Genomic DNA, 144,179 nt, shown 5'->3' with positions numbered 1-144,179 from the left:
ATATTGTTTCCATGTCATACTACATATATTTTGAACATTCCTACCAATTTTTACAAACTGATGTCCAGAAACAATCTCAAGATATGTCATCATATTAACAATTTTAAATGAATTCTATATCTTACCATAGTCTCCACATATACTCATGCCAATAATGGTTGTCACCCACCCCTCCCTCCCACCCCCCAACCCCACCACACACACCCCTCTACAATTAAACAAATTGAAGGGGTTGACAACCATTATTGGCATGAGTATATATTATTTCCATGTCATTATACCACATGATTTCTAAACAATTGTTATAATGTACATCATTTATGTGTGAAATGTATCTATATTTCTTGTACCTGCTGTGTTTATATTTGTAGTTTATAGAATATTGCCACTGTTTCTTCATGGAATGCTATGCAATAAAATATCTTATCTCTTATCTATGTCCCTGATGATGAAAGGCTGGCTTTGAACATTGTTTGATAAACAGGTTTACTTCTCCTGCAATTAACCTTATGCAATCTGCAATCCTTAAAAATACATCAGATTGTATATTCAAGGATTTATTTAGGTCCACAGTTTTTTCACATGTGTTTCTCTTCTTCATTCTAAGGTCGAGATTCATTATTTTATTTAAAGTCCTTCCTACAGATGAGAATGTTTGTGTGGATAACACCAACCAGTTGTTATCCATATCATTGTTGTTTATTTACAGTTGCGTGTCAGGATTAATTAGACAGGCCTGTCAGTGTGATAGGACGTCAAAACACTGTTGTCTGCTTCCCTGGTATCGGCATCCAAAACACACTCGCCAGAATGACAATATTTATGTGAAATGGATACTTCTCCCTGAATGAAGTCAGTTGGTTTACACGTGCTTGTCAATTAATGAGTTAGTTATTGAAACCACTATCACATCCAACATATTCACTTGTTATCAATCAGCCGGAATCTCTTACATCATACACTAACCACACACTCTGCCTAGATGATACTGATGGCATCAACCAGGAGTACATTCTGCTCTGGTTTTCCCAGAAATATTTGTATCTCAGCTAAATAGAAGCAAAACTCTTTCCACATCTAAAAGAAATCTCTGCTGAAAGCAGGGTCAATTGTACAAAGGTGACAAATAAAGTTTATCTCCTTGGATGGATATGATGGATGGAAGGCCAGATGGATGGATGGACTGATAGATGGATGATGGACTGATAGGTGGATGGATGGATGAACTGAAGGATGGATGGATGGACTGATAGATGGATGATGGACTGATAGATGGATGGATGGACTGATAGATGGATGGATGGACTGATAGATGGATGGATGGATGGACTGATAGATGATGGATGGACTGACAGATGGATGTATGGACTGATAGATGGATGATGGACTGATAGATGATGGATGGACTAATAGATGGATGGATGGACTGATAGATGATGGATGGACTGATAGATGGATGGAAGGACTGATGATGGATGGACTGATAGATGATGGATGGATGGACTGATAGATGGGTAATGGACTGATAGATGATGGATGGACTGATAGATGGATGGATGGACTGATAGATGATGGATGGATGGATGGATGGACTAATGGATGTTTGATGGACTGATAGATGGATGGAAGGATGGACTGATAGATGGATGGATGGACTGATAGGTGGATGGATGGATGGGCTGATAGATGGATGTATGGACTGATAGGTGGATGGATGGATGGGCTGATAGATGGATGTATGGACTGATAGGTGGATGGATGGATGGGCTGATAGATGGATGTATGGACTGATAGGTGGATGGATGGATGGGCTGATAGATGATGGATGGACTGATAGATGATGGATTGACTGATAGATGATGGATGGATGGACTGATAGATGGGTAATGGACTGATAAATGATGGATGGACTGATAGATGGATGGATGGACTGATAGATGATGGATGGATGGATGGATGGACTAATGGATGTTTGATGGACTGATAGATGGATGGAAGGATGGACTGATAGATGGATGTATGGACTGATAGGTGGATGTATGGACTGATAGGTGGATGGATGGCTGGGCTGATAGATGGATGTATGGACTGATATATGATGGATGGACTAATAGATGGATGGATGGACTGATAGATGGATGTATGGACTGATAGGTGGATGGATGGATGGGCTGATAGATGGATGTATGGACTGATAGGTGGATGGATGGATGGAGCTGATAGATGGATGATGGACTGATAGATGGATGGATGGATGGGCTGATAGATGGGTGATGGACTGATGATGGATGGGTTGATAGATGGATGTATGGTCTGATAGGTGGATGGATGGATGGGCTGATAGATGGATGGATGGACTGATAGATGGATGTATGGACTGATAGGTGGATGGATGGATGGGCTGATAGATGGATGTATGGACTGATAGGTGGATGGATGGATGGGCTGATAGATGGATGATGGACTGATAGATGGATGGATGGGCTGATAGATGGGTGATGGACTGATGATGGATGGGTTGATAGATGGATGTATGGTCTGATAGGTGGATGGATGGATGGGCTGATAGATGGGTGATGGACTGATAGATGGATGGAAGGATGGACTGATAGATGGATGGATGGGCTGATAGATGGATGATGGACTGATATAGATGGATGGATGGGCTGATAGATGGGTGATGGACTGATGATGGATGGGTTGATAGATGGATGTATGGTCTGATAGGTGGATGGATGGATGGGCTGATAGATGGGTGATGGACTGATAGATGGATGGAAGGTTGGACTGATAGATGGATGGATGGACTGATAGGTGGATGGAAGGATGGACTGATAGGTGGATGTATGGACTGATAGGTGGATGGATGGATGGGCTGATAGATGGATGGATGGACTGATAGGTGGATGGAAGGATGGACTGATAGGTGGATGTATGGACTGATAGGTGGATGGATGGATGGGCTAATAGGTGGATGGATGGACTGATAGGTTGATGGATGGATGAACTGATAGGTGGATGGATGGACTAATAGATGGATGGATGGACTGATGGATGGACTAATGGATGATTGATGGACTGATAGATGGATGGATGAACTGATAGGTGGATGGATGGACTGATGGATGGATGGATGGACTGATGGATGGACTAATGGATGATTGATGGACTGATAGATGGATGGATGGACTGATGGATGGATGTAATGACTGATGGATGGACTAATGGATGTTTGATTGACTGGTAGATGGATGGATGAACTGATAGGTGGATGGATGGACTGATAGATGGATGGATGGACTGATAGATGGATGGATGAACTGATAGGTGGATGGATGGACTGATAGATGGATTGATGGGCTGATAGATAGATGGATGGACTGATAGGTGCATGGATTGACTGGTAGATGGATGGATGGACTGATAGATGGATGGACTGATAGATAGATGGATGGACTGATAGATAGATGGATGGACTGATAGGTGGATGGATGGGCTGATAAGATAAAATAAGATATTTTATTGCGCAAACGTTCCATGCAGAAACAGTGACAATATTCTATAACCTACATAAACAAGATATATAATGAATCATATATATATGACGAGTAACAAAACATATAATAATACAAATGTGTATAATAATGGCCTAGGACAATCAGGAGATCTTTTTTATTTGTTTAAAGTTGTACATGTGGTAGCAAATAATTTCTATACTATTTGGATCATTATTTCTGAAAAGGAAGTTAAATTTTTCAGTGTTAGTAAGGCTTTGAAAGTTAATCATTTCAGAGGAAAGGGAATTAAATAAGGACTTTCTTACATCTAAATATTTAGTACAAGACATGAAATGGTGTTGTTCATCCTCAAGGACAGAGCATTGATCACAGAGGCGGTCCTCCAAAGGTGTAGGTGGTCTTGTTCTCCTACCCAGATCAAGTTTTAGTCTGTGATCACTCAGTCTTAGTTTTGTGAAGTGGATATGGTATTGTTTTATTATCTTGCAGTGTTCCAGGTATGCTTCAAATTAATTTCAGATTTAAATTTTCTGTATGTTCTAAGTTTGTTCCTTGAACTTAATGCATTTGGTTTATCTTGAACAGATGAGTGGAACATGTCTGTAAATTTCAATTGGAGTCCTTTAGTACAGAAGAAGAAGTAACATTACTTTCCCTGATGTTAAACTTATCTAAGAGGCAACTGAGTTTATAGTACCATCAATTTTGTGTTTGGCAATAGTTATTGATTAAGTAAAAGCATGTTTTAAAATGGTATTTGGATGATGATGATGGATGATGGATGGATAGACTGACAGATGGACTGACAGATGGACTGATAGATGGACTGACAGATGGACTGATAGATGGACTGATAGATGGACAGGTGGACAAACAAACAAACAAATGTGTGCTGGAAGCATCCATACATCAGACATCCAGACAAATACTGCATCTGTAAATCTGTACTTTGAACATTCGTCTGACTGGGGAGGTTACTCTTAATGTCTTCATTAGAGATTTGTTGGCCCATAACAGCCCAACATGGGCAAGTAACATCTAGCTGATAGATAAATATGCTCAAGTTGGTCCTATATGAGCTGCATACTTGCCTGGGAACATGAATTTATAACCTACATTGCAAACTTTAAACAACCTCTTATATGAAGTCAGTCCTCCTCAGTCAAACTCTAACAAGGGTTTACTATTCAGAATGTAACAGACTTTCAGGAGTTGACTGATCACAAGCTTTAACCACAGTCATGATTACAAAACAGGTCACAAATTCAGTAATTGAACCTTCCAGACAGCATCTCACACCACATCCCATAAGTCCACACTACAACATATTTCAACACGTCCAGACTAAAGCTGATTACGTCATGTCCACTGACAACAACCAAGAAGAGACCACTGAGGGAATCAATCCTCTGATGGAGGGCTGTCAGTCTCTGCAACAGTTCTCTCATGAATAAAATATAACAATTTTCTACCACTTAACTTGACTGTAGATTTCATTTGAGATACAACAAAGGATGAAGACATCTTCCTCCCCTCCAACTCCGATCACACGCTGCCTCCCACAACACAGCAATAAAACTGACTACATGTCGGATGAGCGAGTCACTTATTTACTGGGTGTTATAATCTCACAAAGAACTCATTTTGGATTAAAGACATCAAAGAAATGAAACAAATTTCAAATCTTTTTCAAGCATGTTGCGATCAGTTGTCTTTTTTGTGTAAGGGTTGTAAAAGTTTCATGTGAGTGTTGACACTATGTTAGTTAAGGATTGTCAATGTTTTGTGTAAGGATTGTATGTTGTATTTTGACCAGGTCATAAAGTATACAGGTGTCAATGTGTCATTGTATCTAGATGACGACAACAAAGTGAACAGAGATGAAATACAATGAGGTTTAGTTTGATCACAGACAATGAATTGTAATGAATTTCACTTTTCATCTTGTGAACCCAATGATTGCTGGTCTCCCAGGCCAAAGATAAATGAAAAATAGAGCCAACCCAAGTCTGGAATGATTGGACAGGTCGAAGTTGCCACTGAAATTAAATTCGTTCGTTCGTTCGTTCGTTTCCCTCGTTCGTTCGTTCGTTCGTTCATTCATTCATTCCCCAGTTCTGCTGTTGGGGTCATCATTGTCGCAGGTACTACACACAATCTTGCTTGTATTGATATCATACGTGTCAGAAACCTGCTGTTCTGCTACTCCCACGACAACAATAGTTTAATCTACAGACTGAAGTGCATTCTGACACTGGTGTGATATTTATCAGTCTGGAAATATATCAGCACCACCACAAGGGCCGAGGTACTGGAAGGACCTATCTCAGGACATAGTATATCTATATTTATATAAGCATGTACCTCCCAGAAAGGTGTACCTTTAGACACTGGTCTGGTTGTGTCACGGTCGGTGGGTAGCCTAGCGGGTCAAGTGTTCTCCAGGTGCCTAAAGTGTTCACTCCCATGACACTCCGTTGGAAGATAGCTAAAAGTGGTGTAAGATATACTCACTCACTTGTTGTGTCACAGGAAACATCACATCCAACCCTTAGTGTTGATTGTAAGTCTGTGTTAAAAACATTCTTTACCTGAGTTGGGTTATAATAAATATCATGTGTCTAAAATTGCAAGCAATCTTTATGGTCTGGGGTACACAAAAATCCTTGTCACTTTGACATAATTTGTTCTACATTTTTTATTTTTACGCTTGTCCATGAAGCAAGCAAAATATTAGGCCTTACCTCCTGCATAATATAATATAACACGAAATGAAACTGGCCCCCCCCAAAAAAAAAATGTAAAAAAGAGCTGTCAAAATGCAACAACTTTGTAAATTTAAAAACTGTTACCTCACAAATGGCTGACCATCAAAGTTTCCACTTTCAACTGGAGCTTGTTTCACGTTACAAGTCCCGGCCCCATTGTGTCATATCCCATTACTGTCAATACATACACTGATTGACTGTAATAAACGACCTGCTGCTATTCCCCTGACCACTGATCTGCAATAATTGACAGCTATCAACAACTGTGGCGGCTGAGATGTACCAGCATCAGCATATGTTGATGGAGATGGGGAGCAAAGTCTTTCAACAGTTTTTGCTCAATTTAGTTTTATTGGCATCTGTTTGTCAAAATATGTCTTTGATGTGAAGTTCCTTCATGATTCTAAGAAAAATACTGTTTCATCTAGCATCAAGTCAAATATCATTTTATACATATTTCAACTTTGAAATCTGATTTTGATGGAGGGTCTTTGTGGTATGGATGTTAGATTGATGGTAATATTTGAATCATCTAATTATGTAATGGCTTTGTTCAACGTTTCTTTGTTGTCCAGGGACTAAGAAAGAATGATTTAATCGTGTTCTGTGATTGGATTGAAGTAACTATTTTCTCACAACAGCCCATCTGAGGGTAAAGGTACTATATCAAACTCTATTTGTCTAGAGAGAAAGAACAGTCTAGAGAGAAAGAACTTTCAGTCTGCCTCACAGACCCCCAGAGAATATAACAGTAAAGTTTTATAATCACCTTCAGTCATCCCTTCTCACCTCCACCAACCTATATTGGGGCACATTTCTTCTCAGGAATATTGGATGTACGTATTAATTATGTTTATTGAACCTTATAAATAAGCTTTACTGTGGAGACCATGCAGTTCTCTAAGAAACTTTGTACAGGATGGTAATTTGTTACAATATGAAGAGCATACATCAATGATAGCTTCTACTTTACTTCAGGCAGATTGCTGCGTGTGTTGGAGAGATGTGTAATCCCTAAGTCACATGACATTATTCTCACTGTAACATTATTACATGTACTGTATAATGACAACAATGATTCAGACAATTGGATGACATCACAATGATGTGAACACTAGGATGATGTCACAAATGTTGTGAACAATAGGATGATGTCACAAATGTAGTGAACAATATCATGACATCACAATGATGTGATTTGATTGTTTAACACCTCACTCAACAATATTCCACCTATACGGTGGCGGTCTGTATTATCGAGTTTGTATTATCGAGTCTGTATTATCGAGTCTGGACCAGACAATTCAGTGATTGACATCATGAGTATTCACCAACAAAACGGGGGGACAATGACCTACATCAAACAAGTCCAGTGAGCCAGTCTGACCACCCAATCCCATTAGTCGCCTCTTACTCACATCAGTTGTTGAAGACCAATTCTAACCCGGATCTTCATGGGTTCATCAAAACCTGAATATAACCAAGTATATATATATTAAACATACTGACAGAAGAAGGAAAAGGAACATAGCTGTTTTACAAGCAATTGTATGAGATATCCCATAGCAACACTGACCATGAAAATATGACTCAGCTTTTCTCTAATCAGATTATGTGCAAATGCTGCATATATGCAAAAACATAATTTGTAATGCTACTTGACTTTCATAAAATATAATTTCAGTCTTTTACCACATGTAATTCTGTATGAAAGTGGTGAGTGGAGTGTGTAAGTGACGACCACTGCTGTCACCACAATGCTATCACCACCCTATCAATGAACAGATCAAGATGAAAGTGTGTATCCCTTTAGTTACAGACTATCGGTGATGCTACCGGCCCCTGATGTACCTGGCCAGCCCACATGATCATCAGAGGATTTGGACCACCGATAATGACCCTAGACATTGATCAGATGATCCCTTGCATTGAGGATGAACACCTTCCAGTAGCCTCTTGAAGCCCCAGTAACTGATCCAGATGTTTCCCTGCATTGAGGACAGGCTCCCTCTCCTAGCTCCCTAACCCCAGCACCCTTAACAGCTTGAAGAGCTGTACCTGTGTGCTTGTCAGTTTGTATCCAGGACCCATTAAACAACTTCGGAGTCTAGAATGATTGTCTAGAAGTCTGGATTACCTCAGCCTCTAGTTTCTGTATTAATTAAGGACTGTTCTAGGCTGTTTGGACTTCAGTTTCATTTAGTAGGCCTATATTTCTAAATAAAATAAGTGTATTTCAGGGGACTAAATTAGTCTGTCGTACAGACCCTGAAGCAAATATATCCAAGAAAGCCCACGCAAGTCTAGAAAATGTGGCAAGTCTAGATTTCAACAGCTTCTGAAAATGAAGAAAGTCTCAGTGCTCCTTTTCATTATATTATATTTTCTTTTACTATGAACTTTTTCAGTAAAATATGTTCATTTCAGAGACTAGTTGTTAGTCTAGGACTAAATGTAAGTAAGTGGCTGCTTGTCTTGATGTTTTACACCGCACTCAGCAATATTCCAGCTACATATATGGTGGCAGTCTGTAAACAAATGAGTCTGGACCAGACAATCCAGTGATCAACAGCATGAGCATTGATCTACACAGTTGGGTACGTGTGCTGATCACTGGGCAAAACAAACCCGTGAGACAATTGGCAGTCATTGTGGTGGGTCAATGGATGCTGTGCCTGCCTCAGATGTAGATGTCTTGGGGTCAATTCCCACTTGGATACCATCTGTTACAAGTTTTATGCTGCCTTGTTAGATCTGAATCCGAAATTTGTTAATGACAGAGTGAGTGTGTTGGGTTAACACTGGTTTCATCAGAACTAGTTTTGTTATGTATGTGGGCAGCTTGATCAAAGAGGACCTTGATAAAAAAAGCCCACATAACAAAGTAGTGTTAACAAGTCTTAAGAAATTTATGTCTCAAATATTTACAACCCACCTCTAATTAATGACCAGTCCCAAAAGTAATGTTTAAATTTATAAAAAATAGTGTTTGAGAAAATATATTGGTCATATGTTTATGGACCCCCCACCCCGACCTCCACCCCCAGCAACCTCAACCCATCCCTATCATTGATATAATGAAAGTATGAATCACAAAAAGATGAAATGGGTGGACTTTTTATTGTTGAAACACGATCCAATGCCATCTGAAATCGACACCAACTGTGATGTCCACACAATGACCGGCATGGACTGTGGGTTAATTACAAATATGTTGGGACATACGCTGGGACATACGCTGGGACAGACCAGAAAGGGGAGAAAGACCAGAAATGGGCTCCACGCAATGTACCCATGTGGGGAATCAAACACAGGCCGTCAGCATGACGAGCGAACGCTTTAACCACTTGGCTAACCCATCGTCTCAATGCATTAAGAATCAATACTGTAATGGGAACTGGATATATATAGTAATTATATGGTCTCTGTTTCGAGTAACCCATACTGGTAATTAGAGGTGACAACATATTTGTTGGGGAGGTTCTGTCATCTGAGAACTGTAGCTGATGACACATATAATATATATATTCAATCATTAACAATTATTAAATCATGCTGCAAGCTCAATGTCGAAGGGACAAAATTCAATGTTCTGATGTTTCTTCCCATATTTCATCATCGTACTAATCGTGTGGATGTAGCCTACATGTTATTTACAATATGTCTAAAAAGACAGTATCGCTAATTTCAAGCTGTCACTGAGACTTATCTGAGTGTTGCACCAGGCGCAAAACAACTCAATGTCCCGTATCCTCTCTTAAAGGCTGCTGCTTGTACCGCGATTAGGACCCCATTGCGGGGGATCGGCTTATGCACGAAACATACCATTTTGACACTGATTTTAAGGGTCAAGTTTGGGGGTCGTCTTATCCATGGGATCGGCTTATAGACGGTAATATACGGTAATTGTGCTTACATTTAGGAGTTAGGGATGAAATCTTGTGATTGATTCTGAGAAGGGTGGAATCCTCCTGGGACGTGAATGCTCACGGTCCTTTACATCTTTAGCTTGATAATCACTGAATGACTACCAACATCTGCTGTAACATCCCTCAATGACATACCAGCATTCCACCAATAATCTGCTTTTGAGCAGTTGGAAGTTGAGGAAGCCCCCATATTTGCTCAATAACAATGAAATCAATTGATTTTCTAAGTTAACGAGCCATTAAGAACACTTTACTGAAACTTGATATTTGTTTAATGATGGGTGCACATGATGCTCATCTTGATCACAGCATGTTGATATCTAAAATCAATGTATGGTTCGCCGGAAGGGTCAACATAATCATACCAACAAATATAATTATGATATGAATATAAATTACAGGGAGTATAAATCCTGGGTGTTGTCTGTCTCAGTCCCTAAACCACATTATTTTCCCCTTGGGCACAGCCCTCCCTGCAATGTTAAAGCCCTAAATAAAGCAAGTCTAGATTTCCCTCAGGTTCTGAATCTCCTATCTCAGGGTTCCTTTTCAATTTAAATGGGTTTATTTGTTATTATGAAAATTATATGTATTCAGAGACTAAGCATTAGGCTAATCCTGGGTGTTGTGATACTTTTTTTTCTGTGTGTATATATCAGAGACCCAGTGTATCACAGAACCAGTGCATATTAAACTCACAGTGTATGTTGGATACCCTTCCTACAGTAGAGACTGGTTGTGTATGTTAGAAAGTGGTTGTAGAAAAGACCCAATTTGTATTAGAGGCCTCTGTTTTATCACAGGCCAGTCTGTATGAGAGATGTGGGCATCTAATTCTTCTGGTCCCTCCGAGAGCCTTGATTGCTATATTAGACATCTACTAGAGGAAATACGGTATTTATCTTCGCTGCACCATGTAACTATCAGGAGAAATATCAGTCCATGACAGATCATCATAACCCCAGAATGTAAACAGAACATAGCATGGATGATCATCAAGCTGAAAAAAATTGACAAATTCAACAAGGACTGACTGAGTTTGGTTTTACGCCGCTTTTAGCAATATTCCAGCAAAATCACACCAGAAATGGGCTTCACACATTGTACCCATGTGGGGATTCAGACCCAGGTCTTCGGCGCGTGACGAGCCAACGCTGTAACCATTAGGCAACCCCACCGCCCCAATTCAACAAGGAACGTCAATGGAATCTGAACATGTCTGAGAGTCTCAGCACTAAGATAATCATGTCTTGCAGGTAAGCCTTATCAAACTTATATGTTTTTTAATCTAAAACTGCTTTCATTGTAATCAAAATTATAGCTGCAATACTTTAGATAAACATTTAGACATTGAAATGAAAATATGTCACAGTTACTTTAAAAAAAAGATGTATTGCTATGTGATAGGATCAAAGGAAACTGCATCAGCTGAAATCTAGATATACCAACGTGTAATACGTGTTTCCCTTGGGACAATAAAGAATTATCTTATCTTATCTTATCTTATCTTAATATACCTGTGTGGGACTTTCTTAACTGATACAAGATGAGAAAAAAGTAATAATTGAAAATTGTAAGAAGAACATTAAGTTCACTTGTAGCTGCACACATCAAAACTGGACCTCAAGTTAACTTGCAATAATTATTAGTTCAAGTCATAATTTCTAGATTATGTTAATGATAAGAACTAGTTGTCCCACATTGGTGCTGTTACTGTCCACGTATCATGACTGCTGCTATAATATGGCGAGAATTACTATACATCCATTCATTCAGTACAGCCTTGAAGCTGGACCTTCATAAAAATCAAGCCAGTTTAATTACAAACAATTCTCTATCTGTTCCTGAAACCATAAAGTTATCCCTTTCTAGCTTGTCCGAGTGAGAGGAGGTGGGGTAGCCTAGTGGTTAAAGCGTTTGCTTGTCACACCAAGGACCCAGGTTTGATTCCCCACATGGGTACAACATGTGAAGCCCATTTCGGTGTCCCTCGCCTTGATATTGCTGGAATATTGCTAAAATCGGTGTAAAATTAAACTCCACTCACTCACTCACTAATTGTCTGAGTGACAGGTCATCAATGAAATGGGGTTGAGCATCTTGTTTAAGATTATTGTATTTACAGAAACGTGCATGCTGAGTATCATCGTTTAACAGGATTTTGGAAATTGAACCAGACTTGCAGGAAAACCTCTATCCACTCCACCAATGAGATGGTCCAAGTCACGTGGGAGGAAGTCCGCGGCCATTTACCACCCTGGTGACACCTGCAAGCATGGGCTTGATGGTGCTGACAAATCTATTGAAAATCTTGACTTTGAGCAATCAGTGAAAGAAAGAATATTGCTTTATGCTGCATCAGCAATTTTTCATCTATCTGCGCCAGGACTTTGAACAAAGGTTGATGATATATGGATTCTGTGTAATTCTCCTGATATGAAAGAGATAAGTCCACTCTCTCCACCAGAGGGTAACCTGCACCGTGTCAATCATAGTGTGGGACTGGTTCACACATGGGCACCACTTGGGAAGAAGGTCATTGGGTGCTAAAGGAACAGCTCTCTCATTCACTCACTCACTCATCATTTTCGGAATGGTCACTTGACCATTCTGACATTTTCGACTGAAAGGTCAATCGGATCCTTCCACAGGTGTTGGGGGTTTAATAGTATCATTGTCACGTTTACTTTGATACGTGATTCTATACAGCTCAGAACCGTTCCTTTGATTCCTTGACATGGATCATACACAGTTACCTGCCCTTGAGCTACAGATGGCCATTCTCCTGTAGGAGGACCATGTTTCATAATGAACAAGTATATCGCTATCTTCATATTGAACTTGTAGAGCACAGTTTAATTGAAACTTTTAAACTGAGAAAGTTTATTTTTAAGAATCTGTTTGTTTATGTATTAAAAGCAGGTAAATAATGTGAATTAAATATTCAAGAAAAGCATTCAAACATCTATCACAAAACAGAAGATAGAAATCATACTTCATTAATATAATGAAAATGTTCTTTCATTTGGAAAATGTAACATTTATTCATTGTTTAATGTTGAAAGCAAATGCTGCCATACTGAAAATAACCATCTGCTTGCTAACCTTGCCCTAGGGGAGACAACCCACAACACCTGTTTCCTGAATACCACTATCAATCAAAAGCGGGTTTCTGGGCAGAAGTGGAGTGATTGGCTGATATAATTACCGTAGCGCCCTCAAGGCACAGACAAGGGAGTAAAGTTGTGATGATATGACCTTAAGCATCAATCATTGGATCAAACAGAAAGCATGTGTATTTGGATGTTTCAGGTCTCTAAGTGGTAAAAGTCTATGAAAGGTCAAAGCTAGCGACTCGTACCCTTCAGCTAGATATTCTCCAGGAAGGAAGGCGATAATACTATGGGGATTACTGAATGAGCTACATTTCTGACTCATTCACTGACATGTACTGGGGAAACAAGAAGGGAACATACGAAGGTACAAGTCTTTCTTTATTCTTTTCCAGGTTTCTTCTTTCTGCTGCATTGTGGGGGAGAATCTGAGACTCAGTAAAGTAACACTGCAATTCAAACACTATACACGAGGAGAGAACAGATACTGAAGGTAGAAGCATTAAACAAAATTTAATGTATCTAAAAGTATAAAGTATTTGTTTGTAGTGTTGACTGAGCATATAATGTCATATTTCATAATTAACTTTGATCCAAAACTTTATTTGAAACAAAAATTTGACATAATTTAATACAAAAATATTTGTTTGTAGAATTGACTGAGCATATAACAGTTAGTAATTATTTTATGATCCCTAAATTTATGTTACTATCAATTGAAATTGAGGCAAACAAGATAACTGAAACCTTGATTAGTCCTTATTGCCTTCATAACTGACTGTACTGAGGCTGATGAGAATGTCTGACTTCATGCAGTGTATCTCCCACACCCTGCAGGGTCTGCCAAAACCTTCCCAACCTTAGTGATTGGCTGCACATGGGACAATGACTATTTGTAACATACAGAGTGAGTGAGTGGGTTGGTTGAGTGAGTGAGTGAGTGAGTGAGTGAGTGAGTGAGTGAGTGAGTGAGTACGATTGAGTGAGCTTAGTTTTGCATACACTCCAGCAATATTCCACCTATATGGCGTGGTCTGTAAATAATCGGGTGTGGACCAAGACAATCCAGTGTTCAACAGCATGAGCATCAGTCTACGCAGTTTGAATGCGACGTGTCAACCCAGTCCAGCAGGGACTGACCTCCCATTAAGTCGCCTCTTATGGCAAGCGTACTTTACTGAAGGTAATTCTAACACAAATCTTCAAGGGCATATGTAACATACAAATAATGTTTATTTGAGAAACTTTAAATGGATTTTATATACAATAAACAAGCTCAAACGGTCCTATAAGTTTAATTTATTACAACGACGGTTCATTGTACCCAAAACCGCCTCCGTGGTGTAGTGGTTAGAGCGTCCGCCGGAGAGCAGATGGTCGCGGAGTTCGATTCCCGACCGCGTCATACCAAAACACGTTAAAATATGGTACTTGTTGGTCCCTGCCTGGCGCTCCAGCATTAATGGGTACAACAAGGACTAGTCGGCTCCAGGTCAGTATAATGTGTCACAGGTGGGGTATTCATGCTTCACTGCGGCGTGGTATCTCAGTGGAGCTAGCACTATAAAACCAGCTTCAGTCTGGGGCTAGGTACAAGCAGCCGCACACACGTACACACACGCATGCACGTCGTCATATGAGCGAAATATTCTCAAGCACAAGGTTAAATCCAATTTCACCTCACCTCATTGTACCCAGTTTGATACAAATATACAGCAAGTGGTTGGCACAGAAACAATCTGTTGATGATAGCCACCAGTTCGTTACAAAACATGTTTGTCATAATCATACTCTCACCACAAGAGTTACGGTATTAAGGAAGTTCAAAATGCTTAAATGATTCATACAAATTCCTGTATTGGTGGAACAGCTTTCAACAATTACTGTCTACTGAATAGATGTAGGTGAATAGGATCACAGAGACTGAGCTAGGTGGAGATGAGAGATGAGTATGTTTCACATTCTGTAGGTATCAAGCATTCCCCTAAACAAGAGAGAGCGTTTTCAGTGAATGGGCTGTGTGTTGGGGGTGGGGGTGGTTGATGGCATGGGGGTGAGGGAGTTCTGTGAGAGTGTGTGTGCTAGATTGTACAACACCAGTCTTGTTGATTTTTACAGGCTGAGTCCTGAAGCTGGAAACTGCAGGTGGCATGGAAATGAGCATAATTCTTATCATATAATGGGAAATGTTGTCTTGAAATACAGGAAGCAAATATTGTCCTCACACTGTTATGAATGAATATCTTTGTGAAACAAGAACAATGTTTTATCATTTCAACAGCATTGATTATTTACAATCCTTTTAATGTTAAAATTTTGATAAGATTTTGATAACTTTACTTTTCACCTATTCTCAGCATAACTGAAAGTAATACAGTCATCATTTATCACACATACCAATTTATATATGATATAAATGGACAACCATGAACCGAGACAAATATATTTCAAAACGCCAACTCAAGTCTTGAATTATTAGGCAAGTCTAGAATCCTAAACTCTGAAATTGTATAGGTTCAATTAGATTTTATCTATAAATTTGTAGAAATATATCTTAAAATAAGAAAACTCTATTTCTTGGACTAAATGTTAGTCCATATCACAGATGAAACATGCCTGACTACTGACCAGTATATCTATTCAGGTAACAGTCCGTCCTTTTGACCTCTTTTATCCTGGTACAATGACTCAATGAACTGTAAAACAGCCTTCTATCACCTCTAAACTGGCCACAAAGCTGACCCTTGGTGGAAGGATATCCTGTATGAGGTATTTTAAATGGTATCAATAGCACAGACCAACAAGCACTGACACATAATGATCAACATACATTCCTCATTTAACATAATATCCATATGAAGGTATCGGTAGTGATCTTTTGATCATGTTAATTCATCTCCATATAATGTTCATCTGTGTGTGATAAATCAGACAGATTGGCTTCATATGACCATTCAGAATACCCACCTGAAAATTCTCTTTCTTTAGAATGGTCATTTGTTCATCATTCTGTCAGGTAAACATATTCTCCAAATCTTGATTCAGGGATACATAAAAAGAAAATGATTTACAAACAGATGCAGTGTGTATTCTAAATGATCAGCCAAAGAAGCTCTTTCATATAAATGGTCATTTGTCTGCCATTATTGCTGAATAAACGTTTTTCAAGCAAAGTTTTATACATGAGGAAGGACTTTCACAAATACCCTAAAAAGTAGGTATCCTAAATGATCCACAGAAAATCGGCTTTGATATGAATGGTCAATTGACCACTATTTATCACAAAAGTCATCATGTTTGACAACAAAGTTTGACAAATGTATTTACTTCAGGACATCAAACACCACATTAATCATATTGATATTCCAATCTTGCTATTCACATCATGGAAACATTGAGTTAATGCCATAACTTTTCTCTGGTTTGTAGATTTCCTCTTATTGAGTAATTTTTTTAAGAAACATTGTCCAGTGAATAGAAAAACATTACACAAAGTATGCTAATGAAGTTTCTCATTGAAGAGATTAATCTCCACCTGCTGAGGAGCCAATGCTTGTCCCAAGTCTGCTGCAAATGTCTTTAAAGTCACAAGTTGGAATTAAATCTTTCTCAATTTAGGGGGCGGTGGGGTAGCCTAGTGGTTAAAGCGTTGGCTCCTCACGCCGAAGACCCAGGTTCGAATCCCACATGGGGTAATACTGTGTGTGAAGCCCATTTCTGGTGTCCCCCGCCGTGATGTTGCTGGAATATTGCTAAAAGCGGCGTAAAACCAAACTCAGTCAGTCAGTCAGTCAAGAAATTACGGAGCACTACACTATATTCTTCATTTTATTCTTTCATTCTTATAACTTACCTGGATACCGGAATTTGTTTTACACAAATTGGCCTTTCAGATGATAATACCTGTCCATGAGAGCTGCAACAACATGGCCACACGAGGGTTACATGTATCCTCATACTGCTGGTGGGATATAATCTGATAATTATTTAATCAGTTCAGAGATCGAAAATGAGATTGGACAATGGGAATGTAATGCTATTATAGCCAACTTTGAAAAGTTATTTGCATAAGATGGTAGTCGAACCGTTTCATTTGCGTTTCAAATCTGTTATTATTACCAACTATAATTTGTAACATATGGTATGTATTTTGATGTGGTTGTAGATGAATGTACAGTGAATACCTTTTAATTTCAATCTGCACTGAATTTTTGCTAGTTAACAACACGATTAACCTGAGTAAAATCAGCGGATTTCTTGATATGCTATTTCCGATGACATGAAGATGTGATCGCTGGGCAACAATTTTTATGGAAGCCACGGATTACCCCACGGTTTAACTGAATCTGCGGTATCACTAAGGGCGTTATTGCGAGGGATGACTGTATTCAGGAGTGGGCCTTGTCTTAGGATACAATACTGTATACTGTATTCAGTAGTGGGCCTTGTCTTAGGATACAATACTGTAATCGGGTCTAATCGGGCTTAAAGCGCCCCGGCGTCGGACCTGTTAAAGACAGGTCATTTCTGATGACACCACCAGTTAGCCCTGGGACCCAGCTCCACGTCGATGGGCAACATGTCAATGGGTTGTGTATATTCAACGTCCAACGCGACGTTAAACAACGGCACCCACTGTTTCTGGCCCTGAAATAGGGCTGTATACTGATTTCATTGCACCACTAAGTCTCCATAGGAAAATGGCTATGCTTGCAACACTCAGGCCTTGAATAAAGTTGAGAAGCTTTGAATACTCATAAATAAAATGAAATATCTCAACGCAAATGGTGCTGTTGCAATTTCTTGATAAAGATTATAACTTTCATATCAATCTTGAAGTCCTAGCTTAATCTGCGTCAGTAAACAAAGACCAACACTGGGCCTCTGTCCACTATCAAGCAATCTAACATGTCCCACGTCCAGTCTGGTCCGCCATTGTCTTGACCAATAACCCATGATGACAAATGGCAAAATTATGACCCCATGGACAATGGCGAGACATCTGACGATCAGATTCTGTGTCGAAATAGTGTCATTTGTAAACGAGATGGCATGTTGATACTGACTTAGAACTCAAATGACAATTTCATCTAAACAAATTCTAGCTTCGTCCCATCTGGTATGAGTGACAGAGTTATGAATAATAAAAGCGGCTGACAAATTATTGTGATACTTCACAAGTTAGACATCTGACATTTGACCCGTAGTCAAGCTGAAGCGTCAATTCTCATGCTGAACTAAATGTTCCACATATCTTCTTCATTAAGGCCGGCTGGTCTGGTTGGTGGGGAGCCTTGCGGGTAAAGTGTTTACTTGATGACTCGGGTTTGATTCTCCACATAAAAAAAATGAATGAAGCCCATGTCTGGCCCTAACACTGTTATGATGATTTGCAATCAAGAAGTTGTCTATCCATAAACAGTGTTCTTCGTCCATTGTATTCTTTGGTTAAGAAACAGTGACTGACCAGAGGCCCAGATAAGCTGCGTATCCGGGTAAAATACGCATAGAAAATTTCCATTTACGCATTGGAAAATAATTGTTGCGTACCAATTACGCATTTAAAATGTCAGATACGCACAAAGTTTAAAACAAATGCGTACGGAATATATTTATAAAAATCGCTTGCGTAATGAAAAAGACATCGATTGCTATCAAGTTGTACTGTTAGTGAGTGAGTGAGTGAGTGAGTGAGTTAAGATTTAAAGTCACATCGGCAATATTTCAGCCATATCGTGACTATGTACTGTTAGTATAGGACAAGTGTTGTACTGTCAGTACAGGATGAGTGATTATTTATGAAATCATTTCCATTATATTTAAGTTGGTTTTGATTAGGTATGACATAAGGCAGAACATACCTGCTGAGTAAACTTACTCAATGACAAAATACTTAGGTGAGTAAAATGACTGAAACACGGGAAATATGTGAAATACGCACATATTTGAAAGCAGTGGGTAACGGAAAATGAAATACCCACTCAAAATTCATAATACCCACTCCAAAAAAATACAGTGGGTACAGTACCCACATTAGCTAAATCTTATCTGGAGCTCTGGAGTCAGTGACATGTTATATAACAGAAATGCATGCTGACTCCAGTTAGGTCTGATATCTACCAATGTGGATTTCATTCTGACACACGTGGTATCTATTTCACCCTGACAACACAGTAACAGCTGATTGTCACAACAGAGCAATTTGTCACTTAGCCATCCAATTATATGAAGATGTCAATGTCAACATCATCATCAATTTCAACCAGTGCAATAACTGGAGCTACCAATGCGACATCCATCGCATCACAATGCCATTCATTACAGTTGTAATTGGACATGGCGGTATAAACATGGACGTGATACGGCCATAGTATACGATATTTAACTCCTATGTTTCAATATGATGACTGAATTGTGTCACAACTCAGTGTGGGCTTACAGACAGCAACCATTTGTTAGGGGGTATGGGTAGGTTTGCCTTTTTCCCATCTGATTATTTCACCATTAAAAAAAGCACTATTTTACCCCTTGTATTGAACAGACAAATATTTAGGGAGTGATTTTTTTCTTAATATCAGTTGAGGGCACAAATTGTTTATGAAAAGAGTTCATTGGAAATGTTTCTGTTTAAAATATTCTGCCTGCAAAGTTATGATTGTTGTCCTTTTTCTATTTACAAAAATTGACCTTAGTTTAGTTTTTGTGGCGATGAAGAGACAAACACAAAAACTGGTGTGCATCGGTTAAGCAGATTAACACTGCGCGAACACTGTTTCTCACGTCCATACTTCCATAAAAGCAAAACGTTCTGAAGTCACGTCTACATGGAACAAATCACAAAAACCAGGGGTAAACTACAGGTATCTTTTCATTGACAAAACCTTTAAATGTTTCACTTTTGATTTCAAAGTTTACAAATCAAATACAAGGAAAGGATAAAAATCCCTTTTCACTGAATGACTAATCACCTACATAAATGTAAAATATCACGTTCATATCAAGGACAATTACTGATTAAAAACTCTTATCTTTTATCCCAATCTTACTCACAGCACTGTTTTTCTAACATGTTAGATCGTCACTTGTGGCCCTCGAAAAACTAACTGTATGATTAAATTTGTAATTAATCTGCACAGAAACATTTAATTTACAATAATGTGTGCATATCATTCTGATACGTAATAAAATGACAGCCAATGTCTTATTTAATACTTGAACAGCCAAAAATATTCTTTTAAACATGCGTGAAAAGTTGTCACACTCTAAAACCATGGTCTGAGGCTCCTGACTCTCTTCCAGAATAATCCAAGGTCACAGTCAAAGTCACAAGTGAAATCTTCTGGTCACTTTGATTAACGGTGCCCAAACTCAGAGCTGCATATCTAATTATTCTGATGGATATGTTACAAATTATTCATCCCTCTGTAAACAACGGACTAATTACAGCCCCCCGAAGTCGGCAAACTCACACCCTCCCTGTCAGAAGTGTAAATACAAGTCTATCAGACTGGTATCAATACAGTATTAGTTAAATGGAAGGAGATTCATGTGTATTTAATAGTGATTACTTCAAAATAGGCTGTGTTATTCCATCAAATAATGGGAAGGACTTAAAGAAGTGTTATATATAAACAGAATGATTGTAAACTTAAGAGAATATTCCAGCAAGCTGTGGGTGAGTGAGTGTGTGCATGTGTGAGAGGGTATGTGCATGGACGTGCGTTTGAGTCGGTGAATTTCATGAGATAAATACCGCTAAGCAAAGTAAAGTAATTAAAGCAATATTCACGTAATCACAATATGATTCAGAGAAGGAAGAATGAATGTTCAAATTAATAAAATCAGTCAATCTACTAGCTACAACCAAGGTTTACGACGTTACTGAGGATCATGGGAACTCAGAGTACCCACAATGCCCAGTAGGTGTAATCCGGCCATCTTCTACATCAAATGCAAACTCAAATTCACACTTAATCTTTATTAGAGGTCCGTACATACAGGATATACCTTTCTCAAGTGCCACATGAAGTTTCAACGTTTCGGGAGTCAACTGAGAGTGTTATGGTTCATACAGCTAGAGAGAGACGCTAACCAACTCACATCACGTGTGCCATGAACTAGTCTGTCATACAGACCCTGAAACAGATACACCCAATGCAGCCATGCAAGTCTAGAATGTGTGGCAAGACTAGATTGCCACAGTTTCATTCTGAAAATGAAGAAAGTCTCTGGGCTCCTTTTTATTGTATCTAATTTTAATTTAAGAAATTTATTTTCAGTAAAATATGTTCATTTCAGAGACTAGCTGTTAGTGTAGCCATGAACATACTATGTTTTGCGTGATGAGGTAAAAATGTGAACCGAGGCTCTTACTTCTGTCATCTGATTTGAACTGTCTGACATCAACACAATGGAAGTGCGTACGTGGTTGTTACACTGAAACAATGAACATACCGCACCCTAACCCTAAACACCCCAGTAAAATGACCTCACATGAAACACCTACAGACAAGGTAATTAATTTCTGTACAGTTTAGTTTGAAAACAAACCCTCCAAAGTATCAGAGAGACAGAATGTGGGTTTAAACCACTTTACGAAACATTCTACGAATATCATGGAGAGGCACACCAGAAATTGCCTTCACTGTTGCCACGGGTTCGAATCCCCTCATGGGTACAATGTGTGAAGCCCATTTCTGGTGTCCCCCACCATAATTTTGCTGGAAAATTGTTAAAAGTGGCATAAAACAAAACTCTCTCACTCACTCATTGTTGCCATGCTGGGACTTAAACACAGGCATTTCAGGTGACAAGAGGGCACCACAACCACTGTCCTACCCATCACATCAAAATAAATGTTGTTTGACCACATTTAACTAACACATATATCTTCTGTGACCAATATCTCAGTTTTCCATGTTGATTACATCGACCGAGAGTATAGTAACTCACAACTTCGTAATAGTCGGCTCCCATCATGCCTAACTAACCTCTTACGTCATTACTTCCATGAACGAACATAGATGGCGCTTTTAAAGTGACTCACTCTCAACCAATCATGTTGCACTTCCTGTCTGATCATCCAACAAATTGAGGGAAGTAAAATTCCACAGTATTAACCATTTCAACCAGATTTATTTGTCACTTGACTTGTTCCAGAATGCAAATGGCCACTTGGTCCATCCCATAATTGTCCAGGAATCCAGAAACTGTAAATAAATGTCTGTTAGCATGCTCTGATGAGACAATAAAATCCGCTCAATTTGAATTTAGGGGACAAAATTGATGATCATGTCTTGTATTTGGGTTGGAATTGCTATCAGATCCCTGAACCATGTAACTTTAACAGTCATGCTGCTTCCCTAACAACCCCCCACCACTTCCCTAACAACTCCCTATGAACAATAATGTTTGGGGATGAATGTTAACTTTCTGAGAGGAAATCAGCCGCTGGGTCGTGAGAGGCGTGCAATTATAGCCATTTGTTCTATGTTGTGGGTAGCTTTACGTATCATTTACCAAATATTGGTATTTATGAAATTATTTCTGCACATGAAGGGGACTGTTTGTATGTTTGTGGCATGAAATGATAGGATTAAGTGTAAATGTTCACCCAAGCTTTGATATCAAAAGAGGTTTCTGCAGATAATGGCCAAGTGGGATATTGTCATGACAGCTTTTAATATTGTTATGTTTTGTATTATTGCTATGAATCTAAAACTGAAACATCGATAAGGACGTTTATCTGCTTTACTGAAATTATCGACAGTGAGGAACCTGATTAAAACAGTGTTGGGTTGCTTCAAAAGTTAGAAATGTTTCTTGATAAGCTGGCATGTCACGTTTGATGATGGTAATAACAGTAATTTTTTCTGTTTGTTTCGTTTGTTGTTCAACACTGGACTTTAATATTCCAGGTATAAAATGTCTGTCTGTAAAAAGATCAAACACGGACAATTCTGCCATGACATCATCAGCACTGATCAAAGCAAATGGGGAAAGTGAGAACCAGGTCGGTCTAACCTCCAGGTCCTGTTAGTCACATGATAAGCATGTGTTGTTGATAAAACACAAAAATTCTGACAAAAATACAGCGATGTTTATCATACGGATCATAGTGGTTCTTATCATTTATTTCATACACACGTATTTTTTGCACTGAATGAATTAAAGGGCAGTGGGGTAGTTTAGTTTAGTTTACATGTCACACCGAAGATCCGGGTTTGATTCCCCACATGCGTACAATGTGTAAAGCCCATTTCTGGTGTCCCCCGCCATGATATTACTGGAATATTGCTAAAAGTGTATATGATATATTATACATTTGACCACTTTCTAAAATGGCACTGTAATCATTGCTAAAGGTGGTTTAAATCCATACTCACTCACTCACTAAAGAATTACATTGATAGTGTTCTTTCAGACTGAACTATTGACAGATAAGATGTATGGCCAGTGAGATCTGTAACAGTGATTCATGTACCAGATAACTAGGGCCATTGCCCTCAGTGTCTGGCCCCACAGTCAACAAGAGTATGTTTAAACTAGGAAGGGTCATTTTTCAAATTATGTCTGGATTCAGTTGGATTAACAAGTTGCTGATACAGTCAGTGGTGTGTTCTTTCTTAGTGACCTTCCAGAAATGTGGTCAGTTCTAAACTTGACCCAGTCTTGTAGTGACCAAATCTCAACAGTCAACACACTGTCACACGGCCTGGTGATTCTCAGAGTGGACATTGACGATGGTCAAATTACAGTTACTCGAATCTCGGAGTAGACGATGACAATGGTCAACATGCAGTTGCTTTTCTTGGTGAATCTCTGATTTCAGTCAATACGGAGTACACAAACTCTGCTCCATCTTGGAGTTACAGAGCCACTCTGCCGGATGAAGATGTTCGGTGATGTGACCCAGGGTTTAATGTGATGAATTAAACGTGTGTATGCTGCTGTACTAGACTGGTGCCAGTTTTAACCTTCTAACTCTACATCATTAAAACATCAATACAAGTACCAGGCAGGGCAACAATAAGTACCATGCTCCATCCAGCACAAGGAACACAGCAGTCACGGAGTCCAATAGCGAGTGAGTGAGTTTAGTTTTATGCCGCACTCAGCAATATTCCAGCTATATGGCGGCGGTCTGTAAACAATTGAGTCTGGATCAGACAATCCAGTGATCATGAGCATCGATCTGCGCAATTGGGAACCGATGACATGTGTCAACCAAGTCAGCGAGCCTGACCACCCGATCCCGTTAGTCGCCTCTTACGCCAAGCATAGTCGCCTCTAGTGGCAAGCATGCATGGGTTGCTGAAGACCTATTCTACCCCGGATCTTCACGGGTCCGGAGTCTAATAGAATTTCTTCCCTTCTCATAAAAACATCTTACAAAGTCCATGCATAAATACACTCCACAAAAATGAGTGAGTGAGTTTAGTTTTACGCCGCTTTAAGCAATATTCCAGCAATATCACTACGGGGGACACCAGAAATGGGCTTCATACAGTGTACTCATGTGGGGAATCAAACCCAGGTCTTCGGCGTGACGAGCGAACGCTTTAACCACTAGGCTACCCCACCGCCCCCCACAAAAATGAAAGCTCCACAAACAGAATGACATGTATGTTATCATCTCTGTCTAAAGTAGAGTGGTATATACAAGTCTGTCAAAGAGGACTTTGTTCTCACAAACAGTATCTATAGTGGTAAAGGCTATACACAAAAGGATTTGATTGATTGTTGTAAAAAGATCACCGATAATAATTTTACATTTTTGGTGATGTAACTTTCTATTTTCACAACTGACCATGGAGTGAGCAGTTTGAAAATGTAAATAACTAAATACACTGTTAGGGCATTGGTTATTAAAGTCATCAATGAGATCTAGAATAGCAAATGTTCATGACTAAAGTTTCCTTCAAACACGATTGTGTTGATCACAAGCGACATCAGTATGGGTGAGCTATATATTTGCCTTTTTGGCATGTGTTCATTTACATTTTGCCATCAGTATTGCATGTCAAGAAAACCAGTTTAATCATATGCTCTTATATTTCATGACCCTAAAACAGTTGATGTCAATACTTTTGAGCTATTTGATGTGTCAAGATCTCTTTTTGCCATTATTACAGTGACGGGTCAAGTTCAACTAGCGGTCAACAAAACAGACAACGTTAATTTCCGTCAAAAAATTCCAATTTCCCACAATACCGTAATATCTCATCGTGAATGTTCAGACATGTTAAATATTTCATGTGGATTTAGTAGAAAAATCAGATTCATCATTCCACTTTCATTAACCCTGCCAATGGCGTCCGACAGAGGTGAAACATAAATAACGCTGTCAACAATGGCTGCCCAGATATCCATGGCAATAGTCGAGAAATTGCACACAAAGGCACAACAAATTCATTGAGCATTTCCGTAGGTACCCTGATTGGATGTCATCGTAAATTGTACTCCCATCACCATGGTGACCGGCTTCTGATCTTATGGATCTCTGCGTTAGAGAGTTCGCAGGAAAAGGTATGTCCTACCTGGTATAAGATTTATTGCAGCAAAGGCTCCTGCAATGACCTTGATCAACAGCTAGCCAATAGGTGACCGTGTCTGGTGATTTATCTCGGACTCAATTTCGCATGTTTCAATCAAAGAATGGATTTATTTTACATGTTTCATCAAGAGAATGGCTCAATTTCTCATGTATTCATTGTGAGAATTGTTTAATTTCACGTAGATCAAAGACAAGGACATGTCAGCTGGGGTATAACTGCCGTATCTGATGTGACATCCCGTCAGTGTCAGACAGGTCTCCTGTTGTTTGTCTTGCTTGCTTTCACTGACGGCACCAGCAGGGTTTGAGTGAAAATAATTACCACAATAATAAAAATTCATAAAAAAATAAAATAATACATTTTCAAAGGTAAAAAGAATGGTGTTTTATTTCAATAAATCAACAATCAGGACCATTTTAAGTTACTGAGAAAACACATCAATTGTAAAGTTGAAACCATTTGTTGTTAAATAACTGACACTATAAGAATTCAAGCTTTCACATTGGTTGAAAGGGAAAAAATGAGATACAAATAATCGATATGTATTCTGTTGATTTTATTTGAAGAAAAACCATAGAAAAAACGTTTACATAGAAATGCAAAGAAAATTGTCCACAATAAAATGAAAATAATTTTCAGTCAAGCAAATCATTACATAACTTTAATAACATAGGGAAGGCATAAAGTTATGCACGTTATGGGCTTAATAATGCAAACGAAACAAAATTGTATTTTCTACCAAATTCAGACAAATTTGTTGTCCAAAAGAAATCATTATGTTTGAAAAACATTGCTCATAAAACACGAGCTAATGAGGTTAACATAATATTACCCCCAAAATGTTAAGGACCTGATACCATAGTTAATCTGTTGATGTGTATCAGTAACAGTAATCTGCTAAGGTGTGATGATATAGTTAATGCTTCACGGTGTGATAATATAGTTAGTCTGTTAAGGGATAATATAGTTAATCTGCTAAGGTGTGATGATATAGTTAATGCTTCACGGTGTGATAATATAGTTAATCTGCTGATGTGTGATTATAGTTAATGCTTCACAGTGTGATAATATAGTTAGTCTGTTAAGGGTAATAATATAGTTAATCTGTTGAGGTGTGATAATATAGTTAATGCTTCACAGTGTGATAATATAGTAACTCTGTTAAGGTGTGATAATAAAGTCTGTTAAGGTGTGATAATATAGTTTGTCTGTTAAGGTGCGATAATATAGTTAGTCTGTTAAGGTGTGATAATATAGTTAGTCTGTTAAGGTTTGATAATAAAGTTAATATGTTGAGGTGTGATAATGCAGTTAATATGTTGAGGTGTGGTAAGATATACTTAATCTATAAGGGTGTCATAATATAGTTAGTCTGTTTCTGGTGTGATAATATGGTTAATCCCTCAAGGTGTGATAATGAAGTTTATTTGTTGAAGTTGGATAATATAGTTAATCTGTTACGGTGTGATAATATAGTTAATCTGTTAAGATGTGTGATTATAGTTAATGCTTCACAGTGTGATAATATAGTTAGTCTGTTAAGGGTAATAATATAGTTAATCTGTTGAGGTGTGATGATAGTTCATACTTCACAGTGTGATAATATAGTTAATCTGTTAAAGTGTGATAATATAGTTAGTCTGTTAAGGTGTGATAATATAGTTAGTCTGTTAAGGTGTGATCATAGAGTTAATCTGTTGAGGTGTGATAAGATATACTTAATCTATTAGGGTGTAATAATATAGTTTATCTCTTAAGGTGTGATAATATAGTTTTTCTGTTAAGGTGTCATAATATAGTTAATCTGTTGAGGTGTGATTGTTAATCTGTTAAGACGTGATAATATAGTTAATGCTTCACGGTGTGATACTAGAGTTAGTCTGTTAAGGTGTGATAATATAGTTAGACTGTTGAGGTCTGTTAATGCTTCACGGTGTGATACTAGAGTTAGTCTGTTAAGGTGTGATAATATAGTTAGACTGTTAAGGTGTTATAATACAGTTAATCTGTTGAGATGTGATCATAGAGTTAATCTGTTGAGGTGTGATAATGCAGTTAATATGCTGAGGTGTGATAATATGGTTAATCCCTTAAAGTGTGATAATACGGTTCATTTGTTCAAGTGTGATAATATAGTTTATCTGTTAAGGTGTGATTGTTTAGTTAATTTGTTAAGGTGTGATAATATAGTTTATCTGTTGAGGTGTGATAATATAGTTAATCTGTTTGGGTGTGATAAAATATATTTAATCTATAAGGGTGCTATGTGGAATAATATAGGTAGTCTGTTAAGGTGTGATAATATGGTTAATCCCTCAAGGTGTGATAATATATACTGAGTCAAAAAAGAAACTTCACATTCTTTCTTCAGGGCACTATAAAAGAACAAGAGATGGTAAGATGGTTAAATTGTTATTATTTCATTGCTGAGATCTGTGTGATGTACTCGATACACTGACAGTGCCATAATCAGTTCCATTAGGCTACACCGCCGTTCCAAAACATGGGTATACAGAATGTCAAGTCACAAGAATAAAAATGCGAAATTTCTAAGTTCAATATCGTGTATGGCCACCCCGCGCATTCACCACTGCCAAACACCGTCTCCTCATCGACTGCGTGATGCTTGTGAACACGTGGTTGGGGATTCTGCGCCATTGCTCTTGCAAGGCAGCGCCAAGTTCCTGCAAATTCTGAGGTTGGTTCCTAAGACCACGAAGCCTTCTCCCAAGTGCATCCCAAACGTGCTCTATTGGATTAAGGTCAGGGGACCTCGATGGCCAGTCCATGACGTTGATTCCAGCGTTTTGAAGGAAATTTCGTATCAACATCGCGGTATGCGGCCGAGCATTATCATGCTGGAACTGTAGACCTGGGCCATGAGCCGCCATGAAAGGAACGAGTTCAGAGGTGAGCACCTGGTCGCGGTAAGCAGCAGCTGTGAGGTTTCCACGGATGACCAGAAGTCAGGAACGGTTGCTTAAAACTGCATACATATCTAATAAAAATGTATTAATGTATTATTTATTTCCAACTAATTGAAAATCGGATATAACGTTGGTATTGTAATTGTAACAACGTTTGTGTGTCTTTACAGATGGATTTCGAGACTGCCGGTAGAAACGCTGCCATGAGAGTCTTCCATGATGTCAGGTGGAAGGGTTGTTTCTTCCAATTTACACAGTGTGTGTGGAGGAAGACCCAGCAGGTTGGCCTTCAGGTGGACTACGGCAACGACATGGATGTCAAAAGATTTGTTCGGCGATGCTCTGTGCTGCCCCTTGTTCCCATAAATGATGTAAGTATAACGTTTTCACAAAATTCCTTTAGAAATTACCAATCAGAGATACGCTTCTTTCAGATTAGATTTTATTTATGAATGTTATGTTTTATCTTATTTTACACAATTTCGTTATTATTTTGAGGTGGAGACGTGTGGCTGGACACCATTGCAACGATGCCTGACGACAGACGCTGCACGCAGTTGGCAGACTACGTCACCTCAACATGGATTGAGGGCGACTTCTCCCAAGCTAGCTGGAACCACCTCACCCCTGACGACCCCCGCACCAACAACACACTGGAAGGATGGCACAACAGGGTGAAGAAGTTGGTGTGCAAGGCCCACCCCAACATTTATGAACTGATCCAGTTCTTAAAAATGGAGCAGACAACAACGGAGACCAGGTACCTGCAGTACGATGCGGGCCAAAGGAGGTCTCCCAAGAGGTGGAAGTACAGAGATTTGGACAACAGACTGGACCAGCTGAAAATGAGACTCCAGGACAACTTCGCCGTTTTGGAGTATGCCGATGCAGCAGCACACCTGCTTAGTTTGTAAATTAGTGCTGTTGATGATGTATGTAACATCGATGTACATGTGAAAATAAAACAGTTTTGCCATTCCCCCTAGTTCCAAGTGTCTGTCGGTCCTAATCCGGATTAGTAAATTTAGTCTGACCATTATGTCCCGTAATTGCAATAATTGGCTATTTAGCGAAATTCGCTCGAAGTCACCCTGTAGGGATTAGCGTTTTAAGCTGGTGACCTCATGAGAATAAACCTCGGATACATAGATGTATCATCAGAGAAAAATTATTCATTATTTTTCAAATTACATTTTGTGAAGTTTCTTTATTGACTCAGTATAGTTAGTCTGTTAATGTGTTATAATATAGTTAATCTGTTGAGGTGTGATAATATAGTTAATCTGTTAGGGTGTGATCAAATATAGTTAATCTATTTGGGTGTAATAATATAATTAATCCCTCAAGGTGTGATAACAGAGTTAGTCTGTTAAGGTGTGATAATATAATTAATCTGTTGAGGTGTGATAATATGGTTAATCCCTCAGGGTGTGATCATATAGTTTATTTGTAAAGGTTTTATAATATAGTTAATCTGTTAAGGTGTGATCATGTAGTTCATCTGTTGAGGTGTGATAAGATATAGTTAATCTATTAGGGTGTGATAATATAGTTTATCTCTTAAGGTGTGCAAATACACTTAATCTGTTGAGGTGTGATATTATGGATAATCCCTCAGGGTGTGATAACATAGTTTATCTGCTGAGGTGTGATGATATAATTAATCTGTGAAGGTGCGATAATATAGCTTATCTGTTAAGGTGTGATAATATAGTTAATCTGCACGCACGTAGCACCCAGCCACACACACACACACACACACACACGCACACAAAACATTTGTATAGCGCCAATATCCAGTACAACTGCTCAAAGGCTTTGTGTTTTCCCTCGATCATTGGATGTCCATCACCACGGCACGTCGCATTTTCAATCTCAACTCACTGGGGATCATACAACTTCAATTTGTTGACTTATGTTGATGGTGGGTGTGTTGGCTTGTTGGTATTGTTAGATCTCTCGGTGGCATTTCATACCATCGATCATGAACTGGCTCATGACTGAACTGGAAGTGTGCACCGACAGCATCAAGTCCTGGATGACTATGTACAAGTGTGAAACTAAATGATAGCAAACGGAGGCTCTTCTTGCAGGAACTCTGCCTAAACGGTTGGCTGCTGATGTGAAGACTGTTCGAGGAGGAGACTCTGAGATTACAGTTTGGGAATGTGTCAAGAATCTTGGTGTGGTTTTTGACAACAGTCTATCAATGGATGATCACATATCTAAAATCTGTCACTCTTGCTATTTTCATCTAAGGAATATTGGTTCCATTACGAATCTTCTCTCTACTGATATGGAGAGCTAGCAAGAACACTTGTATTGACAAGACGTTATTCTGCAAATATCTTGTTGGGAAATCTAACCCAGGAACAGTTTGCGAAACTCCAACGGGTCCAAAACACTGCAGCATGGATCGTGACCCGAACGAGGAAGTGTGCACATATAACACCAGTGCTAACTTCCCTACACTGGCTCCCAGTCCAAGCTCGAGTCCAATGCAAGATTCTCACCTTGACATATAAATGTGTCAATCAATCAGCTCCTGCCTATCTGACAGAATTGATTGAGAAATATGGATCTTCTCGGACACAAAGATCTGCTGATCAGTTACTTCTCAAAGTACCCAAATCCCGCCTCAAAAAGTATGGACAGAGATCATTTGCTCACATGGCCCCTACTCTGTGGAACGATTTTCCCTTGGGAATAAAGAAATCCCAATCATTAAAAGCTGCCTAGGCCAAAGTTTCCCCGAGGAAGGTTTGGCCAGGGGGGAAGTTTTTCCTGTTACACCGGTATTGCTTGAGGAATAAACTCCTCTGTTCAAAGAGGAAGTCATCGGCAACAGACACATATGACGTCATGTCACATGATACCTTCTGTTCATTAACTGTCGGTTGTTTTCATAATAGACGGAAATACAAGTGCATTTCTTACGTGTTAATTGGGTTTATTGTCCTTTGCAAACTTTACATTCAATTTTTATCAGGGAAGGTGACTTTCAGAATGATTTACCGTTATGAAAAAATAAAGAGGAGTTAGTATTCTCCTGTAAACACAACCTGTGTCATTCCTTAGCGCCCCCGGTTACAGTACATTTAGACATTTAGAACACTGTTGACTTGTTAGTGGAGCAGAAAACACCAGGGGGAGAGAGTAGGAATAATTTTACGACCCAGTGACAGCGCCCTCTTGTGTGTTAGTTCTTCTCACAGATGTACTTCCTATGTTTATAGCACTGCATATCGCTTACTCCATCGCTGTCAATTTCACCACATTCTTGGTTATCATGGATGTCCGGTTCACGGTAACCCCATGCGATGTCTGTCGAGTTGTTGAGCCACCTGTACGTTATCTTCCCGTCATGTTCCTCTTTCACCAACCCGATCCATGTAGAATAATCTAGGGGGGACACAAATATCATTAGTATATTTCAGTGTTCGTGAGGTGAAGTAAAACGGGAGAATGTCGTGTTCACAACTGTTGTACTTATGTAGACACGTGAATGTGTGTGTGAGAGATGGATGGTACAAGTTGGCACCAATGATAGCCTTTTAGCGGCCATACAGCTGCCATGCAATGTCGCACTTCAAGAAGTATACTCCACTTAGACTCAGTAGGTGACTTCAAACGTCTCTGGCCACTTCCTTGATTGAGACGTCTGGCAGGGTACAAGTGGCATCTTTTACCGTCTTTTGGTAGGACGGGACCGGAAATCGAACCAACCGACCTTCTGCTCTACGAACAACTATCATGGCAACTATGTCACATGACCCTGCTCATGCTATTAACAATTGGTCTGTCTGGTCCAGAATGAATCAATGCAGAATATTGCTATAAGCGGCTACTCCAACATACATTCTGAGTTGGAAAGTATCGGTCTTCAGGAATCCACGATTGTTGTAAGAGGCAAGTAAAGGGATCGGGTGGACAGTTAGCTGAATTGGTTGATGCACATCATGCGCAGATCGAGACTCAAAACGTCATTCATGGGTTTGTCTGGTCCAGACTCAATGGGTTACAGACTGCCGTCATATTGCCAGAAAGGCAGTATGAACAACAAACAATCCACGGGTTTGTAATAACGTATGCTTACCTATTCCGCGATTGAGTTCCTTCACATGCTGAAATAGAAAATCAACCTTTTCCTGAGTGTCTGCAATAATGAGTTCCGCCCCGTCAGCATGACAACGTCCTCTTGCCTTTTTCCACATAATTTTATACATGAAGTCTTTCCAGCACAAAGGAATCCCCGACCTTGTTCTGTGCAGCTTATATCCTTCGTCTTCTGGACAAGGCACTGTGGAGAAAAAGACATATGGTGGTGTGTCTGATGATGGGTATCTGCTTGCCGAGAGATCGAGTTTTACCTGTTACTCATTTCATTCCTGCAGTTTGTGAACTGTAACTTACGGCCAGGTTATTTTGCATAAGAGTGATGTGGTCCAATGAACATCGTAATGTTGTGCCGGGAATAACAATTTCTTATTGGTCAAGATATGATTTCTAAGCTATCTAGTAACTAATGTTTTTGTATAATCATTTGTAAAAGCTTGATATTCAACACTACTTTTCAACATGCACATCATATTTCAATGGTGACTAGGCGCCGATACAGGTCACGTTTTTACAAAAATACAACCCTGATAACTAAAATATACTTCTGGAATAAAGCAACTGTGCATTATTTGATGTTTAACTGTGCATTATTTGACATTTAACTGTGCATTATTTGATGTTTAACTGTGCATTATTTGACGTTTAACTGTGCATTATTTGACGTTTAACTGTGCATTATTTGATGTTTAACTGTGCATTATTTGATGTTTAACTGTGCATTATTTGATGTTTAACTGAGCATTATTTGATGTTTAACTGTGCATTATTTGATGTTATGCCATTTTTAATGCAAAATGATAACAACATGATTTGTGGTGTTTTCCTTAATCACTGTTTAACTGTTGACAGGATAATATGAAAATCTGTATGATGTGACACTAGGTATCGTTACACACACTTGAAAAGATGTTGAATCAAAAAGTCAGTTCACAAATTTGTGTGTGTCCACCATTGGCGTTGATGCAGACTTGACAACTTATAGATGACTCTAAGAGATTGATGGAAGCTTGGGGAATGTTATTCTATGTCTGAACCAATGCTTGATCCAATTCAGCCAGCGTAGGCACAGTTTAGGTTCAGATGTTAGTTTGAGATTAATGTGTATTCCACAACATTCAGAGGCTAGAGAATAAACACCAGTTCTTCAAGCTTTCACTATCGCTGAAAGGGTCGTTGTCGGCACGGTTACTACAGATGTGTACCCCAGGTACGTTGGGGTACATATCTGTAGTACCTGTGCCGACAATGACCCCGTCAGCTTCACTATCAGGTGTGTGAACTTCAGGTGTCAAAAAGCATGCACAAAGTGAGTAAGTTCATTGTGAACAAAGTGCACATGCCCTGTGTGATACGAGACATCAAGTTTCATGCAGAGTGCTTTGCTACATGTGTATGTAAGGTTACTTTTATAACTTTTCAACTCACTAATATTTTATGCAATTTTATGTAATGCACAGTAACTTTTTTCCATTCATATAAAATTCAGTTTCAATAACTAATTGAGACGTAGAGCTTCTTCTGATCCTCAACTTTTAAAGATGGTTTCATTTCAAAATCTACTTAATTGCACATTGCTGTCTACAGACAATAATAATGATTGATTGATTGCGTATAATTTTACACCCGCTTTTAGCAATATTTCAGCAATATCACGGCAGGGGAAACCAGAAATGGGCTTCACACATTGTGCGTGACAAGCAAACGCTTTAACCACTAGGCTACCCCACCGCCCATCGATAATAATGAAAAGATATTTAATTCAAATCATTCAGGAATTCAAAAACTGAAAATACACTTACTGTGAACACTGTGTTTTCTTCTTTCAGTGACGCCATGAGCACGGACTCGGCCAAGAAACCCTGAACACACCCTGGTAAAGAAGGTGTTCTGGAAGCTGTTACAATGGTCATCTTGACCACACAGCACGCCCCACTGAATAACCCCCTTGCCATGGTACACACGCCAAAGTCCAGATTCCGGGGGACGTTGGGAGGTGACCTTTCTCCACGATCCCTGAGTAATCAACTCCGCCAATAGTGAGGACATAAGGAGGAATGGCAGGATGAAATGGACAGCCTTACTTGTCATGTCTGCACCAAGTAGATAAATGGAGTCTGAAATATAGATGTTACTATATTCTAAACGGCCTTCATTCTATTTTGGTCTCAGATATGAACCTGCATCAAACATGTGAAGAAAAGAGAAAACACAATCAAATGAATTGTTTGTACTGTTTGGGCTATATCATATATGTTTTTTTGAATCACTAACAGTGCTGATACAAGGTGTTCAAGAAAGGTGACCTTATCTGTCTCAACCCCTCCGAACCCCACCCTGACACCCGTTAAACACCCATCATTGGTTCTCCTGAGTTCCATTATAAACTGATTGGCATTTATCTATGCAGCGTCAGCTTAGAAAGAAATGATTGGTCCGAGACATTCAAACTTAACCCAGCTGTGTAGCAAAAAAATCTATTTCATAAATGTTTTCCTTTCCCTGTAAGCAGCGAGCTGTCTGAAGCTGTACTCAGTTGTCGTAATTAGAGCACAATTTAATGAAAGTCAATGCTCGTCAGCAAATCAGATATCAGCTTTCTTCAATTATCCGAATTTATTCTTCAATCCCTCAATTCTGAAAATGTTATTACACCAATGAACTTCCACTCAAAACACATATATTCCTTCACTGGTATAGATAGCCTTTAGGTGCGGTTGCCATGATACTACTTGGATAATGCACAAGGATGGCTTAAATAGATTTGAGCTTGACTACAAAGAATTTTTACGGCACATCCTTGATCCTTTCCTTGAGTAGTACAATACCTCCCTGCTTACAGGTTGCTAAAATATAACTGGGGGCATCTGGTTCACCAGGTGTGAAGATCATTCACTCATTCATTAGACTTGATCTTCAGTAACCCATGCTTGTTGTAAGCGGCAACTAATGGGACTCACTGACTTGGTTGACACGTCATCTCAATTATGTAGATTAATGCTCATGCTGTTGATCACTGGTTTGTCTGGTCCAGACTCGATGATTAACAGACCACTGCCATATAGCTTGAATATTGCCAAGTGCCTAAATCCTTCTGCCATCCACATGAACCATGGAGGCTGAAACTCATCCCTACAGAATATGACAAGAAAAACAATCAGGTTTTCATTTAATGTGCATACCCCCTTGTAATACAAACCAATAAAATAGCGATTTGAAACTATCATCTTTTGTTAAACAACTTTTATAATAAGTTTCACTGCAAACAAACTATTAACCATCTACAACAACAACCAAAATGTGTCATTTACAAAATAACTGTGATTGGACAAAGCTTCATAGGGGATTCATCCTGGCCTATCAGCAACCAAGTGCATGACATCAGTCTTCAGTTACTAATTCCAACAGCAAATCTGCCATCCCGGATCACATCAAAACAGGTGAAATTTACACCTAAAATGGTGTTGATGAAAATACTAACTATTGAAATAATAAATGTAACATTAGCATCGAACTCGTCCCTAGTTGAACCCTAGCATTCACAAGGAGGAGGTTGCTCTCTTGCTCAAGACCCCAGAAACTTTCCTCCGACACCATTAAGTACAATTTCGATAAAATACATGAAATGAAGTATGGACGACGACTTACAACACGTCAAGGTGCTGGCTTGGCTGTCTATGGTTCCAAATATCCTGCTCAAAATGTCTGATGCAAAAGAGTCAACACCGTCAAATTTTTGCCTCTTCCCAAACTTGAAGAAATAACCGTCTGTCTTCTTCGCCAGTGGTCCCAGACACTCAGGTTGGCTGGTGAAGGATTCCGTATGAAAGGTCACCGATGCAGTCAGCTACCCTTGTTCATCAAGTTGTAATGAATCCCTGGGAATCGACCATGCAGTGGTGAACTCCTTCTCAGATGACGTAGAAGACACCTGATTGTGTTTTTATGTTTGCCGTATCATGGAAGCTTGCTACACATTGCGTATTATCTACATTAAAGTATGTATATAGTGTGTGTTACTGAATAATATATTAAGGTCATTAATACATTTGGGTAACCTTGCTTGAAAGTTCAGCTGTGAATAATGGAACCACTTTATCAGAACTGAAGACAATTTGTTCATGGCGCGCTATAGGAAATGATAAGAAGCAGGAATGCAGATTAGAAATCAATAGTTGTGCATAAAAAACTGAATCAGTGAATAATAATGGAGGTACTGACTTGAGACAAACGCGGCCAACTATAATTTAGAAGTGAGTGAGTCAAGGCCACAAGTGAAATCTTTTGGTCACTTAGATTAACGGTGTCCAAACTCAGAGCTGCATATCTAATTATTCTGATGGATATGTTACAAATTATTCATCCCTCTGTAAACAACGGACTAATTACAGCCTCCCCAAGTCGGCAAACTCACACCCTCCCTGTCAGAAGTGTAAATACATGTCTATCAGACTGGTATCAATACAGTATTAGTTAAATGGAAGGAGATTCATGTGTATTTAATAGTGATTACTTCAAAATAGGCTGTGTTATTCCATCAAACAATGGGAAGGACTTAAAGAAGTGTTTGATATAAACAGTGTGATTGTAAACTTAAGAGAATATTCCAGCAAGCTGTGGGTGAGTGAGTGAGTGTGTGCATGTGTGAGGGGGTATGTGCATGGACATGCGTATGAGTCAGTGAATTTCTGTGTCTAACCTAACATTCCTTTCTAAAGTGCTTGAATATTGCCAAGTGCCTAACTCTTTCTGCCATCCACATGAACCATGGAGGCTGAAACTCATCCCTACAGAATATGACAAGAAAAACAATCAGGTTTTCATTTAATGTGCATACCCCCTTGTAATACAAACCAATAAAATAGCGATTTGAAACTATCATCTTTTGTTAAACAACTTTTATAATAAGTTTCACTGCAAACAAACTATTAACCATCTACAACAACAACCAAAATGTGTCATTTACAAAATAACTGTGATTGGACAAAGCTTCATAGGGGATTCATCCTGGCCTATCAACAACCAAGTGCATGACATCAGTCTTCAGTTACCAATTCCAACAGCAAATCTGCCATCCCGGATCACATCAAAACAGGTGAAATTTACACCTAAAATGGTGTTGATGAAAGTGCTAACTATTGAAATAATAAACGTAACATTATCATAGAACTCGTCCCTAGTTGAACTGCGAAGTTAGAGAAAACAACCTACGTTGAAAGCTGAAGATCATGAACAATCACAAGTATTGTTTGTAATTATAAGTAAACTTAATTCTGGGTTGTGGTAGCCATTTTCTCATCCACTCCGTGATGTATTACAGACTATTCCCAGTAAATTAAATTAAGAGGTGGTAACTACCTTGGTAATGATCCAATGCCTATCAGCAGTTACGTCCCTTAAGCAGCCTTTTCACACGGCAAACTACAGTTTGACAATACATATATTGTTGAAATTGTAAAAGTTGTCAAACTCACGTTTTCACATGTCAAACAGATGTTGTCATTTGAGCGCCATGACTCTATCGGTGCAGTCACGTGAAAATTTTGTTGACTATGATTGGTTGTTTCTGAACAACACGAGTTTGACAACACTTTGTATGAGACAAAATCCAATTCTATCTCCAAGTCCGGGCTGTTCCAATCGTAAGGAATAGAATCTGTTTCTAGAGGGGAGTCAGAACCTCCTAGCCCTTAAGGGGCGAAAAGACCTAGCCCCCCTACCTCTACCTCTAGAACTTGCAAAAGAGCCCCTGCTTGAGGAGGCCGATGTACGTGGTCTAGCGTCCATGACTCTATCAAACACTGAATGTTGTAATGGTGCCTGTTGAGTTAGGGATTGAGGGCGAGACCCAGATGAAGGTTGCATGCCATCTCTTCTACCCCTAGGTGCACTTCTGAACCTATTCTGCGACAAGAGGGCCGAAGCTAAACGCTGATTAAGATTCCTCGTAGTAATAGCATCCTTTGCTTCACCTGCTTGTTGACACTGCCCGTTGAAGGTAGCCTCTGAGTTCAAAGGTTGCTGAAACATCAGCTCCTTAGTGGATTCCGGTAAATTCCTAACTGAGTTCAACTTGTGTGTCCTATCCATAGCCGTAGTCTGCCCAAGGAATAGACTTGATTCTGAGTAGCATCCGACACAGCGTGATATAAGACATCCAGGTAAGAATGAGCCATGGCTACTTCATGCACCGACATAGCCACGAGAGTATCCTTCTTAATGTCCGTATAGTAACGCCCTTACACCCGCCGCAAACCAATTAACCAAAGAGAGGATATCTATGGTTGAACACATACTGCCTAATTGTTGATATGTTCAGGAACCTATATAAATGGTAAAATCATTCATTTTAAGTTTTGTCTAAAGAGTGCTAAATTCTGACACAGAAGCTGAGACCTTTTATACAATTAATGGAAATTAGGTGAGATATATACCAATCAGCATGCCAATGTCGTCTTTTCCGACGTAGCAAAATGCATAAACAAGCAATGACATCAAATACAATGATTACACAATGCCATTTAGAAAGTGGTAAAATGTAACATATGTCATATTTGGGATTACACTTTCTTAGTTAAGTACAAATACTAGTATTTTTTTTAGTTGAGCCCCATCCAGGATTCGAACTCACACCCTCAGAGTCAGGCACCTATTCGCCAGCACACAAAGTCAGCTGCCTTACCCGCTCAGCTACCACGACTTTCACCGCGACTTTAACACCCATCAGAGGGGTACACAAAGTCTGCAGTCTAGACTACCAGTTGTCTGACTTCTATTTATTCATATACACTTCCGTCGTTCAGATATCAGGCTGTATTTTCTTTGTGCACACTTTCCGTAAAGATGCCAAATTAAAAAAAGTTGTAGCACAGTGCTTTTATCGGTGTGTGATAAAAAGCGGAGAAATTTACTGTTTTTAACGCAAAACAAAATTTTTGAAACATTTAGCAGTGTCGATTTCTCAAACTGCCAAGGTAGTTGCACTTATATTTATACCAATGGATAGGAAATTTGATATTCTACATTTCTGTGTAATTTTATAGCCGTACGTAGATCCATGACCACGTGAGCGCAATTCTCGAACAACGATCACTTTTCAAATTGTATGAAAATGTGTGCCTGAAGAAAACCTCGGCATCGAGGGGGTTAAATGGCTGAAGGCAACTAAGCAGTTGTTTGAATTGCATGAAATATGACAATAATCGAGGACATATTTGATGAAAGTGACCAGTATGTTTCACCTTAAAACACCAGTCAAGCAGATTTCCAACTAATGCAGTGTTAAGAAGTGTAGAGGTAAGAAAGACACCTCTAGTCATTGTTTATGCCCAACCTTGGGAAAATAACAGATAGATATGTTTTCATCTAGTACCTAACAAAATGTCATTTCTCATAAATTTATTGTCCACAGAAACACAATTTGACACATATCGCGATGTTTTCAGCGAACAAGTTATAGACTCTCACCGCAGTGAAAGAACACCTGTGTGACCCTACGTCAAGACCAGTGGATTCGAGCTACGCACTTTCGGTACATTCTCCGTTCACCATACCTTACAACCTGTACCATTCCTAGCAACAGGTGTATCTGCAACAACATCTACAGCGTCCACGTGTCTACAGCATCCATGCAAAGACGGACAATTCTGACACCAGAACATCCAGTGGTGCAAATGAGTTGTAAGGACATCTCCTGACTGATGACATCTTGATGACAGGACAGGTGTTACATAGAGAATCTCACCCAAGTGTCTACTGATATCGATTATATCAACAGGAGTTGATAAAGTTACAAATATCCGAGGCTTGCCGAGGATATTTTCACTTTTATCAACGAGTGTTGATATGATTGATATCAGTAGACACGAGGGTGAGATTCTATTTATCATCAAAAATCATTCTTCATTAGTTTTCAATGAAAAATTTACATCTCTCAACACTGTACTACCATTAGACTTGCTGTGCAGTGATGTCATAGCATTGTGACATCATCAAGTTGATGATGTCATAGCATTGTCAGGGCATTGTACAAAATCTACTGTCAAAACGATATCTCCTAGGAGATATCATATGATCTCACACAAGCGATATCTCCCGTGGAACACAGTTTTGGATGATAAATAGTTATAGTTACATGACGCCATCGCTGGGATTATACATGTTTATTACCTACGAGGACGAAAATACCAGGGTTCATATTTTTCATAGGCAAAAAAGGCATTATACGTTATTATTGCGTTATACATGCGGCGACGGCGGGTAGCCAGCCTCTGTTTAAAAGAAGATTTGGGTTGATTATCCTTAAGTTGACGACTTCGGTAATAAACAGAATATTATATTCATGCCCATGTCATACTATGTTTACGACACTCGTGCCTAAATATCGGTATATCCTCGCTCTCACTCGGAAATACCAACATTTAGGCACTCGTGTGGTAAACATAGTATGACATGGGCATGAATATAATATCCTCTGTGTACTACTGTGTATTCTCATCTGTAAATATAACTGTATATGTTGCTCCTTTATTACCAACTGTCATGTCAGGTTAGACATTCCCGTGTCCATCTTGTTACCTGAGATCGGCTGTAACTTGGCACATGACCTAACACTGACTTGGTCTCAACACTACATAATAGAAAGGGGTGTAACGATGTCATCAAGTTCATTTCAGGGCGAATTCAACAATGCTCACTGTATTTATCCCATTTAAAGTATGCACACATTTCAAGCCAATAGATTTACCTACAAAATGAGACATACAGCACAAAAATCAAAGCCGTACTTTGGGAGCTAGGGTCTTCGGAAGCTAAAAAAATCGTGATTTCTCAATTCCGAGCCAAAATCCTTGCTCAGAATTTTTAGCGGTATCTCACTGATTTTCTTGTTTATTTCACAGTATACACAAACGACATGCACCAAAACATGTTGAACTGTTGGCACCTGTCAGCGCGCTTGTCGCCATTCTTTCGGAGACACTTACACCTCACTGTTATAATGAGTTACGTACATTTCTTCATCGCAAACAGGCCCGTGTTGCACCCGTTGCCATTGACAACCTTGGCCTTAACCTACACAGCACTAAAAAGAGCGAGGGAGCTCATTGGCTATAAATAAGATATGTCCCATCAGATCGCGGAATCCTGTCAGTGTTTGGCAGTTTTTAGCATTACAAGCCCTTGTGTAACATGGCATCATGTTACGCACATCTATTTGCCAGTTTAATCCATACCATCTTATTGTCTTTTTTAATTTCTTCAGAATGTTTCATCTAACTTTCATGCTGTGAAAATAAAAAAAAATATAAAATTCCTCACAAAATGCAACTCTGCTAGTGCTGAATGAATTGTTTAATTACTCTGTACTTGGCTCATAAACACCTGATTAAAACGACACATTATGTTAACAAATCAATAATTTATCCACCTCGCACCTCCTTCCATTCAATGAACATCTTGTATACAAGATTAATAAATTCACAATTCTGCATCAATGATTCTGTACCATTATTGAATCATGAATTATTTGCTTCACCGATTCATCCAGTATCTTGCTGTCAAATACATTTTTATTGGATTTCACTCAAAACATACTTTTTTCTAAAGATAAACTTTTTTTGACAGCATGGGGCATGTTTTCATAATTGCTAATAATGATACACATTATTCAATGAGAAGGACTTGACAGAAGGGGGATGGTGCAAGTACTTCAGCCAAGGAAAGAAATTTGTCGATCTTTATGGGTTTTGTCTCTTCAGATAATGCAGAGGCGGGGAAATAAAGATAATGATATTGTCAGCCTCATCATTTATTCATGGGACCACATCGTCGCTTACAATGTTATACAGAAGATTTAAGAGAGCCTTTTAGTGGAATTATTACAGAGTATTACTTCCTGAGAACTGTCAGAGTTTCAATTAAACTAATAAACTCATCTGTGATATACTGCGTCTATTTCATATCATTAAATCATTTGTCTTGTATTTTGGTACGGTGGCGGCAAGGGTGATCCGGTCAATTTAAACGCTACTATTTGATTAGCAGAGTCGTGTCCCTTAGTCAAGCTGACACCGCCTCTGTGGAGTCGAAACGCGGTTCACCTTCTGGTATGGTTCTAGGTTCGTGATGGTGGGTTTCACCAAACAGTCCTACATCGAAGACCTGCCACACTTTGGTCTCCAGCAACCCATGCTTGTCGTAAGTGGCAACTTACAGGATCAGGTGGCCAGGCGCGCTGACTTGGTTGACCCAGTTGTGTTGATCGATACTCATGATGTAAATCATTGGATTGTGTGGTCCAGACTTGATTATTTACAGACTGTCGCCATGTAGTTGGAATATTGCTGGGTGCAGCTTTAAACAATGAACAATCAATCCACGCTGTCATATTCGTGTTATACTGTTCAAAACAGCATGAAACTATGAACTGTTGGAGATGTCAGAGTCAGTGTAGTTAATCCCTGTTTAAGAGTGAGTGAGATAAAATTGATTGTCGCATCAGCATTATTTCAGCCATGTAGTGACCTGTCATAGAAATAGGGGGATTGAGTGGTCACAATGTCTCTCTTGCCGGTAAACTGGAAATCACAACTCAACAGACAACTTATTTTGACATTATTATCTTATTTTAACTATAACTGCCGACTCTCTCAATGTAACAGCCCTGATCTCAGCCACGGTGTCGCAAGGCAGGTCCAGCCCATCCATAACTGTCCCCCGCCACTCCCTCCCTCCTAGCTTCTGTAAGCATCTACAATGGACCACCGGACAACCGGTAACCTGGTAACAGCCCGGTTACGTCCCCACCCCTCTCATCTCACCCGGCACAGGAACCAAATCGGGGAGAGACTTTTGTTCCCCCCCAGGTCATAAAAATGGTTGGTTGAACAATCCCCTGTACACGTTTTGTCCAGAGGGTGGTGGAGCCACAAGGAGGCTAACGAGGAATGATGAGAGGTGGCGGTCGCGCATGATGGCGACATGAATGAGCTGTATTGCTGGCAACCCGCTGAGTGATATCGCTGATTAAAGTCATCGTTTGATATCATCCCTAGATGAAAACACTACTGATATCCCCATCAGGGTATTTAACTGGGAAATGAATTGCAATTAAGGACACCCCAAGAGTGAGGTTTAAAAGGTCAAGTTGCTGGTACTTGTGAACCCTGGATAATAATTTTGAAATAAATGGGACCGTTTTATCACTTTAAATTTGAAAAAATTGGTCAGCAGTCTTTAACAGATCCATCCAAAATTAGTGTCATTTCAAAGAGAATACTTTTCTGATTCATATGTATGGTTGCCAGTTAAAGTAAACTTGTGTCTTAAACTAAACTAGTGAACAAAAGTTAGATTAAGGCTAAGTCGGAAAGGATCTTCAGATATGTGGCCTTTTGCGTCATGTTTAAACCACCCCCACCCCAAAGAGTCTGGGTACGAACACAGATCCCTGAACCTCAAGCTTGTGAGAAGAATACTAATATTTACTAACTTATTTAAGTTAATGTTCCGAAATATGTCACCTCTGAGAGATAGTCTCTGTTACAGACCCAACATCAGAATTTTACACACATTCACTCTCATCCCAAGACATACACAGAGTCCAAGAAATATCATCCATCTAGTTCCACTGTGTTACACTAAAACGCTGAAGCGGCTCAAAACTTAACTCACTCACTCTTTCTCATCTTTCGGGATCGGGTGGTCAGGCTTGCTGACCTTGCTGACACGTCATTGTATCCCAATTGCTTAGATCGATGCTCATGATGTTGATCACTGGGTTGTCCAGTCTAAACTTCATTATTGACAGTCGCCACATAGATGGAATATTTCTCAGCTCAAGCTGCCAATACTCATACTCTTTTCATATCTCTGAAATTCAGTCCTGAAGTTGCGTTTTTAAAGTATTTTCATTCAGTCTTATCCATAGTTCCATTTCAAGACAACATGCGAGTCTGTGATGTACCCGACCCGTGAACGTCTGGATTACAATATTGATCACCACGGGGGGCATGGTGGGCGAGCTGGCTAAGGTGCCAGGCTAGTGATCCAGCGAGGTTGAGGTGTCGGGATCGAGCCCACCTGTGACCGGGTGTAAAAACCTTGGAGTCAACTTTGTGTGCAGACTCTTTCAGTGTTGTCACAACCCCTAGTGTACAGAACACAACCCTGTGCACTTCAAAGAACCCACGAATCTGTTGGTATATGACCAGATGGTGGCCACATGAATACGTGCAAACACCTTGTTGCGGGTATAGCAACCTTCAGTAAACTTGGACAAAGTACTGTGACTATGTGTCCCAGTCCACCAAGCTGTGAATGGGTACCTCGTACGGATAGGAAAGCCGCAGTAACTCGGTGCGCCTAGTGGCTGCAAGAGTTGTATACTCCCCAGGGAGTTGAGATTGATAATAAGATGTGCCGTTGAGATTGACATCCAGTGATCAAGGGAAAAACTACCAGCACCTTGAGCATGCACTAGTGCGTGGATATGTGCGCTATATAAATATCAAATAATAAAATAATAAAAATAAAATCTTCAGTAACCCATGCTTGTCATAAGAGGCGGCTAACGGGATCGGGTGGTCAGGCTCGCTGACATGGTTGACACATGTCATCAGTTCCCAATTGAGCAGATTGATGCTCAAGCTGTTGATCACTGGATTGTCTGGTCCAGACTCGATTATTTACAGACTGCCACCATATAGCTGGAATATTGCTGAGTGTGGCGTAAAACTAAACCCACTCACTCACTGTGATGTACCCTCAGCAAACTTTTATCTTCATTCTCATCACAAGAACTTTGCTCACAATTCACCAAGCAGTATCATATATAACATTCACAAGTTGTATGAATGCCATGTGAACATCTCAAGAAGATGTATTACTCTAGCTGTCCTCAAATAGCTGATGGTCTTTCTTCCTTGGTCATGTATACTGATGGCAAGAAATAAGGCAACAGATACAAATGTGGACATTTGTTTGATGTGACATCCAGGCTGTGCCCGGAAGATGAGGAGATATAGTTCGGCAGTTCACCAACCCCTGACAGGTCACCAGATTATCTTCTGTACATGAACTATTCACTGTAGTCACAAAAGGGTGTGCTTATCAAAGTATCACATTTAAATTTGTTCCCCCCTAGATGTTGAATCTGAATGTTTTTGATAGTTAGGAGGCAGTTATATATTTCTTCTGCTGTTGTTTTGTAATAATCATCAAAATTCCTGATAAACTATATTTTTGTGAGAGTTGGGGGTGCTTATAAAGATTACTTCAGGTTGGTATATAAATCCCGTAACGGGGTGCGGAATACAGTAGAATAATATTCATACCAGTATAAGAGCAATATACATGTAACACATTTCATCTATTGTTTCAATGCTGTATCTTGTAATGACCTGATACTATCTATTGTTTCAATGCTGTATCTTGTAATGACCTGATACTATCTATTGTTTCAATGCTGTATCTTGTAATGACCTGATACTATCTATTGTTTCAATGCTGTATCTTGTAATGACCTGATACTATCTATTGTTTCAATGCTGTATCTTGTAATGACCTGATACTATCTATTGTTTCAATGCTGTATCTTGTAATGACCTGATACTATCTATTGTTTCAATGCTGTATCTTGTAATGACCTGATACTATCTATTGTTTCAATGCTGTATCTTGTAATGACCTGATACTATCTATTGTCAATACTAGGGCCATTAACTAATAAATCTTGTGGTCCCTGGCAGGAGATTGGGTCCAAGGTCCAAGGATGTACCAATGTGGTTGTATGTCTTCATTATAAGTTACACTCAGCAATATCACTAACTACTCAACTGCAGTAAGTGAGTGAACGTGGTTGAGGTTAGTTTTACTCTGCTCCTACCAATATTCCAGAAATATTATGTCGGGGGACACCAGAAATGGGCTTCACACACTGTACCCATGTGAGGAATCGAACCTGGGTCTTCGGCGTGACGAGCAAACGCTTTAACCACTAAACTACCCCACTGCCCCTATTACAGATCCAATATATATGGTGACTGGCTTGAATTTTCCTGTGATCCTTTATTTTTGTCTCTCAGTTTATATTGTGACTGGCTTTATTAATTAACTCTGGATCATGATTTATAATGTCGGAGTGACCCACCATGGGGGTATGATGACAACCAAGTCACGTGGGTGACCACTTGATTCCCCACCCACCCACTTTCCTCTGTGGGCCCGGCACGGGGATGCATGTTTAAGGTATCCATCCAATAATTCCTACATTGCTAATTACACTTTCGTTTCATCATCATCATCATCATTTAATTATCATCATCATTATCATTATCATCATCATCATCATTTAATTATCATCATCATTAATTATCATCATCATCATTTAATTATCATCATTATCATCATTTAATTATCATCATTATCATCATTTAATTATCATCATCATTATCATCACCATAATCATTAAATTATCATCATCATCATCATTATCATCATCATTTAATTATCATCATCATTTAATTATCATCATCATTATCATCATTTAATTATTATCATCATCATAATCATTTAATTATCATCATCATTATCATCATCATAATCATTTAATTATCATCATCATTATCATCATCATAATCATTTAATTATCAACATCATCATCATCATCATTTAATCATGTTTAATTGCATGTTTCATAAAATAGCTTTGAAAAATCTTTGAAATGGAAAAAATATTGTCCTGGCCTAAAATTGAAAATCAATTACAATTTCAAATCCCTAGTAATGCCCTAATTAGGGTTTTGTTAGAACACAGGCTTGCGTTTAATGGTGGCATCAATCTTGATGTCAAAATAATCTTAATGAGGCATTTCTTCAGCACTTAACCTGTGTGAGATTTGCACAAATTAACCATTCTGTTCAAATCATTCATACCAATTTTTGTCTATCAAATAAAGACCATTCATTCCAATTGCATGCATTGCTCATAATGGAATTAAGCCGGATTGAAATCTAAAACAGTTAAAAACGTCCTTCACTAATCAGTGCAAGTTGGTGCAGCTGTATGAATGATGGTTGATGGATGACGACGGGGAACTGTAGAATGGATCCAAGGTCAGTGTGGGTGAGTTTTAGTTTTATGTCACGGTTAGCATTATTTCAGCAGTATCACGGAGGGTCTAGGTCGGGATTCAGGGTAGGACAGATCCCCTGTACCTCTTGCTTGCCTCTCTATAGCATGTATCTGACGAATAGAGTCCAGATTGGTGAGGGGTGAAATTTGTCCATTATACCAAATATTGCCACTCTTGTGGGATGTTTGGTCATAAAATGTGTGTGTGATGTGTGTGTGCATGCATGCGTTCTTGCATGCATGAGTGCATGTGTTTAAGACATATGACCTAAAACAATTTTCTTTCACGTGAAATTGTTACAGATGCACCTAATTATGTTTTTCTGTTTTCTGGAATTCCACTGAAACCCTGCTTGAATACAAAATGTGTAGAATAGTGAATGTTTGCTTTTGAGTTTTAGCATTAAAATTTTGAGTTTTGGGGACAACCAGTTACACCTTCACGAAACAATCACCAGCAACAATATAAAGGTTAATGTTTTCTGAGGATAAATGGTATTGTCTACACTGAATATTTCGGGAAATTTTAATGACAGGTGCTATAACACTTCTACCCTAAAATCCACTTTTCAGCTTAAAATCTGTCACGGGTATCAACTCAGGACTCCAATGTCGTTTCCCGTCAAGGGAGGTCTCGTCTTAAAGTTTTAAGTAGGCTTTGGCAGACAAAACACAACAAACGATATTTATCCGAGGGTATTCCTGACATCACAAAAACATCTCAAAACATCATGACTGTCGCAGCCATCAGACAACAGTTATGTTTTATAACAGCCTCCTGTTGTTGATTGGATGAATATGAACAGAGCCAATAAAAAATTCAAAACGGACACATTTCAACGGCCTCTGACTCTTTATCATGGTCTCAAATTGACCAGCTGACCGAAACGGGTACAGCGCCACCTTGTGGCCTGTTGTGACTTTGAGACGGCATGTTAATCCTGCCAATAAACAAATCGGAACATTAGCTGGAAGGGTAAGAGGTTGACAAAATCATCGCTCCTATAAAGTTTTACTGGGGATTAACCTGCATACTGTTGTCGACAGGCGAAATGTTTAATTGTTTTTTTATGTTGCATGAATCCTGAATTTGTAAAAGTATCACTGCTATCATAAAACATCAGAGGTGGGAAAAAGGGTAGATTTATTACACATGGTCGTTATAGCCATGAGTGAGTGAGTGAGTGAGTGAGTGAGTGAGTGAGTGAGTGAGTGAGTGAGTGAGTGAGTGAGTGAGTGAGTGAGTGAGTGAGAGTGAGTGAGTGAGTGAGTGAGTGAGTGAGAGTGAGTGAGTGAGTGAGTGAGAGTGAGTGAGTGCTTATGCTCACAATGCCATGTTTTAACGGCTTTGACAAGAAAAAAGAAAGTAAGTTTTAAATATTGTCAGTAATAAGAAACATAGTAGTTATTTGTGCCAATGAACAGTTCTTTCAGATAAATAAAGGTCTTCTTGTTTAACATTGTTCAGTATTCCAACCATGATACCAGCCTGTAAGAAGTCAAGTCTGGACCACACAAACCAGACAAACACAGAAGATGTTACGTCTACCACCCGACACAGATGATTCCTCCTTTAACTCATCAGTAACTGGAAACCATCCCAGAATCCCCAAATATGAGATTTTTATAACAAATACATACATATTATATAAATATATTATATGACTATATTCTGAATCAAGTAAACATGAAACACAAACTTGATCAGAAGCTACAGTTAATTTTAATTCAGTTCAAGGAAATTACCCAAATCACTACAGAATAGCGATTCAAATGACCAGCTTAAACTTTCAGATCAAACAAATTTCCAAAAGAATGATAAGCGTCTTAAATCAAGATCGCACTTGATTTCCCTAATCCACACACAATAACTCTCCTCAAGAAGCATCTGTGGTGGAACAAATTAGCAGTTTAATAAAAACTATTGAAAGACTTCCTATGCACAACTCTCACATTTTTCCAAGATCCCCTTAATCCCAGCGGTGGCGGACACATTAAAAACCAACATGACCATAGTGGCCTCTTCACATGAGAAGGTACAAATAGTCACTCGCGCTCTCCACTTGTAGAGGTAAAAAGATGTGTCTGAACAGATGGCTGGCTGAATACAATGGCTGAAGCCCTTTTTAATGTGACAATGCTCATTGTGTGCTGTCTAATAGATGCAGTCAAGTGGGTGTGACCTTGGTATTTGCATATTGACGACCTTGATGTCTCTGCACACAGATCAGTAACCTATACTGATTACTGTGCAGTTTTGCTGGTTTGTTGAGTGCAATTTTCTTTTAATTGCGATATTTAATGTACCTTGACACACAATGTTAGGTAACATGATTCACAGATGAACAATTTCTGTCCAAGTTGGATGGATAAAGTTTCAAGTTAGAGCGCTATGTTCATGATATCCTTGTTGTGTTGTAATATATGGTCTCTGGTTGTAAGGACTGTCTAAAAACCTTGAAATAAATGTCAACCATCAAATTCTTTAATATTCCAGGAAAAAAGACTGACTGTTGACATTTGATACTCAATGAACATGGATTATTTCAAACGTGGCCACCTTCTTTCAAACAAAGCATCAATTTGAATTTCAAAGATAATTTTCCTGGCCTCTGGACAATACAAATGTCAAAATTACGGTCAAGTTTTATGACAATAATATCATAATAAGGAAATGTTTGAAATAAAATATTTATAAATATAACAAACAAAATATCATTTTTAATCAACATATTTTTTGTGTTAATATTCCTCCTTGTACTGAGTGACAAATGGATTGGCATTTAGTCTAAGATATAAATTTCAATGTGAAATATAATAAAGAAATATCTTTATCTTCTCTAAAACTTTATATTTACAAAACAATTAATCATAAAAGAATAGCTTAGAATCATTCTTAATTTCTGAGAAACAAGACTATATTCTGTAGAGTCAGGGCGACACACTCCAGGATGAGGGGTGGGGGGTGTACAGTTGTAGTTGCAGTGTTCATTTGTCATGCAGAGTTGGATTCCCTACATGGGTACAGTGTGTGAAGGCCATTTCTGGTGTCCCCTGCTGTGTTAGTGGTGAAATATTGCTGTAAGTGGCGTAAAACTATACTCACTCATTCCTGGATGAGGTAATGTCAAGTGTGTTCTGAACCAACTGGCTGATAATTTGTCTCAGTTCTCCTAGCCACTGTCCAGTTTTAGACATATTTAAGAACAGACTGACCAACAAGGGCTATAAGATACACCCACTTAGATTACGAGACGTTCTCGTGACCTATATCACATAATATTGCCAACTGATCATATTGTTACACCTGGAATGAAGTGTTGTCTATCGTTAGCTACAGAAATTATCCAGTCAAAGGAAGGTCTTCAATATGTCCAGCACAAAATCTACACCTGTCTCAAGAGAAACAAACACCTGCCTTCCTGGAGTTAGATGTAGTAGTTAATTACAGGTGTGCCAACATCAAAGAGATGACCTGGCGATTCAACCAGAGTATAACAGGTGAGCACTGTGTGAGGACCTCTAATGAGATCACAGGTGATAATCATTGCTATTAATGGTCTATTTGAATGCAGTTACGGTGGCTTTGGTTTAACAATTTCCCTTTCAAAGTATCTTTTACACAAATTATTTCTTAAATCAGTATTTTTGGCATGAGAAGGATAGAAAGTATGTGCATGCATTCACACCACAGTGGGAAATATTCTAGCATATAATTTCACGGGCTCAGACACTGATAATGTTGAACTCCTGGGCACCATTCCACCCACTACTGAATACAAAATGGAAAAGACAAGAATTTCACATTTCAGTTTTTATTTCATTCAAGGATGTAAAATAAACCATCTGCTGGCTGGCCATCCCTCCCTCTGGCTACCTTTTCATAGAAATAGCAACATCATCTCCAGAAAGATAATGACAAATGACACAGGTATGGAAACTCGTTTACATCTTAATGATTCCACATCAGTCACAGGTAAGTGGTTTGCCGATACCTGCCCCCGGCCCAGTGATGGGTCGTCTCGTCTGTCATTATAGGTCAGGTCTAACCTATCATTAGGACAGGTAAGTGCAAGGTCTAGTCTCATCCAGATGACCTTGGGGAGTGAAAGGCATTCCAGAAACTCGTACCTGTACAGGTGTGTAATTACCTGGTCAGTGGAGCTGCATGCCGACTTACTGATGTGCAAGACTGATTGGATTAAACATACCTGTGTAATTACATATTGAGTACTGTGGACACTTTCATCTGGTGAGGGGGATATCGTTTGTTGGGAAAGTTCCATAAAGAAGACACCTGACTGGAGGATGGATGGATGGAATGGATGTATATAAGGGTGGATGGGGTAAGATGGATGGTTGGGTGGATTTTAGGGTGGATAGAGAGTGGATGTGCAGGATGGATGGATGGATTGGGTGTATATAAGGGTGGATGGTGCAGGATGGATGGATGGATTGGGTGTATATAAGGGTGGATGGTGCAGGATGGATGGATGGATTGGGTGTATATAAGAGTGGATGGTGCAGGATGGATGGATGGATTGGGTGTATATAAGAGTAGATGGTGCAGGATGGATGGATGGATTGGGTGTATATAAGGGTGGATGGTGCAGGATGGATGGGTGGATTGGGTGTATATAAGGGTGGATGGTGCAGGATGGATGGGTGGATTGGGTGTATATAAGGGTGGATGGTGCAGGATGGATGGGTGGATTGGGTGTATATAAGGGTGGATGGTGCAGGATGGATGGGTGGATTGGGTGTATATAAAGGTGGATGGTGCAGGATGGATGGAATTAGGTGTATATAAGGGTGGATGGTGCAGGGTGGATGGTTGGATTGGGTGTATATAAGGGTGGATGGTGCAGGCAGGATGGATTGGGTGTATATAAGGGTGGATGGTGCAGGATGGATGGGTGTATATAAGGGTGGATGGTGCAGGATGGATGGGTATTTGGACTGGAAGGGTTTATAGACTGTATGAGTCACAAGCCTATTACACTATCTGAATCAGTGAAAAAGTCGGTCGAGGCCATCATCACAAGTCTGGTGCTGACAAAGAACTACCATTAATGACACCAAAACCTAAAACTGTGAATCACAGCCTCTCTTTGATTGAATGCATGACATTCCTACCAAACATTCAGCCGACATTACGTACACTTATACATAATCCATGCTTTTGATGAAGACTAGTTGTGTGTACCATGCATCAAAGTCGGTCAATAGTAAAGACCTGCTACAGTCAAAGATACTGGCTGACTGGAGATGTGGGTCTGCCAGGGCTGTGAGTCACTATCTACTTGCTTCACTGGTTGCCTCTCAGAGATGTTGTCAAACATTACACGGAGTCAAACGTGTACAGTAATGTATCTAAAAGTTGTATGTCAGAATGAATGACCATGAGCAAGAGAGCATGAGTTAGCATAGGTAAGCATACAAGAGTGTGAGAAGCCTTGGAAAGCATGTGTGAACATGGGTAAGCAAAATGGAGCATAGGAATGCATACAAGAGTGTGAGAATCATTTGAAAGCATGATGGAGCATGGTGGAGCATACAAGAGTGAGAATCACAAGAAATCATTTGAAAGCATGATGGAGCATAGGTGTGCATACAAGAGTGTGAGAAGCTTGGAAAGCATGGGTAAGCCTGAAAGAGTGTGGGAAACATGGAAAAGCATGAGAAGCATTGGAAAGCATGAGGGAGTTGGAGGGAACATGGGAAAGCAATTGAGAGCATGGGTAAGCATGAAAGAGGCAGCAGGCTCAAACATGAGAGTATGGGCGAGTATGCAGGTGTGTGAGAAAGCACTGGTGAACATGGAGGCTGTGAGCTAGCATGGTCTGGCATAGGGAAGTGTTAATGAGCAGACAGGCATGAGGCAGCATGGGTACGAATGAGGTAGCATGGGTAAGCACGAGGCAGCATGGATCAGCATGGGTAAGCATGAGGTAGCATGGGTAAGCATGAGGTAGCATGGTAAACATGAGGTAGCATGGGTAAGCATAAGACAGCATGGGTAAGCATGAGGTAGCATGGGTAAGCATGAGGTAGCATGGTAAACATGAGGTAGCATGGGTAAGCATAAGACAGCATGGGTAAGCATGAGGTAGCATGGGTAAGCATGAGGTAGCATGGTAAACATGAGGTAGCATGGGTAAGCATAAGACAGCATGGGTAAGCATGAGGTAGCATGGATAAGCATGAGGTAGCATGGTAAGCATGAGGTAGCATGGGTAAGCATAAGACAGCATTGGTAAGCATGAGTTAGCATCGGTAAGCATGAGACAGCATGAGGTAGCATGGATAAGCATGAGGTAGCATGGATAAGCATGAGGTAGCATGGTAAACATGAGGTAGCATGGGTAAGCATAAGACAGCATTGGTAAGCATGAGGTAGCATCGGTAAGCATGAGACAGCATGAGGTAGCATGGATAAGCATGAGGTAGCATGGTAAACATGAGGTAGCATGGGTAAGCATAAGACAGCATGGGTAAGCATGAGGTAGCATGGATAAGCATGAGGTAGCATGGTAAGCATGAGGTAGCATGGGTAAGCATGAGGTAGCATGGGTAAGCATAAGACAGCATTGGTAAGCATGAGTTAGCATCGGTAAGCATGAGACAGCATGAGGTAGCATGGATAAGCATGAGGTAGCATGGTAAGCATGAGGTAGCATGGGTAAGCATAAGACAGCATTGGTAAGCATGAGTTAGCATCGGTAAGCATGAGACAGCATGAGGTAGCATGGTAAACATGAGGTAGCATGGGTAAGCATAAGACAGCATGAAGCAGCATGGGTAAGCATGATGCAGCATGGGTAAGCACGAACATGAGGGATTGTCAAGGAGGAGGAGGGAAGACTGAATTTATCAAACACATCTCTTTTTAGTTACTGTATGTTCATGCAACTAATGACAGATATATTTGAATTTTCGTGTGATCTGCATTTCAGATTATATACTGTATTGAAGTCTTTTCATTCATTGATGAATGGTGTCTCATAACTTAGCAATGCAGTCAGTGGTAGTACTACTTGTTCCTCTATTGACATCTACCTTCATGTATTTACTGTTTCAAATCAGAAATGCAAGGATGGGTTCAAGTGGCCTGGAAAGGAAGACCTGTCTATTATATAACAGTCAGTTTGTACAAACACTGCATAGCTGCTGCACACGTTGACGTCCAGACAAGGCTGACTATAGATGGAAGTCTCCAGGTATTATGTGTTTCCAGAAGTATCTCGGGATTAAAACACCACGAATATTTGTTTGGGTTTCATGAGATATAAAATCTGTACAATCTGAATATGATAATCCTTCACAAGAGACTGATTGCACACTAAGCCTAATAAGTTAGAAAACCTAAACAAATTTTTGCTTGCAGAAAATGTTTTTAAGTAATTTGTAATTTTTTTTCTGTTTGAGAACCCTCTACATCTACGGAACACTGCTCAGAGTGACGTCCACACGTTTTGTCCAGTCCAGACTTGATTATTTACAGGCTGAAGTGACAGAGCTTGAAGCACTGGACATTGGCATAGAGTAGTATTCACACAGATTCAAACCCTGACGGCGGGGGACACCAGAAATGGGCTTCACACATTGTACCCATGTGGGGATTCGAACCCGGTTCTTCGGCGTGACGAGCCAACGCTTTAACCATTAGGCTACCCAACCGGGCCCCCTATGTAAAACAAACACAAGACCTACTGACCTACTACTACGTCATAACTATGGACTTCATGAGAACTCCATGTCCAGAGCTCTACCATGGTGATTAAATGACATCAACACCTTGCTGGATGAAATCTAAACACATGGCAAATTAGATCAATTATTATTAACCCCTTCACAGAAACGGAAACTAGCACCATCCAAACTCACAATATGAAAAACAAAAAATAAATAAAATTCTTACAAAATAAAACTTCTATTTTATCCATTTGGTACAAAGGATGTATATATAAATGAAACATAACTGACAATGACACACCTGAAAACTACTAGGCAGTCAAGGGGTTAATTCTAATCAATATCTGCCTGTTATGTAATACGAGGCTATATACACCAGCAAGGTGGTGTAAGTTATTGACACTTCTGGAGCATACAGCTGTGTAGAATCATGTATACTTGTGAAACCTGTAGGACTATTTACACAAACAAACATAATCTATTGACTTATTTCTCACAGGGTTTAAATGGACCATGGATGCTTTAATTTCACGTCGTCTGAATATTATCTCACTGATCTAACTTTGTTAACGACCCTTACTAATTAATTGCTTTTCTCCCCTCTGCTCGTGGTTTTCAACACGTCATAACTTGAGACGAGGGGAAGAAAGAATGCCAGGAACCTGAGCTGCACGTTCCCATAGACACCCATCTGGCAAGCCACCCAGAAATATTGTGTGAACAAAGTTATTAAGGCTTTGATATCATAGTTAGGATTTCCATGGGGCATTATCCCTTTAAATATAATAGGCGGAACCAATTTGTTCCCCTTTTACGTTCTGTCATAAATTAGGCATTCGAAAAATAGACCTTGTGAATAATAAAGTTTCAGCAACAAAGAGGGGATAATCAAGTGCGATTGTCTGTAGCCATTTCAAGATCAATAACTTGAGTTTACCATTGTATTGGTTTTTTTCTGTTGAGTGAGCGAGTGGTTGGATGGGAGGGTAAATTTTTGTTACAGTTTGTGTTGTGTGACTGTGTGTTGGAAGAGGGGGAGCGGTCAGTGAATAAAATTATAAATTCACCTGTGGACACTGTCTTTCAGCTTTTTCACATCATACCTGGATCTTCCATGTGAGAAGGGGCAGTGGGGTAGGCCAGTGGTAAAAGTGTATGCTCATCACACCAAAGACCTGGGTTTGATTCCCAACACAAGTACAATGTGTGAAGCCCATTTCTGGTGTCCCCTGCCATGATATTGCTAAAAGCGGCATAAAACTAAACTCACTCACTCACTCACTCCATGTGAAAAGCAACACCTTGAAGTTTAAGACTGTTCTACTTCCTCTTGGAATAATTGTGAAAATAGATTTGTTTGTTGTGTTTAATACAGCAATTGATTGGCGTCATTAACATGGTTGGTTTGTTGCTCAACGCCGCACACAGCAATATTCCCGCTATATGCCGGCAGTCTGTACCAGACAATCCAGTGATCAACAGCATGAGCATCAATCTACACAATCTGGATATGATGACTACCTGTGTCAACCATGTCAGCGAGCCTGACCACCCGATCCTGTTAGTCGCCTCTTACGACAAGCATGGGTTACTGAAGATCAATTCTAACCTGGATCTTCATGGGTTGTTAAAATAGGCTTCACATAAGTTTCCTGTCAAAGTAAATAATCACAGACAAAAGCATCCCACCCAATTATTGTGAATGCAGGTGTGAAGAAGAAAATCATTTTATTTGTACAGGTGAGGTGAAATGGGTTTTAACGTCATGTTCACAATTATTGCAACTTTTTTTAAGATAAATATAGCTATGGCTGGTGGATACAGCAACTCACAGCCTTCCAGAGGTGGGAGTTCTTCAGAATTGTTGAGTGCTTCATAGCAAACCAAGATGCCTCATGTCAAAATGCTTTCACCACGTAGTTTAGTGAGATAGATCCCCAGTCAACATCCATAAATATACAGAATCCTGATTTATCATGTATCTTTAGGGCGGGGATGTTTAGTTGCCATGGCAATCACTAATACCATTGACTAAAGGATCACACATATTTGTCCAGGAATTACTGGTAATGTTGGATGCTTGGTGTGGCAGGAACAGTATTGCATGTAGTATGGTTACAACAAGAACTATCTGTACACTGTACATTCATAAGGTTCAGTGTTTGGGATGATTCTGGGATTGAACAGATGCCCTGGAACTATGAGCTATGAGGCTGTCTGATAGACTGGGTGGTCAAGCTCGATTATTGTTTGACACTTTAACATCCTGTTTCTTGGTCCAGACTGAAACATTTAACAGTGAGTGAGTGAGTGAGTGAGTGAGTGAGTGAGTGAGTGAGTGAGTGAGTGAGCGTGGGTGAGTCAGTGAGTGAGGGTGGGTGTGTATGGGTGAGTGAGTGAGTGAGAGTGCTTCTTGTCACAAGGTCATTTTGTTGTGGCTTGACAAGATTATAGAAAGGTTTCAATATTCTCAGTCATTGAAAGGTTTAAACAGACAGAAATTTGAACACTGAATAAGACACAGTTATTGTGTCAATAAAAAAAAATTCACATAAATAAAGTGAGTGAATTAAGTTTTACACCACACTCAGCAATATTCCAGCTATATGGCGGCGGTCTGTAAATAATCGAGTCTGGACCAGACAATCCAGTGATCAACAGCATGAGCATCGATCTACACAATCTGGGATATGAAGACATGTCAACCAAGTCAGCGAGACTGAACACCCGATCCTGTTAGTCGCCTCTTACAACAAGCATGGGTTACTGAAGGCCAATTGCAACCCAGATCTTTATTGGTCTTGAATAATATTGTCCAATATTCACACCATGATGGCAGCCTCTAGGCAGTCAGGCCAGATGAACCAGTGATTGGTATTATAAGATATGACCCATGCCATTAAAGTACATCTGCACCCAATCAACTGAAACACTGCTCCTACCACCCGACACTATTTGCTTTTATATTTCAGATTAATCACATTGTGTCAGTTTAAAGTGGGGGAAAAACTCGATGTGATGCAGGCCATGGAGACTTTATCAGTTTAGTAGACTAAGGCTTAGTCTCTGAATATATAATTTTGATAGTAACAAACAAGCCCATTTAAATTGAAAAGGAGCCCCAGGGAGACCAGAGATTCAACCTGAACCTAGGGAAATCTAGACTTGCTTCGTTTAGGGCTTTAGCATTACAGGGAGGGCTAGGCTGTAGGGAAATTAATGTCGTTCAGGGACTGTGAGACAGACTATCAGTTTAGTTAAAACCACGGCCGCAGGTACGACAAATCTGGAAACATAATCAGGGCCAGCCCATAGGTTCCTGGTGCATTGAGGGGACACAACTCTGCACAGACGAGGATATTAGCCTCCAGAGATTTATTGATGTAAGGTGATGTTCTCTGCCATGAGTCTGCCACGAGCTGGTGTAGAATGGAGGGTGTTGCTGGAGGGGTTGCTTATCCTTCTCCTCTGTGTTATTTCTAACTGTAATTGAGCCAAGCCAGTGTAAACAAACTCAGTTAAAAACATCAAACTACATCCATCAAAGACAGCAGACGGGTCCAGCCACAACAACATCACCCACATAACACCGTCAACTACATAAATCTGTTCAACCTGACGTTGGATGTACACAGTTGATGCAGTTAAAGGTGTCTCCCACCATTAAATCATGTTCATGATTGTTAACAGCAAAACAAACAGTTTTGATTATTTTAAAAGTTATTTTGACATTCCATCAAAGTGTTGGCAAGCTGTTTGTAGAAAAATATAAAGATTGTCTTCTTGTAGATTCAATGACAATTAATTTCAAAACTGCAAAGATGGGTGAACATTTAACAAACAAATATAAAAAATTGGAGAACTCTTTTTGAATTATGTTCCATTTTGATAAATCTACCTACACCTACCCTCAAACTGCTTACATCTACCCCAATCACCTTATATTACCCAAATCTGCCAACATCAACCTCAATGTGCCTACACCAACCCCAATCTGCCTCCATCTACCCCAATCTGCCAACATCTACCCCAACATACCTATTTCTACCCCAAGCTGCCTACACCAACCCCAATCTGCCTCTATCTACCCCAATCTGCCTCCATCTACCCCAATCTGCCTTCATCTACCCCAGTCTGCCTACATCTACCCCAATTGGCCTCCATCTACCCCAACATACCTATTTCTACCCCAATCTGCCTACACCAACCCCAATCTGCCTCTATCTACCCCAATCTGCCTTCATCTACCACAGTCTGCCTTCATCTACCCCAGTCTGCCTACATCTACCCCAATCTGCCTTCATCTACCCCAATCTGCCTTCATCTACCCCAACCTGCCTCCATCTACCCCAACATACCTATTTCTACCCCAATCTGCCTACACCAACCCCAGGCTATCTATATCCTCCCCAGGCTGCCTCCATCTACCCCAATCTGCCTACAACCACCCCAGTCTGCCTACATCTACCCATCTACCTACAACCACCCCAACATACCTATTTCTACCCCAATCTGCCTACACCAACCCCAGGCTATCTATATCCTCCCCAGGCTGCCTCCACCTACCCCAATCTGCCTCCATCCACCCCAATCTGCCTACAACCACCCCAGTCTGCCTACATCAAACCCAATCTGCCTAATCTATCCCTATATGCCTACATCTATCCCAATCTGCCTACATCTACCCCAGTCAGCCTACAACCACCCCACTCTGCCTACATCAAACCCAATGTACCTAATCTACCCCTACATGCTTACATCTACCCCAACATACCTATTTCTACCCCAGTCTGCCTACATCTATCTGAATCTGCCTACACCAACCCCAGGCTATCTATATCCTCCCCAGGCTGCCTCCATCTATCCCAATCTGCCTACAACCACCCCAGTCTGCCTACATCAAACCCAATCTATCCCTATATGCCTACATCTACCCCAATCTCCCTACATCCACCCCAATCTGCCTTCTTCTACTCCAATCTGCCTCCATCTACCCAATCTGCCTAACCTATCCCTATATGCCTACATCCACCCCAATTTACCTTCTTCTACCCCAATCTGCCTCCATCTACCCCAACACTTCAAACCACAAAATACCTGATTCCATAAAACCCTCACCAAACAAAACTTCACCCCAAAACACCTCACCTGTACTCACCTTATCCTTACATGACTCACCTATACTCACCTTATCCTAACACACCTTACCTGTACTCACCTTACCCTAACATGCCTCACCTGTACTCACCTTACCCTAAAACACCTCACCTGTACTCACCTTACCCTAACATGCCTCACCTGTACTCACCTTACCCTAACATGCCTCACCTGGCAATGTTGCATCCCTCCACTCAACCACTGGGTAGACCCACCTCATTATTTTGATACACATGATATCCTAGACGGATCTCCATAAGCCATAATGATCTGCACTTCATCTGAGTAATGGATTATGACAGATGAAAAGGTTAAATCTGATTACCGCTAATGAGCCTGGGGTCCCACAGACCCAGATTCTCACCCTGCCAGGCAGTGTTCAGGGGAGCAGTATCTGTGTTCACAATATCTCATTAAGCAGTGCATTGCCCAGAAACACACTCCCGAGATGAGTGTAATTCTAATGGCCTTCGCAATTGACCCATTGGCATTGCTACAAAGAATCTGGAACAATCTGAAGCAGGTTTCAGAGTCAGAAAGTTACAAATGATCCTTGTTTTCAAAAAGCTCTATAGCATGGCTTCTATTTAGGCTTCTCTAATGATGTAAGGAGTTGTGAGGGAGAATGAGGCAGAAGAACCTCTCTTTGAGTTCATCAAATTAGTGTCACTGTTACTCCCCTTGTTGTAAGTAATGAGAAGGTCTTAGAGCAAATTAAACTTGGAGTTTAGTGCCTTGAGCTGACCATCATGTCAGCATGGGTACTGGGAGGTTTACTTGAAGATAAATGATGTTCTTACATGTTCCATATTCTGAGTAACAAGTACTGATGTACCGTACATGTAGTGAGTGTACCACCACTGTACCATCGTACACACATGGAAGGAAATAGTGAGTGTACCACCACTGTACCATCGTACACACATGGAAGGAAATAGTGAGTGTACCACCACTGTACCATCGTACACACATGGAAGGAAATAGTGAGTGTACCACCACTGTACCATCGTACACACATGGAAGGAAATAGTGAGTGTACCACCACTGTACATCGTACACACATGGAAGGAAATAGTGAGTGTACCACCACTGTACATCGTACACACATGGAAGGAAATAGTGAATGTACCACCACTGTACCATCGTAAAGACATGGAAGGAAATAGTTACCGGTAAGTTTGCCTGAGTGAGTGAGTGAAGTGGGTGAGTGAGTGAGTGAGTGTGTGAGTGAATGCATGCATGCATGCATGCATGTGTGAGTGAGTGGGGGTGCGTACGTGCATGAGTGTGCATGAGTGTGTGCGTGAGCGTGTGCATGTGAGTGAGTGAGTGAGTGAACAATCAAGCACTTATCTCATGTTGATAAATACCATCGATACCAACCACACTATGTTCTTCAAGACCATCACAAACATCAGCTCATGCATCATATGATAAAAGGTGTCAGAGGAATCACTGGATGATCAAATAAATCCCATCATTAAACAGCAGTTAAACATTTAATTGTTATATACATTTCTTTTATCAATAGAAAAAGTAATTCTTAAATAAAGACAGATGTGTCCCATCTGAAAGGAATGCATTATGTGATTTATGACATACAGGTAGTATACAGGTGATGCTAGACTATGTTCCCAAAGTCTATATGAGGAACTGTTTGAGTGACATTTTAAAAGTTGGGAAGTACAATATTGACCAACTTTATTGACAATAACGGTACAAGAATCTGTATCGAAGTGTCACAAACAAAAAATTAAAGAAGTTGTTATACATAGAGTTCGATAATATTATAGATGATAAAGTTTATAGTTAGTTCCAAATCATAAATATTCACCATTGATGATAAATGAACAATCAAGAATATTCGTGCAAATGACGGGTTTTTATGGGGAAACATGCTCCATCGTTGAAGGTAAAACAACCATAGCACATAAACTGCCAGTGATTAGAGCTTGACAAGCATAACGATGTTGAAATCAAGCACGGGAGAAATAGACATGTTTCTGCCCTGACTGATGGCCAGTTCTAGTCAGGCAGAAAATAAGGCTCAGATACATACATGGGGGTCATCTCAAAACTGCTTTGGCGTTTCATTGATGGCATACAAAACAAGTTTAATTTTTGTGTGTTTCACATTAAAATTCAGTGGGAATTTATCTCTAGCTTGCTTGAAAAGGTAAATTAAAAACCGGGGTAATTTCAAAACTGCTCTGGTGTTTCATCTTATACAAAAAAAACTGTTTCAATTTTTGTGTTTCACATTAAAATTAAGTGATGATTTATATCTAGCTTCCTTGAAAAAATAAATTTGAAAATGTTTGAAATGTCCCTGCCCCCTATTACAGATTTTGTTTCAAGTCCTGAACGTGTCGCCGACACATTTGACCCAATCTTCCACCCAGATTTGTCCAAGTGTTTTAACATTTACATTGGACCATTATCACATACTTGAGAAGGAGTTATCAAACACAGATATACACACTACAGTCAACAATGTCTATAACAACATGCTCACAACACACGCTTGGTTAGGATACTTGCTGTATCCTTGCTGTAGTTAAATAAAGAAGTATATGACAAACTACACTTAATATGAACATTTAAATTAGTGGCTCCTTTGAGTTGGTTAAAGCCCTAGTTTCCTGTGCGACATTTTGCTTGTATACAACAAGGGAAATGTAACAAGACCACAAACAACTGGAAGGCTGTCTGTTCCAATAGCCAACAGCAGTCACAGACTACTTACCTTTAAACATTGTGTTCCTAAGATCCTTTGAGTAGCATATAGAGGATATTATATGAGTGCCCATGTCATACCATGTTTACAACACGAGTGCCTATATAGAGGATATTATATGAGTGCCCATGTCATACCATGTTTACAACACGAGTGCCTATATAGAGGATATTATATGAGTGCCCATGTCATACCATGTTTACAACACGAGTGCCTATATAGAGGATATTATATGAGTGCCCATGTCATACCATGTTTACAACACGAGTGCCTATATAGAGGATATTATATGAGTGCCCATGTCATACCATGTTTACAAACACAGTGCCTATATAGAGGATATTATATGAGTGCCCATGTCATACCATGTTTACAACACGAAAGTGCCTATATAGAGGATATTATATGAGTGCCCATGTCATACCATGTTTACAACACGAGTGCCTATATAGAGGATATTATATGAGTGCCCATATCATACCATGTTTACAACACGAGTGCCTATATAGAGGATATTATATGAGTGCCCATGTCATACCATGTTTACAACACGAGTGCCTATATAGAGGATATTATATGAGTGCCCATGTCATACCATGTTTACAACACGAGTGCCTAAATGTTGGTATTTCCTGATCGAGAGAGAGGGATATACCGATATTTAGGCACAAGTCTCGTAAACATAGTATGATATGGGCACGAATATAATATTCTGTTTATTACCGAAGTCATCAAGTTGAGGAAAATAACCCAAAATATGTACTTTCAAAAATAGGATGGCTACCCACTTACCCGTATGTATAATGCAACGTCACAGGAGAAATGTGATGTCATAGCATTGTTCATGACGTCACGTCACCATGACAAAGTGATATTTTGCCCTAGGACATCGTATGAAAAATATGAACCCCGATATTTTCGCCCTTGTAGGTCATAAATATTTGTATTGGAAATACCTTTCTTGATTAAAACTACTGAGAATTTCAAATGAAATCACCTGAAAATTGTTTCTTATTTCAAATTCAAACTTGTATGTTGTTACTCTGATTCATTATATATCTTGTTTACGTAGTTTATAGAATATTGTCACTGTTTCTGTATGGAACATTTGCGCAATAAAATATCTGACCTTATCTTTGTACTTACTATGTTTAGATTTGTAGTTTATAGAATATTGCCACTTTTCCTTCATGGAATGCTGTGCAATAAATATCTTACATTATCATATCTTATCTACGTAAATTGAAAAAATACATGATTACTGTCAACGTAAATTACTGTTGTACCGGTAACTGAAATATTTATCTCCAGATATTAGTAAGATACATTTTGATACAACCCCCACAATTCACCATATAAACAACCCAGATAAATACACAATATGTTCAGGTATATATGGCATTATTTTTCTTCAATACCCACTGATCTATACATTCCCAAATAAGTTCTGCCCAATTAGAAATGTTCAGATAAGACTAATCCTTTTCCCTGTGCTACATCAACACTGCCCACTGGGCCATACACACTTTGTACAGGGGTGATCAAGGGGAACACACTGATTCACAAAATATGGAACTCTTTAGTTTGGGAGTTCATAAAAGTTCAACCATGTCAGCCATTTTGAAAGCTTACAGTGGATGCATCTACAGCAATGGGTTGTGATACACCCAAAGTGACATTTAATTTGCTCTTGTACAATGATGGTCTGCACGAACTACAAGATCCAGTTTGAGAGAGATTTCAGTTTTATTTACAGTGACTGAATCTGTTTTAACAAGAGATTGTTGGAGGCTTACGTGACAAATTGGATTGAAAGTGAAAGATTTTCAGGAATCATTATCCTAATTATTTTCCACGTGTGGCTGCCATGAATTGTCTGAAACTCGTGATGGATGTGAATCATGAATCACGAGGAGGTAGATGAGTTCATTGTCTTAATGAATGGAAGCACTCTGAAGGCGGGGTATGAACATCGACAATAAGATTGGAAGATCTGCATCAGTGGGAAAATGTGAAACATTTTGGTGTGTTATTGGGGTGAGTGAGTGAGTGAGTGGTATTTTTAGCAATGTTCCAATTATAACAGCAGTCTGTGAAGACCAGACAATCCAGTGATCTATATTTTGAGCACAATGACATGCAATCAAGCAGGTCACCGAGTCAAACCACCTGATCAACTTAGTTGCCTCTTACATATAACATATTCAGGAAGCCCGGTCAGTGAGTGAGTGAGTTTAGTTTTACACCGCTTTTAGCAATATTCCAGCAATATCACGGTGGTATTATAAGTGAGTGAGTGATAATATAACGCTTTTAGCAATATTTAATCAATATCACTGTTGGAGACACAAGAAATTAGCTTGACACATTGTACAAATGGGTACTGCACTGGTGCCTTCAGCTTAACAAGTCAACACTTTAACCTCAAGGCTACCACGCTGACATTTATAAGTGAGAAAGATTAGGAATAAGGGTAATGAATCCTAATGTATAGTCTGTTTGCAGTGAAAACGTACCAATGAATTTCACTTTAAACAAAAAAGTAAATCAAATAAAGTGAAATTAAGATTGCGAATCCTCATAATTTTACCTTGCCAATTAAACATATAAATTTCAGAATTTTATTCAACTTAGGATAAAAGTTGTTTAACAGACGATCATAGATTCAAATCGCTAATATTGGTTTGTATTATAAGGGAGTAAATGCAGTAATTGGAACAGTGATACAAATGCACGTGCAGTATGTGATGTCAGCGCTAACTAAGACCAACCCTACGTCTTCTCGGTGTTTCATCTAATGTGCATACCCCCTTGTAAAACAAACCAACAATAGCGATTTAAAACTATGATCGTTTGTTAAACAACTTTTATCCTAAGTTGAATAAAATTCTGAGATTTAAATGTTCAATTGGCAAGGTAAAGTTACGAGGATTCGTACTTCTAATTTCACTATATTTGATTTACGTTTTTGTTTAAAGTGAAATTCACTGGTACGTTTTCACTGCAAACAGACTATAGGTCATAGAAAGAGGTGACTTGAGAGTAAGCGAGCGGATGTGTTTCATGTCTCACAATATCCTGGCAGTGAACCAGTGGTTGATAGAATGAGCATACAACTCTGCCATCAGGATTTGTGGGCATGTCAAAGTGACGCCAGAGTTCAGGTCCCGCCTTGTGACATATCCACGTTATCTTGGTTCGTAGAACAGCCATGGATACGAGGCACTTGTTTTGCACCGGAATCCCCAGGGGAGGGAGGGTGTGAGCGACAAACTGAGACATCTTGACCCATGTTCACAGCGGTGGCCACAACGTCCCCCAGATGTCCAGTCTCCACATCCTGTCGGGGCACAATTAGCACCAACGTCCTGCACAGCGTCAACCACAGAGGCCACCACAGAGTCCACTACAACATCCGTACAGCATTAACGGCCAAGTCCTGTGAAGTTTACACAAATAGCCACAAGGAAATTAGCATGTTTCTTTCCAAAGTACATCCAAGGGTCCAAATATCTGAAATGAATCAAGACGAAATCTGAACCATTTGAACAAATGTAAGTATCCTGTCTCTAGTAGCGGACTGCTAACATACAACATGTGACCAACAATCATTCTGGTACGATATGCCACCCACAACATGGTCATCAGATATCAAAATATTGCAGCAAAACCACTGAAACAATCATTGTATGAAAAATAATTTAAAAAAAATTAAGTTTCAGTTTTAGTGAGTTTAGTTTTACACTGCACTCAGCAATATTCCAGCTAACTGGCAGCAATGTTTAAGCAGAAACAGATGATGTTTGAAAGTTATAACAGCAGTACATTTTTTATGCATTTTCTTAAAAGGACATTCTTATTTTGACAAATTCAAAAGAGTTTGAAATCTTTAAAGGCCTCTAATCTTCTATTGTATAATATGACACTAAGTTTTAAATTTATTTTTGAGCCATCATTAAATCAAAGTATTCTATTTCACATATCAATTTTAAAGTTTTGATAGTGACTGATAATACCATCGAGATTACAGAGAGAAATTCAAACTACACATTAAGTTCGGTTGGAAATGATTTGTCATAACCCATGTTTCATAAAAATTCTTAAAAGTCTTATGTCTGAACATAGACTTTACACACAAAACATGTGAATGAAATATGACCTGTATATTTCCATTATATAATCACTGCATTAATGCCATATAACCGATTGGTAGAGGTATGGAAGATTTGCATTTTATATGACTTCTTTAGAATGTCTGGATTCGTTCAATGGCTGGATCAGCACTTAATTTGAAATATAAAAAAATATTTTAAAATATTCAAAACCTAATGCATGCAAAACAACAAAAAACGATCATGACTGAACTATAAATTTTCCAGTGAATCTCTCATCACACAGATGTGTCTTGTCTCTTGATCAAACTGAAATTGTACCCCCCCGAGCATCCAAGCCTCTCCCAACTTGTCCTCCATCTCTCCAGTGTGAGTTGTGTCACTGATAATACAACAGGGTTGTGGGTACTAGTGTTAGAGTGAGTGAGTGAGTTACGCTGCACTCAGCAATATTCCAGCTATATGGCAGCGGTCTGTAAATAATCGAGTCTGGACCAGACAATCCAGTGATCAGTTAGAAAGCAGGTCTAGCATTATTTGACATGTTCTGTTTTCAATCAGTGTTAAACAATGTACTGTATAGTGAGTGAGTCAGTTTAGCTTTACGCCGCACTTAGCAATATTCCAGCTATATGGCGACCGTCTGTAAATATTTGAGTCCAGACAATCCAGTGATCAACAGCATGAGCATCGATCTACGCAGTTGGGAACCGATGACATGTGTCAACCAAGTCAGCGAGTCTGACCACCCAATCCCGTTAGTAGCCTCTTACGACAAGCATGGGTTACTGAAGATCAATATTCTAACCCGGACCTTCATGGGTCCTGTAATGCATAATTCCACTTGTCTGTAAATAATGACACAGGCCCTATTCTACAAACCCTTACACTGCATTAGTGTTGTAACTCCCATGGGATTCCCATAGAATATACAGTACAATAAACGGTCACTTTAGAATCTCCTCCTACTAGATACCCATTCACTGCTGGGTGAACTGAGACATATTACCTCGTTAGGATGAGAAAGCCACAATAACTCGGTGCGTCTAGTGGCTGCAAGAGTTGTATACTCCCCAGGGAGTTGAGATTGATAATGCGATGTGCCGTTGAGATTGACATCCAATGATCGAGGGAAAAAATACCAGCGCCTTGAGCATGCACTAGTGCGTGGATATGTGCGCTATATACATATCCTATAATAAAATAATACAATTTTTTTTATTTTGAACAAACATTCTGACTTCAGGATGGAATCCCCAGAATGAATACTGAACACTATCAACCACCCTGTTACCAACGATGCTCAACTTGACCTGTGCGATGGCTGGCCCAGGTCCACATGTCACAGGGTACATAAACCTTGTGTATGGAGTCAGTCTATCTACATATTTAGTTGGCTAGTCAACAAGACCTTGCAGTCCAGATATTGTATGTTTGTTAAAATATTAATTTATTCTCTGGATTTATTATATATATTAAAATTAAAATATAAGAAATTCAAACAAGAAAACCCTTGAATGCTATTTTCCTTGAGGGGACATAATGTTGGTCTGCCAAATTCACAATTTGACCAGAAAGCAACAGGTTTAAGAAACGCTTATAGTGCTCTAGAGCTTCCTTGAAACCTGATTCAGTGGTGAAAAGAGTAGACAGATGAATCACATAGTTTTCATAGATTGTAAAACCTTTGGTTTAGCTTTCAGAACCAGTTCATCGATACTTGGAATCTCTGGTAAAATAATAGATAGGCCACTTTGACTCTGGTGCTTAATTCTAGTGTTTCTCATAATCTAATACTGACAATTCTAATAATGTTCAATTCAACAAAATAATACTCTATCTGTGATATGACCGTGAAGGAAACTCAGGTGAAGCTGTCTAGCAACGAGGTAGGTCCACATAGCACATGCCTCTCACATTCCAACATGTGTGTTCTTCAGATCCTATATCTGTCTTCACGGAGACATGGAAACACCATTACTATCGGTAACTATGGTACCATCAGCTTCAAGACTGGTCAGCTGTTCCGGTGCCCGAGAAACAGGTTTTGGTCAGAATACATGGAATTGAAGTAAAAGATGGACAACAGATAGAGGACTGTACATAGTCTGTCTCACAGTCCCTGAACCCCATTATTTTCCCTACTGCCTAGCCCTCCCTGCAATGTAGTCTGTCTCACAGTCCCTGAACCACATCATTTTCCCTACAGCCTAGCCCTCCCTGCAATGTAGTCTGTCTCACAGTTCCTGAACCACATCATTTTCCCTACAGCCTAGCCCTATCTGCAATGTAGTCTGTCTCACAGTCCCTGAACCACATTATTTCCCCTACTGCCTAGCCCTCCCTGCAATGTAGTCTGTCTCACAGTCCCTGAACCACATTATTTCCCCTACTGCCTAGCCCTCCCTGCAATGTAGTCTGTCTCACAGTCCCTGAACCACATTATTTCCCCTACTGCCTAGCCCTCCCTGCAATGTAGTCTGTCTCACAGTCCCTGAACCACATTATTTTCCCTACTGCCTAGCCCTCCCTGCAATGTAGTCTGTCTCACAGTCCCTGAACCACATTATTTTCCCTACTGCCTAGCCCTCCCTGCAATGTAGTCTGTTCACAGTCCCTGAACCACATTATTTTCCTACTGCCTAGCCCTCCCTGCAATGTAGTCTGTCTCACAGTCCCTGAACCACATTATTTCCCCTACTGCCTAGCCCTCCCTGCAATGTAGTCTGTCTCACAGTCCCTGAACCACATTATTTTCCCTACAGCCTAGCCCTCCCTGCAATGTAGTCTGTCTCACAGTCCCTGAACCACATTATTTTCCCTACTGCCTAGCCCTCCCTGCAATGTAGTCTGTCTCACAGTCCCTGAATCACATCATTTTGCCTACTGCCTAGCCCTCCCTGCAATGCGGTCTGTCTCACAGTCCCTGAACCACATTATTTCCAATACTGCCTAGCCCTCCCTGCCATGTAGTCTGTCTCACAGTCCCTGAATCACATCATTTTGCCTACTGCCTTGTCGTCCCTAAAAGAAGCAAGTCCAGATATCCTCAGGTTCAGGTTCTAAATCTCCCATCTTACTGGGGTTCCCTTTCAATTTAAATGGGATTATTTATTATTATAGTCCTTTTGTCTCAAAATCGGATCAATGAATTGCAATGTAACTTGAAAACTACTAAACATATAGTACTCAATGAAAAAAGTTGGTTAACAAACTATCGTTCAAATCTTGACAGAGTTCACTATTTGTTACGAGGGAGGGGTGCAAAGAGAGGAACAGCCAGGTGTACAAAAAAGGATGGAGTCGGCACAGTACAGGTTAATGAATCAATGACTTTGTCGGCATGTGCTTCGCGTACACCTGGCTGTTCCTCCCATTGCAGTCCTCACTCATAGCAAATAGTGAACTGTGTCAAAATTTTAATGAAAGTTTGTTAAAGAACTTTTTTAATTTTAGGTCATAAATTCTGCAAAAATTGAGTTGGTCTGATGTTATGATTCTGATTAGTGTTTCATTGAGTATTCTATGTTTGGTTGTTTTCGAGTTAGATTGGTCCCGTGAAGATCCGGGCTAGAATAGGTCTTCAGCAACCCATGCTTGCCACAAAAGGCGACTATGCTTGTCGTAAGAGGTGACTAACGGGATCGGGTGGTCAGGCTCGCTGACTTGGTTGACACGTGTCATCTGTTCCCAATTGTGCAGATCGATGCTCATGATGTTGATCACTGGATTGTCTGGTCCAGACTCGATTATTTACAGACCGCCGCCATATAGCTAGAATATTGCTGATTGCGGCGTACAACTAAACTCACTCACTCACTCGAGTTAGATTGCAATTCATCGGTCTGATTTTGAGCCAAATGGACCATATCAAAAATATATATATACTAAGCATTAGACTAGATTTGACTGATGCTCTGTCTCTGATACATATATATAAATAACGGGGTTCGTGGACTGTGAGACAGGTTAACACAGGATAGAATCACACAAATTTAACTGGAGTACTGACTATGCTATCATCCAGGACATGAAACAATTATATCCAAGAATCCCGTGCAAGTCTAGAATATGTGGCAAGTCTAGATTTCCAGTTTTTAAAATGAAGAAAGTCTCTGGGCTCCTTTTTCAATTATATTTAATGATTATTATCAATGAACTGGGTTTTTTCTGTAAAATATGTTCATTTCAGAGACTAGATGTCAGTCTAGCATATCATGTACATAAGGAATTAAGGCATAACAAATCATATAGATATATATACACATCACACACTGATCGACAGTAATGCTTTTCCACTCATTTGTCAGTGGGCATTTGTGCAGGCTAAAGTGCTTGATTTCAAAATAAAACATTAGAGAAGATATATAAAGACAAGAGAAGAGAACAAATATAGAAGAAGACAAGAGAGCTAAGCAGAGAAGAGAAGAGAAGACACTAAACTGTACAAGACCTACTGGTCATGATGTTAGAGGTATCTAATCTCCAGTTAGACAAGATGAAAGGAGCTTTATCTCTTAACAAACTCACTACCACCTTCTGTATCTAAATGGATACCCAATGCAGCATCTTTCCAAATGTATTTTGGGAGAAAAAAACATTAATTTTCAAGCCATAAACTTCAAAATATCTATCTAAGATTGACACTTGTTTTCAGAATTTGAGGGCTGGTAGACTTCTGGTAGACTTCTGAAGTTCTCAGCCAGATCTGTGGCCATGTGGGTCTCATTAGGGGGAGGGGCTGCTTTGATTCACACTGGTGATCCCCCCTAGTCAGAGCTTTAATGGCAGGGCGTTCATGTCACACTTTTACCAAAATATGGGCAATTTCACACACACCTCCCCTGGTGTTGGCCTACAGTTAATTATTTGATGTGTTGGTGAGAGCTGAGGTGATGCTAACCCAGGCACTATTCCTCATAAAATGGGGGATAATGTCTTTATTGATAACATACTTCAGGGCTTCATTTCCTCCACTTGAAGTGAAACATTCTTGCAACAGACCAGGGAAATCTTTCATATCATGTGTGATTGTAATTTATGAATGAGAAAAAATGGTTTGCACAGTTAATTCATGAGAGAGGTGGAGACTTTGAATGATCCAGATCTGGTAAGGTGGCAGTGGGTGACGAGTGAGTGAGTGAGTTTAGTTTTGCACTGCACTCAGCAATATTGATGTTGAGGCTAGGTGATGTCAGGTGATGATGTTGAGGCTAGGTGATGTCAGGTGATGATGTTGAGGCCAGGTGATGTCAGGTGATGATGTTGAGGCTAGGTGATGTCAGGTGATGATGTTGAGGCTAGGTGATGCCAGGTGATGATGTTGAGGCTAGGTGATGCCAGGTGATGATGTTGAGGCTAGGTGATGCCATGTCACTCACACAAATCCATATCACTCACAAAAATCCATGTCACTCACACAAAATCTGACGCCCTAATCACCTTGAATACTCACCCGCCCCATTGTCAACTAGCTGATGGAGGTACACTTCTACTTTGGATAAGAGTAATGGCCCATGGTGAAAGAAACAACAGCTTGAGCTTGGATGAGTAATGCCAAACGCTGAATGAAAGATTATCCATTACAGTGCGGAAATGAAAGGCTGAGATGATGACAAGTTTTGAAATTCTCAGCTTTGTATCTAATAACTGGATGTGAGAAATTTCCTTATCTTCATGGCTAATCTGTTTTGTCTTACAGAGGTTTGAAAGATGTGATAGGGCTTTAAGTTGTTCCATTAGGAAGACAGATTGATGTTTTTTCATAATGGAAAGAAATGACAATTTGCTGAAATGATATATAGCTTCAGGGAGATGCAGGAGGGGGCTTTGCCCCTTGAGAGAAGTGTTTAACTGCTTGGCATCTTGAAAGTGTAAAAGTGTAGCAGGTTTATGTCTGTGGATTTATTTGTGACACTTCGACTTGCGCAGATAATCTTTGTACCAGTTTGGGGTATTCCGCATCTTTGTAACAGTTTGATAAACCTGTATGTTTATAACTTTCTGAAGTCCCTGTACGTTTGTAACAGTTTTAAGCTGTTTGTGCATTGGCGGATCCAGAAATTTTCAAAGTGTGTGTGTGTTTCAAACTCCCTGGATCCCCAATGCAATACATTAACTTCAATGTGGTCTTAGTCATTTTCAAAAGGGGAGGGGTTTGAACAATCCCCCCCCCCAAATTCGCTAATGTTGTAACAGTTTGAAGTATTCTGTATGTTTGTAACAGTTTGACATCCCTGTATGTTTATAACCTCTTGAAGTCCTTGTGTATTTGTTTGACTTTCCTGTAGGTTTGTTTTCAAGTCTTTGACTTAGGATGTGTAAAGTAAGCTGTATATGAAACTCCAGCTTTTTAAAACCAAGGAACGTACATCACTGCTGACTTCTCTGATGGTCACCAGTGACATCACAAGGATCTGCAGCAATATCCCCGGAGGAAGCAGGTTCAGGAGGATAGAACAAGCACAATACACAGACAATACTTCCTGTATTCCTGGAGTCAGCACTTCATTAGATGTGATCTCACAGGGAGTTTACTTGTCTGCCTCACAGTCCCTGAACCACATTATTTTCCCTAAGACCTTGCCCTCCCTGCAATGTTAAAGCCCTAAATGAAGTAAGTCTAGATTACCTCAGGTTCTATCTGACTAGGGCTCCTTTTCAATTTCAATGGGTTTATTTGTTACTATCCAAATTGTATATATGCAGAGACTAAGCGTTAGTCTAGGAGTTTACATTTCAAGTTTCAGAAGAAGAGGTGCCTCCACTTCATACACCTATCTGTTGTAACATATGTTATATTTGGGATTACACTTTGTTAATAAAGTACAGATTCTAGTACTTTTGGGGGGTTGAGTCCCATGTGGGATTCGAACCCACACCCTCCGTGTGTAAAAGTGTAATCCCAAATATAACATATGTTACATTTAACCACTTTCTAAAATGGCATTGTGTATTTCATACCTATCTGTTGGTCTGGAAGCAGCCCATACTTCCATCAACATCCCCCACAGCTGAAGAGATCCAACCCACACGGAAGCTGATCAGGTTTAAACATGAACACACTGTATTCTCCATTGTTGGGATGGTAGAAACCTAAGTTACTCACAACAAAGAATACGGCAGTTGAAAGATGACATAGTAATCACCACCAGTCTCCATCGTCTGTGTATTGTATTACAGGAATGGTATTTCATAGATATCTCCACCAGACAACCAAAGTCTTTCATCATCAGGTCCTCATGCCATTACAGCAGCAATGGAACAATACAAATATTAACTCTGCACATGTAGAGCTTCAAAGGGAGGCAAATTTATGTAACTCTAACCTTTAAGAATACAACCTTGTTGTCCAAGAGCACAGAAAACCATGATCATTGCAACCCCACATAACTTGATTGTTTTTAATCAATCATTTACCAATTAGTTATACCTGCATTGTGCTGTACCTGGACTTGTACACAGCATCTACCTGGGTATCATAGCAACACACGTTAACAGATGGTAGCTGTTGTTACCCTGCCTGGCTTGAAGGGGGATTAGTTGGTTAGTCGGTTTGCTGTTTAACACCGCCTTCAACAGTATTCCAGCTCTATGGTGGCGGTCTTTAAATAATCAAGTCTGGACCAGACAATCCAGTGATAAACAGCATGAGCATAGACCTACGCATTTGGAATTCTATGACATGTGACAACCAAGTCAGCGAGCCTGACCACCCGGTCCCGTTATTCACCTTTTACGACAAGCATGGGTTGCTGAAGACCAATTCTAACCAGCCTATTAAAGAGGAAACAACAAGGACTGAATGTCTGCACACTTTCTATTTAGAACATTACTGTTGACAAACCAGACCACAAATTATTTTCGTCCAGTATTTTTAGAAACAACATTTTTTAAAAAACCATTCCATCAGCCTTTTAAGAACATGAAAAGATTTGCTTCTATTTTATTGAGTACGAGAGAGTATCCACATGTTGAGAGGTCAGAGCCTCAATCACTCTGTAGAGACACCCATGGACCCCACCACCCCACGCTGATGTGTAATTCCGACAGTATATCACACTGCTAGAAGCTACAAGTGAAGTCCTTCCAGGTGAAGCTTTGTTAAATAAAGGAGACAGCTCACTGCCGTGTCATCTGAAATGCCAGAGGCAATGTTCAAGTGGAACCACTTACGGCTTCAGTGCTTGAAAATGACACACGTCTGATCCCTGCGTCTGCCTCGTAGGTTTTGAAACACAACTAATTCAGGGAAAATGTTTCAAATCAAACATAGCTTGTTTTATTTATTTGATCACCAAAATATACAAAGAGTGATCATACTTGTCTGTTTACTTTACGTCAGTGTTCTTGTGGGTAGAGTGTTTGTTGGACAAGCGGAAGGTTTGTGGTTTGTGTCATTACCAAAAGATGTTAAGAAAGGTACTTGTTTTTGCCCTGCCTGAGGCTTGGATTCTAGGGGATAGAACAAGGACTGGTCTGTATTCTGTGTCAGAGTAGGGTATACATATTCAACCTGTGATTTTATTTTAAAGTCAGCAATATACCAGCTCATCTAGTAAAAACTAATTTCAGCCTCCATACATGATACAATGTATTCTGTTTGTGTCAACTACGAGATATTTCACTCTAAATAATATATTAGGTATTTCTCTGAAACACTATATTCATACAAGGTTACAGGTTCATAATGTAACCTATTTGTGGGAAACTATGTCTTGACACAGATGATTGTAAAAATGACATTACAAGATTGATATCTTTTTTCCTTTTTTGTAAATCCAGTAGGAATACAAAACAGGTATTCAAATAGTATTTTCAGTAAACTATTTTTATTCCTTGCATATTGTCGCCGGATATATTAGTACCATGTATCCACGACTTAGGACCAAAAACAAAATTATTCTCATGCAACAATAACGCCTTCGGCTAATAATCTCTATTTACAGTCCATTTCATTTCATTTGAGACCGATGAATTGCTCACAAAATAATTGCAACAAAACCAAATTTTGCACAGTCACATGAAATCGACAGACCAACAGAACAGCCAGGAAATCAACAAGCGTGTGTCGTAAAAAACACACGACTCACACACCTGGCCTTGTAAAAAAATAGCAAAAAGTGACAACAAAATAAGGGTCGTTTGTTAAACAACTTTTTTATTTGGGTGTCCAAAATTATGAGACAAATCATCAGAGTTGGTCTGTCGATTTCATGTGACTGTGCAAAGTTTGGTGTTGTTGCAATTATTACATTTTGTGTTAGTGAGCAATTCATCGGTCTCAAATGAAATCAAACGGACTGTAGAGTTACAAATCATTGGATACAATGTCACACAATCAGTCACATCCACACTGCTAATCCAAACTTAATTATTTGGGGCTCAAATGTCAAGGGACCTAATTTGCCAGGTGTATAACTGACATAAGTCAATACAGCACATAAAACGTCATTCCATTGATCCAACACAATCCTAATTGGCACTTTCATCACAAACTTCACCAAAATAGTCTGTAAGTTGACAAGACTAAAACAACATTTCTTTAATTAAGAAACTGAAAACAATAAAAGGAGAGAGAGAGATGGGGGGGGAAGAAAGAAAGGAGAGAGAGAGGGAGGGAAAGAAGATAGAGAAAGGAGGGAAGGAGGGAGAGAGAGGGAGGGAGGAAGAGAGAAAGGAGAGAGGGAGGGAGGAAGAGAGATGGGAGAGAGGAGGGAAAGAGGAGAGAGAAGGAGAAAGGAAAGAGAGGGAGGGAGAAAGGAGAGCAAGGAAGCAGGAGAGAGAGTGAAAGAGAGAGGAGGAAAGGAGGAGAAAGGAGAAAGGGAGGGAGGAGAGAGAGAGAGAGGAGGGAGAAAGGAGAGCAAGGAAGCAGGAGAGAGTGAAAGAGAGGAGTGAAAGGGGAGGAGAAAGGAGAGAGGGAGAGAGAGGGAGGGAGAGAAGGAGGGAGAAAGGAGAGCAAGGAAGCAGGAGAGAGAGTGAAAGAGAGAGGAGTGAAAGGGGAGGAGAAAGGAGAGAGGGAGGGAGAGAGAGGGAAGGAGGAAGAAAGAGATAGATGGAGAGAGGGAAAAGATGAGAGAGGGGAGTGAGAAAGAGGAGAGAGAGAGAGGGGGGGGGGAAAAGAGGTGAGGTGAGGTGAAATTGGGTTTAACGTCGTACTTCATATGTCGAGAATAGTTCGCTCATATGACGACGTGCATGCGTGTGTATGTTAATGTGCGTCTGCTTGTACTAGCCCAGATTTAAGCTGGTTTTATAGTGCTAGCCCACTGATACACCATGCTGCAGTGAAGCATGAATACCCCACTCAGACACATTATACTGACTCCGAGCCAACCAGTCATTATTGTACCCATTAATGCCGAGCGCCAGGCAGGGACCAACAAGTGCCATATGTTAAGGTCGTTTGGTATGACGCAGTCGGGATCGAACCCGCGACCTTCCGCTCTCCGGGCGGATGCTCTAACCACTACATAATGGAGGCAGTCTGGGGAGGGAAAGAGCAGAGAGAGTGAGAGAGAGGGAGAGAAAGAGGAGAAAGAAAGGAGAGAGGGAAGGAAAGAGAGGTGAGAGGGAGGAAGAGGGAGAGACAGATGGAGAGGGGAGAGAGACATAGAGAGAAAGACAGAGAGAGGGAGGGAAGGAAGGAGGGAGGAAGAAAGAGATTTGGAGCAAGAAAAAGAAAGGAAGAGGGAAAGAGCAGGAGAGAGGAACGGAAGGCAATAGTTGTCATTGTATATATATATAATTCAAAGAATGCAACCTTGCGATCTACCCCATAATCCTTTATATTGGCAGTCACTGCACAATAACATTAAGATTCTCAATAAAAATACCATCTTACTATATGTCAACTATCTAAAACTTGCTATGCATCCAATTGAATACTCGTCATATACTCGAAATATTCTCAAGTACGACGTTAAACCCAATTTCAACTCAACTCCAATTGTATCCTGATTTTAATAAACCACAATTGCAAATTCAGCCCCAATGGTAGACATGTCTGTTTCGACAATATGGTATAATGTTTCGACAATATGGTATAATGTTTCGACAATACCATATTCTCATGGCATCATTAACTGGTTCACAACCACAAAACCTAATTTTAGGATTATGGACTGTTATTTTGCCTCTCAAAGACGTTAAAATAATCTGTACATTTTCAGAGGAAGTACGGTACGTCTTATGGAATCTGCGGGATACTATTTCCTGATGGAAGGGGTGTTCCTCCTGAGTCGGCAGACCCCCCATCAGTTATACCATGAGATAAGGGGCTTATCCAACTGGCATCTTAAACCTGTTCTACAGTTCTGCTTCCTGATATTCATCGTCACGGCAACAGGTACCTGCCAATCAAACTATGTGGGTGTACTTAAAGACTTGCTTTTTTGTGGCTTTGACGTTTCAAAAAAGATTGGTTTGATGTCTCAGTTTTCTTTAGCTTTTATTAGATTGACAAAAGATTGATTTCAGGATTCAGTTTACACAAGAATATTATCAGTGGAGTTCTCGCATTAAGAGCAGCCTCTTGTCAGAGCTCATTTACATGTCGACCTATGCTTATAATGATAACAATTATAAGTTGTTAGGATATCATTATGGATATAACTTGGATATCATTGTCAAATCCTCCAATTGTGGAATTTAAAAAAAAGAAGATATACCAGTATCGCTGAAAGGGTTGTAGTTGGCACAGGTACCAAAGATATGTACCCCAGGTACAGTTCTGTGTTCCGTGTCTATGTGAATACATGACAAGTTCTGTTTTATTCTTTACACAACATTGCTCCTTTCACCTGATGAAGGACTGACTGACTGAGTTTGGTTTTACGCCGCTTTTAGCAATATTCCAGCAACATCACGGCGGGGGACACCAGAAATGGGCTTCACACATTGTACCCATGTGGGGATTCGAACCCGGGTTTTCGGCGTGACGAGCCAACGCTTTAACCATTAGGCTACCCCACCGCCCCCCTGTTGAAGGAGCAAGAATTAGCTCTGAAACGTTGTGTAAAGAATAAAACAGAAGTTGTTATCCATAAAACTTGTCACGTATTCATGTTCATCCAACTTCTAAGTGCCTTTCAAAAAATTGTGTTTTCTTGATCGGAACTGTCATACTGTTGTATTAGAGTGAGTGAGTGAGGTAGGTCTTTTTTAGCAATATCCCAGCAATATCACGGTGGGGGACACCAGAAATGGGCTTCACACATTGTACCCACGTGGGTATCGAACCTGTGTCTTTGGAGTGATGAGCAAACGCTGCAACCACTTGGCTAACCAACTGCCCCCTTGTATTAGATACATTTGATCGCATTATATAAGAAGCAAGCATCTACAGTAACAATTATTTTGCAATGCACCATACCACTTGCACTGAAGTTGAACAGGAATGACTACATACAGTTTGGGTTTGTGATTGAGGAATATGGACTCACCCCATGTTTAGGGTACCGGGTACGTTTCTGTATTTTGACTTGAACTCGGGTACATTTCTGTATACAGAAAACTACCTGGGGTACACATCTGTATTACCAATGTCGACAACGACCCCTTCAGCACCAGTATCCGCCTATCCATCTATCGGTAATGACTTGGAACTTGGCTACTTCATCCATACAATAACATCTCAAGTCAGAAGTGAACAATAATTGAATCTACGTTATTTCAGAATTAATTCACATTGAATATAGTTATTTATTAGGAAGGTATTATGATATAAAACATAAAAAAAACCACATTATCATCCAGACAGAAAATGTCATATGGAAAATAAGTTGTCAGAACATTAGTATCTCATATGAATCACTATAAAATCCCATCAAACTGTCAAAGGGGTAGAGACAAGAGCTATAAAGATATCGCATCTTGCAACACAAAGTAAGTTGTTAGGATATCTGTATCGGTATAATAAGTGTTTTCCCATCTGTTTCCCAGTCTGGTGTGACAAGCGACATTAGATATCCAAACATCAGCATGAGATGATAAACAGAACCACAACCATAAGAAAATCGGGAAGAACACAGACATGGAAAACAAATATGGTCCTCCATCTAGCTTCCTATCAGGCGAACTTTCCGCAGGAAACATCCAACCAAGCTATCCTGTGGTAAACTCAAAATGTCTGCCACATAGATCAAAATGGCTGACAGATAACCAAAATGGACTGTCAGCAGGGAGGATCAGGGAGTGTATCAAAACATTTACCAGCTTTCTTTCTTATTTAAATCATCTGTCCATTTCATTTAAAAAAAGTTTATTTTGGCGAAAAAATTGTGTTTGGGGTTTATGGGGGTTTCTGAGTATTATGTGCCTGGACTGACTGACTGACTGAGTTTGGTTTTATGTCGCTTTTAGCAATATTCCAGCAACATCACGGTGGGGGTCACCAGAAATGGGCTTCACACATTGTACCCATGTGGGGATTCGAACCCGGGTCTTTGGAGTGACAAGCGATTGCTTTAACCACTAGGCTACTCCACCGCCCCATTATGTGCCTGGAAATGTTACTGAATAGTTCTAGTAAGTGAGATACCTTGCCTCAGTTTAAGACTCCCACTCAGACTGAGTATATTGGTCCAAGCTGATCAGTCCTCGTTTAATCCCTTAATGCTGACTACAAGGAAGGACAACAACAAATACCAGCTTTTAACGTTTTTCAGACCTTCCTCTCTCCAGGCAGACACTCTATGCACAAGACAACAGAGATGGTTTATCTGACAGATATGGACAGACAGAAGCTCTGTCCATCACTCCAGCCAAGTGGTTCTCTAGACAGTGAGTGAGTTTACTTTTACGCTGCACTCAGCAATATTCCAGCTATATGGCGGTGGTCTGTAAATGATCGGTCTGGACCAGACAATCCAGTGATCAACAGCAGGAGCATTGATCTGTGCAATTGGGAACCGATGACATGTGTCAACCGAGTCAGCGAGCCTGACCACCCTTAGTCGCCTCTTACGACAAGCATGGGTTAATGAAGATCAATTCTAACCCGAATTTTCACAGGTTCTCCAGACAGACTTTCCACTGTACCACAGTAGTTTTCTAGGTAGACTCTCTACCAGTGACCACACGAACCTCATTTACTAGGCTCAGACGACCAAGAGGACCATTCCTGACCAGGAGTCCCTGCAGGCAGACTAACATATAGTCTGAAATCTTTCATTACACAATACATTTCTCATCTGAAAATTGTCGGCTAGGATTCCTATGATCTATATTTTGGTTTCACCATATGCATATCTTCCACAGACATCATGAAGTATTACCCCAGGGTTTCACCTCACATTGACAGTGTTATCTTCAGGCTGCAAATATTTAAACTTCCATGCATCGAATATTTCCGTAATCTCTCTCCGATAACCTTTGTATTGTAGACCTATTAAGAACATTGGGCAACCAGTCAGACTGTAGCACATACTCCCATCAGTTTGCAATACTTATCTCATGCCTCATCAAACACACAATCAAAACATCAAAGCAGTCATTTTCTTCCAGAAAATTTGACTAGAAGTTCAAAATGATTCAGCAATTAAATCAAATATTTTCTGTCATGATCTGTAGATGTAACAACTACAGCTGGAGGAAGCCATCAGCACGCAAGCCAATCACCATGACAACTCAATCAAGCAAATACATCGCCAAGCAATCAAGAAATTGAACGAAAATCACGATGTGTAATTCCTGATGAACAAATTTTTTTAAACTAAACTAAATGAGCATGTTGAGGTTATTATACAGAACTATCCACTAATATAATTAGCTACTCCAGACTCTCAGTAACACGGCAGTCAGGTTCTGCACAAGGCCAAAATAGATTGATTTGTCAGATTTTATACATTTTACAGAAATGTCAAGACAGAGGCTTATATTTCTCATATTATATTTTGATTTTAACAAACTGTCCAAGCATATCTATATAGTAATAGTTGATTGATCACTGAGAAGTACAGAGCAGGGGGGAGTGGAGTGGAGAGGAGCGGAGTTATGTCGAAAGGAGTGGAGCGGTATCAAATGGAAGAGTTGTGTGATGTCCAATGGAGCAGAGTGGAGGGGATCCGGAGCAGAGAGGAGTGATGTCAAATGGAGCAGACTTGAGTGGAGCGGAGTGATGTCCAATGGAGCAGAGTGGAGAGGAGAGGAGTGATGTCCAATGGAGCAGACTTGAGCAGAGAGGAGTGATGTCAAATGGAGCAGAGCGGAGTGGAGTGATGTCAAATGGAGCAGAGTGGAGTAGAGTAATGTCAAATGGAGCGGAGTGGAGTGGAGCGGAGTGATGTCAAACGGAGCAGAGTGGAGTAGAGTAATGTCAAATGGAGCGACCGGAGCAGAGTGGAGTGATGTCAAATGGAGCAGAGCGGAGCAGACCGAAGCAGAGTGGAATAGAGTGATGTCAAGTGGAGCGGAGTGATGTCCAATGGAGCAGAGAGGAGTGGAGTGATGTCAAATGGAGCGGAGTGGAGTCAAATGGAGTAGAGTGGAGCGACCCGGAGCAGAGAGGAGAGGACTGATGTCAAATGGAGCAGAGAGGAGTGGAGCGGAGTGATGTCAAATGGAGCAGAGTGGAGCGGAGCGGAGTGATGTCAAATGGAGCAGAGAGGAGCAGAGTGGAGTGGAGTGATGTCAAATGGAGCAAAGTGGAGCAGAGCGGAGAGGAGACGAGTGATATCAAATGGAGCAGAGCGGAGTGGAGTGATGTCAAATGGAGCAGAGCGGAGTGATGTCAAATGGAGCAGAGCGGAATGGAGTGATGTCAAATGGAACAGAGTGGAGCGGATCCGCAGTGGAGTGATGTCAAATGGAGCAGAGCGGAACGGAGTGATGTCAAATGGAGCAGAGTGGAGTGGAGCGGAGCAGAGTGATGTCAAATGGAGCAGAGTGGAGCAGAGTGGAGTGATGTCAAATGAAGCAGAGTAGAGCGGAGTGATGTCAAATGGTGCAGAGTTGAGTTCAGTGGAGCGGAGTGATGACAAACGGAGCAGAGTGGAGTGGAGTGGATCGGAGTGATGTCAAATGGAGCAGAGCGGAGTGGAGAGGAGTGATTTCAAATGGAATGGGGCAGAGCGGGGTGATATCAAATCTAGAATCTAGAATAGAGTCATGTAGATTGGAGTGGAGCGGAGTGATGTCAAATGAAGTGGTGTGGTGTAGTGGAGAGGAGCAGCAGACTAGTGTCCCCCCTCTCTTGCTCACAAAGTTGAAATCAACAACCAGTCAAAAAACCCCTTGTGAATTTAAGTATGGCATTGATCTTTGTTCAAAATTGCAGTGTCATCTGTTCCAAGTCCTCAGTGTATACAAACAAATTATAAGAGTGTTGTTGTAAGTGATCTCATTGCTAGATAAGATATTTCTCTGAATACTAAGCATGACAACAAGAGAATCCTTCCACTACAAAACATGTGTGATAGTATATAACACGATATATTTGGGATTACACTTTCTCAGTAAAGTACAGATTCTACTACTTTTGTTGGATTGAGTCCCATCGGGGATACGAACCCACACTCTCACAGTCAGGCACCAAACCGCCAGCACACAGCCTCCTTGTAATCCCCAACATAACATGTGCTACCTTTGAATGGCATTGTGTATTCATTATGACAGTACCTCATGTATATATGAAGACAAGTTCTGGGGGTACTGCTGCTTGTCTAAATGTGGAAGAAAAATGTAGCTAGACAAGACATCTAGCTTTAGCATCTGGTCACTCAAACTGGCCTTAAAATGAGCCCATGTGCCTGGTTCCAAGGTCTCTGCGTTAATGTAATAATACATTGTTCAACTGAGACAACAACTACCCCAAAACACTTACAGACCACCATACAGCTTTTGTGTATCAACCCAAGTATGAGTGAGTGAGTAAGTGTGTTTAGTTTCATGATGCTTTCAGCAATATTCCAGCAATATCAGGGCAGGGGACACCAGAAATTGACTTCACACATTGTGCCCATGTGGGGAATCGAACCCTGGGTCTTCGGCATGATGAGCGAATGCTTTAACCACTAGGCTACCCCTGCCCCAACCCAAGTATGAAATAAACACTGCAGCCCAACTGCAAGTGTGCGAGCACATGCTACTTAATTTGACAATGTAGTAATTACCACCACTAACCAATCTAATAATAGCTTGTTAACACAATTGACACCTTCATTGGCACAGATTAACACAGCCAATATGAACACCAGGTTGTCATTAGTGAACCCGTTAATTATGAACCACAGGGCAGCCGGCTGTGGAAAGTGTTTAATACAGACTTGTTAGAGTCATTATGTAATAAGAAAGTGTATAATTATAATATAGTCCCCATATGCACATATGTAATAACTGCAAGTGTGCACATATCAGTTGTATACCTGTTGTATATGCTCAGCCCTTTACCAGCTGCCTACACATCTGTGAAATTTGAGGTTGGTGTAAACGTAAACCAACTTATAATGAAATGCATAAATATATATTTCACCTCTGTTTGCGACCTACCACTTGATAATGAGGGGTGAGGCTGACATTTTTTTCAAAAGAAATGGTTCCTGAGAAAAACTGAAAGAACATGAAATTTGCTAACATCCCCATACCATAGCCCTTCAAATATATTGTCCATTGGACATGCTGGATATGTGGGCAAAATGCCTTGGTTGGTAATAGATTACATGGCTTCTCCAAAGTTTAGATGAAACTGAACTATTTTCATACTTATTTTGAAACATAATCATTCAGAAAGTTAATGTACATGAATGCAAGTGTGCTTGTGCTAATAATCTCGTCTCAACCTATGCTGGTTGTAAAATTTTGTACCATCAAATTTCATTATGTGTTGTTCATTAGGAAATGTTAGAACATAAGTTATAAACACTGACAATCATACTTCAACAGTCACACAATACTTAAACCTTTAACAAATTTATGCAAAAATATCGTTTGACACAACCCCTACCGATACTTACCGATGTGCTGGCACCACATGAGAAGGAATGTCTGATATTCATGGGTTTATCTCAATAGCTGTGACCCCACGGTGGTGAATACAGCCTTATCACACTCTTGCATAAGTCGGTGATAATCATGTATATTATCCTGGCAGTCTTGAAAACAGTTCCAGGGCAAGTTCTAAAACTGTTTACCATTCATCATTCCAGTGGCGGGGGGGGGGGTTTACGCTGAGATTTAATGTTGGTAACCTAGGTAACATGTGTTTCATAGTGAGTTATTTCACACACAAATGAGAAAATAAAACATAGACAAACATTTCAGATGGTATGGATAATTGCAGAATAACAGATATTCATTCACTTTATGCTGTCTTTAATAACACTTACTCTCAACGCAGCATCTAATAACTCACTCACTTTACACAGGATTTAATAACACTCGCTTCTCCCAGATTTAATAACACTCACTTCACACAGGATTTAATAACACTCACGTCACACAGGATTAAATAACACTCACTTATCACAGGATTAAATAACACTCACTTATCACAGGATTTAATAACACTCGCTTCTCCCAGATTTAATAACACTCACTTCACACAGGATTTAATAACACTCACTTATCACAGGATTAAATAACACTCACTTATCACAGGATTTAATAACACTCGCTTCTCCCAGATTTAATAACACTCGCTTCTCCCAGATTTAATAACACTCACTTCACACAGGATTTAATAACACTCACGTCACACAGGATTTAATAACACTCACTTATCACAGGATTTAATAACACTCACTTCACACAGGATTTAATAACACTCACTTCACACAGGATTTAATAACACTCGCTTCTCCGAGATTTAATAACACTATAGGATAATATAGCTAAAACAATTGGGTCACAGAGCTCATAGCCAGACTTTCTTTTGAATCTTTTCATGTCAAAAAGTTGAAACCTTGTAGAGTAAGAAAGATAAGGCATGATGTGAGCCTTCTGAACATGTTGACTGATGTCATAACAACGTATCAAATATTTCGTTACTTTGACATTTCCACTGACCCCAAAGGCTCTTATCCTGTACCACATGCTTTTTTATACCGCAGACTCATGATATTCTTCATCCATATCCTATACCCTATCCGTATCCTATACCCTATCCATATCCAATCACTCTGGGCCAAATAATCTCTGGAATCAGCCTGTATGATACACAACAGATTTACCTCATTCTAGATCCAATCTTCTTGTAATTCCAAATATGTAAGTGTTGAAAGGCTACTGAGTGAGTGAGTTTAGTTTTACACCGTTTATAGCAATATTCCAGCAACATCACAGCGGGGGACACCAGAGATCGGCTTCACACATTGCGCCCATGTGGGCAATCGAACCCGGGTTTTTGGCGTGACGAGCCAACGCTTTTACCACTAAGCTACCCTTCCACCCCTGAAAGGCTGAAGTCCAAGGCTCACTCATTTAAAAACATTTGGTGACATAATCAAATAATTGGTAAAAATTCTGTTTGTGAGTAAGTTGGCTTTAACACCACTTTGAACATTATTACAGCTAAAGCACCTTTGTGCTAGTAGATATCCCACTTAAACAGAGACTCATAGCTCTCCCACTTAAACAGAGACTCATAGCTCTCCCACTTAAACAGAGAATCGTAGCTCTCCCACTTAAACAGAGACTCTTAGCTCTCCCACATAAAGAGGCACTCGTAGCTCTCCCACTTCAACAGAGGCGCATAGCTTTCCCACTTAAACAGACTCTAGCTTTCCCACTTAAACAGAGGCTCATAGCTCTCCCACTTAAACAGAGGCTCATAGCTTTCCCACTTCAACAGAGGCTCAAAGCTTTCCCACTTAAACAGAAACTCATAGCTTTCCCACTTAAACAGAGGCTTACATTTCAGCATTGTCAGAGCAAGAGAACACACCATCACATTGATGACTTGGTTTATATCAGATTGTTGAATAGAAAAAAGAGTGAATGATCACGTTTGCTTGAACTGCATAGAATTCCAGTTATATTCTGTCCTGTGTCAGCATAACACAGGAGGAAAACCTTTAGGTGATGCAGGTGTCCGAAATATCCCACTTTTGGCCAAAATCTGATGAGAATAATGCCGCTGACAAACCAGGATTCAAACCTAAACCCAAGGTTTGGTCATGTCGAGGCAACTCTGCCGCGCCCCTTGAACCACAAGGCCACCTGTGTAATAGTGAGTGAGTTTAGTTTTACGCCTCTTTTAGCAATATTCCAGCAATATCACGGCAGGGGACACTAGAAATCAGCTTTACACATTGTAACCATGTGGGGAATCAAACCCGGGTCTTCGGCATGACAAGCGAACGCTTTAACCACTAGGCTACCCCACCACCCCATCTGTGTAATGAAGGGTCCATGTATCATACCTTGTTCTTTATAACATTGCTCTTAAGTCAACAACAGTTGAAGGAGTGTGCTTCTTACAATACACAATCAGTTCCTGAACAAAAGACGCTTTCTTCAAAAATTTAATTCCCTCAACTCTGACATGACATGTGTCTATTTTAAAGAATCACAATTATCAAACAAGCTGGAAAAAATGTCCCACAAATTCTACATCGCAAATTCATAATTCACATCCCCTTGACATGTGACAAAGATTGTACAGGCACCTGCTCGGAATTACTCATGCAGCTATATGTACGTGGGTAGGTAAAAAGTGGGCTTGATGTGTAATTATAGCCCCATACAGCGCCGGTGCACCGACACCCAGTCACACACTCGCTATTGAAACTCGGAACTTACTGGAGTGTCGTTACACATGACTCAGCCAGTGAAAAGCATTCTCTATCAGCCACGGATCGGGAAACCAGGCACGATTTATAAAATATTTCACTGCACAAGCCGCGAGTGTGTGTAAGTGTGCAGGATGCTGTACGCATCAATGCATTAAACATGCTTTTGGTATGACTAAGATATACATAAATGATGGTGGTGAAGTAATCCTCGGCTGTTGATTTTAACGTTTTAGATTTCATGTGCTCATGTCGGCAGACATGTGAAATAAGACCAGCACTTTAGAACTTAACTCTCGACAAACTATCACTAAAGACATGTGAAATAAGACCAGCACTTTAGAACTTAACTCTCGACAAACTATCACTAAAGAAATATGATCACTACCGTAGAACCAACAAAAATCTGCCATGGAATGACTAAAATGTGTGGAAATATCAAGTATTGTGCAGCTATGATTGGATTAGGCCAGACCAATTATATTTCTTGTTTTATGGATTTTTTTCCTCAGAAAACCTAAAGGCAGGAGGGGTAAAAAAATCAAAAAAAATCACCAGTCAAAGTAATATTCCTTCTAAATACTAAAGGTATTTAACTTTTTTGCAATTTATGAAATGTAAATGGGAAAAAACAAAATCTAAAAAACATTTTCTTTGAAGTTTATATTTTTGGCCAATAAAAACATTAAGATTACATTTTTTGAGTGGGGAAAATTAATTTATTTTGACCGGCAGATCCGTAAAACAAGAAATAAATTTGGTCTGGCCTTATTAAGTTTTACAAATGTACATCATCCAGCATATACAGCTGACCATGTTGTTTCTACTTTAGCGTTGTCTTTTCTAACTTATACTGAATGTGACCACAGACTTTTCAAGCAGGTGACATCTGATGAAGAACTAGGGTTTTGTGTTTTTAGGGTCCCGTGAAAGAAACTGCTTAAACCAACTAAATGTTGGCCATCTTTAAGGCTGCTCTAGAATGGCTGATGGATGCTTAGTTATCTTTCAAACATATACTCATGGAAACAAATAAGGGAACACACGAACGTACAAGTGTTCCTTTATTCTTTTCCAGGTTTCTTCACAAGGTATGTATTGCTGTGGGTGAAATTCTGGAAATATATAAAGGAACACTTGTACTTTCATGAGTTCCCTTATTTGTTTCCATGAGTATATATGTGGCATTACAACCGAAGTCTGTTGGAAGACTTTCTGGTTTGACCATTACCTATGCTTGACAGTACATCAGGAAATATGTTGCATCTGTCTGTCTGGTTGAGACACCGATTCTTTACAGTCCAACAAGATAATTATAACTGGAAAATGTATCTGTTTAAGTGACAAGTCATTGGGTTGGTTAAAGGTAAGTGATGCTCTGATGTCCTGAAAATAATGACCCTCTCCTGACACTAGTCTGAAAAGACAAAATGCAAAAGTACTCAATGTTCAATTTTAAATTGCTAATGTTTTATGACTGTCTCAACAATTATCAGCAGTATTTTTAATTATTAATGCCACCCTACTGTGACTGTCCTATATTGTAGTGACCGTAATCCCGATTCACCCCATCCCAACACACACACAACCCACCCTTCCAATAAAATGAATTTAGGAATGAATTTTTATTTATTCACGTGTCACGCATAAAATTAATACAAGGTATACATACATAATAAATATACAAAGATAAAATTGTTTATGCTGGGCCTCAATACTCAACAGAGCGAAGAGACAGGTTGTAAAACTGTAAAATATACATAATATGATACAAGCAAGATAACAGTACAGTAATACAGATACATAAACTGATAAATTATAATAAATAAAAAATGACTTGTTGGAACTACTTAAAATATGCTTGAAACATTTGCAGCGATAAAACATTATAAACACATTAAACCTAATTTATATAAAGTATTAGATGATAACATAAAAATTAAATTTAAAATCTACAGTATTACAAGTAAAAGATTTGTTTTTAAAAATATTAGGTAATACAGAAAGACGTATGTAATGTAATATATGACTGTTCCTAATCCTTGTACAATACAAGCAATGTAACTGAGGACAAACTCTACCTCAGAATCCGTAAGGGTAGCAGCCCCTTTAAGAGTGTCAGGTCAGCTGATCTGTTACCTGGTCCCCCCTATAGTGTACAGCAGCAGGTGTAGTGGACGCTGGTCATTCCTAAAACCTCGGACAGTCCACCTCGTCCTGAACGTCAACACACCCAGAGCCACATAATCTACACATGATAACTGTGATGAACTTGCGTGTGCTGGTGTCCATGGTCTCCTCACCTGAAACTTGTCCTCTGGTGCTTTCTAATTAAAGACGGACTTGAGGAGATTTAATTTCTTTTGAAGTTTAAACAGCTGACTTTATTTAATTTCTTTCAAAGCTGAACTGTTTGAGCTTTAGAGCTGAACTGAGACTGTCATGAGTATGGTCATTTACTCACCTGTGACAGGTGAAACTGCTGAAGAGAGACTCATTCACCGTTTCATATCTTTGACTTTTTAAAAATTTTAATTGATATTTTATTAATATCAATAAATTCTGCCCATCCTAATGCCCTGAAGTTACTTGCTTGTCACAGGTGGTTGCACTACAAAGGTGACTACATAACTGAGGTAATTGTATTACAAAGGTTATTGTATCACAAAGGTGACTGCATAACAAAGGCTATTGTATCACAAAGGTGATTGCATTACAAAAGTGACTGCATTATAAAGGTGATTGTATAACAAAGGTGATTGTATTATAAAGGTGATTGCATTACAAAAGTGACTGCATTATAAAGGTGATTGTATAACAAAGGTGATTGTATTACAAAGGTGATTGCATTACAAAAGTGACTGCATATTAAAGGTGATTGTATAACAAAGGTTACTTTATTAAAAACAAGCGAATAAAATAAGCAAACCAAATTGTCCGTTTGAAGTTTGAGAAGACAAATATGCAGTGACTTGACAAAAGCTGTCTTCATGGATCACATGTTACCTCTCCTTGTGATATATACCTGAAGCTCCATAACCATGCTACATGGCCACAGACCTCTAGAACATGACACCAATAAATAACTCTCCATTTGAAAAGATTATAAACTTTTATAATCATTTTCAATATACACTAAGTCCACAAGAAGGTTGGTTCTAAAAACCTCTCAGGTTTCAAAATTTATGATTTCATCTTTTCTAATATACACAATCAAAAACCATAGCCTTCAAAAATTGTTTAAAAATTATTACATCCAACGCTCCTCTTCTAAAGTTATTAATTCATGCATCAAATACACATGATCAAAAGCATAGATTAACAAAATACAAGAACAAAATTCCAACCACCACCCTCCCCAACCCCCCTCCCCAGAAAAAAACAACAACAATAAAAACAAAAACAAAAACAAAAGCAAACAAAAAAACACACACCATACAACTAATTATCCCCCTTCAACGGCTTATTGATTTCTCCTTCCAGTATACATGATGTCTGATACAGTAAATCATACTCGGTAGAAACTCTTTCTCCATTATGCAAAGTTAATTCATATTTTCTGGAGAATTTCAAACTTCATGAGGAGGCGCTTTTTTCATTATCTGTCCTGATACTCTGTCCGGGCTCCCCAGGTAGAGATCAGGTATCACAGGGTGTGCATCGATTGTCCCCTAAACGTCCCTAGGGGGGACAGGGCAGTAAACAGTACTGACGATACATCCCCGTAACCCGATCCCTAAACAAGCAGTGTACGGATTCACTGAACCGTCCATACCTGAACGTTTGTTCATGACAAACCGAGAGCTTTGATACTCGTTAGTTCAGGTAGTATTGTTTGTAGAGGCGACCAATTAAATCCTCCGGGTCAGGGAATCGACCAATCAGGAGCAATGTGTAGGAGCACCTGTCTGACAACGCTGCCACATGTCTGGTGTTTTGTTAGTTAGGTGATTTATTGAAACTAAACTCACATTGCCAAGTTCACTGATCACATGCTTTTGTGAGGGACGCGTGGAGGCTGGCCTCGATACCTGTCAGTATTGACCGATTCCTACATTCCTGTAAGCTACCCTGCAATTAGGGCTCATATGATGTACTTTAAAGAAAATAATTATGTCCCTCCAATAAAATTATTTCAAATCATTATTGATGTTTTACATTTTAAATGTAAGAATATACATTTTGCCATTTGAAAATGACATACTTCAGATCTATTTAATCCTTGCGATTATGTACCTATTTGTACCTTGCGATTTAATCTACTTCATACTTTGCTATGACAACTAACAAAATGTAATGTAATAGGTTCCTCAAACACTACATTATATTTTATAAGGAAAATATCATAAGGATATAACCCTTTCAACAAAATTAGAATTTTATTTCTGTCGCCTGTAGCTCACCTGGCCACAAAATTTGCTACCAACAATACTTTTTGCAGATTACCAATGATTAAATAATATCTATCATGTATGAAAGACGTTTATCTGTCCACATTTCAAAATCTGCATCATCCCGAATAGCTCAAAATTTGCTGATGCAGCAAGAATCCACAAGAATGAATGTACTTTTGTAGGACATTATTACAATACATTTAACCATTAAAGTTACACATGACTTAAACTGAGAGTCCTAAACCTGGATACCTTCCAAACAGAGTAACTTATATCATGACAGTTTTCAACTGTTTCACATAAATGGTTTCTGTGGAGATGTTCGGAGACCTCATTAAACCAGACCACACATTCACCTACTACTGTAGTCAGCCAGGTAAATAACTGATTGTCCTCTCTCAAATTCAAACGGATATAAGACACTCTTTATTTAACACCTATGCATGGAAATGCTTTTAACATGTCCTGTAATATTTTTGCGGTAGGTCAACAATCATATAACCATAGAAAGGTGATGGCGTCGTTGTATCAAGACCCTCCATCATTCAATAGACGATATTAATTCAGATTGTTACCTGAGACATGTGCAAATGGGCATTATGTAAATGGAAATTGTACATTACAAAGGCGGTGGCTCGCGATGCCAGGATGTAGGCCGACAACACTTATATTCATGAAACAGATAATCGCCTCCACACCCTCGCGCTGTTCAACGCCATTCAACACACTTCAATGGATGGTTTCAGGTTTAAATCAAAACAAGGCTCGCGAGCCCAGCGAAGCATCCACTTGCCCCAGTGACGCAGCAATACTTACACAAACAGTTTTTTCCAAAACCTGTTTAGCTTATTCATACTGGAAATATCTCACTCGGGATCTACATCCACCTGAATGATTGTGTTATTTCAGAAAATATCTTTCATCAATACGTGGTAGTGTTACTCTGTTCTAAATACAAAGTTCATGGGCATGCAGAGCTGAAAATGGGAGCTGGTTTCTGAAACATAAATGGACTAAAATATAACTGTCAAAAATGCTAGAAAAATCCGTTTTCCACTTCATTTCATAAATAAGACTTATATACTAACAGAATTCAAAATAACTGGAATCTATCACATGGAGCGTTATAAAAGGAATGTCTGTAGAAGAAGAATCCTTGATTCTCGTCCTACTGTAGGAGTACTGGTAGTAGTAGTAGTAGCAGCAGCAGTTGTAGTAGTAGTTGTAGTTGAAGTGTAGTTGTAGTAGTTGTAGTAGCAGTTGTAGTTGAAGTGTAGTTGTAGTAGCTGTAGCAGTCATAGTCATAGTAGAAGTAGTACTAATAGTAGCAGTAGCAGTTGTAGTTGAAGTGTAATTGTCGTAGTAGTAGTAGCAGTAGTTGTAATAGAAGTAACATTAGCAGTAGTAGAAGCTGTAGTAGTAGTTGAAGTTTGTTTGTTTGTTTGACTTGTTTTGCTTGTTTGCTTGTGGTTTTACGGCACACTCAGCTATATTCAGTTATATTGTAGCGGTCCGTAAATAATCAAGTCTGGACCAGACAATCCAGTGATTGACATCATGAGCATTTATCTACACAACTGGGACATGATGACATGTGTCAACCAAGTCAGCGAGGTGACTACTTTAACCACTAGGCTACCCCACCGCCCCAGTAGTAGTAGTAGTAGTAGCAGTAGTAGTTGTAGTAGTCATAGTAGAAACAGTAGCAGTAATAATAGTAGTAGAAGTTTGTTTTGATTGTTTTACTTGTTTTGTTTGTTTGTGGTAGTAGTAGTAGTAGCAGCAGCAATAGCAGCTGTAGTAGTAGTAGTACTAGTAGCAGCAGCAGCAGTAGAAGTAGTAGTAGCAGCAGCAACAGCAGCAGAAGATCCCCTTCTCACTTGCCACCATAAAACCTTCAACAAATGACAGGGTACTTACGTCCCCATTCTACCCCAGATTGCCTACAACCCCACAAATAAAGATTTTAAACCCCCGCAAACAGGCAGGTAAGCCCACAAGTAAGTCCACAGGTAAGCCGATCCTAACACCCCCCCGAATCTCCAGGGGGATAGATAGCAGTAAGTATATAATCAGGTTCAAGAGCCTGGGTGACTGACAACCCGGCTATGTTAAACTGTCTAAATACCCTCAAGTGTTGAGTTTACCCTATTGGATCTGCAAGTGGCAGACTGGACCAGCTTGGACTCCTGTTAACCCTTTACTCTTCCAGGTAGAAAAACTTATCAAGATCTGTATGATTCGTTAACCCTTTTTATTCTAACATAGAAAATCTGATGAAGATTTCCATGATATTTTAACCCTTAAACTTTCAAATACTAAATATTGCTGTGGTATAAACACAAAGAGGTGAAATAACAAATTCATTTCAGAGTGTTTGAAGATATATCAGTACATTTTGAAGTGAGTTTGTGAGTAAGTATGGTATTACGCCGTTTTTAGTAATATTTCAGTAATATCACGACGGGGATACCAGAAATATTCTTCACACATTGTACCCATGTAGGGAATCAAACTCAGGTGTCTTGGAAAGTTAAACCATTAGGCTAGCCCACCAGCTCCCAGTACATTTTGGGACAAATTGGCTGAATTATTAACTTTTCACTAGTCTTAGATTAGCAGATTCAAATATTTGAAAGGATTTGTCAGATTTGTTCATCCATTCTATCTTTGGAAAATATATAAATTTAATAAAATCTTGTATATGGATAATTTAATATTTCAAGAAATATCTTTCTCAGATCATTTGTCCTCCAAGCATGAGCAGACACTGAGGTATAACAAACACTCAGTACTGGTCAATATGAGGATTAACAAATACCCATATTTGGTCAAAAGTTTCCGGATCCTATGTTCATTAAACCTTTATACTTTCATTACCTAATTGTACATGACAATTTCAACTTTTACTATTCAACAATGAAATGTTCAACACACACACAAATAGACGTATTCAGCAGTAATATCATAGCACACTTGACCTTGTCCCTCACTCACTGTAGTCCAGCCCTGATGTTAAAACACGATCACACCCGACTACTCAAGTCAGACAGTAAGGTGCTTCATGATGTCGGTCCATGAAGTGCTGGGGCACCCTTATAACAGGCAGGTAAGAACTAAGGAACCATCTCAAAACTAAATATTGCCTAAATAGTTCCTGCAGAGACAGAAGTAAACACTCTGTGGACTTGGAGTGCAGTTTTGGCGTGTATGTAAACTCGCGGGCGATTTTTTTATCTTTTATCGTACACTAAGAGATTATTCATATCTGTAGTTCACACTTTCATTATTCATGTTGTAAATCCATTAATTTTCCACATATGATTGTTAAATCCAAAATATGACTTTAGAAATATGAAAGAATTGGGTGGTCAGTAACTATTTTTTATCATTACTCACCCGTTGAAGATATCACTGTTTAATAACACTACAATGTTATTACACATTGTGTAATAAATCAAAACAAATTGTCATAAACACTTTTTATTAACATGATCCTGTAAAAAAATTGGCATTTGAGTGAAAAAAGGGTATTTTTTCAATGACAAATTAAAGTGAATTTCCTTTAAACAATTATTCATTTCAAGGAGACCTCCTTTTTTCTTCATTTTTGTTATAAATCAGAGAATCTCAAGAGTGCTGCTTTAACATTTCCAGGGGGTATGACAAAAAGCCAAAGTATACATGCATGACTGAGTTAGTGGATCATCTTGAAGGAAAGTCTGGCGCAGGTGGTTGATATTCACAACTCTGGAAACACACACTTCACTGGTACAGCACTCAGGAGAGGTTCATCAGTACTTTGTAGTGAATTGCAGGCACATGTGTGACTTACACTGACTCCACTTGTCTGTACTTTATACCAGTGTTCTATACTGCCGGCTCTCTGTGACACAATGCTGCAGTATAACACATATACACCACTCAGACATGGTACACTGACGCCAAGCCAGCCAATCCTTTATCATCTTAATGATGAGTGCCAGACAAGGTAACAACAAGTACCATCATGTTATGACGAGACAAGGATATGAACCACCCTTGGCTCAACGGGCGGCCATCAAATCATTCGACAGACAAACCTACACAAAACCTTTAATAACATGAATGTTGTGTTTGAAGTAAAATATACACACATATACATAATGTCATTTTTTTAACGAATTAATTTCAGTGTTTTCAGTATATATAAAGTTATAAACATAAAAACCTGTTTGCACACATTGCACATTCACATTCCTTACAATAATACCTCCGTAACAGCTACAAACTTTTAAGGCAAACCCTATAAATATTAATGTCAACAATAGTGAGTGAGTTTAGATTTACACTGCACTTAGCAGTATTCCAGCTACATGGCGGTGGTCTGTAAATAACCAAGTCTGGAACAAACAACCCAGTGATCAACAGCATTAGCATCGATCTACGCAATTTGGATACGATGACATGTGTCAACCAGTCGATTGTGCCTGTCCACCCGATCCCATTAGTCGCCTCTTACGGCATGCATGGGTTACTGAAAATCAATTCTTCATGGGTCTAAAGACTTTTGAGACAAACCCTTTAAATATATGCATCAACAATAATAACTTCCTAGACTTATATAATCCTGAGCACAGAAGAACCATTGTCAACAATCAGTGACAATGGTAAGGGCAACAATCAGTGACTATGGTAAGGGCAACAATCAGTGACAATGGTAAGGGCAACAATCAGTGACAATGGTAAGGGCAACAATCAGTGACAATGGTAAGGACAACAATCAGTGACAATGGTAAGGGCAACAATCAGTGACAATGGTAAAGGCAACAATCAGTGACAATGGTAAGGGCAACAATCAGTGACAATGGTAAGGACAACAATCAGTGACAATGGTAAGGGCAACAATCAGTGACAATGGTAAGGGTAACAATCAGTGACAGTGGTAAAGGTAACAATCAGTGACAGTGGTAAAGGCAACAATCAGTGACAATGGTAAGGGTAACAATCAGAGACAATGGTAAGGGCAACAATCAGTGACAAAGGTAAGGGCAACAATCAGTGACAGTGGTAAGGGCAACAATCAGTGACAGTGGTAAGGGCAACAATCAGTGACAGTGGTAAGGGCAACAATCAGTGACAGTGGTAAGGGTAACAAATAGTGACAGTGGTAAAGGTAACAATCAGTGACAATGGTAAGGGTAACAATCAGTGACAATGGTAAGGGCAACAATCAGTGACAATGGTAAGGGTAACAATCAGTGACAGTGGTAAGGGCAACAATCAGTGACAGTGGTAAGGGCAACAATCAGTGACAATGGTAAGGGCAACAATCAGTGACAGTGGTAAAGGCAACAATCAGTGACAATGGTAAGGGTAACAATCAGTGACAGTGGTAAGGGCAACAATCAGTGACAAAGGTAAGGGCAACAATCAGTGACAGTGGTAAGGGCAACAATCAGTGACAGTGGTAAGGGTAACAATCAGTGACAGTGGTAAGGGCAACAATCAGTGACAGTGGTAAGGGTAACAATCAGTGACAATGGTAAGGGCAACAATCAGTGACAGTGGTAAAGGTAACAATCAGTGACAGTGGTAAAGGCAACAATCAGTGACAAAGGTAAGGGTAACAATCAGTGACAATGGTAAGGGCAACAATCAGTGACAAAGGTAAGGGCAACAATCAGTGACAAAGGTAAGGGCAACAATCAGTGACAAAGGTAAGGGCAACAATCAGTGACAGTGGTAAGGGCAACAATCAGTGACAGTGGTAAGGGCAACAATCAGTGACAGTGGTAAGGGCAACAATCAGTGACAGTGGTAAGGGCAACAAACAGTGACAGTGGTAAGGGCAACAATCAGTGACAAAGGTAAGGGCAACAATCAGTGACAAAGGTAAGGGCAACAATCAGTGACAGTGGTAAGGGCAACAATCAGTGACAGTGGTAAGGGTAACAATCAGTGACAGTGGTAAGGGCAACAATCAGTGACAGTGGTAAGGGTAACAATCAGTGACAATGGTAAGGGCAACAATCAGTGACAGTGGTAAGGGCAACAATCAGTGACAATGGTAAGGGCAACAATCAGTGACAATGGTAAGGGTAACAATCAGTGACAATGGTAAGGGTAACAATCAGTGACAGTGGTAAGGGTAACAATCAGTGACAGTGGGAAGGGTAACAATCAGTGACAAAGGTAAGGGCAACAATCAGTGACAGTGGTAAGGGTAACAATCAGTGACAATGGCAACACTAGAGCACTACCCATTCTATTACCAACAAATCAGGAAACAGTGGTTAAGATACAGGAATGGCCTAATTTTGGTGTATGCAAATAACTGCTTAGTTAGACAATCAAATGCCTAAGAATCACTGGCAGTTTGTTTGTATTTACATTGTAAAACAGTTGTTAATTGTTCTTTCAGGTAATTTACTTAATTTATCAATCTTTACCCATTTCTTCAATTGTCTTGGTAAACTGACAAAGACAATCTGTAAGAATGGAAATCAAATTGGTCCATCCTTTTCTGAAGAGTAACTATAGTTGAGGAGATTTCCAGTTTGTCAGCCAATCAGAGAGCAGCATCCACTGCCACATGTCCTGTCAGGGTTTGCCGCAGGTGTGGCAAGCACATGCACATCACACAATTGATACTTTGTTGTTTGGGGCTGAGGAGACAGGGGCCATCTCAAAAGGGAAGTTGCCTGACATCTGACATTTCCAAGGAAAACACTTGTAAAGAAGGTGACCTTCGAGAGGATACGCAAGCTCTTCTTGTAAAGAAAGGTGTTTTTTCTTAAAGCCAATTGTACATGTGTCTGGCAAGAGCTGGGGAATTTATGAACCTAGATGAAACGTACAGAAATATTGGCCCAATATGTGCTATTAGGAACAATACAGTTTACAACTGGCAAGAGAGTGTATCACCTTGTAAATGCACAGATAGCATATGAGCATTCATATCTCCATTAAATACTTCAGCAGGACCATGTAAACTCAATACCTCGGCATCATGTTAGGAGTCAAGGTGACACAGAGTTGAGATTAGGCATTACAATTACTTATAAAATATGTGTAAAACATGGCTATCAAAGGCAAAAAGCTGATTGGTGGATCACCTTCATATCACATGGATATGGGACAGAATTTGTCTTTAGCAACCCATGCTTGTCTTGAGTGGAAAACAAAGATATATCTCTTTGGGGAACCATCAAGTTCAGGTTCGATATGCTCGGATACTGTTCATTGCTTCTTCATAGGTGAGGTGAGGTGAAATTGGGTTCAACGTCGTGCTGGAGAATATTTTGCTCATATGACGACGTGCATGCGTGTGTATGTGTATGTGCGGCTGCTTGTACTAGCCCAGACTTAAGCTGGTTTTATAGTGCTAGTTCACTGAGATACCATGCCACAGTGAAGCATGAATACCCCACTCAGACACAGTATACTGACTCCGGCCGACCAGTCCTTGTTGTACCCATTAATGCCGAGCGCTAGGCAGGGACCAACAAGTACCATATTTTAACGTCTTTTGGTATGACGCGGTCGGGGATCGAACCTGCGACCTTCCGCTCTCCGGGCGGACGCTCTAACCACTATACCACGGAGGCGGTGGATACTGTTCATAGGGGTGGTGGGGTAGTCTAGTGGTTAAAGCGTTTGCTTGTCACGCCGAAGACCTGGGTTCGATTCCCCACATGGGTACAATGTGTGAAGCCCATTTCAGGTGTCCCCCCTCCGTGATATTGCTGGAATATTGCTAAAAGCAGCGTAAAACTAAACTCACTCACTCACTCACTCAGTTGATCAAATGAAAAATTGATCATTAAATATGTTGCTTATTCGTCATACCCGACACACGTCCATCATACTCACTGGTATAATCTATAATCTACTACTATTTCAAGCTTGATTGTACTACTTTTCATTTGCGATTTGCGTATTACTGGAGCACTATTAATGTAAGTTGCAAGACTTGTTTACCAATCCAGTCCATATGTGGTGGTATATATATATCAGGCTCATTTATATCACTGGAATATTGTACAGTGCTGTATAGGACAAGAACACAATGTGATAATATCTCTGAAACACTTAAAACTATAATTGTAAAAACAAATACATTTAACAAACAAACATTCCAACCCATAATTCAGTTGAAATCCTATCATTTGTATGCCTAAATGTCGAATCAACTTTTGACACATCCCCTACATTTGATTGACAGGCAGTCCTTCTGTGACAGGTACCACAACCGTGAGTGACAGGTCACACTTACAGAAAGTTGTCTTTGACAGAAAAACAATAACAACATGGTGACTGATGATCAATGTCTGTAGTTGGGACTGTCTGTTTGTGTTTGCTGGACTAATTGTCAAACCATGTCTGTACACCTTTTGTCTCGCCTACAGGAAGCGACTAACTTGTTTGAAGAAGAACTCTCCAGTGACGGAGGTGATAAGATTTGTATTTTGAGAGGAAGCAGTGATTATTTTAGGCAAGTGACCAAAGGTCATAGACAGAACAGACTGCCATGGTATCTAGTATTAGCTTTTAGACAACTGAGAAATTAACCTTTCCACCACTGGCAGAAAACAGGAATTTTTCAGAATGTCTAAGGCCAACCGTTAAGTCAAATTTTCATGTTATATGAAATTTTGTAATGCTGAAAATCTTTGAAAGGCATTTAGAAGTGGAATGCATAAGAAAAGCAAGATTTATGGATGTCAACTTCTTTATTGTGAATAGCACGACATGCATCTGGGGATATATATATTCACACACACATAGAGGTACTGCAAAGAAAACATGTATAACAATGTATAACAATGTTGAGGAAATGAACATGTAACACAAACATGAGGCCAGTGATACACTTAAACCACATGGTACTTGATGGGGTATAGGATACAAACATGAGGCCAGTGATACACTTAAACCACACGGTACTTGATGGGGTATAGGATACAAACATGAGGCCAGTGATACACTTAAACCACATGGTACTTGATGGGGTATAGGATACAAACATGAGGCCAGTGATACACTTAAACCACATGGTACTTGATGGGGTATAGGATACAAACATGAGGCCAGTGATACACTTAAACCACATGGTACTTGATGGGGTATAGGATACAAACATGAGGCCAGTGATACACTTAAACCACATGGTACTTGATGGGGTATAGGATAAAAACATGAGGCCAGTGATACACTTAAACCACATGGTACTTGATGGGGTATAGGATACACACATGGGGAGGCTGGTTTAAAAATGTTTAGACCTGATTGAATTTTTTTCTTTATTTCCTTTTTTTCATGTCACCTATTTCAGACATTTGCAATCTGAAGTCTAAGGTCACTATCAGAAGTTTGACAATTTTCATCATTTCCTTTATATGTGGCTGCAGGCAATGTTGTAAAAGACAAAATAACAGCATGACCCACAGGGAATTGTTACTGGAACATCATCTACCACCACTGTAGATGCAACTAGGCATCTCCTTCTAGAACATCCCCAGACATCACCATCACCAGAAACCCAAGTTGAAACCATTCTTCACTCCCTGGAACTATCGGTGTGTGTTTAAGTCATATCAATGAATATCGGATTGCTGTGGACTAAAACCCTATGTGATATGATCTAAGACCTACTACTTTACCCCATGGTGACCCTATGTGATATGATCTAAGACCTACTACTTTACCCCACGGTGACCCTATGTGATATGATCTAAGACCTACTACTTTACCCCATGGTGACCCTATGTGATATGATCTAAGACCTACTACTTTACCCCATGGTGACCCTATGTGATATGATCTAAGACATACTACTTTACCCCATGGTGACCCTATGTGATATGATCTAAGACCTACTACTTTATCCCATGGTGAAACCCAGGAGCGTGCTTGTACTGATGGCAGACCTAGAATCATAGTCATTCTAAAATCTTGGCTTGAAAACGACATCATTACATGTTCGCAAGCAAGGGGCACAACTCCGCACAACAAATTGTAGCATCTGGGAAAAAATAGTCCACCTGTGCCCAGCTAATGATGTTCACAAATGCTGAGATTGCAAGATCTGCACTTAAAGGACTTTCTTGAAATTTATTGCCAAACCTGTGCCTCAGTCAGCACCTCCAGAATACATGGAATACATCCGTTATCACACGGCAGGTGCAGCCGGTTCTGGGAGAAGGTCACTCTGGACGTCCAGTGCCAAGTACAGACACATTTGGATATATGATTATTCCCTCTACCTACTGAACCTCCAGGTGGTGTCTGTACTCGCAGGAAGCTGCTTAGATTAACAGTTGTTTCTGAAATCATCAGATTTTTTCTTCTTAACTGTATTTTAATATATATTGGTTTGAACCTAGAGAATCCAGAAAGAATTCAAAGACTTGCTTATTTTTTTAATATTTTATTTTGAGAGACCTGAGGCATCATGGGGATGTTTTAATAGCCTTGGGTCTAATTAATGAGTGATTTTTCAAAGAGTTCTTTATTTGGTTAACTTGGGAAACTGTTTTCTTGAGAGAATTGTTTCCTGAGAGAGAGTGTGTGAAAGTGTGGCTGTGTCATTGGGACATTAGCTACTAGGTTGGACCTCCCCCATCACAAGGACATCTCCCCAACCCCTTCCTAAAACCTAGCTCCTTCCTACCCACCACCCACCCTCACCCCCATCACAAGGACATATCCCATTCCACTTCCTAAAACCTGGCTCCTTCCTACCCACCACCCACTCCCATCACAAGGACATCATCTCCCAAACCCCTTCCTTAAACCTGGCTCCTTCCTACCCACCACCCACCCCCACCCCATCACAAGGACATCTCCCCAACCCCTTCCTAAATCCTGGCTCCTTCCTACCCACCACCCACCCCACCCCCATCACAAGGACATCTCCCCAACCCCTTCCTTAAACCTGGCTCCTTCCTGAACACCACCCAACCCCCACCCCCATCACAAGGGACATCTCCCCAACCCCTTCCTAAAACCTGGCTCCTTCCTACCCACCACCCACCCCCACCTCCATCACAAGGACATCTCCCCAACCCCTTCCTAAAACCTGGCTCCTTCCTGATTAAAGCGCCCGCTCATCACGCCAAAAACCTGGGCTTGATTCCCCACATGGTTACAATGTGTGAAGCCTATTTCTGGTTTTCCCTGCCGTGATATTGCTAGAATATTGCTAACAGTGGTGTAAAACCATACTCACTCACTCACTCATTACTCTTAGCTCCATCTTGTCCAACAAGACACTTATCAATATTCAAGCAATATATATCCGAGTCTGGATCAAACAATCCAGTGATTGGTATCATGAGCAACAATACATGTCGTCATGCTGGCCCACAATCAACCCAAACTGAGCACCCCATCCATTAGTGACCCACAATCAACCCAAACTGAACACCCCATCCATTAGTGACCAACAATCAACCCAAACTGAACACCCCATCCATTAGTGACCCACGATCAACCCAAACTGAACACCCCATCCATTAGTGCCCACAGGCGCCCCAATCAACCCAAACTGATCCACAATCAACCCCAAACTGAACACCCCATCCATTAGTGACCCACAATCAACCCAAACTGAACACCCCATCCATTAGTGACCCCACAATCAACCCAAACTGAACACCCCATCCATCAACCCAAAGTGACCATCCAATCAAATCAACCAAACTGAACACCCCATCCATTAGTGACCCACAATCAACCCAAACTGAACACCCCATCCATTAGTGACCAACAATCAACCCAAACTGAACACCCCATCCATTAGTGACCCACAATCAACCCAAACTGAACACCCCATCCATTAGTGACCAACAATCAACCCAAACTGAACGCCCAATCAACCCAAACTGAACACCCCATCCATTAGTGACCCACAGTCAACCCAAACTGAACACCCCATCCATTAGTGACCAACAATCAACCCAAACTGAACACCTAATCCATTAGTGACCTACAATCAACCCAAACTGAACACCCCATCCATTAGTGGCCCACAATCAACCCAAACTGAGCACCCCATCCATTAGTGGCCCACAATCAACCCAAACTGAACACCCCATCCATTAGTGACCAAAAATCAACCCAAACTGAACATCAACATCCAAACTCAACCAAACTGAACACCCCATCCATTAGTGACCAACAATCAACCCAAACTGAACACCCCATCCATTAGTGACCAACAATCAACCCAAACTGAACACCCCATCCCTAATCCATAATCAACCCAAACTGACACCCCCAAAATCAACCCCAAATCCATTAGTGAACAATCAACCCAAACTGAACCCATCCATTAGTGACCCACAATCAACCCAAACTGAACACCCCATCCATTAGTGACCCACAATCAACCCCTGAAACTGACACCCATCCATTAGTGACCCACAATCAACCCAAACTGAACACCCCATCCATTAGTGACCCACAATCAACCCAAACTGAACACCCCATCCATTAGTGACCAACAATCCAACCCAAACTCAACCCAAACTGAGCCCATCCATTAGTGAGTGGCCCACAATCAACCCAAACTGAACACCCCATCCATTAGTGACCAAACAATCAACCCAAACTGAACACCCCATCCATTAGTGGCCCACAATCAACCCACAATCAATCCATTAGTGGCCCACAAACTAAACACCCCATCCATTAGTGGCCCACAATCAACCCAAACTGAACACCCCATCCATTAGTGGCCCACAATCAACCCAAACTGAACACCCCATCCATTAGTGGCCCACAATCCACCTAAACTGAACACCCCATCCATTAGTGGCCCAAACAAACTGAACACCCCATCCATTAGTGGCCCACAGTCAACCCAAACTGAACACCCCATCCATCAGTGACCCACAATCAACCCAAACTGAACACCCCATCCATCAGTGACCAACAATCAACCCAACCTGAACACCCCATCCATTAGTGATCCACAATCAACCCAAACTGAACGCCCCATCCATTAGTGACTCTTACAACCAACACCTGTTCCAAACTTGGCCTGTTCCACAAAGCAGTCTATTGGATACATCTGTCGCAACTCCCATCCTATAACACAGATATACAATACTTCAATCCTGGTGTATATATATCATAGGTACCTGTGTCATGTGTCCTTTTATCAAATGTTGACACAGAGACAGGTTGTGACAGATGAACACGACACCCACAGACCGACAGTCTAGGAAAGTGGGGAGATGTTTGTAGGAAGTGAGTTACACCTGATACCTGGGATCAAAAGGAGATTCAGGACAACTCGGTCAATACCTGACTGTTTCTGATGTCTTGACCACAGCCAGGTAACACCACAACCTACACCACAATAGGTTAGGAGGTGCTAGGGCCAACATCAGATTCACATATATTATTGCCAATGGTCTTTTTATGAGTGAGTGAGTGAGTGAGTGAGTGAGAGAGAGAATGAGTGAGTGAGTGAATTTAGTTTTATGCCAAACTCAGCAATATTCCAGCTATATCGCAGCTGTCTGTAAATAATTGAATCTGGACCAGACAATCCAATGACTAACATCATGACCATTGACCTACACAATTGGGAACTGATGACCTGTGTCAACCAAGTCAGCGAGCCTGACCAACCGATCCCGTTAGTCGCCTCTTACAACAAGCATGGGTTACTGAAGATCAATTCTAACCTGGATCTTCATGGGTTGTCTTTTTATGTTTCCAAACAAAACAAAAAATGGGAGCTGCATATTTGATTAAAATGACAGTCATGAACTTGTTAAACAATTATTCCTAATTGCCTTCACTGTTACAAAAAATACATTAAAATTAAAATTCTGAAATCATATAAAAATTATCAGTTTCTGTGAACACAAAACTCCACAAAATGACACCACCCCTCTACCCAACAACACAATATGACACCACCCCTCTACCCAACAACACAATATGACCATGCATGTCTATTTCACTCTATGCAAATTCCCCTTTAATCACAACTCCATGCTTTACAAAGGTTCAAACATGAGAATGATCACTGTTCCCGTCAGCTGGGCTCTCTCCCACAGGAAACGCTGCTTTAATCAATGGAGCCACGTAAACAAGCGTCACACCTGCAGGCCACAAGACTCCTCTGATGAGAACTCCCGAGACCCCACATATTTTCTGCATATTGAATTATTATTGTTACTTCAGGTTTATTACGGAAGTCTTGATTTGCTTACAGGATATAGGTGCTTGTGTTTTTATTCTCTCATGCCTCCTTGTGTCTAAAAGGATTTTTGTTGTTTTAAGAATAACCCAAGAATGTGAAAGGATGCGATATTCATGCTGAAAGAGACATGGTTGAAACAATGTTGGACTTTTTCTGACAAAATGCTTGAGAAAAGGATCTCCACAAATGTCAAGTGATTACATGACTATTGCAACCCTACCATTACACTGGTGAGTGGTGGGTGAGTGAGTGGGTGGGTGGGTGGTGAGTGAGTGAGTGAGTGAGTGAGTGTGAAAAATATGCCTTAAAGGTGTTCATGTACTTTTATATCAACTTTTATAAAGCTATTTGAAGGTAACATACAGAGGTTATTATTTTGGGAAACACATTCAAAGTAAACTCTTTTTGTTTGCATTTTGATGCCTAACCATGGACTTTTCTTTGTAGAACCAATAAACATGCAGGTACAGTGGTCATGCAGGAACTAATGTGTAATCTCTGAATATAGATAATTTTGATAGTAACACATGCACCCATTTAAATTGAAAAGGGGCCCCAGTGAGATGGGAAAACCTGAGGAAATCTGCACTTGCTTCATTTAAGGATGTAGCATTGCAGGACAGTAATAATGCGGTTCCAGGACAGATTAGCATGTACACATACAACTTTTGCTTTAATTATAATCTGAAGAACACTAGTCCTCTTTATTTGAGAAAGTTGACTTTCAAGAAAATCTACAATTAACCTCAGCCAATAACTACATTTTGATTTATTCAAAACTTGAAATAACACCGAGTATGACAAAAAGAAAACCTGCAAATAAAGACATAACTTTTTTAAAACAAAAAACCAAATTACATTACCTTTCTACAACAATATGCAGCAGAACTGATAACTAACTTTTTTCAAGTGTAAAATAATACAACAGCTTCACATATTCTTCTCTAACTCAACATTATTCGGCAAAAAGAAGTCTCCATAAAAATATAAGTATTTTTCCAAATTGAGCTCCTTCCTGTAAGCACTGGCAGGGCTACTTCCTGTGTGGCGAATCTGCAGATAAACGCTGACATAACACAAGATGCAGATATCTGCTAAAGTAATGGCTAAAAACCCTAAGGGAAGCTGGATATGCATCTGCAGCCATTATCACCCTATATCCATCACGCACAGCCCGAGGGAGTAATCATTAATTGGAACTGGGGCTGTGAGGAAGTATAATGACTGCTCCTGTCTTCAAACTGGCCACATTTCAAAGAGGCTGAGAAAGTTAACACTGTGTTAAAAGTAATGAGAATGATTTTTTAAATTGAGGAAGAACATTAAATGTTCTTGGAGGTTTTTACGAACAGGAAAGTAACGTGTATAGTATTACTTAGCTTATGGAATGAAAGATGTAAGAGGTTATAATGGGAGGGATTATATCTTCCTTACTGAGTTACCCCTGCTTGCTAAACAGGCACTCCCTGACTGACTGAGTTTGGTTTACGCCGCTTTTAGCAATATTCCAGCAACATCAGGGAGGGGGACACCAGAAATGGGCTTCACACATTGTACCCATGTGGGGATTCGAACCCGGGTCTTTGGCATGGCGAGCCAACGCTTTAACCACTAGGCTACCCCACCGCCCCTCTGAATTTACCTTAGTAAATGATTGCTTTGCAATTGAATCAGATTAAATGGTTAATAATTATACATCTATTATGTTAGTATGGTTGGAGCTGTAATCTCCAGAAATACAAACTAGTCGCATCCCCTTGCTGTACACTCTCACACTTATAGAGATTCAGAACTGGAGCTGAGACAGAAGTAAAGTTATTTAAACACCAATTTGTTTGTCTATGTACTCAAATGTCCGGCTATATAAATCATAAAGACCATAACTACACAGACAATGTATCACGTTGACAAGGGAGCATGATTTACAGTGTCTGGACCTAGACTGAAATTGGGCAACAGACATGGGGGAAGACATGTCAGCCATGTTTGAAACCACGTGGTCAAGATATGCTTAAATCATTTCTTTCATAAATATAAATCACTTGGTGAGAGGGAGTGAGAGGGTGAGTGAGTGAGATTGGCTTCACACATTGCTGAACCATAATTCAGGACACCAACTCCCCATGAACCAAAGGTCACAGACGTGATGTATCACCAAGGAAATCTGGAAAACAAGTTTTAAATCAAACTTTTTATGAAATATTCCACGCCACATATCAGGTTATATGTACAATCACAGATGACAGCTGACAGTAGATGGACAACCTTCGAGACACAATGTATGAGTGGATTACGGACAATGGCTGATAGAGGACAATGGGTATGTGAAAACTTATCGTAAACAATGGGTGTCAGACAATGGAGACATCACAGACAGCAGACGGGAAGGATTGTGTCCATGCCATCAACCAGTCTGCCTGATTTCAATATTGCCGACTGTGGAGGCGCAAACCAACATGCCCTCACTCACTTACATGACACATTAAAACATGTCGGCAGTATTTCCTTCAAGAATGCAAGAAGATGGCAACATGCCAGAAAAACAACCGTTGTTTATTCAAACTAAATCAATTCATGTATTTCTTGTGCCCATCAAATCTCTACAGGACGGCTCCACCTGACAGCTATACACAACGCCGGCATTTCCACACAGAAAGAAAATGGCCACCAGTGGGAAAGTGATTAATACCTGGGACGTTACGTAGTTATACATACCACGTAGGAAATAAACGACAAAAAGGGCGTAAGAATCAGCGTGATCCAACCTGCCATCTTCCCCACAGAGCACTTGAGGAATAAAATGGCATGCATTCTCAAATTATTTACAGAATGTATTTCTTTGACAGCTGGGCATGAAGACATCATGTGACCAAGGGGATGATGGGATATGTTAAGATCGTTATGGCGTCACAGGTCGTGAAGAAGGTCGCATGTGTTTAGCTGCAAGTGTATACTCATCAAGCTTAGGTTTCACACAGAAACTTCCATCCCCTAGGATCATTTCTAAAATCTTGACGACTTCCAATCTGTAACTGTTGTATTTGTTTGTGTGTCTGCGATTTTGTTATTTTTTTAAAAATTGTGATTGATTAAGTTAATCCTGCAATTAAAGTCAACAGTGGTCGAATCTACTCAAAAGAAACCCCCCCAAGTTCTTTTATATCACTGTTCTTCAGAGTACATTGAACATAAACACCCAATTCTTGATACAGTTTACCATAGTCAATCTGTCATGTCACTCCTGGTAATCTGCTTAGCTTGTTTGTTCCTTTTGTGTTGTGTTTTCTGTTGTTTATTTTGTTTCGGTTGAACTTTGATAAATTGGGACATAATCCCGAGTGTTTTTAGTGATCCCACTTAGCTGCATAGAATTGAGACAATGCCATTCTTTTCATGGAAAAATCACAAAATGTAGAACGTCTAAACAATACTAGCAATGTCAATAGCCATTATGTGCCATCAAATCTGTATGGATCCTGGAAGTTGTCAGGATGTTGTGTTGTTTACCTTTACCAAAACCAGCAACAAGAAACAAAATTAACCGAAGTGTGACAATGCAACGCATGGTCAAAATGTCTCACTGTTCCATTTTGGATAATTTGATGCTATTTCCTTGTATTATAAAGGCAAATAACATGAACATACAACAATGTCATAGCATCAATTTGTGGATTCCAGAGATTTGCAGGTGTTTTCGATGTCCAGACATTTTAACCTTGAGTACATCTGTACTTTGTCCAGAGTCCCAAATGAAATGTTTTGGTATCTGATACTCACCAATCCCTGAGTGAGTGAGTGAGTGAGTGAGTGAGTGAGTGAGTGAGTGAGTGAGTGAGTGAGTGAGTGAGTGAGTGAGTGAGTGAGTGAGTGAGTGAGTGAGTGAGTGAGTGAGTGAGTGAGTGAGTGAGTGAGGTATTATGCTGTTTTTAGCAATATTCCAGTATATCGAATAAGAATAAATAAAAAACAAACTGTAAAATCTTATACTTATACCCATGCTGTCAATCACTGGATTTTCAGGCCCTGACATGATATATTACAGACCACCATTGGAAAATTGCAGCTGGAAAATTGTTGAGTGGGCCTTTAAACACCAAGCAAACATGAAAAGAGATGGTGATGGTTAAAGAAACATAAGTATCCTTAAAATTCCAAACTTTCACACTGCCTCCGAAACTGGAATGCTAAGTGGATTGGAGATGAATAATGTCACAACAGTGGAGAAAAAGTAATAAAGAACCTCGTTAGCAGGTGATCCAACAACTGCAGTTGTGTGGAAAACATTACATCAAAACCATGCATCGTGAATCATACTTAGTAGGTGTTTAGAAATATATGAGAACCATTATTACAGTTACATGCGTGTGTCTTAGTTGTGTACAGGCAGTATTTTTAATGCAAGAAAGTTCGACCACACAAATCTACCTGTTACAGCAACCGAGCACAGTCAGAGCACTCTCTTAGCAATCAGTGGCCTTGTGGTTAAAGTGTTAGCTCATCACACCAAAGATCTGGGTTCAATTCCCCAATGTGTGAAGTCCACTTCTGCACTACACTGCTATTTTGCTGGATTATTGGTAAAACCAGTGTAAACCTCGCTCACTCTTTGCAATCGAGTATTCTTTTAGGTTCCTCCTGGGAGGGGGGGCCACAAGTCAGCAGTCATTATTATTTCGGTTCAGTTGGTGAAAGTAACATGCATCTAATGTACAAGGTGTCAAATCAATCTAAAGAAATAATGGATCATATGTGGACAATGAGTCCCTGGGAAACACCTGGCTCTGTGTTTGTTTCATTACATTATTTTGTGTTTTGCAAATTCCAAATTTTGCTGTGATGTAGATCTTTTTACACATAACTGTTATAAGAATTTTTGTTTGATTCCAAAACAGCAGTTTGTGATGGATATTTAAGATAGCTTTTAGCAATATTCCAGCAATATTCCAGCAATATCATGGCCGGGGACACCAGAGGTAGGCTTCATACATTTTACCCATGTGGGGAATCGAACCTGGGTCTTCAGTGTGACAAGCGGACGCTTTAACCATGAGGCTACCCCACTGCCCCAGCTGATAAAGCACAGGACACTAGTGTTAGTGCTGTGTTTCCAAGCTGTACCTGTTCGACATTCCTGATGAGTCCAACATCTCAAGTCTGTGGCGTGATATTAACCAACTCTGTGGTCACACAGAATACCAAACAATCGTTCAACATCCGGAACAGCCCAGGATCCATTTCCAGCCAATATTTCGACAAGTTTGCTTGTCGTCCAGGATCTGCAGACATGTCAGGAATGGCTCGTTCATATTGTATTGTGCGAACCTGCTTTGTGAAAAACAAATTATGACCACCCAAATATGACAACGAGCCCAAGGGGGATACAGTGTTTGGAGGCGACATTCTGGTCAGCGGAGTTTCGAAATTGTGATATTTCTGACATCTGGTTGTCTAACTGTGGGAAGAAGGTGGCATTTATTGATCTTTTATACACGTTCAAAATACGACAATGAACAATTTGTTGTAACATACAAGGGAGATTATTCTGATATACAACAGTGAGACCACATGCTGTGCTTTGTATCTACACCGAAACATCACATTCATTGTAATAAGTTACATCACCTCATTATGACAACAGAGTTACCTCCCCTGTTCATTGTACCAACTTGTACATCACTGAGTTAAAATTAAAAAGAATTTAAATTTAAGAAGTTCTGGGGTTATAATTTACACTACCGGTACTCATTCTTACAGCACCATGACAATGATCAAAAATTTATATTTATACAAGAGACCATATACCATATATATCCAACAGTTTGGATGGGGCCATGCAATTTGTGACAGGCAAATAGTGTTGAAGAGTCATAGGATGTTGCTGGGTACAATTAGCAACATTCCAGTTGTATGGCACCTGTGTGAATAATCAAGCCTGGACCACACAATCCAGTGACCAATGTTGTGACTGAACCACACCTCACCTGATCCACTTAGCAGGGCTCCAGATATATTTTCAACATCAGGAGTACGTACTCTGTATTTTTTCAATGTACTAATACTGGAAAGAAAACCTTAAAAGTACATTTAGAGTACTGAATGGAATTTAATGGAGTATCAGTAACATGGGCGGATCCAAGGGGGGTTCAGGGGGTTTGACCCCCCCCCCACCTTGAAAATGACTTAAGTCCACATTGAGATTTTTTTTTGCGTTGGCAGAGCCAGGGGGGGTTAAGGGGGTTCAAACTCCCTGAAACCTCCCCCCCTTTCAAAATTCCTGGATCCGCCCATGAGTAATCTTGTGTTTCGTTTCAAATATGCACCACAACATTGCTACTCTTGTGTAAACAGGTCAATAAACAATAAAACAATACTTTTTCAGATAAATACGTCTATAGATGATTCTAAGACCTTACACCATTGCTGTGGTGCGTATCTGCTACATTTTCAAAATTATTTCCTACCGTATCGTGCATATTCTTTATCCGTACATACGCCGATACGGCCCTTATCTGGAGCCCTGACTTAGTCAAGGGTACCACCAGAATGTGTTGCTGGAGACCAGCCCCAACCAAAATCTCACACGATGGCAGTGGGGTAGCCCAGTGGTTAAAGCCTTGGCCCAGGTTCGATTCTCCACATGGGTACAATGTGTGAAGCCCATTTCTGGTGTCCCTTGCCGTGATATTGCTGGAATATTGCAAAAAGCAGCGTAAAACCTCACTCACTCAAAAGCTCACAATATGTTATAATCTTGTGAAAAACAGGTGTAGTGGGAGAGCCCAGAAGGTAAAGTGTTGGCTGGTGACACCAAATATCCAGGTTCAATTCCCCATGTGGGTACAATATGTGAAGCCCATTTGTGGTGAACCCTGCCACGATATAGCTGGAATATTGCTGAAAACGGCATTAAGCCTCACTCACTCACTTGTTAAAGAATCTGATCTGATTGAAAGCTTCAGTCTACATGTGTGGATATATTTATGCATCTGTTGTAGGACACTTTTCCCTACTGGAGATTCTGTCCATGGAAGTATTATCCAAGGTAAAAACTTCATGTGTAACTTTTTCTCAGGATATTACTTTCAGAGTTTTTGGAATATTTTCTCATATGAACATTCTTTCCTCCAGAAATTATTTGACCCTGAAACATTAATTGTTTTCACATCCACTTCCACATATGTTTAACAAACACCTGACTGAATTTTACACCATATTCTTAGCTTTTGTATAAAATTATTCAGTTTGGCTCAGTTTGGACAAGAAAACAGGGTTTTCTTTAAACAAACCCTGACCTTGATGAGCAAATAAGATCCCATCCAAAACGCCGCAGAATTCAGTGTTATATCAAGGAGATGGACGATCGCACATCTAAGTTTCATTGTTGACTCAGCTAAACGCTGGGGCAGGCTTGGATCACAAAACAATGACTGCCCAATCATGTGTCAACACAGGAGTTGTCAAAAGAATCCCTCGCGATTTTGGCAAACATCGGTCAAGAAAAGGTCATTCTTAAGGACAGAGGTCAGGAGAGTGGTAAAGGGGGATAACTCACATTTTTTGGCTGACATTTATTGTTTGTAAAGGTTTCAAGAGCTTTGGAATAGGGGGGTGATTTTGTACTGATTTGTCTTTGATGTTTTGGATTTTGAGATAATTACACACAATCTTCCCACATAAAACAATACCCAGCATACCTGTAAACAAACCTGAAATTGTAAAGCATCATGTTTAGTGATGTTTTATTGGAAATTTCACATTTCCTGTTTGTTCTTCCAAAGTGTTACAACGTACAAAAAATATAAAGGCGAGGTGAAGTGAAATGGGGTTTAATGTCGTACTCAAGAATATTTCTCTCCCATGACGATATGCAGGGGTGTGTATATGTGGCTGCTTGTACTAGCCCAGACTTAAGCTGGTTCTATAGTGCTAGCTCACTCAGTCACCATGCCACAGACACGTTATACTGACTCCGAGCCAATCAGTCCTTGTACCCATTAATGATGAGCGCCAGGCAGAGACCAACAAGTGCCATATTTTAACATCTTTTGGTATGTCTTTTGGGGATCAAACCCACAACCTTCCACTCTCTGGGCCGATGCTCTAACCACTACACCATGGAGGTGGTCCAAATACATGAAAGGACAATTCTACAGGATATGAATCTATGTGAAAGAGGGATTGTACAGGATTCAACAAAAATATTGCGTTACAGCTCTTTTCACTCGTGGTAATTTAAACACAATATTTTACAAAATGCAATTATTGCTTAAAATTTAATCATTTTGATACCTAAAAAAACAACTGAACAAAAGCACACATGAAAATATTATTTTTGTTAACTCAAAGACTTTGCCTGAGCAATATGACATCATGTTTTTACATTACAGCCTGATGAACTGTAGCAACAAGATAACATGGAAGTATTAAAAAAATATTTCAAGATAACATGGAAGTATTAAAAAAATATTTCAAGATAACAGCTGAACATGGAAGTATTAAAAAAATATTTCAAGATAACATGGAAGTATTAAAAAAATATTTCAAGATAACAGCTGAACATGGAAGTATTAAAGAAATATTCCAAGATAACATGGAAGTATTAAAAAAATATTTCAAGATAACATGGAAGTATTAAAAAAATATTTCAAGATAACAGCTGAACATGGAAGTATTAAAAAAATATTTCAAGATAACATGGAAGTATTAAAAAAATATTTCAAGATAACAGCTGAACATGGAAGTATTAAAGAAATATTCCAAGATAACATGGAAGTATTAAAAAAATATTTCAAGATAACAGCTGAACATGGAAGTATTAAAGAAATATTCCAAGATAACATGGAAGTATTAAAAAAATATTTCAAGATAACAGCTGAACATGGAAGTATTAAAGAAATATTCCAAGATAACATGGAAGTATTAAAAAAATATTTCAAGATAACAGCTGAACATGGAAGTATTAAAGAAATATTCCAAGATAACATGGAAGTATTAAAAAAATATTTCAAGATAACAGCTGAACATGGAAGTATTAAAGAAATATTCCAAGATAACAGCTGAACATGGAAGTATTAAAGAAATATTCAAAGATAACAGCTGATATACTCATACACCCCTTTCCTAAATGAAACAGTGGGATTTTGTGGGGAGAGATATTTTTTCAGCTACAGCTGTAAAACCATATATTTTTTGTTTAAAAATTTGAGTTTTAATGTTTGGTCTTAAAAACACATAGCAACAATGTATGTTTTGTGGCAGACTATTTCCATTTTTCAAACAATATCAAGCATGACTTTTTTCAAGATTTTTGGAGAAAAGTTTCTTTTGTTTAAATATATCCCTCCCAACTACAGGATATTGGCGAATATTTGTGTCAATATACTGATCAGCAGTTCATTTTGTTCAAACCATTCATTTCTAATATTAAATGAAATTTCTTAAAAAATATGTTCAAAAGCAACCTCAAAATAATCCATGAACACATTTGTATTTGTTCAAGAAAATCCTGATTCTAGATCAACATCCAACGGTGACCCTGTTTCTGCGTACAGGTTCGGCTGTCCGTGTGTGCAAACTGACCAACGGCCATTGTTGACCAGCCTGCCAAGAAAACACTTGCCAATGATGACAGCAAACTGGGGAGAAACCATTATTTGTTGTGATAGATGATCCCGAACAAACAGGGCAGCCAGCCAGGTGGAATGACAACAATGATTACTCCCTACACATGTAAGGTATGCCGATACTTCGTCAACATTCGCTGCCGCACCAACATCTGCAAAGCCTGGAACCGTTTGCTTTCTTCTTTCACTGAAAAACCTATCCTTGTTTGAAGAAAAAACAGCAGTAGTTAAACTAGGAAAGCAAGGCGTTAATACAGTCATGGTGTCGAAACGATCATTTATAAATCAAAGTCTTGGCTTAACGTCCCGTTGAGGAGAGTTTCAGACAGTTCCACACAGAAAGTATACTCAGCAGCAAACAAACACTACACTAAATTCTGGAAAATGACATTGATTTTATATCGCTGTTCTTGTTTGTTCAATGAAGCTCAAGTGCTCAGATGATGTTTGTGCTCTGTTTCTTTGATGTTGTGAGGGCATTGTGTCTTAATATCATCAAAAGTCGGTCTGTGTGACTATGAATATTCATAGGAAATGCAGGATGTGCCTGTCGGAAATATAACAGGCTCAGGGATCATGAATTAAATATTGTGCCTTTTATGACAGATTTATATGAATTTGTACTGTAATGAAATTCTGATTTTGTGTTCAAGTCTACTTGAACTGTAATATTTGGTTACTAGAAAAGAAGAAATTAAATCAACATGTTTTTAAAAATCGTCACCATGACAAACATCAGGATATATCTTAAACATAAAAATTCAGGGATCAAGGACAATAGCAGCTATTTGTCTGCCGATTGGGTAGGTAATAGATGGTACTTTTTATACTTTTATTTCCATATTCCAGATCAATTAATCTGCTTGCTTTACAAATGAGCCTGCCTTTAAATATATTTTTAAACACTTTTAATTAATTTATTTTGAACCTGTATTTCATAACTCTTTTTCTGATTTTTGCTTGTATGTTCTCCAGTGCAACTCTCAGCAATGTTTTGCAAACCACAAATGACAATTTATACAAACTGAAAAATAGATATTTCAGATTCAATATGAATTTAGAAGTTGGAAGAACACGAAAACAGGAAAACTTTTACGGATAAAAACATCACAAAGAATATATAATCTCCATAAAAAGTTTCAAGTCTTCAAATATTTCACTTTCAAATTAAAGGTATCGATTACAGGAATTTCAAAGTCCAGATTTCCTGTAAGGTGAGTTACCTGGACATACAGGTATTTCCAGCCATTTATGTAGATGAGCGCTGTGGGAGTGTGACTTCACTTATCAAATGTTTACCAATACTTTGAATTCCTTTTTCATCTTCAATACCATTTTTTCCTATGATGTTTGTCAAAAGACATACCCTGATAAAATACAGACAAGCCTATGGTGTAGATTGGGTTACCACAGAGTGGAGGAGAATGTTCTCCTTGAGATTGGACATTACCACCATGGTATAACTGCTATAACTGACCCCCACTGGCTCTATCAGATACTAATGGACTGTTTATACACCTTAATGTAAATAAATCTTTTATCTTCAAATAGTTTCGCTAATATCTTAGGCCAGTCCACATGGTGTCTACTTAAAAGGTATTGATTAATGCTTCAGAGTAGAGTGACTGAATGTTGGTTTATGTCAGTGAGCAGTATTACCGCACCTGTCAACGACAAGTGAGTGAATGAGTGAGTGTGTGAGTGAGTTTGTCAATGAGTGAGTGAGCGCTTGTGTAAGTGAGCGATTGGTTGTGTGAGTGAGAGAGTGAGTGAGTGGACAATCCCTCATTTCATGTTGATAAATGTCATCGATACCAACCAAACCGTATGAGTGAGTGAGTGAGTGAGAGTGAATGAATGAAAAATGAGAATGTATTCATGTACTTTTATGCCAACTTTTATAAAGCTATTTGAAGGTAACATACAAAGTTCTTAGGTTATTTTGTATGGATTTTGTCCCTAAAATCTGCAAATCTAACTGTTTCAATTATGCATTAAACTCAGCTTCATTATTTCAAGTTACACAGATACCATTACCAAGAAGAGAGAGTTTAGAAAAAATGAAATATTAGATCATGGTGTTGGAATTATTGTTTGTGACAGTTAATTTTACGTTTGTCAATTTTGTCATCAACTGAACAGCATCAAACAGTTTTAACAAGACCCCTATTGGAACACACGGTTAACAAACGACGTAATTTGTCTCACTAATGACAGCTCATACCAACATTGATCTGCAAGTAGTTTAAACAGCTTAGCACAGGCTTAAACTTAGGACAGTATTGCCTGATAAATGGCAGTCTGAAATAGCTCACCACGAGCTGCTTCACCTGGCACACCTTGATCGTTAGTGATCAAACTGTAATAGGACAGGTACCGGACAGGTAGGCTGATTAAGTATATCAGTGTCAGGTAGATTCAGTGAACAAGAGAATATCTGTAGCACTAGGAAGCAACGTGTAACTGGAATCACTTTGAGTAAGGCTCTGATGACTAATGGGGCGCTTCAAATGTTATGTCTAGGCCAGGCTAATTTATTTTTTGTTGGTTTACATATTGTTATTGGATTAAATGATTAAGGGAGACGGACAGTGGGGGAGAGGAAGGGAGGAGATACAGAGAGATGGAGGGTGGGGGGAGAGAGGGAGGGAAGGGGAGAGGGAAGACAAAGATCGAGAGAGGTGATGGAGACAGTTCCACCCTTACATCATTACCAGGAATCAAACCCATGACCAGCTGTTGTTCCAAGCAAATGCTCTATCCACTTGAGACCGCCTCCGTGGTGTAGTGGTTAGAGCATCCGCCCGGAGAGCGGAAGGTCGCGGGTTCGATCCCCGACCGCGTCAAACCAAAAGACGTTAAAATATGGTACTTTTTGGTATTCTCAAGCACGACGTAAAACCCAATTTCACCTCACCTCTATCCACTTGACTTCCATGGCAAGCATTTCTACAGATTAACATTTAGTCTCTGAGATGAACGTATTTTACCGGTTCATCAATAATAATCATAAAATATAAGGAAAAGGGGCCCAGCGACTTTCTTTATTTTCAGATTTACTTGTTGTAAACTTGCATGGGCTTTCTTGGATGTACTTATATCAGGGTCTGCTTGACAGACTATCATTGCTATTGATACCCCGTCAACCTAACTCGCAAAGATCCTAAAACTGGTCTTCAGCAACCCATGCTTGTCGTAAAAGGCGACTAACGGGATCGAGTGGTGAGACTGACTCAAATGGTTGACACATGTCACCTTATCCCAACTGCGTAGATCAATGATCATGCTGTTGATCACTGGATTGTCTGGTGCAGAGTCAATTATTTACAAATGGCAGCCATACAGCTGGATACTGCCCCGTGCAGTGTTAAACAACAACCAACCAACCAATCTTCAATCTTCAATCTTAAGTCACCAAACCTTCCACATCAAGTTATCTTCTGCGCTACTCCGCTTTTGATAAGTAAGTTTTTCTTTGCATGATCCACAAACTGATTCTCGTGATATGTCTACTGTATATTTAATAGAATATCTGATTACCCCCATAAAACAAAGTATAAATCTAATCCACCAAAACAAGACAAACTTAAGCAAAGCACGATTTATGGATGTCAAACTCTTTATTGTGAATAACACGAAGTTTCGGAGCGTTTGCTTGCTCCTTCATCATGTGACACATGTCATTGACAAACTTTCCCCATTCTCAGACTTCAAGAACTATTTCTTCACATGTTTACTTTGCTGATAAAATTCAGACTGAATCTTTATCATGAGTGACACGAAATATTTTTTAATCACAAATTTCATTTGTTTTTGTCCAGCTACAAAGTGTAACAGTTGCATTGCACAAACCACATATTTCCTAATTTTATAGTGTATACTTTCTTTATTCATTACACCAAGAAGTTAAAAATAGAAGTTCAAATAAAGTTGCACAGCTAAGCTTGTTTGTTTTCATTTGTTTTTCATCAGTTGATTCAGTTAGAAAAATGCAAATCCCAAAGATAAAGTAGGATGTTTAATATTCCTACAGTGATATATATGTCACTGACATTTAAACTATTTCTATATTCTGACATTCACACAGCTCAAGTGTATTCTCTCTTATTGTACATTGTGCTGATCTAGGCTGCAGCGAGACTGAGGCGCTACTACAGTTCTGCAGACTTAATACACTGAATAAAGTTCTGCAAATTTCTTAATTAATAGACTGAATAAAGTTCTGAAGATTTTTAATGCACTGAAAACAATTCTGCATATATCTTAATAAACTAAATAAAGTTTTGCATATTCCTTAATACACTGAATAAAGTTCTGCAGATTTGTTAATACACTGAATCATGTTCTGCAGCTTTTTTAATTAACTGAATCATGTTTTGCAGATTTCTTAATCCACCAAGTCATGTTCTGCAGATTTTTTAATCTAGTGAATCATTTTCGCATATTTTTTAATCCACTAAATAAAGTTCTGCAGATTTGTTAATACACTGAATAAAGTTCTGCAGATTTTTTAATCCACTGACTCATGTTTTGCAGATATGTCAATACACTGAATCATGTTCTGCAGATTTTTCATCCACTGAATCATGTTCTGCAGATATCTCAATACACTGAATACAGTTCTGCAGATATCTCAATACACTGAATAAAGTTCTGCAGATTTTTTAATCCACTGAATTATGTTTTGCAGATATCTCAATACACTGAATCGTGTTCTGCAGATTTTTAATCCACTGAATTATGTTCTGCAGGTTTTTAAATCCACTGAATAAAGTTGTGCAGATTTGTTAATACACTGAATAAAGTCCTGCAGATTGTTTAATCCACTGAATCATGTTCTGCAGATATCTCAATACACTGAATCATGTTCTGCAGATATCTCAATACACTGAATCATGTTCTGCAGATTGTTTAATCCACTGAATCATGTTCTGCAGATATCTCAATACACTGAATCATGTTCTGCAGATATCTCAATACACTGAATCATGTTCTGCAGATTTTTCATCCACTGAATCATGTTCTGCAGATATCTCAATACACTGAATACAGTTCTGCAGATATCTCAATACACTGAATAAAGTTCTGCAGATTTTTTAATCCACTGAATTATGTTTTGCAGATATCTCAATACACTGAATCATGTTCTGCAGCTTTTTTAATTAACTGAATCATGTTCTGCAGATTTCTTAATCCACCAAGTCATGTTCTGCAGATTTTTTAATCTAGTGAATCATTTTCGCATATTTTTTAATCCACTGAATAAAGTTCTGCAGATTTGTTAATACACTGAATAAAGTTCTGCAGATGTTTTAATCCACTGACTCATGTTTTGCAGATATGTCAATACACTGAATCATGTTCTGCAGATATCTCAATACACTGAATCATGTTCTGCAGATTTTTCATCCACTGAATCATGTTCTGCAGATATCTCAATACACTGAATACAGTTCTGCAGATATCTCAATACATTGAATAAAGTTCTGCAGATTTTTAATCCACTGAATTATGTTCTGCAGGTTTTTAAATCCACTGAATAAAGTTGTGCAGATTTGTTAATACACTGAATAAAGTCCTGCAGATTGTTTAATCCACTGAATCATCTTCTGCAGATATCTCAATACACTGAATCATGTTCTGCAGATATCTCAATACACTGAATCATGTTCTGCAGATTTTTCATCCACTGAATCATGTTCTGCAGATATCTCAATACACTGAATACAGTTCTGCAGATATCTCAATACACTGAATAAAGTTCTGCAGATTTTTTAATCCACTGAATTATGTTTTGCAGATATCTCAATACACTGAATCATGTTCTGCAGCTTTTTTAATTAACTGAATCATGTTCTGCAGATTTCTTAATCCACCAAGTCATGTTCTGCAGATTTTTTAATCTAGTGAATCATTTTCGCATATTTTTTAATCCACTGAATAAAGTTCTGCAGATTTGTTAATACACTGAATAAAGTTCTGCAGATGTTTTAATCCACTGACTCATGTTTTGCAGATATGTCAATACACTGAATCATGTTCTGCAGATATCTCAATACACTGAATCATGTTCTGCAGATTTTTCATCCACTGAATCATGTTCTGCAGATATCTCAATACACTGAATACAGTTCTGCAGATATCTCAATACATTGAATAAAGTTCTGCAGATTTTTAATCCACTGAATTATGTTCTGCAGGTTTTTAAATCCACTGAATAAAGTTGTGCAGATTTGTTAATACACTGAATAAAGTCCTGCAGATTGTTTAATCCACTGAATCATCTTCTGCAGATATCTCAATACACTGAATCATGTTCTGCAGATATCTCAATACACTGAATAAAGTTCTGCAGATTTTTTCATCCACTGAATCATGTTCTGCAGATTTTTTTAACATTCTGAAAACAATTGTGCAGACTTAATGTTTACTGAATACAGTTCTGCAGATGTTTCTATATATTACGTTCTACAGTTCAGATTTCTTAACACACTGAATACTCTTCTGTAGATATCTCTCTATACTGAAGACAGTTTTAATGACTTCTTAACACACTGAATACAGTTAAGGTTATGTCCTAATACACTGAATAGTGTTCGACAGGCTTCTTTATACACTGAAAATGCTTGTGTAGACTTTTTAATGCAGGAAAAGGGTTCGGGTGACTTCTTCAGCCAACAAATGATTTTTTTCCGTCACATTATGAGATCATCAAGAGTAACACACAACCTAAACAGTGTGGCTCTCACGTGTCAGAGAGTTCTGGAATATCAGCCCATCAGCTTCTTGTCACAACGGATTCCCTTCACAGAGGCGGCATCTGGTAGGTCTGTACCCACTCTCCGACAGGCTGCTACAATACAGCAGTGACAAGACCTCTTTACCAAGAATCATCACAATAGTCTCATGAGCAAGTGAGGGAGCTAGTGGGTGAGTGAGTATGGTTTTACGCTGCTTTCAGCAATATTCCAGCAATATCACGGCGGGGGACAGCAGAAATGGGCTTCACGCATTGTACCCATGTGGGGAATCAAACCCCGGTCTTCGGCGTGACAAGCAAACATTTTAACCACTAGGTTACGCCACCGCCCTGGTGAGGTGAGGTGAGGCCCTGGTGAGGTGAGGTGAGGTGAGGTGAGGTGAGTCAGTTTAGTTTACACCGCTTTTAGCAATATTCCAGCAATATAATGTCACGGGACACTAGAAATCGGCTTCACACTTTGTGCCCATGTGGGGTATTAAACCCGTGTCCTCGGAATGATGAGCAAACGCTTTAACCACAACGCTACCCCACCGCACCTGTTAGTATGTGAGTGAGTGAGGGTGGGAGGGAATGAGAGAGAGAGCCATTAATTTCTTTAAGACTCTACTTGCCATTTATGTAATTTCTGGAAACAATATCAGTTGGCCAGTGCGAAAAATGTATTATCTTAGATAGGATCAGATGCTGGGAATCGTGTTGTCTTTACACTGTGAATACTTTTCATCATAAGTATCTTTTTTTCAATCCCAAACTCAAATTAAATAAACCCCCAAAATAATTACATTATGTAGACTTTGTAATAAAAAAGTGGAGTCTTTATATGCGTTATTGAATTACCATGTGTTTTTCTTTCATGACTAAACTTAGCTAACAGATTTGGTGGCAATGTACAAAAACTGCTCTGTTTCAAACATTTTTATAACTTTATTCAACATTTGTAACACGTAGGATTTGTCAGAACAAAATGATGCATGGTGTTTCTCAAACATTGAGAGGCGAGACATCTTTGCCGTAATGTGAATTAATCACACAATTGTATTATTTATCAACATGACAAATTCGCAAAGGGTATAAGTTATATTTAGAAAGCATAATTAGAAATCTTTGATGTGAACAGAGCTGTTCAAAAAGCCACAGCTTTCACTGTCCACAAGATTAATTTGTCGTACAAGAAACGGTTTGCTTACATGAATCATTCAGCTTAGCTTACATCAAGGTCAATTAAAACGTATAATGAACTGGCACAGATAATGGCTGAAACAAAACTCTCTAGACTTTATATACAACCTGAATATAGAATATATCAACAAGCAGTGTCTTTTTATGGAAATCTCAAATAGATGGATTAATTCATAGTGACTTAGTCTGTCTCACAGTCCCTGAACCACATTATTTTCCCTACTGCCAACCCCTCTATGCAGTGCTAAAGCCCGAAATGAAGCAAGTCTAGATTTCCCCAGGTTCAGGTTCTGAATCTCCCATCATACCGTGGCTCCTTTTAACTTAAATGGATTTGTGTGTTACTTTCAAAATTATATATATTCAGAGACTAAGTTTAATTTAGCAGAAATTCCATAGACCCTCATCTGCAAGCTTGCAGAGGACTGACTGACTGACTGAATTTGGTTTTACGCCGCTTTTTAGCAATATTCCAGCAACATCACGGCGGGGGACACCAGAAATGGGCTTCACAAATTGTACCCATGTTGGGATTCGAACCCGGGTCTTCGGCGTGACGAGCCAACGCTTTAACCACTGGGCTACCCCACCGCCCCGCTTGCAGAGGAAAGAATGGCCATACCTCTGGAGTCTTGGGGGGCCTTTACCAGTGGCTTTGGGTGAGACGTGCATGAGGTGGAGAGTGAGTGAGTGAGTGTGTGAGTGTGTGAGTGTGTGGGTGTGTGGGATTGTGGGTGTGTGGGTGGGTGTTTATATGGTTTTATGCCACTTTTAGCAATATTCCAGACATTGTAGAGTATAAAATTAATAAAATATCTTTGATATCAAATAATAAACTTTAGTACGCAGCAAATGCTTATATGTACCGTATTTCCTCTATTAGGCGCCGGGTCTTTATTAAGTGCCGGGCTTCTGATAACCGCCGGGGATAAAGCAGTGCTTTAAGAAATAAGTGCCGGGCCTCCAAAAAGCACCGGGTATAGACCTTTGCATTTTTCGCAAATGTATTCTCCCTTGGTCTAAAAATAAATATATTAAGGAATGGTCACTTAAATCATAACTTCCCCGCTTTTAAAAATACAGGGTATTTTAATAAGCGCCGGGCCTCTAATAAGCGCCGGGTCTGGAGGTCCGTAGAAAAAATAAGTGCCGGGGGCGCTTATTAGAGGAAATACGGTATTTCTGAAGCAACAATAAGGTTATTTTCGTATCCTCAAAGCAGTGTCTACTCCTAAGTGTTTTTAGGCAATCAATTTGCATTGTAACAATACAGTGATTCTACTCCTCCGCGTGTATTGTGCATACACCAGCTTGAAAGTTTTTCCGTTGCAACTGGTGTCCGGGTAACTCGGCATAACTTTATAGTCCAGTGATGACAGACTTTCATGCGATTGGTCCCAACCTAACGGATTTATACAATTCTTTTTCCACGGTTTCGGTACTCTATAATTTCAGATTTTTCGCGAAATCAGGCTGACACCGCTTTGGAGGTATAAACCTACATCTCTTTATTTGTCATTCACTTGAGGGGTAGTTAATGACTTTATAACAGGTATAATTAGTGGTAACACCACTCAGATTAGCCAACAAAGGTTCCCATTCAGCATTTTGAGTCTGGAGTAAATACTCAACTATACAAATTAAGGTCTGCTGTGGCAAATGTATTACATGTTATGTAATATGCGCATGGAAGTGCAGCAAGAGGAATTATCAGCTGAGTTAAAAAATCAAACATCGATAAAAGGATTAACCGATAACACGCTAATTGATAAATTTACTTTTATCTAGAAACGCGGATTGGTCAAAAGGTAGTGTTTATGTATATAGATTTACTCACATACATTGAACATACCCACATTCTGTTGTAAAGTGCCTGTGTAAAAACATCCTTCCTTCAAAGGATTAACCACAAATACGTTGACTGCTCATTGTTGGCTAACTAAAGTACTTTTTTACTAATGGTGGACATCATGCAAGTAGTTGTTGGTCTATCTTGAGTGACCAAAGAGACTATACAATATGTGAAAAACATGAAACAGTCATGTGACCAGTTGACTGACCGACTGAGTTTGGTTTTACGCCGCTTTTAGAAATATTCCAGCAACATCACGGCAGGGGAAAGCAGAAATGGGCTTCACACATTGGTGACATTGGTCACTAGTTATATATATATAGTTATATGACGTTATAAAACTTTTTTGCTTATTAGACTGTGAAGACAGGATTCTTTGTCAGCTGCAGATGAATGGCATATCGTTCCTTTATGTGGATATTGATGGGTACATTCCTCGAACAAGCCTGATATTATTGCTAAATCTTTAGTCTGTTTAGATTTTGATATTTGTATTTAGTTGTTATTCATTTGTTGTAGATTTCAACAGAATCATTTATTTAAGTAATGAGACAGACAACATACACTAGGTTGCACTCAGGGCGTGTGTGTGAAACATGATTCACATTGGTTACCACAGACACATACAGAATAAATGGAAAAGAAAAAACGATCCCTTAGTCATAGTTCCCCTGGTAGTATGCCCAACCCCTTAAAGAGTTATCTCCCCCTTAAATTGTGACGTAAGAGCGCGCCCTTTTAAACCTCACAATTTTTATGAATAACAGACTCTTCTGCCATGATTAGCGGGGAGGACAAAAGAAAAAGGGAGGGAACTAAACCCCATTAAACATTTTGAAATTTGACTTCATCTGCCAGTGGTAAAACATGATACGACTGAAAAAATCTATGTCATATAAATGAGTAAAAGTTTTTTCATCTTTGTTGATCAATGTGTGCTTATACTACCAAGTGCCCTTGCGAGTGGCGCAGCAGAGATTGCAAACGAGACAAGGATTCTGGGATATCATGCAGGTTCTCACAGGAGAAAAACAATAACAAAAGCAACAACCAGTCCACATTAATTGCTCTGGATCAGTCCCCCTGTAAAATGTTGGGTCTTTTTATATGTTATTGAATTACAATGTATTTTTTTTACATTAATTAGCTTAAGTTAACAGATTTGGTGGTAATGGACAAAAACTGCCCTTTTTCAAATATACAAAATTCAGCCTCTTGTTTCCAAATTATACAGATAGCATAGAACTAATCTGCTACCATATATACAACTTCAAACGGTTCTAGAAGATCTCTGGATTGTCCCAGCTCATTATACACATCTGTATTAGTATATGTATATACTCTGACAATTAGTTTGTTTTTTCATATCTTGTTTAGGCCAGATTAATTTTTTTTCTTGTTTTACGGATCCACCTGTTGTATTCTTTCAAGAATTAAAAAAATAAATTAATTAATTTTCCCACTCAAAAAATAAATTCTTATGTTTTATCGGCCAAAATGTAACCTTACAAGAAAATGTTTTTTTAAAATTGTGTTTTGCCCCATACACACTTCATAAATTGCCAAAAGTAAAATACTTTTAATATGTAGAAGAGATATTACTTTGACTGGTGATTTTATTTTTATTTTTTGACCTCCTGCCTTTAGGTTTTCTGAGGCCAAAAATCTGTAAAACAAGAAATAAAATTGGTCTTGCCTTATGTAGTTTATAGAATATTATCTCTGTATCTACATGGAACGTTTGCACAATAAAATATCTTGTACCTTGTGTGGCATCTTTACACATGATATCATAATATAATAATGAGTACATCATATCAATACATTTTAAAAAGATCACAACTCTAAATAATGTCGTAAATCAAGAAGCTGGGACTTTAATCTGATGATGGTACAGACAGAATTGATGGGTTACCAGACACTCTCACACTGCGGAATGGAGCAATAAGTACGTGTGTGGAATCTCCGCCAAACTCTGTCATTACACAACCATTCCCAGCCACAGCACAATGTACACTGAGACTCACAGCACAACCTCCGGAATACCTCCCATCCAACCCAGGAATTATCCCTATCCGTCAATCACCAGACGAAATTGACAGGTGTTAATTCGCTATTGACGAGGCACAATAAGCTGCAGGTAAAACATTTCATTAGGCTTCAGGAATACCCCGTTATTTCTTTCTCCTCTTTGTGAAAAAGTTAGAGCTTTTGTAAATTACAGGGATTCCAGTATCAGGGAGGGTTTGTTGGCAACGCCGTCGCCGTTGATGTTGATGATGTCTATGGTGTTGGTGCGAGTCTGGCTGTATATTTGTTTCCATGATGGATGACGTATGTCAGCTTCTCACACCCTCCATGTATAATCAGCCGAAATGTACGATACCTGTACGTCACTTATCTGAGATGTGTATCAGCATGTCTACACACTGAGCTCCGACTGCCGGACTCTTCACAGATCGCCTTGTTGATTGCTGAAGAATGATTTCGTACTCTTTTGTCATGAGAAAGAAAAAAGAAATCCACAAAAGAAGTCAGAGAACAGCTAAATATCTGAGTTTCTTGAAAGGCATATAGAAGTTGGTATTCAAGTATAACACAAAATATTAGGGATGTCATCTTCGTTTTATTGTATACACGTTTCTGGGCTTTTCCTTGCCCCTTTCACCTGACGAAACCCAGAAATGTTGTGCATACTATAAAAAGAAGTTGACATCCATAATATTTTGTCTTATAGCTAAAGATTTCTTATTACTATTGTTGAACTTTATAAATATAACGATATCAATTATCAGATTTCTTTAAAAAAAATTGGGATGCATATACTGACATTTTGTAATGTGAAGCCCTGAAATTTGATATTCTTGTGAATGTACACATCCGTTGATATATTTTCCCTTGGGATAATCATTTTAAAAATATTCCATAAGTATTCTTAGCCTAATCCAACCTGTTATTTACTTTGTACTCTTACAGGAGAACGCATGTTTTCAATACATAATGTGAACTGGTGGAAATAATTTGTTGACAACTATAAAAAGAATTTGAAGAAAGTACTAATTTCGTGAATATACAATTTTATGATTTTGTTTCCCACAAGACAACTTTTGCCTGTCAATGTCAGTGGTAATTCAGCAAAGCTGTCTGTAAATACATGTATTATACTGTCTGTTATCTGAGAAGGAAACCTCTTCTTGTAAATCTAAATTTCTTTCCGGTGGGAATTTCTCATCAGATTTTCTGTTTAGAGATTTCCTAGATATAAACATGTTAAGTTGCACATAAACAAAATCAAACTTTCTCAAAATGAATAAAGGATCGTCACGAGTGACATCATAGTGTTTCTGTGTTCTATTTGTCGTGTGACGCCATAGCAATATTCCAACTGTAGTTTTACCAGTAATGTATTTGTAACAATATAGGAAATTTGTTTCTGTTTCATGTAAATAAGATAAATGGTGATGGTGTGATCTAGTTCACTTTTTACACTATAAGTCCTGAGTTCAATTCTCCACATGGGTACAGTGCGTGGGCCCAGTACTAGTGTCCCCTGCTGGGGTATGAACTAACGGTGGGCGATAACACCGGTTAACCGGTATATTGCAATTCTCCACATGGGTACAGTGCGTGGGCCCAGTACTAGTGTCCCCTGCTGGGGTATGAACTAACGGTGGGCGATAACACCGGTTAACCAGTATATTGCAATTCGAACTTCACAATACGATATATATTGTGGTACAGTTTTTGGGAATTGGTCCACCTGATACGATCGGCAATTTCCGTGACAATGATTAATAATTTTTCTGTGACCGTCATTGGTAATTTTCGGGAAGTAGTAAAAAAACACTAATAACATTTGACATTTTGAGAATGTTTATTGGTCATTTAATTGCATTTACATGATTTGTAAACCACATAAATAAAAAAAATAGATTGGTACTGGCACTCGTTGTAGGGATAAACAAACCAAACTGGCGGACGCCGCTGCAGGCGCCTTTCCTCGAGTTCCAGAGCCCAAGTCTTCAATTTGGAAACATTTTTAATTGATCTCTTGTTCAAACACATCTGAGTCCTGACAGTGGCCAGTGGCATAGTTTAAAAAGAAAGGAAACAGTAATTTCATTACCTTAACCCATGTGTTACACTTTCACAACATATTGCAATACATATTCCAATACGCAAATACATATCACAATATATCGCAATCACGAAAATATTGGCAATACCCAACCCCAGTATTAACGATACTCAGCTCCACATGAAATCAGTGCAGTACAAACATTCCAATGTAAGTGTATCATAGATACATGTTTCCATTCCATAGGAATATTCCAGTAAATACAATGAACAAAATCCAAAACACCACAAAAGGCAATTTCCTTGCAGGAATAGATACTGGTTGGCAATGTTGTTGGAATATTGAGTAAAGCAGCATAAAGACATTCTCACTCACTTGTAAAGTAAGAATATTCATAACCACAACCTATCTAATGAAGAAATATTCATAAAAATATATATATTTAGTAGATTAAAGTAGGTATTGTTGAAATAAGTACAAACGGACAATATCGCTAAAGGAACGGCTATTATATTAAAATATATATATATACAGTTGTATGGAAAACATTATATCAAAACTATGCATTATGACTCATACTTAGTATTTGTTTAGAAATTGATGAGTACCATTATTACCACTGCACGTGTGTATTCTGCTTGTGTACAATCATTTTTTGGCAGAAAAGCTTGACCACACAAATCTAGTTGTTACAGTAACTGAGAATAGTCAAGAGCCCTCTCATAGCACTCATAGCGGCAGGGTAGTCTTGTGGTGAAAGTGTTAGCTTAAGATCTGGGATCAATTCCCCAAATGGGTGTCCCCTGAATACATGACACTTTTATGGATAACAACTTCTTTATATTTTTTACACGATGTTTCAGAGCTAATTCTTTCTCCTTCATCAGGTGATGGTGTCCCCTGTCGTGATATTGCTGTAATATTGCCAAAAACGGCAGGGTCAAACCATTCTCACTTACTTTTGAAGAAAAGAAAATGTGCAATTCATTTATATTAAAGGCTAAAAAAGTATATAGACGTCCTGCAAATGACATTTCTAAAAGGTGTTTTATTTGATTACCTGTAAGACTTAACTTGTATATTTTTTACATATTTATTTCATCCCTCTGCCATGTTTTTTAACATAAACAATCCAGATATGTTAAGTCAGAAAAGTCTCAGTTTTCTTGATTAATAGAAACTTAACAGATACTGCTTGACATTATCATGACCTTGAACAATAACGGCACTGTAGTTGTAGGTTATTGTCTGTAGGGTTATCGGGGCGGTGGGGTAGCCTAGTGGTTAAAGCGTCCGCTCGTCACGCCGAAGACCCGGTTTCGAATCACCACAGGGGTACAATGTGTGAACCCCATTTCTGGTGTCCCCCGCCGTGATGTTGCTGGAATATTGCTACAAGCAGAGTAAAACTAAACTCACTCACTCACTCACAGTAGGGTTATCAGATTTGTTCAGACTGAAGTTGTAAAACATTCTACATGTTGCAAATGATTCAGTGAAGTTTTCAGATATTGTGTATACTAATATTTGTACAATTCTATCAGATATTGTGTAAACTAATATTTGTACAATTCTATCAGATATTGTGTATACTAATATTTGTACAATTCTATCAGATATTGTGTATACTAAAATTTGTACAATTCTATCAGATATTGTGTAAACTAATATTTGTACAATTCTATCAGATATTGTGTATACTAATATTTGTACAATTCTATCAGATATTGTGTATACTAAAATTTGTACAATTCTATCAGATATTGTGTAAACTAATATTTGTACAATTCTATCCGATATTGTGTATACTAATATTTGTACAATTCTATCAGATATTGTGTATACTAAAATTTGTACAATTCTATCAGATATTGTGTATACTAATATTTGTACAATTCTATCAGATATTGTGTATACTAAAATTTGTACAATTCTATCAGATATTGTGTATACTAATATTGTACAATTCTATCAGATATTGTGTATACTAATATTTGTACAATTCTATCAGATATTTTAGACTGACTGACTGACTGAGTTTGGTTTTACCCCGCTTTTAGCAATATTCCAGCAACATCACGGCAGGGGACACCAGAAATGGGCTTCACACATTGTACCCATGTGGTGGGGATTCGAACCCAGGTCTTCGGCGTGATGAGCCAATGCTTTAACCACTAGGCTTCCCCACCGCCCCAGATATTTTAGAAACTGCATTAGTATTCACTAATCAATCAATCAGTGAGATGTGCTATACAAAGAAGGTTTTACCATTTTAGTAAGATATGATCAGATATATTTATTGCAAAAACATTCCATTGTGAAACAGAAGCACCTTTGTATTGAAGCATACAAAAGGTATCCACAGGTTGTTCAATTTCTACAGAAATTTAATGAGCTACTTGACATCGTAAGATGACCTAAAGCCTCGGAATGGATCCTAGTTCATCTACCAACCTCAGCCCTACAAAACCGGCTTATAGTTGACATTTAATTACTAAAGGCTATCAGATAGAGTCAGTTTCCGGGCCAATCAAACAATCTCCTATATAACACCTGACTTCCTTAGAAATAGTCAGAACACAAAGCAATTAAAGGTACGCTGATTTGCGAAAGGTCAACAGGTATTTTTCTCCATTTTCCATCAGATATCAATTACCAAATGAACCTGCAGATTGTGCTAATAGTTTCAACATCCTGTCTGTCTGTAATCTCCCATGATCCTCTTTGACTGATGAGGTCGGCTGCAGGACATTACACAAACAAGATGGCCGCCTTCATTGACATGGTGTCAGCCAATCACAGATGATCAGAGATGAGCTGACCTTCACTGGTCAAGGTCAGCCTAATCTGGTCATGTGTCCACAAGGCAGTCAGTTAATGAATTCATGCTCTTAATTTGTTAATAAATCTGAGACAAAGTTCTCAAATCTTTGAAGGGCATTTAGAAGTGGAATGCATAAGAAAAGCAAGATTTATGGATGTCAACTTCTTTATTGTGAATAACACAATGTTTCTTAAGGACCTGATGAAGGAGCAAGCATACACTCCGAAACGTCGTGTTATTCACAATAAAGAAGTTAACATCCATAAATCTTGCTTAAGCAAAAGTTCTTCTGATAATATAATCCAATGTAGTTCTGGTAATATTCATCCATATTCAAACTTTTCCTTAAAAACTAAGAGTTGGCTATGTAGCTCTCCTGAATTTTAGCAATATTTGTAATAATAATAAATGTGAACTTATAATGCACCTTTTCCATGCACAAGGCCCATGCTCAAAGCGCTAACAAAGTGGGTGGATAATATACATATATACAATGAGGGACTAGTAGCTGGTCATAATGCAGTGAAAACAGATGAGTCTTGAGAAGTCGTTTGAAGGAATTAAATGGGTATAGATCGAATTAAAAATTCTTCAATATATTTAACATGAATTGTGGCATGTTTGAGGATACTACAGCTGCAATTACTGAAATTGTATCATATGAAAGCTAATTGTTTTAATGTTGATGTTAAAATGATATCATCATACATCATACAAACAAAATACAGCATGACGCGCCACTGCCACAGCAATTATATGCTTTTTCTAATATCAACAGCTCAACGTCAAATTTCACAATATTGTTTATAATGCCTGGAATTCTTGTTTGGAATATTTCTACACAAATTCATACTTTACAGGAATCATCGATGAAAGTTGTCAGCTTGCAGTTTTTAGAAGTTTTAAAAACCAATAAAGGTTATGTCTAAGATCGGCCTCAGGATATAAAATCAGCTTCAGGATATAAAATCAGCTTCTTACCATTCAGGAGAGCAGAAGCTCATAAACTGGGTCACTGGATGTTAACTGTGCTTTGACAAATATTTTGGTTCTGAAAAAGAATTATTTATTCTTAACAGACCATTTGCTCAGCATGGAGGATGTGTTTATTTAAAAACCATCAATTAAAATTGAATTGTGAGGCTCCTCCTTCCACAAAGGTGCTACTGCACATGTGGGCAGAACATGCACAGATAAACCAGCAACAATGGCATATTAAAAATCTGCAGACACTAGCCCAGAATGAAGTTCCCAGTACTGTGTCACAATATGTCAATCCAGTATACTTAATACCAATGCATAACAAATAATAAATACACAAAGTGAAAGATAAAATAAAAACAAACTTCCAGAAAATGAAAGTATTATCTGGAACCCCTGGAAAATATATGGCTCTGTCTGTAACACAAACCCCATCCCACCCAACAATTTTGTTTAACATTATGATACAAGATAAATCTGTTACCATAGATACAACTTAAAACAAATCTAGAGGATCTCTAGATCGTCCTAGACCATTATACACTGACTGACTGACTGACTGAGTTTAGTTTTACGCCGCTTTTAGCAATATTCCAGCAATATCACGGCTGGGGACACCAGAAATGGGCTTAACACATTGTGCCCATGTGGGGAATCGAACCCGGGCCTTCGGGGTGACGAGACAACGCTTTAACCATTAGGCTACCCCACCGCCCCACCATTATACACATTTGTGTCATCTGTATGGTTACTCTGACTTTTTACATATCCCGTTTGTGTAGTTTATACAATATTGTCAGCGTTTCTACATGGAACATTTGCGCAATAAAATATCTTGATTTCTATTCTCTCTGGTTTATTATTTGTAAAATTATGTCTTTGTAAAATTTGGTGAAGTCTAAAACTGTAGAAATGAACCTCGTATTTTAATTTGGAACAGGGCACTTGTCCGAATAGTTCCTCTCCAGTGCAGACTATTATGACATAAGAGGTATTGCATCATCTGGATTCTACAATAGCAAATTCAAAACATATATGTTACAAAATTATCAGTCTTGATGATCTCGTGACGTAGATTCCATCTGACATGGAAAATGGTGACATCATAAGAACTGATAAAAAAAGGATTTTCTAGTAAACTGCTTCCAGAGAATATATTTTCTTGAAAAGGGGCTGCTAAACACGAATATGAAAAACTGCATTTAGGAAAATAGCATTGATTTCTTTTTACCCGTGAAGCCAATATAGAGAGGTTTGTCTGTGAGTGTCATGGTAATCTTAAACCATCAACAAAGACGACGGCAGTCAACTGAACGAGAAAAGAAACTCTTGTAAGAATGACAGTTTGAGGGTGTTCTGTACATACTGTTGTTTTTGATAACATCTTCATATTTCCTTCATCAAATACTTCCCATTATCGCAAAACACCATTGTAGAACGTTCCTGAGATTAAACCTATAGCTCTGCACCTGCAGAGAATGGTAAAAACTCCTCGCGCAAATCATCACAACCTGATCCATTTAAAAGCCATTTCTAAAATATGAGCTTCTAGAAAGCTCACAACCGGAATAGAAAACAAGAGAAAAACCTTCCGCAACTTCTTTCCCAGGCCTTTCCAGCTCAAATCTGTCACCACTATAATTAAACACCATGTCTTTCAAAACGGCAGACATTATCACCTTGGAACACAGGGAACAGCCTTGTTTTGCTCAAACATACTGCCATTTCACTATTGTGCCAATCCCACTTTTGCACTGCCTGATAGTGTATAAATACATAGAGACATAAATGGGAGACTTAATGGCAAACACAGCAGCCATAAAAAATAGTTTCTCTGGTGAAGGAAGTTATCTTATCTTAGGGCGGGAACTCTTCAGTAAATGAACACAAATAAGACATTTACAACGGGTTCCCTGCAAAATGTCGCTGGATTTAATCTGGCCACACCAGGAATTATCTGCAACCACACAAATCAGCTACAAAGACCATTTTTCAAAATGGCCGACATGACCTGATCAATCATGTTTGTGGTGATAAATATGTTTAGAGACTGTAGGGCTGTGTCGGGATACATACTGGTATAGATATTCTGTTAACTGACACTCAGCATCAGTTCTCAACTGGGCAGGTCATCTCTTGCTATATTCTGTCATGTCGTAGTTTACAAAACTTGGTCAGTATTGAACTGTTTTGTCTTCTTACCTTTAACAACTGAACTGAAATTCTGATTGTAATATAAGCAACAAAACTCATATTTCAACATTGTACTCTTAATTTTATTAACAATGAAACAACTCTCTTTTAATATATATAGAATTATGACCTGTTATTTTTGGGATTACTCTTTCTCAGTAAACTACGAGATGGTAGGATAGCCTAGTGGTTAAAGTGTTCGCTCGTCACTCAAAAGACCAAGGTTTGATTCCCCACATTTGAAGCCCATTTGTGATGTCCCCAGCGGTGATATTGCTGAAATATTGCTAAAAGCAGGGTAAAACTAAACTCACTCACTCAGTAAAATACAGATTCTAGCGTTTTTGTTAGGTGGTGTGCCATAATGCAAATATACTAGAATCTGTGCTTTACTGAGAAAATGTAATCCAAAATATAAAACACGTTACATTGGACCACTTTCTAAAATAGCATTATGTATTCATATAGAGAATTACTCGAGTCACATTATGCTATATATCATCACCATTTGAAAATGTTAAAACTCCAAGGTTGCCAACTAGTTACCTTTTATAGACTTGGTCAGTAACCTTAATCTCAAAAGACACAAGGGTGAGATTCTATTAAAATCTGATATAATTCTTTTACTTATCTATTTGAAAACTGTAACATCAAGTGATTTGGGTGAAATATTACTGCTGGGCAGCTTTAGTGGCAGAGAAACCTGTGATGTCATTTGATTATGATGTCATGGTAACTGATGATGTCACAATGTTTCATGTCATTGACACCAAATCTCCTGTAGCTACCCACAGTCATCTACTATAATCATATTCTTCCCCCCGAATTGGTAATCATCGTCATACAGTTTCAGCTTCTCTGTAAAACTGCTGTTTTCAATCAAATCTCTACAGAACAAAAATGTGAAAAAGAAAGTAGGGAGTTTCACAATAAATTTTCATTGGTTTTGATTACACTATTGTGAATGATGTATTACTATTGATAGAGACAGTAAATGGGGCTGATTTCTTTTACACTGACCATGTTTCTGGTAAGCGGAATAGAAACCCCCTGCTTTTCTGTTTTCCAAAAAGTCTGGCGTTATCGAGCAATGGTTGTCAATTCAATTCAATTCAATTGTGTCACTGTGAATATCAAACATTGATACAGCTGCACATGCAGATGGTCTGTGGGAATAGGTAGCTACTGCTGGGTGAGAATAAACAAAACTTACTGTATTCATATTTATTGTGATATTTCAATACGATAAAATGTAGTGAGTTTAAATACATTCCATTCCGTAAAGTGTCATGTGCAATATTTTATCACTTTCTCCTGAGACAGATTAATTCCTGATGACACATTTACTTTGCCAAACAAAGAAACCGTTAACACTGCTTGTGGGACAAAAAAGCTTAAGAGGAACTTCCTTTAACTTTATTACTCTGACAAAATAATCCCTGATGACATATTTACTGTGACAAAACTTGAGTTAAAAAATATAATATTGCAGCAATATCTCCACAGCTGCGGACCTGACAGGCTCAACACACTGTTTGTGGTTAAATGCTGCTGACGTTGTTGATGTCTTCTCAATCATTAAAAAGCATGATACGATTTTTTACCAAAACTTTTTGGATCAGGGTAACAGCATTCAAGGTCCTAGTGAAGCTTCACATTTGACAATATGATGTCGACTGCAAGTCCTTATTCTGAGTTGCACTATAGATATCCATGTTTTAATTATCTTCTGTGGTAGCAAGTTTTGGATGAATTATAAGATCAATTTCTAAATATATATTAAATCATGCATACTGTAGATTAAGCATGTCTGTTTTATATTTACAAAACTACACTCATCAATATCCCGAAATTATAATCAGTGTTTCCGTTCTCCGGTATATACCTGAAAATCACCGGTAAAATTTGTTGGGGACCGGTAGATTGAAAGCCAGCCGGACACTGTGTCCGGTAAATAATCATGTATTAAAATAAAAAATCATGGGTAAGCAAAATGACAGTCTTGACTGTGCTTTCATGGTCGCAAAAATTCTTATGTTTCGGAAATAATAGGCTAAAAATAACTTTAAAATGAGTACTTACAGTATGGCAATAGGATACGACCAGCAAATTTCATTCAAGACCGGTAAAATTTTAGGTCGCCTGACATAGTGTCCGATAAATAATTAAGTCAGCGGAAACACTGTATAATATAAGAATAATTATAGCAACAACTATACTAATTGAATACATGACATGTTTGATGGAAAACAACTTCATGTTATGAACATAAAGAATTTTCTGGATTTCATCTTCTTTTTATTCTTTGATACAATGTTTGGGGGGGCTGTTCCGGCCCCATCATCAGGTAAAACTAATGAACAGTAACAGTAGTTTAACCTGATAATGGGTCTGGAACAGCCCCCGAAACATTGTATCAAAGAATAAAACGAAGATGAAATCCAGAAAATGTCTTAGGTTCCTCAAATAACATCTTTTAAAATGCCAATCAAGCAACTTCATTTTATTCTTAAATGACCTTTCAGTGGTAATTCTTGCTCCTTCATTCACCTGATGTATTCATGCTCATCCAACTTGTCAATGACTTTCAAGAACTAAACCATAATAATATTTTACCTATTCAAGAATCTGATACACATCATACATCACAGATCATGACATGATCCAACCAAGGTAATAAATCATACAATTTGTCAGCGTGTCCATTAGGTTCCAAGAAGTTACTGGCGCCACTGATTCTGTAGTTCTAAACCATGACCATCTTCCCTGCCCAAACAATACAGTATATACAGTGATCAACACCAGGAGATAAGTGTGTATATGATATACGACTTTTATCACACATGGATGTCACACATATGAACACTCTTACAAATTATTTTCTCTGATGTCTGAAATCGGATACCCCTGGACAAATGTCGGACCTTGATCTCTTTAACGCGACTGACATAATTAACATAATAATACATCGTCGTTAATGAGTCTAACTCTTCTTACGATCGTGAACTGGTAACAAATTCATTAGACTTCGAAATAAGATGATCAGTACTCTTTGTTAAAGTACTTGTTATGGAGGGAATACAGGTGTATATTTGAAAATAAACTCTGAAAATAATTTTATCAGCAGACAGGAAATACATGGAATATTGATGAACAGGTACTGTGTTCACCTACACTGGTGTTAACCCCCTCGTTTAGCTGGTGTGAAAAGGTCTGAGCGCTGACTTGATCCTTTTGAACACCCAGACATTTAAAATTACCGAAGCTTGTCTGATCAGACATGATCCCGCGATGACCGCCAGCGATTGAGAAGACAGCCTGAGGCGATCGGTGACCGATTATTATTTTTGTGTTTTCGCATCCATTATATTGATAATGTGTCGGTGATCATGCCATGACGATATTCATCACAGATTTAATGTACAAGTTGTGATACGAGGTCTTATCACCTCTTTTGTGTGTGATACGAGTTTTTGTACGCCAGATACACAGGTTCACAGATATAATGAGCTATGCTTGAATGACTTCATGGTGTTGGGTTGCTAAAACTCTTTGTGTGTTTATTTTATTCACAGCTGATAAGCATTTCAAGAGAAGCAATGAACTGTCTTTGTAGGTTTTGTCAAAGATAAATCTGTGACATAAAGGAAGGTGCAACAAAAACCAGGCACTCATAAAGAGAATGTATTTTCGCCTAGTTTGGGCCAAGTTCCAATTTCCTGTGTTTAATGCCTTCACTGCTCTTGAGTACAACTATCAGAAAAAGTGGAATCGGTATGCTATATCTTATCCCTTCAAGACTGACTGACTGAGTTTGGTTTACGCCACTTTTAGCAATATTCCAGCAACATCACGGCAGGGGACACCAGAAATGGGCTTCACACATTGTACCCATCGCTTCAAGGCAACAGAGAGCAGATTGCTCAAGTTGAGTCAATGTTAATGTCGACTTTGAGAGAGACACACACCCCACACCCCTCACCCCACACCACACACCCCCCTCACCACACACACCCCTCACCCCACACCCCACACCCAAACCAAAAGGCGTTTAAATGGGTATTGTTCATCACATCCGTCTTCCTGTAAGTAATGGTCAAACATAAATATGAAATACTTGAAAAATATAGAACTGCATTATTTTTTCATGCCCTTCCCCCTTAATCTGAAACACACGTACACACCCTCCCGTACAGACACCTAAAATGTGGTGTACAATAGTTTTGTAAAATAACCATCAAAGTTAATAATCACCAAAGAAAAACTTTGTTCTTGATGTACATTCAGGGAGGTAATATTTAAAACTATAATAACATGATTGAATAGAGATGGAGAAAATGTTGTTTGAAGGAGAAGCAGGCATTGGTGGAAACCAAACATTTTGTTTACATGAAGACTTGTTCACAAACAAATCAGCTGAGATATTCATGAGTCTTTGCTGACCTACACACAAACTGGATGACCTGCTCATCAACTGGCTGATGACAATAATCCAGTATTTTCTCATCAGCTGACCTGTACGCATGATAAAAGTATCAGTTGGCTTTCTCATTTCGCCTAATGATAGAATAGTATTTGAACTTGACCAATCAGGCGTAAGATGTGAGTGATGATGAAAGAATCAAAGGAGTAGAAGACATGCAATCAACCTAGTCACGATATCTGACCACCAATCACTTTATTCACTATACATGATGTCATAGGATATCCAGACTCTCACAGGGGTCAATACACTACAACTTGTGATCTTTTCGGTGTTTTAGTTTGGCCATATATCATAGGATATCCAGACTCTCACGGGGGTCAATACACTACAACTTGTGATCTTTTCGGTGTTTTAGTTTGGCCATATATCATAGGATATCCAGACTCTCACGGGGGTCAATACACTACAACTTGTGATCTTTTCTGTGTTTTAGTTTGGCCATATATCATAGGATATCCAGACTCTCACAGGGGTCAATACACTACAGCTTGTGGTGTTTTCTGTTTTTTAGTTTTGCCATAAATATAAATAGTCCTGTTTCTCATTACTGCCTGACCCAAAAATTCGAGAAAATGCAAGTTTGACTCTCAAAATGTGCATGAATTTTTCACACTTCTAAGTTTTGATTTTCTTGTGGAGAAAAGGTCTAAATTTCCACAAAAATCAAGGGGTTTTGGACATAAAATAAAATAAATGTAAAAATAAGCCTGACCCATATTTTTTTTAAAAGTGATGAGAAACAATCATATTGTGTATGTAGCTCTACCACAGTTCCATTATGACTGAGTTGTTTATACATGATTATTTTTATAACAAAATTGTACTTAAAGATTTAAATGCCTTTTCCGCTATTCGCAAGTGATTTCAGAAGTATGACTGTCGTTAGCTTGCTTTTTTGTTGTATTGCTAAGTGATTAAAAACAGTGGTCAAATTGTCGTAGTGATCCGATTGTTGCGTGAAGCCGTGCTGTACTCGAACGCGCACTTGTTCGTAAAAAAACATACACCGGCGTCATATGATTGATGATGTTGATGACGTAATTCAAGCATTTTTTCTCAGCACTGCAATATATTAATATAAAGTGAGCCCAAAAATAAACAAACTAGATAACACGAGAGCAGTGTACAAGTGTGAAATCCGAAGGTCCTACCTTCACCTGTACTTTTCGTCACTGTCAACATTTGTCTGGGCGTGCCACGATGTGTTCAGCATTGGTTTGCCGAAATCAGAATGTTCAAAAAGTTTCAATACTCACAGTCACAAATTTGTTGTATCCATATTCAAGCTTTGAATACACAATGTCAGCTTGCCTCAGAAAATACAGATTATGAAGGAAGCCTCAACGTTTGACGCGTGCTAATCAGTTCATTTGCTAACTTTCCCATAAATGAGTACTTGGCGACAGAGAAAAATATGACGCTCTCAAACCTATCTAGGACTTATTTTCCGAAGTTCATGCATTTCAACTTTCCAGTATTTCTTTCATTCTTCAAGTGGAAAATGGGAAGATTAAAGGACAAAACAGTCATCTTTTACATAAAAATGTTCCTTCACCTATCAATATTACATTTAAACTTGCTTGTACTGAGTTGATGGTGTTTTACGCCGTACTCAGCAATATCCCATCTAGATAACGGAGTCCTCAAAAGAATCGACTCCAGTGACTGACGATACGGTGTGTCATCTCTATGGGACATGCTGGTCTTGGGTGTTTATCTCTACGGATAGTCCGTCATACAGACATTGAAGCAAACATATCCAAGAAAGCCCACGCTAGTCTAGAAAATGTGGCAAGTCTAGATTTCAGGGTCTCTAAAAAATGAAGAAAGTCTCAGGGCTCCTTTTCGTTATATTTTATTTTTTTTAACTATGAACTTTGTTTTCTGTAAAATATGTTCATTTCAGGGACTAGTCGTTAGTCTACTCTACGGACAAATCCTCCAGAAGCTGGGTACCAGTGTGGCTCAGACAAACCTTGTAGTATCTTGGATTCGAACCTGTAATTATTTGGTTTTTTACCACTTTGAAGTTACGCAATCACGCCATTGACGACCAAGTCGTGTTATTCCCGGACAGGCCTTCTTGCAGCTACGGAAAGGGGCGAGTGGTGGCGAATGTTATGCATTGTGACGTAAGACTGCCTGTCGTGGTGGTATAGTGTCCCACATATTCTGGTTCCCAGGCAGAAGAAAATAACTTTAAGAAAAAGAGGTTAAACGCAAGTTAAGAATGTTTGTCCAAGTCTATATTGCCTCAGCTCTGAAATTAATAACTGATCTGGGTTCCTTTCTTTATTCTGTACATTATATTGTATTCTACTTCTGAAAACAAAATGAATGAAAAAATAATATTTCTGCGAACAAATGTCAGTCTAAGACTGACAATGCATCATGTTTGAGGTGCGATAATGCAACTAGTATAAGTTATTCCAGTATGAAATGGACCTTGTTATTATTTACCAGAATATATACAACCCGACGTCTCTTCGGCGACATGTGTTGAACAGTTGACGAGTTTGACAGCTATATCCCAGATGTCTTCTACAGCCAATAGTGATTTTATAGTGATAAATGCCCGTCCAGGCCCGGCGCCGTGGGGGGTATCACACACACAAATATCCAGGCTGCAAACTGACTCAAATATAACTCCTATATCGTACACAATGTTCAGTGTAACACACTCACTCACTCAAGCGCCAGGGGTGTAGTCTGTCGACAAGACCCTGCAGAATAAATGAGAACTCAACCATTGAATGTTTGGCAAGTCTAGAGCGTCAGTTCTAGACATTTCCCAATTAAAGCAATCACGTTTAATATGTTGTTTTCATTCAATATTAGTGAATGAAATGCTTTCAAGCCATTGTCAGTCAGTAGTCAACATTACAGCGGCCTGTAAATAATCGATTGTAGGACATGCAAACCACGTTTGACAACATGAGCAGCGATCAACGTCATCGGCACCCCATGACGCTCCATCACCGAGTCATCGATGCTGACCACCCAATCCCCTTTAGTGAAATAGGGGACGCCATTTATCTCCCGAGTTTCCTGACGGTCATATGTTTTATTTTTCAAAACTATTTAACCACAGAAAACATTGTGACGTCATTGTTACT

The 144,179-nt window shown here is 39.2% G+C and overlaps 2 protein-coding genes and 1 long non-coding RNA gene across 3 annotated transcripts; 1 reads left to right on the top strand and 2 right to left on the bottom strand.

The window, feature by feature from the left end:
• The first annotated feature begins 29,074 nt into the window (after positions 1-29,074).
• On the top strand, positions 29,075-29,790 carry LOC124262952. The gene is made up of 2 exons (XM_046697563.1): positions 29,075-29,183; positions 29,311-29,790. The coding sequence occupies exon 2, from the start codon at positions 29,343-29,345 to the stop codon at positions 29,724-29,726; it is 384 nt and encodes a 127-aa protein (XP_046553519.1). The 5' UTR covers positions 29,075-29,183; positions 29,311-29,342; the 3' UTR covers positions 29,727-29,790.
• Positions 29,791-31,806: 2,016 nt separating this feature from the next.
• Positions 31,807-142,402, bottom strand: LOC124262951. The gene is made up of 4 exons (XM_046697562.1): positions 142,215-142,402; positions 34,731-35,045; positions 32,909-33,112; positions 31,807-32,214 (listed from the first exon to the last, which is right to left on the bottom strand). Exons 1-4 carry the CDS (start codon positions 142,243-142,245, stop codon positions 32,012-32,014), a joined length of 753 nt encoding a protein of 250 aa, XP_046553518.1. The 5' UTR covers positions 142,246-142,402; the 3' UTR covers positions 31,807-32,011.
• Positions 39,522-43,705, bottom strand: LOC124262953. The gene is made up of 3 exons (XR_006894735.1): positions 43,693-43,705; positions 42,247-42,257; positions 39,522-39,639 (listed from the first exon to the last, which is right to left on the bottom strand). It is a non-coding gene; the product is annotated as an uncharacterized LOC124262953 (long non-coding RNA).
• Positions 142,403-144,179: the final 1,777 nt, after the last annotated feature.

Source organism: Haliotis rubra, unplaced genomic scaffold (genome assembly GCF_003918875.1).
Source record: "Haliotis rubra isolate DU_JTF1 unplaced genomic scaffold, ASM391887v1 Scf860, whole genome shotgun sequence".
Taxonomy (NCBI): domain Eukaryota; kingdom Metazoa; phylum Mollusca; class Gastropoda; order Lepetellida; family Haliotidae; genus Haliotis; species Haliotis rubra.
This window is presented reverse-complemented; position numbering and strand designations above follow the sequence as displayed.

Bases quoted from the DNA above. Each gene is read 5' to 3' on its own strand.
- LOC124262951 (XM_046697562.1), bottom strand. From the start codon at position 142,245: ATGTTGACAGTGACGAAAAGTACAGGTGAAG. The intron at 35,046-142,214 runs GTAGGACCTTCG...TCTATATTTCAG, and splicing joins GACGAAAAGTACAGGTGAAG to ACTCCATTTATCTACTTGGT. The intron at 33,113-34,730 runs GTAAGTGTATTT...TTTTCTCCACAG, and splicing joins AAGAAAACACAGTGTTCACA to TGCCTTGTCCAGAAGACGAA.
- LOC124262952 (XM_046697563.1), top strand. From the start codon at position 29,343: ATGCCTGACGACAGACGCTGCACGCAGTTGGCAGACTACGTCACCTCA.